The sequence below is a fragment of the Neovison vison genome, chromosome X (genome assembly GCF_020171115.1).
Source record: "Neovison vison isolate M4711 chromosome X, ASM_NN_V1, whole genome shotgun sequence".
NCBI lineage: Eukaryota > Metazoa > Chordata > Mammalia > Carnivora > Mustelidae > Neogale > Neogale vison.
In genome coordinates this window covers 119723585-119839225 of record NC_058105.1, presented here as the reverse complement: position 1 = coordinate 119839225, position 115641 = coordinate 119723585, and the positions used below count along the sequence as shown (strand labels likewise).

Sequence of the window (115641 nt, the reverse complement as noted above, 5' to 3'; positions counted from 1 at the left end):
TTACATTGATCCAATCCTTAGATAAACTCAGTTTGATTATTTTTAACATGCTACTGGAATGATTTTGCTACATTTTTTTCCTCAGATGTTTATACCTATTTTCATAGGAAAAATAGCATGTGGGCTCCTTTTCAGGTGCTAAATCTTAAAGATTCCCTTTTTTTGTCATTATATCACCTTGAAAATCATACACAAAAATATTTCCAACATTTTTTGTGTATAGAAATATTCAAAAAGCATAAAAATAAAAAGTTATAGGTAAATAATCAGGACCATGCGTATTTGGGGCAAGTTCTCTGAAAACTCTGTTTCTTCCATGGTTGAGTTATTTCATATTTAATACTTCTTTTTTTTTTTTTAAGATTTTATTTATTTATTTGACAGAGAGAGATCACAAGTAGATGGAGAGGCAGGCAGAGAGAGAGAGAGAGGGAAGCAGGCTCCCTGCTGAGTAGAGAGCTCGATGCGGGACTCAATCCCAGGACCCTGAGATCATGACCTGAGCCGAAGGCAGCAGCTTAACCCACTGAGCCACCCAGGCGCCCCCATATTTAATACTTCTTTCTGAATCCTTTTAAATTCCCTACAGTTTCTAAGAAAACCACTTCTTTCATTCAGTTTCCAGTACTCTCATGAGCTTTATTTTTTTTAATTTACATTTATGTATTTATATTTAAATTCAGTTAACATATAATGTATGTATGATTGCTTTCAGAGGTAGAGGTCAGTGATTCCTCAGTCTTATATAATACCCAGTGCTCATTCTATCGCATGCCCTCCTTAATGTCCATCACCCAGTTACCCCATCCCCCAACTCATCTCCCCTTCAGCAACCCTCAGTTTGTTTTCCATGCTTAAGAGTACCTTATGGTTTGTTTCCCTCTCTGATTTCATCTTGTTTTATCTGTTCCTCTCTTCCCCTGTGATCCTCTGTTTTGTTTCTTAAATTTCACATATCAACAAGATCATATGATAATTTTCTTTCTCTGATTGACTTATTTCTGTGTCTACTTGTGATCTCTTTCCCTCTGTCAAGTAAATAAATAAAATCTTTTTAAAAAGAATGTATTCATTAAAAAAAAAGAAATTGGTTGTAAAAGGAAATTTAAAAATTTAAATTGAAGGACTAAGGAATTGTGGGGAAAAAACCATAAATTCTATAGGCTGCATTCCCCTAGCACTGGAGTTTTGCAGTTCTCACTGATTAGTAAACTTGATCTTGGCTGGATGTTCTTGCTGATCTTCTAGGGTGGGGCCTTTTGCTTCGATTCTCAAGTTTATTTGCTCCCGGTGGAATTATACTGCCCTTGCGTGGAGGCCAGGCTAAGTCACCTGCTCTGGTTTGCCCTGTGTGGCTTTTGTTCCCTGAGGGCTTTCTTCACATCTTTAGAGGAGGAGAATGAAAACGGCGGCCTCCCAGTCTCCAGCCCCAGAGCCGAGTGCTGGGGGCCCCCACTCCTCAGCGTGGCCTCAGAGAAAGGCAGCCCATCACTCCTGTCTCCCAAGTCTCCGTCTGTACTCCGTGCTCATCAGCCTGTGACTCACTCACGCTGTTCCTCCTGGGGGATGGAGGGGGGCGTCCCCGGTTCTGCCGCTTGCTGGGCCCCAGCCCTGAGTGCAGTCAACCCGACCCAGCCACGGTTCGTGGTTCATGACCACCCCGAGCTGAGAGCCCACTCCTGCAGCCGCCTTCCCCGTTCAGCTGCCTGGGAGTTCTGCCTCACTCGGGCATCCCCAGTCTTCCTGCGACCCCAGAGATCCTGGGACCACACTGTCCCCCCTAGGACTCTTCCCCACCTCGCCACCTGAGCGCCTTTCAGGCAGGGATGTCCCTCACTGGAGCCGACTTCTAAAGTTCCGATGTTGTGTTCTGCTGCTAAATCGCTTTCCAGCAGCCGGCTGATGGGGACTCCCCGCCCCCCGCAGTTTATCTTCCCGTATGTCACCTCAGATTCACTTCTCCGCACCTGCCGCCTTGCAGAAAGTGGTCGCTTTTCTATTTGTAGGGTTGCCGCTCTTCTTTTCTTAGATCTCTCATTGAGTTCACAGGCGTTCAGAAGGATTTGGTAGCTGTCTAGCTGAATTCCTGGCTCCGGACGAAACTCGGGTCTCCTACTCCTCTGCCATCTTGGACCGCTGTGCTCTATCATGAGCTTTATAGACTATTTCCCATCAAATACCTACATCTGTTGCCGTGTTTTATGTATTTGCTAGCAAATACACTTCTCATTTTCCACCAGACTGGCCAGAAGTTTTGCTAATTTTTGTTACTGCTTTTTCAAACATGTTCTTAGATTAATTTTTATTTCTATTCTTTCTGTTTTCTGATTTGACCATTGTGTTTACATTTATTAAGTCCCTCCTCTGTTGTTACACTTGTTTTGTTGTTCTGTTTATAACTCTTGAGTTGACTAATAAGCTCATTTATTTTTAGTCATAGTTAATAATGAAAACATCTGTGGCTGTGAGTTTTCCTCTGACCACTTCTTTGGCCATGTGACCTAAGTGTAGAGGTACAGTGATCTCATTATTATTCATTTCCAAAATGAAAATTAATTTTTTCTATACCCCAGTAATTACTGTGGCTCAGTGGGTTGACCTGCTGCCTTCGGCTCGGGTCGTGATCTCAGGGACCTGGGATCGAGTCCCTCATCGGGCTCTCTGCTCAGCGGGGAGCCTGCTTCCTCCTCTCTCTCTCTGCCTGCCTCTCTGCCTACTTGTGATGTCTCTCTGTCAAATAAATAAATAAATAAATCTTTAAAAAAAAAAAAAGAAAAAGAGAAAAATGTTTTCTAAATTTCTACGCCCTTTTCAAATTTAACTGAACATATATATATATATATATGTATATCCCATTTTCAGTAGCATTCTTATTAATCTGAAGTACATTGATGCATTTTTAATTTTAGAATTTATAAGGGAAAGTGTGTACAACTTACCCACTGACATCCAAAGATATTTCATTCATAACATCAAATAAGCATCCAACAATATTCTTTTAAAAGGAACCATAAATGAATACCATGGTGTTAGTGTAAATTTCTTTTTTTATGATAAAGGCATTATAGGTGACTTTCATATCGTTTTAGAGCAGATTTATCATAATATTAAAGAGCTATGAAATATGCAATTTCTTAAGATAATAAGATTTTTAGGGGCGCCTGGGTGGCTCAGTGGATTAAGCAGCTGCCTTTGGCTCAGGTCATGATCTCAGGGTCCTGGGGTCGAGCCCCGCATCGGGCTCTCTGCTCAGTGGGGAGCTTGCTTCCTCCTCTCTCTGTCTGCCTCTCTGCCTATCTCTCTCTGTCAAATAAATAAATAAAATCTTTTTAAAAAAAAGATAATAAGATTTTTATATCAGGATAAAACAAATTTCCAGCTATGGGCTAATGTGCTCATATGTTTGGATTTGTTTGACAATAACAGCAAAAATTGTCAGATGTGCAGCTCAAAATGTCATGATTCGAAATGTCTTGATTAAAAATGTCAACTTTTATAGGTCCTGTCAGGTGAATATAAAGACAAAAGCTCAAGTGACAAATATGAGACACCATTAAGTTAATAACTTGACTTCAAATCCAAAGACACTGCAAGTTGCATATTACATAGAAAGTTCTCAAAATAGGGGTGCCTGGGTGGCTCAGTCATTAAGTGTCTGTCTTCGGCTCAGGTCATAATCCCAGGGTCCTGGGATCAAGCCCCACATTGGGCTCCCTGCTCAGTGGGAAGTCTGCTTCTCCCTCTCCCTCTCTCTGCCTGCCACTCCCCCTGCTTGTGTGCTCTCTCTCTGTCAAATAAATAAAATCTTTAAAAAAAAGAAAGTACTAAAAATAAATGAATTGTTAAATAGCTTTATGGAGATCTCAATAAAATCATGGGAAACTGAACTGGATACTAGGATTCTTGCCTTTCGACATACTGTCTTTACTTTCTTGTAATTTTTAATATCTTGCACAAATTTAGTATGTACAAGTTTTAAAAAGGGAACTTCCAGAGGGCTCATCTTATGTAATTTGCTTCATCCAATGCTCATTTCATCAGTTCCACATATAGGAAGCCAATAACCTATTAGTAACAATGGTAATGATGACAAAGCAGTTTCAATCATTCTGAATATGTTACTATTTACTTCCAACGTTCAGAGTTTAGAGAACAAAGATAAAAAGTTGAGATTATTGTTGCAATGAGCAATACAGAAGGCACCAAATCTCCAGAGACAGGAAAAAGAAATGGATTTCTCCGTGTTTTTTCATGCTCTACAACACTATTGAAAAGCAGTTTCTCATACATAACTATTGATTTACTGTCCTGGAGGGCAAATTAAATATGAGATCATATGGAAAGAAGACACGTGTCATTCTTTTAATTCATGCAGAAGTTCACAGTGCTGTAAAAGCATGTGGGCATGTGTATATTCCATTTACTTGCAATCAAACAAAAAGTAATAGGGGTCAATGTCCCTTCTGAATTTTGACCCTGATTATTTCACTTCATTATCACAAATAGAAATTTACTAAATCTATAGCCCCTAAATCTACTACAGTATACTGTGAAACCATTTAAATATGATGTTACTCTGGGGTGCCTGAGTGGCTTTGTTGGTTAGGCATCCAACTCTTGATCTCAGCTCAGGTCTTGATCTCAAGGTCATGAGTTCAAGCCCTGCACTGTGCTCCATGCTGAGCATGGCACCTACTTAAAAAGGAAATACATAAAAATAAAATAAAATATGATGTAGTCTGAACATTTTTTAAAGATTTATTTATTTGAGAGAGGGAGAGTATGTAAGCACAGGGGGAGGGGCAGAGCGAGAGAATCTTCAAGCCGACTCCCCACTGAGCATGGAGCCCATCAGGGGCCCCAATCCTATGACCCATGAGATCATAGCCCAAGCCTAAACCAAAAGTTGGAAGCTCAACTGACTGAGACATTGAGTGCCCCTTGTACATTGTACTGGTTTTGGGGAAATGTATCTGGCTGTGACACATTAAAAGAAATCAAATAAAACCTTCAACCACTGAATATGGAAAATTTTATAAGATAAAAACCCTACACTTTTTTTTAAAGATTTTATTTGTGTATTTGTCAGAGAGAGAGAGAGAGAGCACAAGCAGGGGGAGCAGCAGGCAGAGGAGGCAGAGGGAGAAGCAGGCTCCCCCCAGACCACAGAGCAAGAAGCCCGATGCAGGACTTGATCCCAGGACCCGAAGGCAGCCGCTTAACTGACTGAGCCATCCAGGCGTCCCAAAACTTTTAAAACTAGCATCTCAACTATATTTAGGACCACTCACTAATTTTCTACAACAGATATTGTAGACTTTTTAAAAAGATTTTATTTTTAAGTAATCTCTACATGCAACATGAGGCTCGAACTTACAAACCTGAGATCAAGAGTGGCATGCTCTCGGGGCACCTGGGTGGCTCAGTGGGTTAAAGCCTCTGCTCAGGTCATGATCCCGGGGTCCTGGGATCGAGCTCCGCATCGGGCTCTCTGCTCAGCGGGGAGCAGGGAACCTGCTTCCTCTTCTCTCTCTGCCTGCCTCTCTGCCGACTTGTGATCTCTCTCTGCCAAATAAATAAATGAAATCTTAAAAAAAGAAAAAGAGTTGCATGCTCTTTTGACTGAGCCAGCCGGGTGCCCTGACGTTGTAGATTTTTAATCAAATATGATCCTTTGTAGTTTAAGTGGAATGAAATTTATTTATCTATAAAATACACAATTTCAAGAGGTTTGTAAAAATTACTCCAATATTTTCAGAATACTTTGAGAGGTAATAAAGTGATTCTAGGGGCGCCTGGGTGGCTCAGTGGGTTAAACCGCTGCCTTCGTCTCAGGTTATGATCTCAGAGTCCTGGGATCGAGCCCCACATCTCTGCTCAGCGGGGAGCCCTTCCCCTTCTCTCTGCCTGCCTACTTGTGATCTCAATCTCTCTCTCTCTCTCTCTCTCTCTCTCCCTCTCTCTCCCTGTGTGCCAGATAAATAAATAAAGTTTTTTTAAAAAGTGATTCTACCCTCTTTAAGCTACCATCAGGTTAAGATATGTAGGGGGATAAAAGATTTTTGCTTGTATTCTATAAACCTATTCTATTTTAATGCAGTGGTTGTTAATCAGGACAATTTTGCCCCCCCAGAACATCTGGAAACTTCTGGAGACGTTTCTGGTTGTTAAAACTGTGGGGGACAGGGATGGGGACTTCAGTGGCCCTCCGATGGGTCGGTGGAGACGGGATGTCGCTGCTCCTCCTGCAATGCCCAGGACAGCCCCCCACAACAAAGGGTTATCTGGCCCTAGATGTCAAGAGTGCCAAGGCTGGGGAGCTCTGTTTTAACCTAATGGTGCCACTTTCACTGTGCAAATGCTTCTGGGTAATGAGCCACATACCCCTTCCTAGTTTCCCAATATCAGAAACAGCAATTTAGGGTCTATTGGAGAATACTTGGCACTGACACCTTGATAAATTGGGATCATTACTTTTATTGTTCACAAGTACAAATAAATAAGCCGTATGTCGTATCCTGAGGAAAACCTCCTAGTCGTATGTGTAGTGAATGTCACCCTTGGAGACACGGAAATGTGAAGCGTCCTGTAGGACAGCGAGGCACGAGGCAGCGGAAATGGCTCCCATCTCCCTTGTGGCCCTGGAAGCCACAGTCCAAGCCAAACCTTGTTCCAGGGTCCCTGGATAAGCGCCGCGGTGCTGGATAAGCACCCCGCGGCCTTCCCGGCAAAGTTTTCCTTCTTGGGATGTCTTCAGAGACCACACTTGTGAGGTTTCATTTATTTATTTTTTTCTCCCAGCTGTGTCCATTCTCCGAGGGCCTTCTCACGTCAGCCAGCAGCCGCCTCCACCCCTTGCTTCTTGTCTCCCATCTGCTCCCCATTTGCAACGCCATGGAACAGTGTCGAGTTAGTAAACCTGAACAGAATCTCCTGTATCCTTTAGCCCAGGTGTCACTTTCCAAGTGCACACAGTAACTGAGGTCCAGAGAAAAGTGGCATGAAGTCCATGTCGCTGTGAGATCATTTCCAGAGGCCCCTTCTCCCTTCTCCTGCTTTATTCACGCATTCTAGAATTCTTGTCCCCTCTCCTTCCTGCCTCAAGAGCCTCCTGGGTGCTGCCCTGGTTTTTCAGGGCCCTGTGGCTGCCAGTCCGACGGGGACGTGGATGGCTCTCGGTCCCAGAACGCTGTGCCTGCCTTCTGTCGTCCTCTTTCTTGGCATTTACAGTGGAGTCATCGCCACACTGAAATCTTCATCGGCACCCTGGGGCCCATGTCAGGGAATCCGAACACCTTGGCCTCTAAGATCTAAACCCCACTTGGTTTTTCAGATGCATCCTCCCCCATCCTCCCGAACCCTCCTACCTGTAGGCCCCTGCATGGGGCCGTCTCACCCCCCCCACCTCTGTTGTCTGTGTTTGTCTTCTTAGTTTCCTTAACTTCAACGCTGTGAGTTTTTTACCTTTAAACATCTTAGCCATTGTTCCAGGTCTCTCTTAATTACTCCTTTGAGAAAACTTTCTCTTTTTTTGCTTTTTTTGTAGAGTGTTATGACTGACTTGTCTAATCTACCAATTTTGTATTCTCTCCTTTTCCTGTATTCTCATAGTATTTATTTCACATTTGCATATGCAGATGTTGCCAACATGATTTACTTTTTTTTTTTAAGATTTTATTTATTCATTTGACAGTCAGAGATCACAAGTAGGCAGAGAGGCAGGCAGAGAGAAAAGGGGAAACAGGCTCCCTGCTGAGCAGAGAGCCCGATGTGGGGCTCAATCCCAGGACCCTGAGACCATGACCTGAGCTGAAGGCAGAGGCTTTAACCCACTGAGCCACCCAGGCGCCCCAACATGATTTACTTTTGTGTCCAACAAAATTGAAACTTCCTGGAGGGCAGGGACTGACTTTGTTTCATTTTTTGGTGTTTCTAATGGCTCATGAATATTTGTTGAATATAATTGAACTAATCCTAATCATAAACTTGATTTCTTTGAAGCCCAAAACATTTTTTTTCTCATTCCTAGATAGAAAAAAGGGGGAATAAAAACCAAACAGTTTCCAGGATCTGTCACAAAAAAGGCTTTGGAATATTGTTGTCTCCATCCTGATATTTTATGCCCTATTTTAGGACAAGAAAATCTTATGAAACTATGACATTCAAAAGGCTCATCAGGTTTTGTAGGTTAATTTTATAGCCATAGCCTGATGAACTTGGACTTATTTTTCACAGGCTAACATCGTCTTACTTCAGTGAAAGTGAATCACTACTGCTTAGAAACAAAAATTAGACAAAAAATTAGACAAATATTATATTCCTAAAGTGAGAATTTAAAGAACAGTTGCTTCGATGATATGCTTGTGTGCCTTCATCCCATGAATAAAGACCAGTAAATCATGAGACTTAGTAGTAAAAGCAAGACTGTACTGAGTCTCCTGATATTTTCTTCTAGAGGTTTAATTATTTACACTGCTTCTTAGATATTACACGGAAAGTTTTTCATGGTCTTGGCACATAATGCCTGCTTTTCTAGGCTAAATTCTTGCAGCCATTCACGGAGAAGGATTTTCGGTCTTTGCCTGTTCGGCTGCCTGTTGGAGTTTACCCAGAGGTCTGTAGCCCAGCCCATACGTACTTCCTTTGCCAGCCTTTATAAAGAGGCAGAGGGGGCATCAGGCCATGTACCACCTTGGCTAGAAGCTCTCGTTTTCATAACAGAAGCTTTAACTGCCCTCCTCCTAGTTGATATACAAAGCATATGGATTAATATATCAAAGCTTTGGCGCTTAAGTCTTGGCTAGCGTCAATAACCTTGTACTCTCCTGTTAGCAGCGGCTCTTTAATAAGAAGTGTTGTTTCTGGAAGGCTGCAAAGACTCTGTTCCTACAGATCAGAGGTACTGGATCTGTTCCTACAGATCAGAGGTTGTTGCTTGCAGCCACTCACTTATCCCGTAGTGTTAATCAGTCACAAAATTTTGTCCTTCCTTTCTCCTTCCTTCAGCCTCAAAACTTTCCAGTACGGTTACTCAGGCAGCTACGATGAATGCATCAGAGCTGAAATGCAAGCTGAAACCTTGCCATCCTGGGGAGCAATAATCTAAATGCTATCCTGAATTAGGCCAGAACTGAGTACTTTACTTAGTTAAACAGGAAAGTCTGGACGTGGTTTAATGTGTTGTGCTTTGTGATTGTAGCGGTGATTTACACAAAGGGGAACCCTGTTAATTCCTTATGACACTTAGGTCCCACTTAGCTCACAGCATCATCTTTATGAGAAATCAGGATTTCTCCTGGTACTAAAAATTGAGAAAGTTTTACTTCCCTAAATTAATCAAAGAAAAACCCTAGCTTTTATGTTATAAAAACTGGAAACCCTTAAAATGGTTACCATTCTCTCTTTTGATGGACATTCAGAACTTTACAATCAAACCTCTGGCCTGCCTTTAGATTTATTTTTATTTATTTATTTATCTATCTATCTATCTGACACAGAGAGAGAGAGATCACAAGTAGGCAGAGAGGCAAGCAGAGAGAGAGGGGGAAGCAGGCTCCCTGCTGAGCAGAGAGCCTGATGCAAGGCTCCATCCCAGGGCCCTGAGATCATGACCTGAGCTGAAGTCAGAGGCAACACCCACTGACCTACCCAGGCGCCCCTCTGGCCTGCCTTTAACAAGGACATTTTCTTCTGTGCTCACAAGGGGAAGGTTCAGGAATCTAGCAGCTTGTCTACTTGGCTGCATTACTTCTTTGTTTTAAGCTCCCCTTTTCTTGATTCCTTCAACTATTTCGTTTATCCAGCATCGTCTTTGTTTTCATAAGTTGCCTCAAATCATTTGTAGAAGTCAGCTCTTGCTAATTACATGAAAAGTAACTCAGTAACTCAGTCTGTATTTGGCCTCATTTTTTTTAAGGATTTTACTTATTTATTTGAGACAGAGAGTGAGAGAGAGAGAGCATGAGAGGGGAGAAGGTCAGAGGAAGAAGCAGACTGGAGAGCTGGGAGCCCCATGTGGGACTCGATTCCGGAACTCCGGGATCATGACCTAAGCTGAAGGCAGTGGCCTAACCAAATGAGCCGCCCAGGCGCCCCGGCCTCATTTCTTCTTACTTTTCAAGGCAAGAAATGAATGACATTTGAAACATTTTATGTAAATAAGGCAGAGTTCTTGGGGTCAGAGTGAGCTCAATTTAAGTGTTCTGTTGAAAATTGTTCTTTTCTCTGTGTTCCTTCTAGCTCAACATCGTCAGTGTTGCCACCATCTTTAAGGCAGAAAGTGAATGGAGGAATGTGGGAAGGAAAGAGAACTGATGTGTGATCCTAAAATCATTATTGCTGGCATATGAAGAATTATATATAGCAAACCTTGCTACTATGGAGGAAAAAGTGTAGCTCTCTACCTGAGTTAAAAGGATATACATTCAATGAAGATTTATTGAGAGTTTATTGTACAAGGGCCCTCCGTTGGCTTCCTATGTTTTTCTGCCCCAAATATTCCTACTAATCAGATCAAGAAGGCCTGTGGTTGTTGTCAAGTGACAGAAATAATACAGTTTAGTAACAAATTTGATGTTTTTAATTGGAGGGAAAACAATGCATGGATTGGGGAGTACGGTGCCTCACATGCGTCATTCCCCATGAATTTCAGGCAAAAGCGAGTTTCATAGAGCGTTTTAAGGGGCAGCCCAGGAAGAGAGCACAACTGGCAGGAAGCCAAGGACTTCCTTATGAGGCCAGCAGGTCCTATTTTCTAGGGTAAGGTAGGCCCGCTAAAGCAGAGTGGGAGGGCAGTGACTGGTGGTGTATGTTAAGTATTTCTCAGAATCGCAGGCTGACTTAGGGTTTCTAGATGGAAAAAAAAAAATTGGTTATATATAACCTCTTCACTTTTTTTAATCTTCTGGACTCAGAGTTATAAATGGAGGGAGCAAGGCTAGCAGAGTGATTGCAGAGCACAAGGTTAAGGCCAGAGTTTTAATCTAAGCTTGGGGTGAGGTCAGGTCCGGCCCTAGACAGCCAGAGCACCCCGAGTGCCTAGGAAAGGTCCTTGGGAGGAGAATCAGGAAATACAGGATTGCTGCTTACTCCATGCATCTGTCAGCTGAGGAGTTGGAAGGAACAGGTTTTCCAGGTCACATTATAGAAAGTGAAATGTGGCTAGAAGGAACACAGGCTTAGTGGACATGAAGACTGGCTGGATGGAACATGGTTCTATGGCCCATCTACCGGCTGGGTTTAACCATTGAACGACTATGTATGCTGCAATGACACGAGAGTGCATTTATCTTTTTGAAAATTAGTATTTTCATTTTCTTTGGATAAACATGCAGAAGTGGAATTGCTGGATCACATGGTAGTCCTATTTCTTTCTTTTTTTAATTTTCAGATTGAATATATTTATTTGTCAGAGAGACAGAGAGAGAGAGAGAGCCGGCACACAAGTATGGGGAATGTCAGCCAGAGGGAGAAACGGGCTCCCCACTGAGCAAGGAATCCAATGCATGACTTAACTCCAGGACCCTGCGATCATGACCTGAGCTGAAGGTAGATGCTTAACTGACTGAGCCACCCAGGCGTCTCATCTATTTCTAATTTTTTTGAGGAATTCTATACTGTTTTCCATAGTGGTTACACCAGCTTACTTTCCCACCAACAGTGCACAAGGGTTCTCTTTTCTCCACATCCTCACCAATACTTGTTATTTCTTGTCTTTTTGATAATAGCCGTTTTGACAGGCAGAGGTGATATCTCATTTTGGTTTTGATTTGCAGTTCCCTGATGATAAATGATGTTGAGCATCTTTTCATGTACATATTGGCCATTTGTATCTCTTTTTTGGAAAAATGTCTATTCAGAACATCTGCCCTTTTTTTTTTTAAGATTTATTTATTTATTTATTTGACAGAGAGAGATCACAAGTAGGCAGAGAGGCAGGCAGAGAAAGAGAGGAGGAAGCAGGCTCCCCGCCGAGCAGAGAGCCCAATGTGGGACTCGATCCCAGGACCCTGAGATCATGACCCGAGCTGAAGGCAGCGGCTTAACCCACTGAGCCATCCAGGCGCCCCATCTGCCCATTTTTAAATCAGATTGTTTGTTTGTTTGAAATTGAGTTGTATGAGTTCTTCATATATTCTGGATATTATCTGCTTATCAGATTATGATTTGCACATATTTTCTTCCTTTCAGTAGGTTGACTTTTCATTTTGTTGATGATTTCCTTTGCTGTGCAGAAGTTTTTTAGTTTGATATAATCCCACTTGTTTATTTTTGCTTTTGTTGCCTTTGCTTCTGGAGTTAGGTTTGGATTTGAAATGTGTGGTGGGAAATTTTAAAGTACATTTTCCGTATATTGTAGAATCTGTACGTACACACATGAACAGGCATTTTATGCATTACATATGATTAAAATGTAATAAAATGGATTCCTGATGTGTCCCTTTATGTTAAACATAAAAAAAAAGTCATTGCCAAGACCAATGTCAAGGAGCTTACCTCCTGTGTTTTCTTCTAGAAACTTTATAGTTTCAGATCTTAAATTCAAGTCTTTAAACCTTTTTGAATTTTTGGCTATGGGGTGAGGCAGTAATCCAGTTTCATTCTTTTGCATGTGTCTGTCCAGTTTCCCCAACACCACTTATTGAAGAGACTGTCCTTTCCCCATTGTATATTCTTGCCTCCTTTGTCAAAAATTAATTGGCCATATATGTGTATGTTTATTTCTGGGCTATCTTGTTCCATTGATTAATGTGTCTATTTTTATGTCAACATTGTACTGTTTTCATTATTATAGCTTTGTAATATAATTTAAAATCAGTAAATGTGATGCCTTCAGCTTTGTTTTTCTTTCTCAAGGTTGCATTGGCTGTTTGGGGTTTTTGTGTGATTTTATAAATTTTAGGGTTATTCTATTTCTGTAAAAAATGCCATTAGACTTTTGGTAGGGATTGCATTAAATCTGTGGATTGCTTCGGGTAGTATGGCCAATTTAACAATATTATTTCTTCCAATTCATAAGCATGGAATATCATTCTATTTATTTGTTGTTTTGTGAAATATTTATTTATTTATTTAAAAGAGTGACAGAGAGAGTATATGGGGGAAGGGGTAGAGGGAGAGAGAGAGAGAATCCCAAGCAGACTCCACACTGAGCGTGGAGTCTGGCATGGGGCTGGATCTAATGACCCTGAGATTACAACCTGAGCTGAAACAAAGAGTCAGATGCTTAACTGACTGTGGCACTCTCTTTCTATTTGTTTGTGTCTTCTTCATTTCCTTTCATCAGTCATAGTTTTCAGTGTATAGGTCTTTCACTTCCTTGGTTAAAGTTATTCCTAGGTATTTTATTCTTTTTAATACAATTATAACTTGTATCAAATTGCTTTTTAAATTTCTCTTTCAGATAGTTCATTATTAGTGTTTAAAAATGCAACAGATTTTTGTATACTGATATTGTATCCTGCAACTTTACTAAATTTATTGACTAGTTTTATCAGTTTGTTGGTAGAGTCTTTAGGATTTTCTATATATAATGTGCTGTCCACAGTGATGGTTCTACTTCTTCCTCTCTAATTTTGATGCCTCTTATTTCTTTTGCTTGCCTACTAGTTCTGCTAGGATCTCCAATACCATGTTGAATTAAAGTGCTGAGAGTGGGCATCCTTGTCTTATTGCTGATCTTAGAGGAAAAGTTTTCAGTTTTTCACTATTAAGTATGATGTTAGCTGTGGGCTTGTCAAATATGGTTTTTATTATGTTGAGGTATGTTCCTTTTATACCCACTTTATTGCAAGTTGGTTTTTTTAAGGTTCTATTTATTTATTTATTTATTGGAGAGAGAGAATGAGGGAGAGAGAGCATGAGAGGGAGAAGGTCAGAGGGAGAAGCAGACTCCCTGCAGAGCAGGGAGCCCAACGTGGGACTCGATCCCTGGTCTCCAGGATCATGACCTGAGCCAAAGGCAGTTGCTTAACTAGCTGAGCCACCCAGGCACCCTGTTGCAAGTTTTTATCATAAATAAATGCTGAATTTTGTCAAATGCTTTTTCAACTTCAATTGAGATTATCATGCGATTTTTATTCTTCATTTTGTTAATGTGGTGTATCATGTTGTTGATTTGTGGACGTTGAATCATCCTTGCATCCCTGGAATAAATACCACTTGTTCATGATGTATAATTTCTTAATGTACTTTTAAACTTGGTTTGCTAAATTTTATTAAGAATTTTTGCATCTATGTTCATCAAAAATAATAGCCTGTAATTTTCTTTTCTTGTGGTTTCCTTGTCTGGTTTTGGTGCCAAGGTAATGCTACCTTTGGAAAATTAGGTTGGAAGTGTTCCCTCCTCTTCAACATTTTGGAAGAGTTTAAGAAGGATAGATTTAAATTCTTCTTTGAATATTTGATAGAATTCATCAGTGAAGCCTGTACTTGTCTTTTAGGTAGCATTTGTTTACAAGTCACTCTCTTTACTAGTAGTCCATCTGTTCAGTTTTTCTACTTCTTCATCAGTCTTGGAAGATTGGATGTTTCTAGGAATTTATCCATTTATTATTTATCCATTATTATCCATTTATTCTGTTATCCAATTTGTTGATATATAATTGTTCATAGTAGTCTCTTATGATCCTTTGTATTTCTGTTGTATCAGTTGTAATGTCTCCTCTCATTTCCGATCTTATTTACTTGAGCCCTCTCTCTTCTTTTCTTGGTGAGTCTACCTTGATTGCCAATTTGTTTATCATTTCAATGAACCAGCTCTTAGTAAAAATTTTTTTTAGTGATTCATCAGTCTTATATAATACCCAGTGCTCATTACATCATATGCCCTCCTTAATGTCTATCATTAGGAGTAACCCTCCAGCAAACCTCTAGCAACATTTAGTATGTTTCCTATGATTTAGAGTCACTTTCAGGGAGCGCCTGGGTGTCTCAGTTGGTTAAGCAAATGCCTTCAGCTCAGATCATGATCCTGGAGTTCCGGGATCAGGTCCCTCATTGGGCTCCCTGCTTAACAGGAAGTCTGCTTCTCCCTCTGACCATTTCCCCTCTCATGCTCTCTCTTTCTCACTCTCTCTCTCAAATAAATAAATAAAATCTTTTTTTTTCTTTAAAGATTTTATTTATTGATTTGATAGAGAGATTGAGATCACAACTAGGCAGAGAGACAGGCAGAGAGAGAAGAGGAAGCAGGCTTTCCGCTGAGCAGGGAGCCCAATGCAGGCCTTGATCCCAGGGTCCTGAGATCATGAGATTATGACCTGAGCTGAAGGCAGAGGCTTAACCCACTGAGCCACCCAGGCACCCCAAATAAATAAAATCTTTAATTAAAAAAAAAGTCACTTAAGGTTTTTTTCTCTCTCTGATTTTGTCTAATTTTTTCCTCTCTTCCTCTATGATCCTATATTTTGTTTCTTAAATTCCACATATCAGCAAGATCATATGATAATTCTTTCTCTGATTGACTTATTTCACTTTGAACAACACCCTCTAGTTGCATCCATGTCATTGCAAATAACAAGATTTCATTTTTTTTTGATGACTGAGTAGTATTCTGTTGTACATATATACCACATCTTCTTTATCCATTCATTTGTCAATGGACATATGGACTTTTTCCATAGTTTGGCTATTGTGCACATTGCTGCTATAAACATTGGGGTTCAGGTGCCCCTTCAGATCACTACATCTGTATCTTTGGGGTAAATACCCAGTAGTACAATTGCTGGGTTGTAGGGTAGCTCTATTTTCAAGGTTTTGAGGAACCTCCATACTGCTTTCCAGAGAGGCTGCACCAGCTTGCATTCCCACCAACAGTGTAGGAGGGTTCCCCTTTCTCCGCATCCTTGCCAACATCTGTCATTTCCTGACTTGTTCATTTTAGCCATTCTGATTGGTGTGAGGTGGTATATTATTGAGCTTTTGATTTGTATTTCCCTGATGCCAAGTAATATTGAGCCTTTTCTCATGTGTCTGTTAGCTATTTGGATGTCTTCATTGCAGAAATGTCTGTTCATGTCTTCTACCTATTTCTTTTTTTAAAAAATATTTTATTTTTTTATTTGACAGAGAGAGAGAGGTCACAAGAGGCAGAGCAGCAGGCAGAGAAAGGGGGAAGCAGGCTCCCTGCTGAACAGAGAGCCGGATGTGGGGCTCAATCCCAGGACCCTGAGATCATGACCTGAGCTGAAGGCAGAGGTTTTAACCCACTGAGCCACCCAGGCACCCCTGCCTATTTCTTGACTGGATTATTTGTTCTTTGGGTGTTGAGTTTGATAAATTCTTTATAGATTTTGGATACTAGTCCTTTATCTGATGTGTCATTTGCAAAGATCTTCTCCCATTCTGTTGGTTGTCTTCATTTGCTGTGCAAAAGCTTTTTATATTGATGAAGTCCCAGTAATTCATTTTTACCTTTGTTTCCCTTGCCTTTGGAGACGTGTCTCGCAGGAAGTTGCCATGGTCAAGGTCACAGAGTTTGCTGCCTGTGTAATTTGCTCCAATATACCTTCTTTCTGCCCATCTCTCTCTTCCCTCTTCTTCTGAGAGCCCAATTATTCTAATACTGTTTCACTTTATGGTATCACTTATCTCTCAAATTCTCCCTTTGTGGTCCAGTAGTTGTTTATTTCTCTTTGTCTCAGCTTCTTTATTCTCCATCATTTTACCTTCTCTATCACTAATTCTTTCTTCTGCCTCATGTATCCTAGGTCAGAGCCTTCATTTTTTATTGCATTTCATTAATAACCTTTTTGATTTTGACTTGATTAGATTTTAGTTCTTTCAGTTTTCCTGAAAGGGATTCTATAGTGTCTTCTATGCTTTTCTCAAGTCCCACTATATTATAAAGATACTATACTCATTATTCTGAACTCTTGTTCCAACATTTTACTTGTCCATGCTGATTAGTTCCCTTGGAATCAGTAACTCCTCTTGTTCTCTTTTTCGAGGTGAGTTTTTCCATCTTCTCATTCTGTCCAGAGAAGCATAGATGATCAAGAGAACCATATAATAAAATGGCAGCAATGACCCCAGAGAAATAGACACTAAACAAATCAGAAGAGTTCCCACATAGGAAAAAAAAATTAAAATTAAAAAAAGAGAACATAATCAGACAGGTGAGCAGAATAGAGCAATACACTGGATCCTGTGTGTATTTTGGTCCAGTTGTTAGAAAACTTAGATCCCAACATTGTAAAGAAAGAAAAACTTATATATGTACCAAAATAAAATTAAATGCAATGAAAAGATAGAATGTAATTTTAAAAACAAAAATTAAAAAAGATTTAAACAAAAGATTTGATAAAATAAGAAATTGGTTGAGAAAAGGAAGAGAAAAAATTATAATTGAAAGAATAAAGAATTGTGGTTTCAATAAAGAAACCCCATGATTTCTATATGCCATATTCCCCTAGCACTGGAGTTCTGCAATTCTCCCTGATCAGTAAACTTGGTCTTGGCTGGATTTTCTTGCTGATCTTCTGGGGGAGGGGACTGTTGCTTTGATTCTCAAGTGTATTTGCTCCAGGCAGAATTATGCCCTGCCCCAGGGCTAGGCTAAGTTATCTGCTCTGGTTTGTTCTATGTGGCTTTTGTTTCCTGAACGCCTTCCTCACACCTTTAGAGGATGAGAATGAAAATGGTGGCCTCCCAGTCTCCAGCCCCAGAGCTGAGTGCTGAAGCGGGTGTGTGTGTGTGTGTGTGTGTGTGTGTGTGTCTCCTCAGTGTGGCCTCAGAGAAAGGCAGCCCATCACTCCTGTCTCCCAGATCTCCATCTGCACTCCATGCTCATCCGGCCTGTGACCAGCATGTCTGTCTCAGGCACATGACCCTGTTTCGAGTCTCCAAACCCTGCAGACTCCCGCAGTGTGCTACTGGGAGGAAGTGGGGGGGGTGTCTCGCTGATTCTGCTGCTTGCTGGGTCCCTGCTCGGAGAGCAGTCCCCCAGCTGTGCCACAGTTCGTTTATGACAGCCCTGAGCTGAGAGCCCACTCTGGGCTCCCTGATTGCAGCCAGCTTTCCAGCTTCAGTGCCTGGGAGCTCTGCCACACTCAGGCTCCCCCAGTCTTCCTGTGACCCCCGGGGATCCTTAGAGCACACTGTCCCTGCTTAGCCACAGGAGCGCCTCTCAGGCCAGGATGTCCCTACTTACTGGACTTCTGAAAGTTCCAATCTTGTGCTCCACTGCTATATCACTCTCTGGTGCTGGCTTATGGAGCCCCCCCCCCACCTTTCCCCGCAGTTTATCTTCCCGTGTATCACTTTGAATTTACTTCTCCACACCTCCTACCCTGCAGAAAGTGGCTGCTTTTCTGTTTGTAGAGTCGCAGTGATTCTTAGATCTCCGGTTGAGTTCATAGGTATTCAGAATGATTTGATAGCTATCTAGCTGAATTTCTGGAACCAGTTGAAACTAAGGTCTTCTATGCCTTTGCCATCTTGGACTAATCTCCCAAAGCAGCTCTTAGTTTTATTGATCCTTTCTGTTGTCTTAATAGTCTCTATTTCATTTATTTATTCTCTTCTCTTTGTATTTCTTTCGTCCTTTTAAATTTGGACTTCATTTGTTCTTTTTCTAGTTCTTTGAAGTATAAAGTTGGATTGTTTGAGATTTTTCTTATTTTTTGATGGAGGTATTTATCACTATGAATGCCTGTGTTAGAACTACTCTTACTGCATCCCATAAAATTTTGGTGTGTTGTGTTTCTATTCCCATTTGTCTCAAAGTGGTTTTTTTTTTTTAATTTCTTTTTGAATTTCTTCATTGACCTGTTCATTGGTTGTTCTCTCCTGAAATTCTTTTTAAAAAAAATATTTTATTTATTTATTAGGCAGAGACAGAGAGAGCACAAGCAAGGGAAAGTGGCAGGCAGAAGGAAAGGGAGAAGCAGGCTTCCCACTGAGCAGGGAGCCTGATGTGGGACTCAATCCCAGGACTTGAGATCTTGACCGAGCCAAAGGAAGACACTTAACCAACTGAGCCACTCAGGCATCCCTCTCTCCTGAAATTCTTAGCAGCAGGCAGGCAAGAGGCATAACTATGATAGCACAGGGATCTGGTCATGGACAACAACTGCCTGTGGCCCCAGCAAGAAAGGTATTGTTGTGCTGGAAGTAGTGTGGTCTAGGAGGGAGGGACATGACTCAACACAGGGCATGGTCAGAAGATGAGAGGGATGGGCCCTGCAGGACAGGTAGGTAGAACAAGGAGTGAGTTCTCTTTCCTCCACGATTCCATTTTCTCTCTCAAATTTCCTGTGTCTTCCACAGTTCTTTATATTAACGCACAAATCTGTTTTCTCCCAGAGTCCTTTTTGTTCTCCCACAAATCTGTTTCATCCCATTAGCTTTTGTGCTCTCCCACAATCCATCAGTGCTCTCCCAGAATCCATCAGGCTCTCCCACAACCCTTTCTGCTTTCCCGCAATCCTCCTGCTTGCCCCCCAGTTCTCGGTGCTTTCCCACAGTCCTCCATGTTCTCCTACAATTCCTCATGCTTTTCACGATGCCACCTTTCTCCCACAATCCTCTTCTCTCCCATAGTCCTCCTGTGCTCCTACAATTCCTCCTGCTTTCTCACAATGCTACCTCTCTCCTATAATCCCCTGTAGTTTCCCACAATCCTCTGTTTCTCCTACAGTCCTATGGTGATTCCCCACAATGATACCTCTCTCCCATAATCCTTTGTTGTCTCTTATAATCCTCCTCCTCCATGTTCTCCTACAATTCTCCTCCTCTCCCACAATTCCCCATGCATTCCCACAATGCTGCCTCTCCTCCACAATCAACCAGTGATTTTCCACAATCCTCTCTGCTTTTCCACGATCTTTTAGTGATTCCCCACAATGCTGCCTCTCCCATAATCCTCTGTGTTTCCCCCAATACTCCATGTTCTCCCACAATCCTCTGTGCTTCTCCATAATCCTCTATACTCTCCCACCATTCTCCAATGATTCCCCACAATCCTACCTCTCTCCCATAATCCTCTGTGTTTTTCCATAACCCTCTGTGTTTTCCCGCAATTCTCCTCCTCACCCACAATCCTCCACGTTTTCCCACAATGCTACCTCTCCTCCACAGTCCTCTGTGGTATCCCATAATTTTCCAATGATTTCCCCCAGTTTTCTGTGCTTTCCTACAATCTTATGTTCTCTCCCACAATCTTTTAGTGATTCCCCACAGTGCTACCTCTTTCCTATAATCCTCTGTGGTCTCCCACGGTCCTCTGTGCTTTCCCACAATCCTCTGTACTCTTCCACAATTCTCCAGCAATTTCTCATAATGTTACCACTCTCCCATAATTCTTTGTGCTTCCCACAATCCTCCAGGCTCTCCGACAATTCTGTTTTCTCCTGTTATTCTCTCCGTGTTCTACCACAATGGTGTCTCTCATCAAAGTCCATTTCCTCTCCTACCATTTCTGATGCTTTTCTACAATAGTCCTTCTCCTTTACAATTCTCCTGTGGTTTCTCATAATCCTCTGTGCTTTCCCACAATCTCCCTGCTCCTCCACAGTTCTCTATACTGTTCTACAATGCTCTCTTTCTTCTTCAGTCCTTTGCAGTTTCTCACACTTTTCTGTACCTTCCCAGTTTTCCTGCTCTCTCACAATTTTTCATGCTTTCTCAGAATGCTTCCCGCCAACAATCCTCCATGTTGTCCCATAATCCTTTTGCTCTTCCACAATCCTCCTGCTCTCTCACAATTTCTAATGCTTTCCTGTAATGCCACCTCTCCACCACAATCCTGTTTTCTCCCATAATCTTCCAAGTTCTCCCACAGTCCTGTGTTTTCACAAAATGCTTCCTCTTTCCTGTAATCCTCTCTGCTCTCCCATAATCCTCCATGTTTTCCCACAGTCTGGTGCCCTCCCTCATCCTCTGTGGTCTCCTCAAATGCTCTATGCTCTCCCATAATCCTTTGTACTTGCCTTCTGTTTTCTCCTGCAGTTTTTCTACTTTCCCAGAATAGTCTGTATTCTCCCACAGTCCTTCATTATTTCCCACAAGTCTCTATCATTCCACAATTGCAGGTCTCTCCTACGATGTCCACTGATGGGTAGGTAAGGGTCTTGGCTTTAAGTAGTATCCTGGTGTGGCCATGGATAACTGGTATGTGGCCCGTACAGAAGAGGCATGCCCAGTAGAGGTGTGTGCTCATGAAGAAGTAAACTTGGCATAACCTAGGAAAGAGGGCATGACTCATAGTGTGAGGGCATGGCCAGAAGGTAAGGAGTGGTCTTGCAGGAGGGGCATGGGTAGGAGGATGGGCACTTTAGAAGCAGGTGAATTCTCTGTCTCTTCCACAAAATACCTTGCTTTCCCCACAGTTTCTGTCTCTCCCACAATTCTTGTTTTCTCCCTCACATTGTGGTAGCCCACAACCATTCTCCATGCTCTTCCAGTCCTTCATTTCTCTCATGACTCTGTTTTCTCCCAGTCTTCCACGTTCTCCCACAATCATTCCATCTAGAGTTCTCCCCCACGATTCTGTTTTCTCCTAGAATTCTCTGTTCTCTCCCAAAATGCTTCATTCTCTCCTACAACTGTCTGTCTCTCCCATGATTTTTTGTTCCCTATAATTTTCTGTGGGTCCTAGGTAGGAGGCATGGCTATGACACAGCAAAGAGTGGCTGTGAATGGATAGCAAGGTGCCACGGAACCACCTGTGGGAGTGGCCATAGTGGGGCAGGTGGGTTGGCAGCTGGGTGGCAGGCATGGTGGTCATGAAGAAAAAAAGATGGCAAAGCAGAAGAGGCAGAGCAAGCACAAAGGGTGAATTTTCAGTCTCTCCCACAGGACATTGTTTTTCCCACAATTCTCTCCCCCCAAATTTCTTGTCTCTCACATATTTCTGTTCTCACTGACAATTCTCTGTTATATGTATTTTCTGTTTTAATTGTATGGTTTCCAGGTTCTTTGTGGTACCTTGGTAGTGGGCATGTTGTTTAGATGTGCAGGGGGGCATGGCTCTGGCAGTAGCAGTGTGGCCACCACGTTCATCAGAGGGCTTAGTTTGTGGCAATAAGAAGGAAAAGGACATGGCTTAGATGGAATGTTAGCCACTTCCCAGACTGTGGTGGTCAAGGGGGAGCACAAGTGTTGACCAGGAAGAATGTAGCAGAGGGAAGGGAAGGGATGGGTAGTGGCTCAGATAAGAAAAGTTCGGTCAGCCAGAGTAGAGGGTATGACTCAAGAGGGATGGGAATGGCCATGAAGGAACAAAGGAGTAGCCAAGGGAATATCCCAAGGACTAAGACTGAGCTCGGGTGCCAAGGCCGGGGTGAAGGGGCCCGTTCTCAGTCTTTTCTGTAATACCTTGTTGTATTCCTGAGGGTTCTGTAGAGAAACTGAATAAACACACACACACACACACACACACACACAGAGAGAGAGAGAGAGAGAGAGAAAGAGAAGGGAGATTGATTTTAAGAAATTGGCTCAAATGATTATGGAGTTAAGTCCAAAATCCGCAGTAAGCTTGCAGGCAGGGACTCAGGGTAGAGTTGAGTCCAAACATTTGGCTGGCAGAGTTCCTCCAGACGAGGTCAGTCTTTGTTCTATTAAGGCTTTCAATTGATTGAATGGGGCTCCCCCACAATGTGGAGAGTAATCTGCTTTACTCAAAGTCCACCAATTCAAATGTTAATCTCATCCGAAACCAAAACAAAACAAAATATCTTATAGTAACATCTAGAACAATGTTGACAGAATATCTAAACATTATGGCCCAGCCAAGCTGACACATAAAATTAACCATCACATCTTGTCTCTCCAAATTCTTTGCCTTTCCCACAATTCTCGGTTTTTGCTCAAAATCTTTGTTCTCCCCAGAATTTCTTTCCCTGGAAGGAAAAAACAACTCATTGCTGCTGTCATCAAGAAGCCTTGCTAGGGGGAAAAAAAGTCATCTAACAACACTGTGTTTAATGACATATCAGATTTACATTCTGGCTCAAGTATCTTATCTCAGCCTGGACCAGTTCCTGGTTCCAGTTCCAGCAATTCCTGGACTGGTACTTCAGGAGCACTGCCATTTTCCATTTCTTGTCTACTTCTTGGTATATAAGTGAGCAGTGACTGAAGTATTCAATAAGCAGGAGCTGAAGAGATGAAGGCATCAATGAACCTCGAATATCACTTATTCACCAGTATTTACAGAGCCCCTACCAGGGTGCCAGTACTGGGTTATGTGCTGGGCATACAACGTTGAACAAACTGGTCAAAGTCTCTGTCTTGGGGAATTTACATTATAGCAAACAGCCGACCAACAGACAATCCAATATACAAACCAGAAAACACATAATTATGAGCGGTGAGACACCATAAGGAAAATGAAACAGACAATGTAACAGAGATAGAGAGGCGGGGCCGCTACTTCAAGTGTGTGTGTGTGTGTTTAAAGATTTTATTTATTTATTTGACAGCGATCACAAGTAGGCAGAGAGGCCGGCAGAGAGGCCGGCAGAGAGAGAGGACCCAGGACCTTGAGATCATGACCCTCATGACCCGAGCCAAAGGCAGAGGCTCTAACCCACTGAGCCACCCAGGCGCCCCTTAAAGTGTGTTTTGTGGAACACCAGCTTTGCATCTCCTGAGAGATTGCTTGAAATTCAGACTCTCAGGTCACACTTCAGAATCCCTGAGGCAGAGTATGTCCTGTACCATGATACCCAGGTGATCCCTATGTTCAGTGGAGAGGCTCTGGGTACAACTTGACCTATGGTTATCAGGAAAGACAGCTCTAAAGACACAACATTTTTTTAAAAGAATTTATTTATTTATTTGGCAGACAGATCACAAGTAGGCAGAGAGGCAGGCAGAGACAGAGAGGGGAAGCAGGCTCCCTGATGAGCAGAGAGCCCAATGCGGGGCTCGATCCCAGGACCCGGAGAGCATGACCTGAGCCGAAGGCAGAGGCTTTAACCCACTGAGCCACCCAGGTGCCCTAAAGACCCAACATTTTAGCTGAGAACTTAATGATGAGCAACACCCAGTCATGTAAATGTAGGCAACGAGTGAGTGGTCCAAACAATGGGAACAGCAAAGGCAATGTCCTGAGGTAGGAATGAACAGGGGAGGCTCGTGTGAGTAGGACGGGTTGAGAGAGGATGACTTGAACTTTACTGTTGGATATTTATCAAAAGCCCTACGGGGCGCCTGGGTGGCTCAGTGGGTTAAGCCGCTGCCTTCGGCTCGGGTCATGATCTCAGGATCCTGGGATCGAGTCCCGCATCGGGCTCTCTGCTCAGCAGGGAGCCTGCTTCCCTCTATCTCTCTCTCTGCCTTCCTCTCCATCTACTTGTGATCTGTCAAATAAATAAATAAAATCTTAAAAAAAAAAAAAAGCCCTACAACGAGGATTGTCCATTTGCAGTGACTAGATAAAAGTTCTTCATGCACAGACCCCTCTATTTCTGCAAATTGGAGCTATCGGATCAGTTTTGCACGCAGCCACTCATCCGTCTTGCACCCATGATGGACATTGTTAATCAGTCACAGAACGTTTTCCTTCTGCGCCCAGACGAAGGTACGGAGTTCAGCATAGTTATTCAGGCGGGGACCACAAATGGTTCAAAGCCAACATGTGAGCTGACACCCATTTCCCATCCTAGGGAAAGATTATGAAAATGCTAACCCTGGAGGGCCTGTGTGCTTGGATGAACAGAAAAGTTTCGATGGTTCACAGAATTGATTTAACGCACTGTGCTTTGTGATTGTGCCAACAGCTCACAGTGAGGGGACCTGTGTTTAACTCCTCACGACGCGTACTTCCCACTTAGCTTACCACATCAGCTATATGAGGGAACAGGATTTTTCTCAAGACTGAAATTCAAGAAAAACTGTGTTTCTAAAAAAAACAAAACTAAGGTTGATTTTCATCTTAAGAACACCAGAAAACCTTAAAACAGTTGCTATTTCCTCTTTTCTAAAGCTGTTGGAAAGCTTGGGGCCAAGTCTTCATCCCAACTTCACTCTTGTAGAGCTGGTGGCCTACGTACTTAAATGCTAATCTTATCATTGGCTGCTTTAATCTCCTTACATTAAGTTCCCCTTTCCCTGGCTCCTTCAGCTAGGTGTTTCATTCAGTAATGTCAATATTTTCGTAAGCTGCCTCAAATTGGAAAGAAGTGGAAGGAGGTGAGGTAGAACTCACTGTAAAAATCAGCTCAGTAATTTATACAGGCTGTATTTGGACCAATTTCTGTGTGTCCATGTTTCAGGCAAAAATGACTAACAGTTGAAACATTTTATAAATGAAGCAGAGTTCTCAGGGTCAGGATAAGCTTAATACAACTGTTCTGTTGAACTTGTTCTTTTCTTTGTATTCTTTGTAGCACAGCATTTTGAATATTCCCACTATCTTCCAGCCAGAAATGGAATGAAGGGTAGGAAGAAATGAAAAAGTAGCTAAATATGCTATCATAAAATGTGTGTTGATGTCATATGAAGAAATCAATGTAGCAAGCCTAATTGCTGGGAACAAAGAAATGTTATCTTTCTGCACATGTGAAAAGGCCAAGTATTCAGTGAAGATTTATTGAGAATTTATAGTGTAAAGAAGTATAGTAAGTCCTATAAAAGTGACTTCCTGTGTTTGCTACCCCAAAATATTCCCAGTAATCAAACAAGAAGACCTGTGCTTACCAAATCCTTTTCCACCTATCAGCCCCTTGCCACACCTTCCCTAACCTTCTCATCATTTCTTGTCACATCCAAGCCCAAGTTTGGACAAGACACCTTCAGACTGAAAGCTCCTTGAGGCTTATCTACTTTTTGGATGGAGTGGGTGCTAAAAAAAAATTGGATTGAATGAATGAATCAGAGATTTCTGCACAGGGGTAGCAAAGCTGGTTGTAACCTTCACATTTCTCTTGTGGACCCAGAGTTTTAAGTGGAAAGAGGAAAGCTAGCAGAATAATCTTAGGGCACATACAGGGCTTGCAAACAGAGTTTCCATCTTGGTGTGGTCGTGTCTCCACAGGCCCTAGACAGCCAGAGCTCACTGGGTGCCTAAGCAATGTCCTCTGTAGGAGATACCAGGAAATACGGGAGTTCTGTTTACTCCGCTCATCTGTCTAGCACTTAAGGTTGGCTGAAGGACTAGAAGGAACATCGGTCCATAATTCTGGTTTAGAGGATGTGAAAACTGGCTGGAAGCAGTTTCAAATTTGAGTTCAGCTGTGAAAACTGGCTCCAAGAAACTCGGGTAAAGTGGACATGAAAATAACAGGAAGGAACACGGTTGTGTGACTCGTCCAATATTTGCATTTCCCTACTGAGTGACCGGTTCTCAGTACATTCAATCTTGATGTCTGGAAATGGGAATACCTGAAGAAAGTCATTCTCTAGACCAGGCTCTTAAGCCTGCAGTCTGATTTCACCCGACAAAATGTCGCCAGTGCCAGTTCCCAGACCCGGGAGGATTTCTCTAGAGACAAGAGGGGCCGCCCACGCGGCCTCGAAACCCGGCGGCCAAGTCCCGCCTGGTGGGAGGGCGCACTAGGGACTTGGCCCTGCTGGAGGAGCGGGACCTTAGCGGAGCGCGTGGGCGTAACCAAGGTGGAAGGCGGGGCCAAGACGGAGCTCGGAGGCGAGGCCTGGGGGAGGGGGCGTGGCTGTGACGGGGCCGGGGGCGAGGTCTGGACACCCGCCACAGACAGCTTGGCCTGGAGGCGCGTAAGCCGGGGCGGTCCGTAAGGACGTGAGGGGGCGTGGTCCCGGCCTTGTGGGGAGAGGCTTGGAGGGGGCGTGGCCTGGGCTGTGGGGCGCGAAGACGGGGCGTGGCCACGATGGCCAGGCACACTCGCGGCGGGTGTCCCGGCTAAAGCTAAACGCTGAACTTCGTGCTTTGGAGAAACGTTAAGGTAAGGGCCGGTGGCGGACTGGAGTGAGGGCCACAGCGGGGGCAGGCCGACTCAGGGACGACCGGGACCGTCCTCACACAGCCCTGTCACGCCAGGTCCCAGAGCCCGGACAGCTGTTGGTCCTGCGAGTATTACCGGGGTCCCGGCACGGCATATTGCCCTTTCCCCCCCGCAGCCCTCTTCTGCTATGGAAGTCACCAACCAGATGGCAGCACCTTCTTGCACTTGCCGGGAAACAGCTGTCTGAGGGAATTTGGGGGTGGGGCGTGAGGGCAGTTCCCTGGGAAGGAGTGTTGCCAGGGGTGGTTGGATGCGAATTAACTCAGGAAAGTCCAGTTTGCTGTAGACAGGGGTAGGGACTACAAAATCTGAAATTGCAGCTCCGGAAACCAAGGCGCAGCAAACTGGAACTAACTGGGGTCTGGATTTTATTCCCCCCGTCCCCCACCCCGACTATACCAGGGTCTGTGGATGGAGTCACAACCACCTCCAAGGCAGGGGATCAGCATCGCAGCTGTGTCACGTGGACAAATCTGAGCTTTCTCCATTCTGCAATTACTTCTGGTCTTTTTGTTTTGTGCCCCGCCCCAGAACTGGAGAACAGCTGAAGTACAAATATTTTTGATAGTTTCGAATCTTTGCGGCTTTCAATATTAAATGCTACTACCTTAAGGCTGGTGGCAACTCCTTAATATTAATGTAAGTGCCTTCTCCTCCCCTGTATTGTCCCTGGGAAAGTTTGAGAAATACAAGTAAATGTGTACATCTTAATTCGGTTAGAACTTGTTCTCTCCCAGCCTCTGAAAATTAGGTTACTTTCTGCTGCTGCTTCTTCTTCTTCCTTTACTGCTAATCTGGCCATCTCCTTTTTGTTATTAAAAACCTTGCTGGAGGGGCACCTGGGTGGCTCAGTGGGTTAAAGCCACTGCCTTTGGCTCAGGTCATGATCTCTGGATCCTGGGATGGAGCCCCGAAGTCGGGCTCTCTGCTCCTCGGGGAGCCTGCTTAACAGCCCCCGCCCGCACCGCACACGGCCACCTGCCTCTCTACCTACTTGTGATCTCTGTCAAATAAATAAATAAAAATGGAAAAAAAAAAAAAAAACAACCAACCTTGCTGGAATAAGGAGAGGAATACGCAGATTTCTCATGAGGGAAGCTGCTCCAGCCCCTACCCCTTATCTGCCCCTGCACATCCCTCAAAATGGTCACTGTTCACAGATACGTTGGACATGGAAAACCTCTCAGCTCTCCGGGGCCTTTCTCAGGTAGTTTTTATGTCAGAACCAGGGCTGAAATTCGTGGAAAGGCCAAGATCAGCAAGGGCACCGTTCTCTGGGCCTGTACACACGTTTCCTGTTCTCCCTGGAGCCAATTAAAAGGTTGTGACGGCTCACAGTTGGGACTGAGTGAATTGTGAGTGAATGGGTGAGCTTGAATATTTTGGAAATCTGATAGGAAGAGGACATTAATTTCATCTCATTGGCAGCAGTGGGGCACTTAATTGCAGCATACAAAACAGCTACCAGAAATACATTTTGAAATCTCTGGGAACCCCGGATTGGGATCATGATCTTGGGGAAGAAGTAGGTGAGAGGAAGCAGCTCAGTTTTCCAGTTGGACAAGACAGCATAACCTCTGATTTACATTTCAGGGGTTTGCAAAAGACTGGCTTCCTTTGAACTCAGGAGGGGGCGGAAAACGAAAGATCAGTCTGATGAGAATCAAGGAATTTTTTTCAGTGTAACTGTAACCTTTAGTTAGAGTACTTTTTTTTTTTTCTTTCTGTCTGTTTTGCATATGTATAAATGGCTTAATCAGGCAGAGTTCAAACTACTTTTGAGCCCTGAACAGCACAGGGATTAGGGGCACTAACATCCTTCTCAGTTGAAATTCCACCTGTAACTTGATTCCCCAAAGACATAACTTTTTTTTTTTTTTTAAGATTTTATTTATTTATTTGACAGACAGAGATCACAAGTGGGCAGAGAAGCAGGCAGAGAGAGAGGAGGAAGCAGGCTCCCTGCTGAGCAGAGAGCCCAATGCGGGGGCTCGATCCCAGGTCCCTGAGATCATCACCTGAGCCGAAGGCAGAGACTTTAACCCACTGAGCCACCCAGGCGCCCCCCAAAGACATAACCTTTAACAGCCTACTGTTGATCAAAGCCTTACCAATAACATAGTCAATTAACACCTATTTTATATGCTATATGTATCACATACTGTATTCTTACAATAAAGTAAGCGAGAGAAAAGAAAATACGATTAGGAAAATCATATGGAAGAGAAAATACATTTATAATACTGTACTGTACCAACTGGGGAAAAAAACCCACCTATAAATGGAGCTGTATTGTTCAAGTTTTAGCTCTACCTGTCATTCAATGAATACATAATTTATGAATGATTCTTTAAAGGCGTTTAGAATTTTTTTCTTTTTTCCACATGTTTCTTGATCTGCAAAACAGTGGATAAAGAATATTAGTAAAAGCCAAGGACATACATAAATAAGTAGTGATAGCAAAGGCATATAGTACAAAAAAACTTAGCACTCCTGGGCCCATCCAGGCTATGGTCCCATCTTCAGGACAAACGTAAGAACAGATTTTCTGTGAAATCTGGTAATGTATGCTAGCAGTTCTTTGTTATGTATGATGTTTGATAAACATTATTTATGGTTTTATAAGCTTAGATGTTATGAGATCTATAGGTAGATTTAAATAACCACCTATCAATAAATTATAATTTTAATGTAACAGAGTGGTTTGGCTTTAGGCTGTAGCATAGATAACCTCATGTATTGCTATAGGTATTATAGCCTGCATTAGCTATAATATTATATAGCTAATATATAATAGCTATTGTTTATTTGGATTTTCCTGGAACCTTCCTCACTGCTGACCTTCCATGTTCTGTTCCTTCCTTGATTGTCTTTGATGGCTCCTTCTGTCTCTTGGCCTCCTTGTTCCATTTTGTCAGGCTCCCTCTAGACACCTGTTACTCCTGGGTGGGGGGGAAGGGTGGGGCTTTTCCTTCTCTCTCTAGCCTCATGACCTCTCCTGATCACCAGATCAGAACTCTCTTCTTCTGCGGGTGCCTGGGTGACTCAGTCATTAGGTGTCTGCCTTTGGCTTGGGTTATGATCCTGCAATCCAGGATCAGGCTCCCTGCTTCTCCCTCTCCCACTCCTCCTGCTTGTCTTTTCTTTCTCGCTGTGTCTCTGTCAAATGAATAAATAAAATCTTAAAAAAAAAAACCAAACCCTCTTTTCAAGACTTTTCCTCTCACTGTCCGCTTGGACCTCAATCCGTAGGATTGGCAGGAAGACTCTGTCCTCTTTTCCTTCCCACCTGCTCCTTTTGCCAGCTTGTTTCTCTCTTCGGGCATTCATCCTCATTCTACCACAAGCATCATCCAGCCATAAAACCACGGGGTCTTCTTCAACAACTACTTCCCTTCTCCCTCCTCCAGTTGAGTGCCAAATCCTATGTTTTTTTACCAAAATAATACGAAGAACGTTGGTGGATCACTGCTGTCACACTTTGGTTCAGATCTTCATATCGTCTCATTTGGGTTACTGGAATTTCATTTCAGACTCTCGTGCCCAAATCTGACCTGTGGATGTCCCACCCAGAACCTGGCTGCACAGTGCGGTCCTCATCTCAGTTCATGGCAACTCCATTCTTTACTAGGCCAAGAATCTTCTAGCCATCCTTTACTCCTTTCTTTCACGTCTTACAGGCATTCTCCAAGATAGAGCCAATGCCGAACCACTTCTCACCACTTCTGCCATGACGTGTTTTGTTCCAAGCCCCTGGATTATCCTGATTATCCTGAGGGAGCTCCCTGCTGCTTTCTTGCTTCCTTTCCCAGTTGGTTTCCAGTAGGGCAGCCTGAGGGATCTTTCAAAAATATAAATCAGGTGGTGTCCCTCCTGTGCTGCCAAAACTCCATTGTGTCCTGATTTCGCTTAGAGCAGTGGTTTCCAGTCAGAGGTGATTCCCCTTTCCCGGGAACATCTGTGGCATCTGGAGACATTTTTGGTTGTCTCAGTTGGAGGGAGGGTGCCATTGGCATCTAATGGGTAGAGGCCAGGGATGCTGCTAAACATCCTACAACGTATAGACAGCCCCAAACAGTTACCTGGTCGAATGGTAGTATGTCATGGTTGAGAAACCCTGAGTTGGAGAAAAAAACCTTTATAGTGGCCTAGAAATCTACATGATCTGGCATCCATGACCTCTCCACCTTCTCTCCTAATACCCTCCTCCTAGTGCACTCTATTCCTACCATCCTGCCTCCTTACTTTCCCCTCATGTGTGCCAGACACGCTTCCACCTCAGGGTCTTTGCACAGGCAATTCCCTCTTCCTAGAGTACCCTTCCTCCTGACAGCCCTATTACTAATTCATTCATTTCCTTCAGTCTTTTGCTCAAATCTCACCTTCTCCGTAAGGCCTCCTTTGAGCAACTGATTTTAAACGCAACGCCTCTTTCCTGGTAGCACTCCAAATTTACCTTATTCTGCTCTATTTTTCACTGAGTATATTATAATGTGATTGTCAGTACAACTGACTTACATATTACACTGCTGTTTATTGTCTGTCTTCCCCAGTAGAATGTAAGTTCCACGAGGGTAGGGACTTGGTTTTATCCTCCCCAATGATCCTAGAACAATGTCTGGCATTTAATAGATGTTTGGTTGCTGTCCTGATGAAGGAAAGGATAAAAGAATGATGGACTGAATGAAGGATGGTTGAAGGAACGTCCTTGTCACTGACCTTCCCAGCTCTACTCTGCGCACTGCGTTCCCACCTGTGCTGTGCTCATGGGGTCATCAGAAACCGTCCTGTGTTTATGGAATAATACCTGAAGGTCTTCCGGTCTCTTGGAAATCGGTATTCAAGTTAATCTCAAATCCCTATCCGGTCCAACCTTCCATTGCATCCCCCGGGCATCTGGCGGCTGGTGCCTTGACAAATATTCATAACAGACTTGGGATGATGAGAAGCTCAGATATACTTGGCTTTGTTACAAAGCAGGATTTTTTTTGTCTCAACCCATAAGAAGTTATCTTCAGAGTCTTTGTCCGCTGCAGTAAGGTCAGCAGCATTCTTAGGTGACAGACAGAGGTCCAGATTTCCACACCATGACATGTAGTCCCACCATTGGGTGAGTTTTGTGAAGGAAGAGGAAGGAGAGGGGAGGTGATGTCAGGCCACCTGGCCCTAGAGTGTCAGTCTGGCAGTGGGCAGGAGACAGTTTCTCTGGGCCAGGTGTCATCAGCCGCTGACCTCAGCATTGTGCACAGCCAGCGTGACTGGAATGCAGCACGGTCCCCCAAGGCAGGACCACAGCCCTGGCTCTCCATGGAGCTTGGCCAAGGATCAGTCCCCCAGACTTCTCTGGCAGCATGCTAACGCGCCTCAAATCCCCGCAGAGCCCCTTATGCAGGGCCAAGTGCATGCCCGCTCGACTGTACAACTCCTTTGGCAATTAGGCACGCCTTCGGCTGTGGCTTACTACAGCTTTCCCTTTGAAGGACAAACCAGCATGTCCCATCTTTTGGGTGTATGTTGTACTTGTCATTGTCCTACTGGGAATTATTAAGTCTCTTTTTCCATCTAGATTGTAAGCAAGAAAGAAGTCCTTTCCTACATCTCTGTCAACCTCCCTCTCACACTGGGATTATTGAATAAACCCAAGGTTCTGCCTTTCAACCCTAGCCTTGTCCTCTCTAGCCTTGACTCCTACTAAACACCCCCACCTCCCCAAATGTCCTCATAATCCCTGACATTACCCCCCATCTGTCTACCTTTCTTTCTTTCTTTTTTTTTTTTTAAGATTTTATTTATTTGGCAGACAGAGATCACAAGTAGGCAGAGAGGCAGGCAGAGAGAGAGGGAGGGAGAAGCAGGCTCCCCATAGAGCAGAGAACTGGATGCGGGGCTTGATCCCAAGACCCTGGGATCATGACCTGAGCAGAAAGCAGAGGCTTTAACCCACTGAGCCACCCAGGCGCCCCATGTCTCTCTGCCTTTCTTCCTCCTATTAAAATTGTCTCTCTCTTAGTGACACATGGTTCAGATGCTGCCCCCCCTCCTGAAACTTAGAGCCTCAGCCCTCTGTGTTCTCGTTGAATTAAGTCAGAGCTGTCATCATATCTGGCTTTGATTAAGAAGTATTTGTTTAATTATGCTAAGTGCAATAAGCCAGACTCAGAGGGAAAATATTGTATGAGTCCACTTACATGAAGTATCCAGAATAGGCAAATACAGAGGCAGAAATTAGAACCGTGGTTGCTGGGGGCTGGTGGGAGGGGGGATGGGGAGGTTTTCGTTGAATGTGTATAGAGTTTATGTTGGGGATGATGAAAAAGTTTGGGGTATAGATACTGGTGATGGTTACACAACACCGTGAATGCATTTCATGCCAACAAATTGTACGTTTGAAAAGGTTAAAATGATAAATATTATGTGCATTTTGCCATATTAGAAAGAGGTAACTAAAAAAACCAGAAAGGTTACTTGTTTCATAGTTTTTTAATAGATGGCAAGCTTGTGGGGATAGGGAGAAAACGTGATTTTTTCATCTTCCTCCAGCCCAGTGCTTTGCATGAGATAATCATTCATTATTGCTTCAATTCAGGGATGGAAGTCAATGGAAAGAAGCACAGAATTGAAGCAAGGTTTCCCCATACCTCTTAGCAGTTTTTTAAAATTTCATTTTATTATCAAATTGATTTTATCAAAGAGGACCCTCTGCAGTTGAAATTGTTTGATTGTATTATCTCAGAAAGAAAACGAAAAACATGAAATTAAAAATTGTCCCAAACAGCTTTCTGTTTTCTCAGTGTTTGCATTTAAAGCATGGGAAAGTTTTAGCAAACTCAATTTGAATAATAATAACTTTCGTTTATACAACACTTACCAGCTCTTTCTGGGAGCTTTCTCAGCCCTTAGACCATCTGCAGTCACAGAAAGTGTCAACGTCTTGTACAGTGTTACTGCACAGGTGTTTCTCATGCTCCTCTGCTTCTGGATTCTTTCTTGTGTAAGATGAAGGGTGTACATTAAGCTTCACTCTTAAATATTTCAGTTCGTATAATCCTTTAACTCTGCTGATCTGCAATTATAATTATTATACAGTTTCATGCTGCACATAGTCTTACAAGTTAGAAAGAAGCATAAAGTTCTTGCTGTGAGCTCTCATCCAGGATTAGGGTGGAGAGATCAAGAGAGAAGTGAAATGTTTACATGAAGGAGTAGGGGAGCTCTGAGAATGTATCAGGTTACTGGGCCTTTTGCTATGTTTTTAATTTTGGAAAATTAATAGTTTTCATATTCTGTCCATAAACTATCACCAGAGGCTGTTTCCTACAGATAATTTTTATGGAGAAGAAACTCTAAGTTAATTTGGAGATATATTCTTCTGGGAAGTAATCATGGATAAGTTTCTTTCTTTCTTTCTTTCTTTCTTTTTCTATTTATTTGACAGAGAGAGATCACAAGTAGGCAGAGAGGCAGGCAGAGAGAGGGGGAAGCAGGCTCCCTGCTGAGCAGAGAGCCCAGATGCGGGGCTCGATCCCAGGACCCTGAGACCATGACCTGAGCTGAAGGCAGAGGCTTAACCCACTGAGCCACTCAGGTGCCCCCATGGATAAGTTTCTTAGATGTCTGCCCTTTGCTTCAAAGTCTCACAGAGAGGGGAAGTAGGAGGGAGGGTATAAATAAAACATGCTTGGTCACCAAAAAGTAATTATTGAAATAAAGTGTAAGTGGTTTTATTATATTTATTTCCACTGTTTGTTCAAATTTGAAGTTTGCCAAAATAAAAAATTAAGGGAAGAAAGGAAATAGATTCTGAAATGAGGTAGCCAATGGTCTATTATTCCTTAAGCCTGCTCAGTTAATTCAGTTAATGAAGGTATTTGAAAATGAGGGAATTTTATTTGGCTCAAGGTCTGTCGAGATAATATCTTCAGGGGCACCTGGGTGGCTCAGATGGTTGGGCATCTGCCTTCAGCCTGGGTGGTGATCTCCAGGTCCTGGGATCGAGCTCCATGTCAGGCTCCCAACTCAGCCAGGAGTCTGCTTCTCCCTCTCCACCGTTTGTGTGCTCTCTCTCTCTCTCTCAAATGAATAAATAAAATCTTAAAAAAAAAAAAAGATAATATCTTGAAAGTTTATTAGCAATCTATATTTGAAATCCTGAGTCAGACTTTTGGATATCTTAAATAATGTGCATATTGACATATGCCCCAAATTGTATATATTCATAGGGACACCTGGGTGACTCAGTTGGTTAAGCGTCTACCTTCCACTCAGGTCATGATCTTGGAGTCCTGGGATTGAGTCCCGCATCTGGCTCCTTGCTCAGTGGGGAGCCTGCTTCTCCCTCTGCCTACCGCTCCCCCTGCTTGTGCTCTCACTCTCTCTCTCTCTGACAAATAAGTAAAATCTTCAAAACAAAACAAAATGTATATACATAAGAACACACATAAAACTAAAGTGATTTTTAACTTGGTTCGAGAATTTGTGGTGTCTCTTGGCAATGCAGGCATAATTTAGGCACCCTTGGTCTAGGGACCCCAGGTCAGGAGCTAGGCCGGACGGTCTGGAGCCTCCATGGGATCTGGAACTTTCGACAGTCGCTTTAATGTGGTGACTGTGCATTTTTGCTCCCTGGGTTGTGTGTTCACTGGCAAAGTGATGCATACAACAGAGTGCGTGGCACCAGGCCTCAAGGCTGGCTTCTTGCCACAGTTCGCTTGGCAGTCCTTGTCCCGTGTTGCTGGTTATAAAGGGTTCTGCCTGGAGCCCTCATTTGTTCCTTCCAGGGCAGTAGTAGGAAGAAGCTACTTCCTGCTTTCAGTGGACAAAGCTCAGGTGTGATTTTTTGTTCTCTCCTTTCCCTTAGATGTAGCCTTCTCATCCGTAGCTCAGATCTAGCCGGGTCAAGGGCACCAATACAGAGAAGAAGAGCTCGTTCACAGCCCATGACAAACAGTGAAGTACATGGAGAGAGGGAAGGGTGACCTGAGAACATTTGCCTCTGCTTAGCATTGCTAAGGATCATAATTTCTCTTTTTGTGACTTTGGGCCCCTCTCCTCCCCCGGCCACCACTGTCAGACAGTTGAGTGGCCTCTGATAGGCCGAAGGCAGACTCTGAGGAGTCCTGGATGGTTTCCCTTGCCATATGATGTGCATTTCCAGAGACTTCAAGGGGGAGAAACTAATGGCCTACCTGCAAGGTAGAGTTCATGTCTTGTTCCGTTTTGCATGGCAGCACCCAACATGGTTCTTGGAACAAAGGAAATGACAATAAACGTTGAAATGCAAACATTTGGGGCACCTGGGTGGCTCAGTGGGTTAAAGCCTCCCTTGGTCATGTTCTGTGGTCATGATCCCAGGGTCTCTGCAGGGAGCCTGCTTCCTCCTTTCTGTCTGCCTCTCTGTTTACTTGTGATCTCTCTCTGTCAAATAAATAAAGAAAATCTTAAAAAAAAAAAAAAAAAAAGGAAATGCAAACGTTTACTGGCAGAATTCCCATCCCTGTGATGCTAGCTTAGATTTGTCTTTGGGTTTGGTCCTCCTTCAGATAGGGTGGAGGTTTAGGGGCCTCCAGATCTTACAGGGAGGGGTATGAGGCCCTCGTCTGCAATGGCAGGCACTGAAAAGTGTTTCAGAAGTGTGAAGGACCCCACAGCTAGGTGGGGGAGGCATCTAGGAAGAGCCTTTCATATGGAGCAGGAACGGGCTGGCAATCGCTTCCCAGTCTGGAGTTCTGGAAATCGGGATCCTCATCTCCGTCACCAGGGAAGTGTGCCCAGGTCACCGAGCCGCCGTCACGGGCCAGGCAGCATGTCCCTGAGAGATGCAGCTGTGACAGAGACAGACAGGGTCCAAGCGCCGCGGGGCTGGGTGGCTGGGGAGGGGGCGTCATCAAGTACCTTCTGGATCAGGTGTGGGGCTGCAGGAGGCGCCCTGAGCTGGGTGAAGAGGGCGCTGGGCTCTCCCGGTTAGTGGTGAGCGCAGGGGCAGGGGAGGCTTCTAGGAAGGGATGCTGGAGAGGAAGACCCAAGGGGAGGGGAGGCATTCACCAGGCACAGGGGGAGGAGGAGGAGGGGTCCAGGGAAGGAGGAGCATCTGCACAAGCCCTGAGACCAGGGGGCGCTTGGGGAGTGGGAAGAACCAAAGGCCGTGGGGCTGGTGTGCAGGCAGGAGCAAGGGGTGGACTGAGGCCGCGAGGTCAGCGCCAGGGTACTCGGCCAGGAGGCCGGACCTCCCTCACAGGTGCCCAGATGGTGTCCCTGTCGGCTGCCAGGAGGCATCTCAAGTGATGACTCCAAACACTTTGAAATCGACACTGGAGTGAAGGTATAGTCAGGAAAAGAAAGTTGTTTTGTTTCTGACCTTGTTCGCTCACTTGGTACCGGGATAGGAATTTTCAGGAAAAGTGGATGTAGCATTACTGGGCGGGGGTGGCAGGAAAGAGTCAGTGAAAGTTAATATTGTAATTTCTGAACACTCTGGAAAGCATTGTTTCCTGAGACCTTCACCTGGAACACGAGAGGGGTAGAGAGGTCATCAGGGCAGTCATAAATGAATATTCATGTTGGACCTACTTGCAGATTAGTTCAGGATTAACCTCCATTTCCCCCATGACCAAGGGGTACAGTGTTAGACCTGAAACTGCAGAGAGTCGCAGAGCATTGAAGCTTAGATTTCAAAACCAGTCAGGACTATTTTGACAGGATGGATCCTTGTGTTTTTTTAAAGCCATCCAGATACAGATTGATTTTTTTTTTTTTTTTTTTAACCCAGGAGCGTTAATCTTCAGTTTCTTCTTACGTGTAAATAACCTGCTGGATATCGAATTTGGATTTCAGGAAGTACATGTTCTTTTAATTTTAAGAAACTACTATAAACAGTCTTCTCATTCTTGTGGATAAAGAGAAGATGGTTTCTCTGGGCCTCTAATATTTGCCAGCCTTAAAGAAAGGCAGGGCTCCTGAGTCAGTCTTCCAAATCCTGCCAATGAGGTGACGAATGAATTTGAGGAAGAGGAGTGGATCAAGTATTGAGTCATTCCCCCTCCGCCCCCCCCAGCCCCAGCCCCAGCCCTGCCCTGTGGACGGATCGTCTGCGTGCGGTTGTCCCGCTTGGAGCTTTCCACCCGACGGTCAGTCTCCGTGGCTCACAGCTTCGCCTCCTCTGTCCTCCTGCTTCTAGGTTATCCGGTTCCTGCAAGTCATCCGGGGCCCGGTCCGGATTCCAGGCTAAACATGGTGGTGATGAGTAGCCTGAGGGTCGTTCTTCAAGCCTCTCCATGCAAGTCACTGTGGAGAAGATTCCAGACCCCCAGGTTCGTGCCAGCGAGGCCCTGCAGCCTCTACACCTGCACATACAAAAGCCGGAACCGAGCCCGTGAGTACACTGCCGCCTTATGGAGAGCAAGAGGTGGGGGCATCTGGGGGGGCGCAGTCGCTGAAGTGGCCGACTCTCGGTGTCGGCTCAGGTCGTGGTCTCGGGGTCGTGAGATCGAGCCCCGCGTCAGCTCCACACTCAGCTTGGAGTCTGCTTGAGAGTCTCTCTCCCTCTGCCCTTCCTCCCTCCCCGCCTCTGCCGGCCCTGCTGGCCCGTGGTCTCTCTCTCAGATAAATACGTGTTTAAAAATAGTGTGCGCGAGAGACTTGGTGCGATATGACAGTCACGTGTGTCCTGTGTTTACCTGTGTGGTGCCAGTGGCATTGCAGAGTGGGGCTGTGTGCCTTCAGAACCGTGAGAATAACTACCGGTTTCTGTTTCTCTTCTAAAATAAACGTGGAAAATTCTTTTTCCCCGGGTTTGTTGACATAGACTTGCCACCTGACGTCATGTAGGTCGAAGGTGTGCAATGTGCTGATTTGATATGCATATATGTTGCGAAATGATTTCCATAATAAGGTTTGGAAAGACCTTTTCTTGACTAATTTTAACATGTTAAAATGATGTCATGCAGGGCCACCTAGGTCTCTCTGTCAGTTAAGTGTCTGCCTTCTGCTCAGGTCATGATCCCAGGGTCCTGGGTTCGAGCCCTGTATTGGGGCTTCTTTTTTCTTTTTCTTTTCTTTTTTTAAGATTTTATTTATCCATTTTGAGAGAGTGCATTAGAGGGGAGAAGGTCAGAGGGAGAAGCAGACTCCCCATGGAGCTGGGAGCCTGATGCGGGACTCGATCCCAGGACTCCAGGATCATGACCTGAGCCAAAGGCAGTCACTTAACCAACTGAACCACCCAGGTGCCCCTGTATTGGGCTTCTTGCTCAGCAGGGAGCCTGGTTCTACCTCTCCCTCTGCCTGCCACTCTGCCTACTTGTGCTCTCTCTATCTCTCTGTCAAGTGAAAAAAAACAAAAACAAAAACAAACCAAACTTCACAAAAGTAAAAATGATGCCATGCAGAGATAGGATAAGAGAGGTGTCCCAGTTTCAAATACTCTGAAACCCATTCTGTACTGTTCTTGTTGACGTTGATCCACAGACGGCCAGTTATTTCTGCGAGTCTTAACATTCTGGAAGTTGCATGTTAATGTTTGTAAGCAGGTCAGTAGCTTCACACTCTGGAGTGTTCTTTCTCAAGTCACAAATTGTAGGGTTCATTCTCTTCGACCAGCTTAGCAGTGTGGGCGCTGCTGTAGACGCAGCATATGGAACGAGGCAGCCGATGGCCTTTCCTGAACGCTTTTGCATCTCGTTCCCCTCCTGAAGTACCAGTTCCCTGCCCCGTCCCTACAGTGCAGCAATTGTCCAGCGAGCCACTGCTGACATGGAGTGGGGGTGGGGGTGTCATTCTTTGTTGTTGCTGGTGTAGTGCGCACTGTAGGGTGATTAACAGCATCCCTGTCAGGTACCCACTAGATGACCATTGTATCCCCACCCAGTTGTAACAACCACAAATCTCAGTAGACATTACCAAATGGGCTCTGGGGGCACAAAACTGCCCCTGCTTAAGAATCAGTGGGAAAAGGACAACTGAGTGGCTCAGTTGGTTAAGTGTCTGCCTTTGGCTCAGGTCATGATCCCAGGGTGCTGAGATCGAATCCTACATGGGGTTCCTTGCTCAGCAGGGAGCCTGCTTCTCCCCCTGCTTGTGCTCTTTCTGACAAATAAATAAATAAATATCTTTTTAAAAAAAGAAATCAGTGAGATGATAGAAGAGAATAATGTGGTTTTTTTGTTGTTGTTTTTTTTTTTGTGGAGAGATGAATCTGAATTTGTGAAGAGATAAAATGGCTAAGTACATTGTTAAAGAGGAATTTTTCATATTTTCCATTATTGTAAAGAATTGACAAGAGTTTTCATGTTGCCTTCCTTCCGGGTCTAAGTTTCTCCACTTTTTCTCTTTGGATTTGCTCTCTTCTGATTTTATATGCACATAATAAAAAAGGAAGAAGGTAAGAAAGGAATGCTTTCACATTAGTAGTGCTAATTGAGCTAAATCCAAGGAGTTGAAACTGCTCCACAAATACATTTTTATTATAGATTTACTTTTTTTCCTCCAACAATGACAATGTTCTCATTCAAATGAACTTGTCGGAGCATAGTAAATTTCTGGTTGCTGGGTGTGGCTTCCTACCAACAGACCCACATCCTACCAGGACTGGCTTGTTTTCAACACTGGCATTTTGTGGTCTGAGGCTTAAAATGGAAGAAATTAGTCATGTTCATGTAGTTACTGAAGTTTTACTTTTTTTTTCTTTAACAGAGAGTTGAAAGTTAAAGGGCTAAAATCCAACATACGAATGTCTTTAGGGTAGTTTGCTTGTTCTAGTGCTGACTAAAACAAAAAGTGGTGGCTTGGGGAGATGGCTCTTTTTGTGATTAATTTTTCACATCAGATGTTCTTGTTTTTAAGTTACTAAGGAAAACAGGTGACAGTCGTGATTTGATTTCGCTTTTGGCATGTCGCACCTCCCTCCCTCTTTTCGCTGGGGAGAATTTATGGTCTCTGCTGTCCTGAGCTACTGAGCATTTCCTGTTGCTAAATCCCAGACCTCCTGCTGATCGGTTGTCAAGACAGTACACAGTAAAGACAGTACGCATCGCATGGCGTCTGGCAACTTACTACCCCAGCAGAAGGCCCATTGTGTAGTCGTGACCCAGAACAACCAGGACCTTTGAGGGTTAGAAAAGATAACCTAGAAAGTCCTTCGCTCGTGCCTGCCACTCGGCGAGGACGGTGCTGGCAGGTCCTTCTGGCGCTAGGCTTATCGCCGTCACGGTCTTTATCATCGTCACAGGCTCAGTGCCTCCCTCAGATGCTTGGACATTGTTCAGATGGGGTTAAGGAGGATGAGGAGTAGAGGAAGTGGGAAGATATGGCCGATTCCGAAAGCGGCATCTCCCTAGAGCCTGTCTGTGCTCTGTGCCTCCCCTCAGTCTCCGCTCCCCGCCTCCCGGGGAAGCATTGTCTGTCCACTCAGGTGGCTGTTTGCTGTTATCTGCGGTAGGAGACGGTGTTGACAGTCTTAACTTGATTTGTAAAATGACAAAATAAAGATAAAAGCCTGCACCTGTTACCCAAGATGAAAATAAAATCAAATTCGCTTAACACATCTTCTACGGAAATTTATTTTAATTGTCACATAAACAATTTAGGGTTAGAGTAGATCAGGAAACAAAGGCAAAGAGTCAACAATAAGAAAATCTAATTTAAAAAAAGAAATGGATCAGGGTCCATACTTAGCAGACACCTGAGCAAAGAAGATCTATAGATGGCAAGTAAGAGTATAAAATGATGCGCTACTATGTGTTCTGTGATCAGGGAAATGCAAATTAAAACAACATTAAGATATCACCACATACCTGTTACAGTGACCAAATTCCAGAACACGGGCAACACCAAGTGGTTATGAGGATGTGGAGCACCAGGAACTCTTGCTTATTACTGGTAAAAATGCAAAATGGTACTGCCACTTTGGAAGATAACTTGGCAGTTTTCCTCCAGAACAAAATGTATCCTTGCCATACAACCCAGCAGTCATATTCCTTGGTATTTACCCAGCATTGTCGAAAACTTAAGTCTTCACGAGAATCTGCACGTGGCTACTTATAGCAGCTTTATTCATAATTGCCAAAACATGGAAGCAGCCAAGATGTCCTTCAGTAGATGAATGGATACCTTAACTATGGCATAGAGAAACAATGGAATTTTGTACCTCACTGAAAAGAAATGAGCTAGAAAGCCATGAAAAGAAATGTAGGAATCTTAAATGCGTATTAGTACGTGAAAGAAACCAATCTGAAAAGCCTGTGTACCCAACTATATGACATTCTGGAAAAGGCAGATGGAGACAGGGAAAAGATCAGTGGTGGCCATGTGTTCGAGTACAGGGAGGGATGAATAGGTGGAGCCCCCGATTTTTAGAGTAATGAAAATACACTGTGTATTATGATGGGTACAGATGGGTACAGATCAGTATACATTTGTCCAAACCTATAGAATATATAACATCAAGAGTGAACCACGATGTAAACTCTGGACTTTGGGTGTTATGTGTCAGTGTAGGTTCATGAACTATAACAACTGTCTTCCTCTGGTTGGGGCTGTTGATAATGGGGAATGCTGCATGTGTGGGGACATGGTTTCCCATTTGGGAAACCAATGTACCTTAAATAAATTAATGGATAAATAAAGTCTTAAAAAATTAAACAGGAAGGGTGTCTGGGTGGCTCAGTCGGTAGGGTGTCTAACTTCAGCCCGGGTCACGATCTCAGGGACCTGAGATTGGGCTTCATGTTGGGCTCCCTGCTTAGTGGGGAGTCTGCTTCTTTCTCTCCCTTTGCCCCTTCTCCTTGCTCATGCATGCCCTCTCTCTAATAAATAAATAAAATCTTTAAAAAAAAATTAAACGTGAGATCTTAGACCATGACAAAATTTAAGAATGTTAATTCTTAATTGAATTAAGAATATCATCTAGAATTGAAAAGGTACATATTTGCTATTTGTTATTATTTCATTGATTCTTATTGTTCATGATCTCCGCTTTTAGATGGAAGAGAATTTTTTTTTTAAGCACAATGTGGAATAGAATGGCACTGTATAAAATCTAGCCACTAGTCCTATGTGTTTATTTTCATGTAAATATAAATTTATTAAAATGGTATGGCTACATGTTGCTAGCACTCACCATATTGAAAATTTCCATCATCAGAGAAAGTTGTATTTGACAGGACTGGTGTGTATTATAACTGAAATGTGTTAGAAAGTTGTTCTGTTTTTTCTCCAATTAATTTTGAAGGACCAAAATCCTCGAGAACATTAGTATTAAATAGTCTGTTTTGCAGTATCTTCCCAAGAACTCTGGTAATCCCAAAGTAATATAGATTCAGGATGTATCAGACCACGTCTCTCATTAGCATTCAAATAACCTTGAGAAACTGTAGGCTGATAAAGAGGCCCCTAGAATTGTATTAATAGCTTCAGCAGCAACAAGGAGCTAACAAAAAACCCGGGAACTGTGGGCTCTAGTCTCCTATGCTGATAACTGTGTGTGTGTGTGTGTGTGTGTGTGTGCGCGCGCACGTGCGCGCTGCGGTTACCTGGGCTCAGCATCAAAGTACCTCTTACAGCCCTCGTGCTCTGAGAAGACATTTGGTCGCTCTGTGATCATCCTTAACAATGTCATATGGGAGGGGCCTGTCACTGCTGGGCCTTATGCCTACTAGGGTGGTCTTTAGTTCGATGCTGAAATCACACAGCTCGAGAGAAAGGACAGGAACAGGGCAAGGCACGGGAGAAAAAGCCAGTGAGGGTATAGAACAACTATGTCCAGTGGATAAATAACGTGAGCCACCAATATGAGCCATATAGGCAAGTCTGTGTTTTCCAATAACCACAGTTAAAAAAGAACAAACAATATGTGAATTGCATCTCAAAATGAGGAAATTAATTCTAATATAGCAAATACGTAGGTAAAATATAGTAAATAGGCAAAATTATTTTTACCAATCTGTTTGTTGGGGAGGAAGAATATTTAACCTAGCATCACCACAATATTCTTACTTTAACATGAGATGAATATAAGAATTATAAGTAAAATATTTTACATTCTTTGTTTTGTGCTTAGTCTTCAGGTCTCTAGGTGTTTTACATTTATACCAGAGCTCAATTTAAATAGTCACAGAGGGTGAGTGTTTACCTTATTAGGTAGTAGAGGTAGAGAGAATAGAGGGATGAATGAAGGGGTGCTTACTGTAGTGTAGGGTTGTCTGGGAAGGGGATAGAAGTGATCTTGAGGGCCTGTAGGATTTTGAGAAATGAGAACGAAATGGATAGATGTGATCACGTGAACTACTGGGAAGGAAGAATTTCCTCTATCCTGCAAGGTCTTTCTGGCTGGAGTAAGAATCAAAATGGCCCGAGACAGATTAACAGGAGAAAATAAAACTTAATAGCATATGTAAGGGGAATCCACATGGAAATGGATATTCTGAGGACAGTGAGGCAACATGAGGCTTATATTGAGCTGTAGAGAACGGTGGGGGTCTGCGGATACAAAGGGAAGGAAGACTGTTATCAGGAAGGTGAGAGGAGATGTTTGGAAAACGGAGGTTACCCTCTTGAGCCACTCAGGGGCTCCTCTATTTTTGATCTTTTGAGGAACCTGCATACTGTCTTCCACAGTGGCTGCACCAGTGTGTACTCCCACCAACACTGCATAGGGTTCCTCTTTCTCCATATCCTCGCCAACACCTGTTGTTTCTTATGTTGTTGATTTTAGCCATTTGACAGGTGTGAGGTGAAATCTCATCGTAGTTTTGATTTGCATTTCCCTGCTGATGAGTGATGTGAAGCATCTTTTCATGTGTCTGTTGGCCATCTGGATGTCTTCTTTGGAGAAATGTCTGTTCATGTCTTCTGCCTAATTTTTAGTTGGATTTGGGGAGGTTTAGGTATTCAGTTGTATAAGTTCTTTATATATTTTGGATACTAAGCCTTTATCATACGTGTCATTTGCAAAATATCTTATCTCATTCCATAAGTAGGTTGCCTTTTAGTTTTGTGATCATTTCCTTTGCTGTTCAGAAGATTTTTATTTGTGTAGTCCCAATAGCTTATTTTTGCTTTTATTTCCCTTGCCTTAGGAGACACATCTAGAAAAATACTACTTAAGTGGATGTCAGAGGAATTAGTCTGCGCTCTCTTCTAGGATTTTTTATGATTTCAGATCTCGCACTTAGGTCTTTTAGTCCATTTTGAGTTTATTTTGGGGTGTGGTGTGAGAAAGTGGTCCAGTTTCATTCTTCTGCATGTAGCTGACCAGTTTCCCAACACCATTTGTTGAAGAGGCTATCTTTTCCCCATTGCATATTCTTTCCAGCTTTGTTGAAGATTAATTGACCAGATAAGCATGGGTTTATTTCTGAGCTCTCCTTTCTGTTCCATTATCTATGTGTGTCATGTTGTGCCGGTGCCATACTGTTTGGATTACACAGCTTTGTAGTATATCTTGCAATCTGGAATTGTGATACCTCCAGCTTCGTTCTTCCTTTTCAAAATTGCTTTGGCTCTTTGGGGTCTTTTGTGATCCCATGCTCATTTTAGGATTATTTGTTTTAGTTCTCTGAAGAATGTTGGTATGTTGATAGGGATGACATTAAATGTGAAGATTGCTTTGGGTGGTATAGACATTTTAAGAATATTTCTTCTTGGGTGCCTGGGTGGCTCAGTGGGTTAGGCCACTGCCTTCGGCTCAGGTCATGATCTCAGGGTCCTGGGATCGAGTCCCGCATCGGGCTCTCTGCTCAGCAGGGAGCCTGCTTCCCTCTCTCTCTCTCTGCCTATCTCTCTGTCTACTTGTGATCTCTCTCTGTAAAATAAATACATAAAATCTTAAAAAAAAAAAAGAATATTTCTTCTTCCTGAATTTCTAGATTGAACTTTTAACAGCCACAAGGCCAGAAACCAAGCCAAAACTTGCACCAGATACCTGCCAGACTTTGTCAGCAATACCTATAGATGTGGGTGAATTCTTTCCTTCTCGAGTTTCTCCAGATATCCTGAGGTTAATCAAGGTAATAGGCTGATACTTCCAGGGGTTTTTTATTAATTCCGTAAAGCCATTCTTAGTTCCTTAATGCTGTCTGGTCATATCTGTATCTATCCAGGTCTCAAATATGACATTCTTTTTTTTTTTTAAGATTTTATTTATTTATTTGACAGAGATCACAAATAGGCAGAGAGGCAGGCAGAGAGAGAGAAGGGGAAGCAGGCTCCCTGCTGAGCAGAGAGCCCGATCCGGGGCTCGATCCCAGGACCCTGAGATCATGACCTGAGCTGAAGGCAGAAGCTTAACCCACTGAGCCACCCAGGAGCCCCTCAAATATGACATTCTGTATCGCTTCTCAGCCTTTTGGCTAAGATCAAGTGTAGTATCTGTTCTTATCAGTTCAAATATGACATTCTGTTCAAGGCCTTGGTTACAAAACCAGTTCTTTCCATTGTGTCCTATTATAAGGAGAACAGATTCTTACTGAATTTATGAAAATAAATATACTGCCATTAAAATATAAGAATTGTTACTGAGTTTCTGAATTCTGGTGGGTTCAGATAGGGAGAAAAGATAAATGTTTCAAAACTGCTTATAATGGTATAATTTGTCAAACTATTATAGGTCACTTAGCTTAAGAGAAAAGATTTCCTTAATTTTGAAAAAGAAACCATTTTTAAAAGTCGGAAATGTTTTAAACAAAAGTCACAAAAATTATAATCATCATCCTCAGTTCATTCAGTCCCATGTTTTTGTTTTGCTTGAATCCAGTTTTTCCACTAGTTTAGAAACCTAGACAGTTTTATGATATTAAGGTTATCGGAAACTTGTCCTTAAGAGTTTTACTCTTTCTGTGAGTTTTACTGAAGATGAAATACATTGCAATTGGGGTCAGTGTAAAACAGTGACTATAAATGACAATAGTTAAGAATGGCCACGGTCACGGGGCCCCTAGGTGGCTCAGTTGGTTAAGCGTCTGCTTTGAGCTCCTGTCCCGATCCCAGGATCCTGGGATTGAGTCCTGCAGGGCTCTCTGCTCAGCAGGGAGCCTGCCTCTCCCTTTCCCTTTGTGTGTTGCTCCATTCTCTTTCTGTCAGTAAATAAATAAAATCTTTTTTAAAAAATGGCCATGGTTAAAGATTTGATTAGAGTTCATTATGATGCAGGTTGCAGGGAAATGTGATTATTTCTCTGACCCGCAACACTTCAAGATAATAACATACCAGAACATCAGATTTCTAGGGGTTTTATGCAGTTTTTAGAACACTTTAATTACATATCTACACAAATACAGTCTAACAGGGTTTAATATCACTTATTTGCCAATGCTTCTCATTTAATTTAATATACCAAATAAGCCTAATTAGTTTAATTTCTCACAAAATCTTTGAAATGTTCCAGGAGGGGCACCTGGGTGGCTCAGTGGATTAAAGCCTCTGCCTTTGGCTCTGGTCATGATCTCAGGGTCCTGCGATGGAGCCCCACATCGCATCACATCACATCACATCACATCACATCACATCGGGCTCTCTGCTCAGCAGGGAGCCTGCTTCCTCCTCTCTCTCTGCCTCTCTGCCTACTTGTGATCTCTGTCTGTCAAATAAATAAATAAAATCTTTAAAAAAAAAAAAGTATATTCTAGGAGCTACCTGGAAAACATCTCAGTTATATTGTAGTCAAAAGATTTGATTTTAGAATTTGATTTTGGGAAGTATGTCAAAAAATATCAAAAGGCTTGAACATTTTATTAAATAGGATCTCTGATCATTATGAAATAGTATTTAATTATCCATATAGCCAACTCGACAATAAGATGTCAAAGGCAAATACAGAAGATTCCATAGCTCTGATCAAATTTAGCTTTTTTTAAATATTAAGGTTCAGAGGGGTTTTTTTTGTTTTGTTTTTTATTTTTTATTTTTTAGTAAATCAAAGACCTGAAAAGCATAGGAAGTTATTTTGGCAAACCACAGAATCCTTGTTTTCTAGGCAGATAACTTTTTTTTTTTTTTTAATTTTATTCATTTGACAGAGAAAGACACAGTGAGAGAGGGAACACAAGCAGGGGGAGCGGGAGAGGGAGAAACAGCCTTCCCACCAAGCAAGGAGCCCAATGCAGGGCTCCATCCCAGGACCCTGGGATCATGACCTGAGCCCAAGGCAGATGCTTAACCACTGAGCCACCCAGACACCCCTAGGCAGATAACTTTAAAGATAAAAACATTTATAGTGTCTTACTAAGAGTAGATCATGGGTTTTTAACAAAGGGAGAACAAGAATTTTAAGTTTGCGTTAATGTATTTTTACATTAAAACCCATTTACTTACTTAAATTTATTCTAATCTTAGCTAGTATTGACCACATACAAAATTCCTTCTAAAGATTTTTTTTTTCATCATAAACCTCCTGTAACTTTCTTGTTTACATTCAGAGTTTGCCCTAAGTTTTGTTTCTTTAAATAATCCGTTTCACTTTAGGAAAAAATACTTTCTTTTCCCTCAACAAAAATGTGTTCCCATTCCTCATATTTTTCCCCCCAAACACAGATCTTACTTTCTTGCATACAGAGTTATTATTATTATTATTTCTAGTGGCCTTAACTACAGTGGCCTTAACTACATTTATTAGAATTCTTAACTCTTAGGAACCTTAGCTTTTGGTGAAAACTAAGTACTAAGCAACTATAAACCTCTGTTATACCAGTATTCTTCAGATTAGTAAATTTATGAATACATTTCATAATTTCTAGGAACATGCATTTTTTCATTGTACAGTTTCTTTTTTTTTTCTAATAGTACAATTTTTTAAAGAAATCACATGGCAGGTTTACTAATAGAGCCATATTTGCTTTTAGTTTCTCTGCAAGAAGACAAGAGTAAACAGACTTTTGTTTATTACTTAATATTTCATTATTTTATCTTACTTGGAAATTATGCAAATATTCAACAAATTCAACTCATCATTGGACTCAGGAAAATTCCAAAATTTCAGGTTACCAAACATTTTGGAAGCCACCTAAAAGTTTACTTATAACCCTTTTAGTCTTATTTATATCGATTTAATCTCCCTGTTCTTAACAATTATGTTTAGATTACCTACAAAACTTCATAAGGCATTAGACAAAGTTAGCCATTATTCTAATATTTTTGACAAATTTGTAACAGAGGCAAGAATCCATTTGACCTCCATTAAACACAGATAAAAGTCTGACATTTAGTGCATAACTCTAAAGACAGTTTTATTTCAATTAAACCAACAACCGTTAGTTAGTTTTAGTACTGAATAATATTTTTCCAGATCACATCAACTTGAAAAAAGATTTGGGTTTCTATCTTTCAGACTTTTGGAATGCTCAATTCTTAAAGGCACTTGTCTTCAAACCCACTAAATAGAGCTCTTTTACAAGTTAATTTTAGCAATACCATCCAAAGGTAGAGAAAATATCCAACATTTATAACATATATAGATGCTCATACACAGACAAGATGCAGTCTTCTAGCTTTTGTCTTGGGAGTATCTGTGGAAGAGACATTAAAGGCCCAATTTCCAAATACCTTTCCCCACCTTTTTTGTTTTGGGGAAAAACTGGTCTCTATCCTTCCACCTAATTTTTGTATTTCAAAGAATGGCTCTTAGGTCCTAAAGAAGGTGGGAGTAGGAAATTTACATCACAAAGGCAGAGTATCCACATCTTCAAATTCGAGATTTGGTACATATCTGTCTATTAGGAGAGACGCCGGAGTTGGGCACAAAAGCCATCCTAGAAGTCTGTATCTTCTAAAAACCTCTTTTTCCCTTTTGTTTCTTTAGTCTCAGGCAATTGTGGGCTGTATTTACATCTTAAAAACACAAGATTTATAATTTCAAGGAACAGGAAGAATGCAAAACATTTTTTGTTTTTTCCTCAGAGTTTCAGGGCAATTGTGATTTAAAATTTACCTTTCTGGGGTCCCTGGGTGGCTCTGGGTGGCTCAGCTGTTTGAGCATGTGCCTTGGCTCAGGTCCTGATGGGACCCTGTGAGCAAGCCCCACATAGGGCTCCCTTCTCAGCGGAGAGCCTGCTTCTCCCTCTTCCTCTGCCTGCCCCCTGACTGCTTGCGCTCTCCCGGTCTCCTTTCTCTGTTAAATAAATAAATAAAGCCTTTTAAAAATATAAAATAAAGTTTACCTTTCTTTTAAGGTATATGACAGTTGTTTTACTATTGTGATCTTCCATAATATCCACAAACATTTCGAGAGGAGTAGGTGAGGTTTGGGAATCCGGAACGATGGTGGGCTTTTAATGGCTTTTGCATATCTGGGTTTGTAGAGATTTATGTAAGACAAAGAGTTGTTTTTAATTCCTCAAAGAACTAGATTTTAGTGTGAATATCAAAGGACTGACCTGTCTTTTTAACCAAATTTGCTTCTTTATATTAGGGAGGTTTTTTTAACTAAAATCGGAATCAAAAGATTTTTATCTTTGTAAAGTCTGTATAAAGCATTTTAACATTTTAACCTTCAACATTTTAACATTTAACAAAGAATTTTAAGCCATCTTTCTGGGTTCCTAATTCAGCATGGGCTTCTATTAATTCCTGAATAATGGCCTTTTGCGGATCATTTGCAAGAGGGCCCAGGAGAAATTTTTAGTCCTGTTTCTTGTGAAAAGGGTTTGTGAATAGTCACTCTTTTTAATCTCTAAATTTAGTAGGATCTTTTCAAAGAGGAGGTAAAAGGGCTTTATAATTTAAAACATCTTGCTGCTTCCTAGGAGACATGAATTCTTTTGTAGTAGGGGGTCTAAGATACACCTGCAAAGCTGGCAGAGCCTGGTTATCCATCCTTGGAAGGCAGGAACAATGCAAGCCTCATGGCCAGTCTCAGGTGCTTTTGTTAAATTAATTTCCTGGCTTCCAGCATTTACATGAAGACCTGTGTACTTTGAACCTAGAGATTAGACTGGAGTGTTCCCTATAAATGTTGCATGGAGGGGCAGGTGGGCGGCTCAGTGGGTTAAGCCTCTGCCTTCGGCTCAGGGCATGATCCCAGGGTCCTGGGATCAAGCCCTACATTGGGCTCTCTGCTCAGCGGGGAGCCTGCTTCCCCCTCTCTCTGTGTCCGCTGCTCTGCCTACTTGTGATCTCTCTCTTTTGAGTAAATAAATAAAATCTTTGAAAAAAAAATCTTACATGGAAAGGAAATTCTTAAGTCTAATTTCTGTGATTTTATCTTGCCGAGGGAGGCCCCAAGACTGGCCATTATATTCATAAGACAAGTGAGAGCTCTTTATAAAGAAACTTTTTCTTTTTTTCTTTTTCTTTCGTTTTTTTTTTTTTTTTAAGATTTTATTCATCTGACAGAGATCACAAGTAGGCAGAGAGGCAGGCAGAGAGAGAGGAGGAAGCAGACCCCTTGCCAAGCAGAGAGCTCCACGCGGGGCTTGATCCCAGGACCCTGAGATCATGACCTGAGCAAAAGGCAGAGGCTTTAACCCCCTGAGCCACCCAGGCGCCCCGAAACTTTTTCTTTTAAATATAGCCAATTTAAAGGTTCCATCGTCTGGCCATTGATGAGTAGGATCTATTAATAGCAACTCAAACCAATAAGCCTTAATGGCTTAACCGAAGATGTATGCAGGATGCATCCAAAGAGGGCACAGGTGACGTGTCCCTGTGATCAAGAAGTTTAGCCCAAAATTAGTCTGAGAAAACAAAGACCTGGGGTACCTGGGTGGCTCAGTCAGTTATGTGTTGGACTCCTGATTTTGGCTCAGGTCGTGAGCTCAGGGTTGTGAGAATGAGCCCTGCGTTGGGCTCTGCACTCAGTATAGAATCTGCTTGTTCCTCTCCCTCTGCTCCTTCCTTCACTCTCTCTTTCTAAAATAAATAAATAAATACTTTAAAGAAAGAAAAAAAAAAAAGCAAAGAGTGTCGTTGCATAGGCAGTGAAAATGGTGTCTGGTGTCTCCAGTCTCCTGCAAAGTTGTGAGATGCCTCCAGTCATATACCCACTAATCTGTGACACCGGGTAGATAATACTAGAATGGGACTTTCCAGCACTAACAGGCAACAAGGATTGGGGTGACAAAGGTTCCTGTGGGCTGGAACCCCTCATGTCAGACACCCCAGAGAGTTGACACGCCTGGATAGAGAGAGTGAGTGTGTGTGTGTGTGTGTGTGTGTCCGAGTTTGATCTGTTTATTTATTTATTTTTTTTTTAAACTTAGAAGTTTATGTACTGCATAATTCTGTTTATGTAACATTCTTGAAATAATACAATTATAAAAATGGAGAACAGATTAGTAGTCGCCAGGTTGCAGGGATGGTTGGGGTGGAGAGGGGACAGATGTGGCTATAAAAGAACAGCAAGTACTAGGGGGACTTGTGATATAAAGTTTTTGTGTCTTGATTGTGGTGGTGATCACATAAAGCTACGAGCATGATAAAATTGCAAGAAACACACACACACACACACACAAATGGGAAATCTTCAAGAGTTTGGTGTGTGAAGAGTACATGGAGCTTCTCTATGGTTTTTGTTGTGTTTAATTGACCACCAAGGTGTACCTTGGTGAGTGCACCCTTTGGATTGTGGAGACCAAAGAGAATGTTCTCCTTGATCACCAAGCCAAGCTCTTAGGACATAGAACAAGATGAAAGGAAAAATATTCACACATTAACAGTCTCGGCTAAGCCTCGGGTCTCTTAGAGACACACTAATACCTAAGAAGGATGTACCATGGGGTTGGGCACTGGGTTGTTTTACAGTGTACTTTGGTGCATGGTTTTCTTGAGGTTGGCAGGTGACCTAGTGTCCATCTTATCCATTCTGTGATCAACTTACCTTATCATGGGAGTCTTCTTAAGGTAGTGAAGGCTTTAATAGCTTTTAAGTGCTCAGCCTGCGCCCACCAGTTTTGCGGCTTTGACTTCCAAAGTGTCCCTTAGTAATAGGCTTTACCTCATGTGTGCATCAAATGATACAGATAAAAGAAAACAAAGACCATCTCTGGGAGGAAATGGGTCGGTAACCAGAGTATTCTATCAAGTTGAACCAGAGTCACTAGGCCCAAAGACAAATACCGTCCACAAATATTTTCTCCAGCTAAATTTTGAAAGAGAGAAAAAGGACTCTCACCATTCTTACCCCATAGGACTCTGCGGATATTCTGGGGGGCTGACATGGTAAGAAATCTCACCTTCCACTGGCTGAATGTCAGATGTCCCAAGGTTCTCTCAGCTCTGGTGGTGTTGGGACAAGAGATGTCCGGTGAGTTAAAGTATCCTGCAGACTATGCCAACTGTTAGGGAGTAAGAATTTCTTCTACTGTTCAAGGTCCTTCCCGTCAAACTAAGAATCAAATTGGCATGAGACCGATTAACAAGAGAACATCATATTTAATAGCATGTGTAAGGGGAATCCCCACAGACATGGAAATTCCAAAGACAATGAGGCAACATGAGGCTTATTTGAACTAAAGAGAGGGGTAGAGGCCTGAAGACACAAAGGGGAGAAACACCATTTTAGCAGGAAGGTGAAAGGGTTACAGAGGTTGTCCTTCTATGCAGATGAATTCCCTAGGTACAGAGGAATCTCTGTTAATAACTCCCTTCCTGATAAAGCAGGCTGTTGAGGGGGAGGTAAGGAACTTTTCTTGAAACTACTGGGTTTGGATTGCTTTTAACTCAAAATAATGTTCATACCAAAGTGAGCTGTATTGCTGTGGCCTGCCCTTGGCTGCTACGGAACAAAGAAGTTTTCTGACCTAAACCTGCTTGCCTGGTTGGAGAGACTGTAGGTGTGATTTAAGGGTAAAGAGCCTTGGTATCAACTTGTTTGGTTTTCTCTATCAATAAAATAAGCATTAAGTGCCTTCTTTGTGCCTGGTACCAGGTTCAGCCTAGAGGTTGTAGAAGAAGTTCAGGACACCGGCCCTAACACTTGACACAGGCCCCGTGAGCAGATAAAGCAAATGCACACCAAAGGAGCAATGGTTGCGTGTGAAAAGGGCAGGAGTGAAAATGTTGTGAACTCAAAGGAAGGCAAGGTCAGAGCAGTGGGAGACAATGTCAAAACCAAAGTTTGGGAAGATGGACTAGAGAGGAATGAGAGAACAGGAAGAGAAACCAAGGAGTATGGTTAAGAAGTCCAAGGCTTCTGGTCATGGGCAAGGCGAGGAAGAGATAAACCTGAAAGATCCTTAAAGGAGGAGTAATGTGGTGATCAGCAGGGTAAGAGGAATCAAGATACAATGGGACTGGAAACTCCCTAGGGATGCTCTTTATCTTATACATTCCATGCACAAGCAGTGATTGAAAGCCAGCTCAGTTGTACATCGCAGAGCAATGCAGGAGGAGTGGGACAGAAAATTACATGTATAAGTGCAGGGAGAACACATAATTTTCCTTCCACCCTTCTGAGTTCTTGGCTGAGACCGCCCATAATAAAGGACAAATTAATAAGAGAAAAGCAAATACAAGTTTAGTAACCCGTACACCTCCTGTGTACATGGGAGAAACCTAGGAAAACCGAGAAGCTCCGCAAGATGGCCCAAGCCATCACCTTAAATACCATCTCCAGCTAAAGACAAAAGATGTTGCAGGGTAGGGTTGGTGGCACTTGTGGGAGGTTACCAAGCAAAGCACAGTAAACAAGAGCATGGTTCTTATGTAGACGTTAAGTCCAGCCTTCGCCACTGAGAGCTTCTGGTGATTTAGAGTCATCCTCTTCCTAGTACAGAGAGGGAGACACCCGCACACAAGGAGATTTCCCTTATAAATGTAAATTTCCCAGACAAAAGAGACACATGGGATGGTATATTATACTACCCTTCGCCACCCCCAAGACATGCCTCTTTGGTCTAAGGATTATTTTAAGAGGATTATTTTGAGAAACTGCAGACACAGGAGAAGCTGTGAAAGCAGAGTAGACGTTATCCTTCTGTCAGGGAAATTTACATTAAAAAGGGGGGCTGTCCCAGGAAGAGAACTATTACCAGAGACAGCTTTTTCATTACGGAGCCTGACCTGCTTGGGAAGGCAAACTTGGCTCTCCATACATTTCCTCTTCTCACCTTCCTGTGAATTGCCTTCCCCCCACTTGAAGCCTCAGAGCCCTGTCGGATTCCTTAGCTCCAGTGGTATTTTTAAGTCTCAATCACCTGGCTGCCTTTGGAGTCTCATATCTTTGTGGGTCTCTGGTCAGGAAGTAGGTGATTAAAAAATTTTTTTCTCCTATTAATCTGGCTTTTTATTACTGTCAGGGTGTGTGTGTGTGTGTGTGTGTGTGTGTGTCCCAGCTAAGGATCTAAAAGCGTAGGGAGAAAAGTATTTGTCCTTCCCTAAAGGGGCCTATTCTACTACCCTTCAAATAAATATCATAATAACTATACCAGTGTAATAGATCTTTTGAAAGAAAAAGATCAGAGTGCTATAATTAAAAATACTAAGAAGAGGAGATCATATTATAAGAGAGTAGCCAGAGAACATTTTACTGAATTTCCTGAGAAGGTCATAATTAAGCCCAAGACCTAGAGATATGAGGAAAGCTGATTGAGGGGAAATTGGTTTTCAATGAGAAGGAGCAGGAACTGAGGGGCTAAGGCAGGAAGGTGCTTTCTCTGTTTCAGGAGTTGAAAGAGGGACCCTCCCAAGGCTGGATAGGGTGGTACAAAGACAAAATAAATCAAAGCCAGGGCTAGTCCTATAAATAAGAACTAAAACCAAGCACATTATCATTATGGAATCTAAAGAGATTTTGATGCTTGTCACCAATATATTAGTGACTCCTTTATAATGACAGTGTACCTCTGCTCGCTGAAACCATGGTTGATAAAATTACTTTGTTTATTTCATTTTCTCCTGAAAAGGAAGGCACTGTTAGTCAGAACACTTAATCCTCTTCCTATTTTGAGGGAAAGTGTGAGCAACTACCGAGACATTTCGATCTGTATTTTCTTGACATGGAGGACGAGGATGGGAGGAGAGAGCAAAAATATGAATGATCCTTAAAACAACAAACCCTTGACAAAAGTTGTCTTCAATAAGGGGACAGTAACCAAGGGCCCCTGGTGGGGGGGTGGTTGGACTAAAGGAGGAAATGGTGGGGAAAGAAAACCTTCCAGAAGCTGAACTTGTGAACCAAAGGGCATACATTGACAGGAGCATTAAGGTCACAAAAGAGCTACCAAGGAATAGGCCTGGTTGTCTTAGGCTAGTGTGTGTTGTGGGTGAGGGTACGTTCTGGGCATTTCCTGAATGGAGTGTGGGTGACGAGTCAAGGCAAAAGGAGGGATCGTCTTGGCGATCTGCTTGTTAGTTTCCTTTTTGCCTAGTCTTTACGGGAGACCTTCGTAAATTGGTTTTGAAGGGTGTGAATCCTCAAACCCTCAGCCACAGTCTGAGTGTCTTAGAGGGGAAGGTGTTGCAAGGTCTCCTTGTGCCAGGCATCTTGAAAACTGAGTCAGTTTGAACAGAGCATTACCAGCAAGGAGATTGAATCAGTAATCAAAAGAATCCTAACAAATGAAAGTCCAGGAGCAGACAGTTTCACAGGCAAAGTCTATCAAACATTTATTTATTTTTAAAGATTTTGTTTATTTATTTGAGAGAGAGAGAGCTTGCATGAGCTGGGGAAGGGGCAGAGGGAGAGGAAGAGAGACAAGCAGACTCCTCACTGAGCACAGAGCCAGACGTGGGCCTCTATCCCAGGACCCCGAGATCATGACCTGAGTTGAAGGCTGACCCTTAACCGACTGAGCCATCCAGGCACCCCTCGACCAAGCATTTAAAGAGTTACTACCTATTCTTCTCAAACTATTCCAAAAAAGAGAAGAACTTGCAAATTCATTCTGTGAAGCCAGTAACACCCTGATATGAAAACCAGATAAAGACACCACAAAAAAACGGAACTAGAGGCCAATATCTCTGATGAACATAGATGCAGAAATCCTCAACAAAATAAAAACAAACAGAATCCAACAATACATTAAAAAGATTGTTCCTCTCGATGAAGTGGGATTTATTCCTAGGATGCAAGGGTGGTTCAGTATTCAGATACCAATCGAGGTGATACATCATATTGGTAAGAGAAAGGATAAAAAGCAGATGATCATTTCAATAGGTATAGAAAAAGCATTTGACAAAGTACAATATCCATTCATGATAAGAGCCCTCAACAAAGTATGGCTGCAGGGAACATACCTCAAACATAATTAAGGCCACATATGAAAAACCCACAGCAAACATTGTACTCAATGGAAAAAAACTGAGAGCTTATCCCCTAAGGTCAGGAGCAAGGCATGGATATCCACTCTCACTTTTATTCCACATAGAACTGGAAGTCCAGGTCACAACAATCAGACAACAAAGCGAAATAAAAGGCATCCAGACCAGTAAGAAAGAAGTAAAACTTTCACAGGGCACCTGGGTGGCTTAGTCAACTAGTTAAGTGTCTACCTTCAGTTCAGGTCATGATCCCAGGGTCCTGGATCAAACCATATCTTGGGCTCTCTGCTCAGGGGAGAATCTGCTTCTCCCTCCTCCTCTGCCTGCTGCTCTGACTGTGTGTGCTTGCTCTCTCTCTCTCTCTCTCTCTCTCTCGCTGTCAAATAAATAAATAAATAAAATCTTAAGAAAAAAAAAAGAAATAAAACTTTCACTATTTGGAAATGACATGATACTACATATAGAAAACTGGAAAGATTCCACCAAAAAACTACTGGAACTGATAAATGAATTCAGTTAAAGTTGCAGGATACAAAATCAGTGTGTAGAAATCTGTTTTGCTTCTATACAATAATAATGAAGCAGAAATAGAAATTAAGAAAACAGTCCCATTTACAATTGTACCAAAAGTAAGGTACCTAGGAATAAATGTAACCAAAGAGGTGAAAGACCTGTACCCTGAAGGCTACAAAACACTGATGAAAAAAATGGAAGAGGACACAAACAAATGGGAAAACATCCCATGCTCATGGATTGGGAGAACAAATATTGTTAAAATGTCTATACTACTCAAAGTTCTATATGGATTTAATATAATTCCTATCAAAATACCAACAGCATTGGGGCACCTGGGTGGTTAAGTGGGTTAGGCCTCTGCCTTCAGCTCAGGTCATGATCTCAGGGTCCTGGGATGGAGCCCCACATCGGGCTCTCTACACAGCAGGGAGTCTGCTTCCCCCCTCTCTGCCCGCCTCTCTGCCCACTTGTGATCTCTGTCAAATAAATAAATAAAATCTTAAAAAAAGAAAAAAAGAGGGGCACCTGGGTGGCCCAGTGGGTTAAGCCTCTGCCTTCTGCTTAGGTCATGGTCTCAGGGTCTTGGGCTTGAGCCCCACTTCAGGCTCTCTGCTCAGCAGGGAGCCCACTTCCCCTTCTCTCTCTACTTGCCTCTCTGCCTGCTTGTGATCTCTGCCTGTCAAAATAAATAAATAAAAATCCTTAAAAAATAAAAAAAAATAGTATAAGTGAATCAGGGCTGTTCTAGGGCTTTCTAGAAGTTTAAAAAATATCACACAAATAAGTAAATACAACTTTTTAATCCCAACAATAGCGGATGGATAATCAGTACTAAAATTAAAGGACATATATTGAATAAGGCACTACAAGGTAAGAAAAAGGGGAGGAAGATATGGCTCCTGTCTGCAAGGAATGTGAATTGTAATCTGACTGTGACTGTATTGTACCCATTCATATGGATTTTTCACTCAGGATTTATGAAACGGAAAGTTGCCGTTCTTTTCTATAGCAAGTTCTTGATCTTCACCAGTTCTTTTACACTAAGGGAAAATACCAAAAACATCGGGTTCAGACCTCTCTAGAGATGGGAGTAGTGCATTATATGAGAGAAGAAAAAGAGAATACTCTTTTGTGTTTGCCTATAGCTTTTAATTCTAGACCAAGATTTTGCAAGTTTGGTATTATTGGTATTTGCGGTCAGACAGTTCTTTCTTTTTTCTTTTTTTTTTTTTTAAGAGATTTTATTTATTTATTTGACAGAGATCATAAGCAGGCAGAGAGAGAGAGGAAGGGAAGCAGAGAGAGCCCGATGCGGGGCTCGATCCCAGGACCCTGGGATCGTGACCTGAGCCGAAGGCAGAGGCTTCAACCCACTGAGCCACCCAGGCGCCCCCAGACAGTTCTTTCTTGTGGGTGCCTGTCCTGTGAATTGTGGGATGTTTAGCTGCATCCCTGGCTTCTACCCTCTAGGTGTCAGTAACACCCAATTCCAGTTGTGACAATCAAAAAAATGTCTCTAGATGTTCCTCAAGGTCCCCGGGGAGCAGAATTGTTCCCTCCATTGAGAATCACAATTGTGGCAACTTTCTGAAGAGCTTTGTCTATTCTGTCTGGGCACTATTTCTGGAAATGACAAGGCTAAGATCTTGAATTTCCAGTTTCTTGGATTTGGGGTAGCTACCTCAAGGAGATGCCTTCTCTGTAGGAGTAAACCAGTGGTAAATTTCTGTTTTTTAATTTTTTTTTTTTATGAAAAGTGGAGGCTCAGGGCTCCTTGGTGGCTCAGTCAGTTAAGCGTCTACCTTTGGCCCAGGTGATGATCTCGGGGTCCTGGGATCGAGTCCCACATCCATCGGGCTCCCTGCTCTGCCAGGAGCCTGCTTGTCCTTCTCCCTCTGCCCCTCACACCCACTTGTGTTCTCTCTCTCTCAATTAAATAAATAAATCTTTAAAAAAAAGAAGAAGGACAGTGGAGTGTCAGGGACCCCACCAGACACATGGGCGATCGCCTGAGTCGCAGCTGCCTCATCACTTACAAATCCTTAGACTCTTCGTGGTGGGGTGGGGCCCGGAAGGTCATTGGTAACAATTTATCTCAATTCATAAATCTTTCACTTTCCCCATTGCTCTGGTTCTACCCATCTGGGGTGCTTCTAAGGGGCAGAGGACTGGAGCACCCCGAGTCACGCATGCCGTTCCGTCCATCTTGCGTGATGTCTCAGCAGCTGTCAGTGTTACAGGAAGTCCACCGCGATTTCTCAGAGACTTACCAGAACACCCGGTGCTTGATTCTTCGTGGGAAATCCGTGTCGGTGGTGGGCGGCGTCTGTGTGGGGCAGGTTGTGCACGCACACCTAATTCTGGAATGGAGTGGGAGCGCTCCTCGTCAGTTGCAAACTCAACAGGAAGAAATGGATTTTGCACGTGGATACTCCTTCCGCTGCACCTTTACTATTTCAGCACGAGGAGGGAGCACTTCCCTTCTGCCCCAGCCAGAGCCACAACCTGGGCAGTGAGAAGCCACTATAGTTCCAGCTCCCAGGTTACTCTGTGGACTTTGTGTTTCTAAAAGCCTTCTGGGCTTCCTCCTTTCCTCTGTAAAAGAGCATTCCTCTCCTTCGTTCTCTGCACTTGTCTATGGTTTTGCTATAGCTTGCTTGTCCCAGATTCTAATTCTCTGCTTTTCCCCTTCCCCGCCAAAGCCCCATTTTTTGTTACTGGTGAAATGACTGGGAGTGTTATTCGTAAGGTTAGCCTATCTCCAACTAAGAAATAGTGACTCCTTTTCCTCCCCAAATTCATCGGTACCTTCCTTCATTTTTCCAAAACCCTAAAGTGTTCCCCTCACCTCAGTTGGAAGCCTGTAATGTTGCATTGTATAAATAATCCAGAAATCTTCAAAACTGTGAGCTAAATTACAGACTTTATTTCTACTAGACAAGCAATTAAAAACTTATGTTTTTATAAAAACTTTTTTTTTTTTAAGATTTTATTTATTTATTTGACAGATAGAGATCACAGTAGGCAGAGAGGCAAGCAGAGAGAGGGGAAGGGAAGCAGGCCCCTGCTGAGCAGAGAGCCCGATGCGGGACTTGATCCCAGGACCCTGAGATCATGACCTGAGCCGAAGGCAGCGGCTTAACCCACTGAGCCACCCAGGCGCCCATGTTTTTATAAAAACTTTTATGAAGAGTTTTTTCATAAAAGGTTATGTCCGGAGCCGACAACCAAGAAAGAGTTCTTGAACGTCTTTGGTGCAGAAGGGTGGTTTTATTAAAAGTACTGAGACAGGACCCGTGGACAGGAGGAGCTGCTGCCCCAGGGTTGTGAGCGGTGGTTGGTTATATACTTGGGAGTTGAGGGAGGTAAGGGAAAGGGAGGTTTTCCAAAGAACTTTCATATGCTAAAGGCTCACAGGATACTGGAGGCCTTGCCATTGTCAAGTTCAGGTTGTTTTTCCCTGTAGCAAGGCATTAACATCAAGACAGTTGGGAGCTTCCTGGAAGAATGGCCCACGTGTCCCACGGGGGGGGGGGGCGGGGGGAGTGTTGCAGGGTGTCCCCTGTGCTTTGTCCTTAGCTGGCCTTCTGTTCCCTCATCACTCTGGTGAACATTTGCTTTCCAAAACTTCTCCCTCCTCTCTCCCTCTGGCCTTTGTTGGAAAGAAAGTTTCATTAATTTGTATTTGTATGTGAACCTGGTCGGTGGTTGGGGCTCAGAAAATGATCAATAAGGAAAAGAAACGCATTGGAGAACAGCCTCCTTCCGCATGGTGCTGGTCTGCCCGCGTCTTCCTGTCCTCAGGAGCCCGGGCAGCGCTTGGTTCAGGTGAGAGCAGAGGGAGGACTGAGCGCTCCTGGCTGCCAGAGCAGCAGGCTGGCGGCTCCCGCGCCAGGCGCTCTCTGAGCGGCCTCTGTCCCCTGCTTCCGTGTGGCCCCTGAGCCCTGAGTGCCTCCTCCCTGAGACGGATTGCGTCCCCTCGCACATCGCAGCCCTGAACTAGCCCGGTGTGTGATCCCAGAGAGCGCACGTCCTCACGATGGCCCCGCTGTGCTTTCTCCTAGTGCACCCGCTGTGGGAGACCGTGGACCTGGTCCCGGGGGGCGAGCGCCAGTCGCCCATCAACATCCGCTGGAGGGACAGCGTCTATGATCCTGGCTTAAAACCGCTCACCATCTCTTACGACCCGACCACCTGCCTCCACGTCTGGAATAACGGGTACTCTTTCCTGGTGGAATTTGAAGATTCTACAGATAAGTCAGGTGAGAGCCCGACCTGGGGTCTTGTCCAGTGTTAAAGGGACAGCCTGGTGTAGCACAGGCCACAGCACGCTGCCTCCTCTTTGAGCAGTGGTGTGGGACTCACTGCACTGAGCTTTTTGAACATATGAAAAAAAATCCCATCTAGTTTTTTCTGAACATTTTCTTCTCTAGTATAGATAGTATTTATTAATAAGTGTGTATATTTCTCTGTATAGAAAGGAGATAAGTTTTGAAATAAAAGCTTTGCCTGAAGTTTATTTTGTGTGCTTTGAACATGTATTAATTTTCTCTGCTTGGTGAGTCACAAGACTCTTTTACATTAAGTAGTATTACAATTTAGATTTAACTGAGCAGACTGCAATCCCTTTGAAATGGGACAAAAAGAATATTCATGTGTGTATGAGGCTATAGTCTTAACAACCATTTCTACATAGAAAAATGGAAAGTTATGTTAATTTTGTTGATTAAACAATGTTACCTAGTTTAACAGAAACACAATTTAAAAGAGATTTTCAGATCCAGATGTTATATTGCTTTTGAATCCTCTCTGGTTTTCAGTCTACCCAGATATAAACTAATCTGAATGATTTCAAAGTTGACCTGAAACCTTTAGTGTCTGTTGAACACAGAATGTGATTAATTCTATATAGGTATCTTTTCTCCATTTCTTCTTTTTTCCAACCAAATTTGATGGTATCAAGTAATCTTAATGTGAAATAATTAATAGTTGAAATTGTGTATCTTTAAAAAGTGGCTACCAACCAGGGGCAGTTTTGCCCCCTCTCACTCCCTAGGGGCTTGGGACACTTGGCAACAAGTGTAGGCATTTTCAGTTGTCATACTCGTGGAGTGGGGGAAGGGCGATGTGACTGACATCTTGTGGGTCAAGAGGAGAAAAACTGGTGAGGAAGAACTACAGTACATGGAACAGCAATCGGAAGGACTTATCCAGCCTCAAGTATCAATAGAGCCAAGACTGAGAAACCCTTTTGGCAATTAGTTTTCTTCGATGAATGTGAGGAGATGGGCCCATGAAAGTGTGAATGAATGAAGTAAAAAGTGTAACCTAAAGCATAAATAGAAGTGTTCCCTTCTGTATCTACCCTGGCTCTAGGTTTCTCTACCGTATCTTGGTTCTCTTTGCATTCTCCTAGTGATGCTCTGATACTTAGACAGGGCCCTCTGGCCCAGCTGCAAACTGACTGCTCCTCCCCTGGGAATTCTCTCTCTAGTTCTCTTACCTTTGACCTGCTTCTCTGCCGTGATCCAGGAAGTGCTCAGGTCTGTCTTTAAGAACTTAGGTGTCTCTATGTTCCCCATTTTGTTCTTTCTCCCTGGGTTATGACCTGGCCCCCAACCTTGACCATCTTACTTCTATTTCACAAACCAAGAAGAAAGTAATTACTCCTTTTCAGCCCAGATTCTTTAGTATCTTTCCTTATTTTTTCCAAAACCCTGTAGTGTACCCTCATCTCAATTGGAAGCCTGTAATATTACGTTGTATACAATGATTCCAGAAATCTTCAAAATAGCAACCTACATTCCTGTGTTCCAGATGACTGTCTTGTACGATGATGAGCTTTACTTGTCTCTGTCAAGTTCTACCATTACTCCTGCTAGCTAGCCTAGTGGGGAGACCCAGTCTGTAAATAACACCTCTTTTTTGTGCGTTCTGGATGTGTAGCGATCCTCTCAAGTCTCAATCCTGTCTCAGTCCCTGGCAACCTTCTTTCTTTACTTCTGAAGATCCTGAATGTTGGTTAGCCTTCTAATGACCTTGCGGGTCCAGAGACTGTGTATTTCCAATCTATGATTTCTTCACTGAGTTGGAAATTGTGGGAAGTTGTTCAGTCGGTTTCTTAACCAAGTGAGTTAATCTCCAGATGGTTCCAGGCAGATAGCCTTCTGTTTTATTTTTTTTAATACATTCAAGAATTCTTATCCACCTGTTTGCTTGGATGTCTCAGATGGAAAACAAATGACCTGCATTTTCCTCATAATAGCTCATTAGAGATCTCCCAAGACAACTAAATCATTCCTTGACGCTACCCTCCCTAGGTGTGTCAGAGTGTCACACTGTTTTTATAAAACATACTAGAAAAACTGTAGAGAGGTTACTAATTTTCCATTTGTTTTGTTAGGAGGGACCAGAATAGGTAACCTCTTTTTGTTTTGCTTTAATAATCTTTTTCTTTAAGATACCATTAATCTTCGATAAGTACCTAACTTTCTGTCTTTCTTTTTCCACATTTCAGTGGCTGCCTCCTATTTCCTGCTCATTCTCCATTGCTATTTCTCCATGCTGTTGTAAAATAATTCATAGCATTCAAAGAGGAAGAAAGAGTGAAGGAACACAAAACACAAAAAGTAAAAGAGAGCAAAGACTTCATAGAAATGAAGACAGGAAAGAACCAATTCTAATTCTAGAAAGGAAAGGAGCTAATTAATATCAGTGTCTGTAAATTAAAAAAAAAAACAAAAACAAAAAACTAGGCACTGCTGCTGCAGTGTGCTTTACGAAGAATTCAGGATAAGGTGTGCAAGGAAAGGGTTTGGGGAAGGTACGTGAGAAAAAGAAAACACATCAGACTTTATGGGATCCAGCAAAAGCAGTGCTTAGAAGGAAAATAGACGTGAAAATGCCCATCCTGGAGAAGAAGAAATTGCTCAAATCAATAACCTAGCTTTCCACCTTAAGGAGCTAGAAGGAGAAGAGCAAAGTAAACAAAGCAAACACAAAGAAGGGCATAATAAAGGACAGAGCAGAATTCAATGAAGTCAAAAGCTGGGTCTCCAGAAAGAGCAGCAAAGCTGATATACTCTTAGATAGGTGCACCAAGAAAACAAATAAGAGAAGATTCAAATTAGTAGAATCAGGAATGAAAGAGGGACATCACCACCGACCCTACAGAAATTTGAAGGATTATAAAAGAAGGTATGTGAGCATCTCATACCACCGCCCTTTGCTGGGTATTGTTTTATTGTTTGTCTCCCCTGAATAGAACACAGTCAATGATTTTAATGAGGGTGTGTGAAGGATATAAAATATTGTGGGGAAGGTCACTAAATTATGCTTGGGCCCATGAATCATCTCTAATTTCACCTCCTCTGAAAGTATTCTCATCGGCTATGTCACCAGGCCTCAATGAGAGGAAGAGAGGAGTCCTATTGTTCTCCTAAGGGTGCTTCCTGCCCCATCTTACATCCCTTTACACTATTTTGGGGCATTACCAGTAAACCCAGGAAGAATTTCTTGCTTCCACAGACATTTGAACTTCTCCTTACGGATTTTGATGCTGCATTTCCTTTTTCAGAGAAAACAATGTAATGATGTTTAGCACATTCACAGGGTGGTGGACTATTAGGACAGTCCAATTTTAGAACATTTCCATCACCCCCAGTTTTGTGGCCATTTCCTTGCATTTTGTTTGATTTGTTTGGGTCCTGTGTATCGCCTTTCCCTTCATCATCCCTTCCTCTGCCAGCTCCTTCACCTCCATGTTAAAAGCAAAGGAAGGGAGTGAACATTGCATAGCTTGCTCACCATAGACCCAACACTAGGCTGGGTGTTTTATATTTGTTACCTAATTTTTTATAAGTTCACTTGTTTCTCACCTTAGAAAACTGAAATAAGAAAATGTCAGCAACCTCAAAAAAATAAGTACATCTTTGCTGGCTGTGTCTTATGACTACTCTGCTTGCTAATTTCCTATCTTCCCTCTTCCTCCTCTGCCTGTTTCTTGCTGACTGTACTTACCTCTCTCATCCACACTTCTGCCGCCCCCACCCCACCCTTTTCCTCCCTCTTGCTGAGGAGACCGTGTGGTGTTTCAATCAACAAACCCAACCGACACTTTGTAGTCTATTTCTTTAGTTCCTGGTTTCATTGAGGATCTTCTAAGCGCCAGGCACTGTGCCACGTGCTCAGAAGAGCAAGGAAGAAGGGATGGTCGCTGCCTTTAAGAAGTTTACAGCATGTGGGGGCACAGAGCCTTGAAGAGATGCTAACACAGAGCGCTAAGTGCCGTGAGGGAAGTGTTCACATGGGCTTCGGTGGGAGAAGGCTTCTGGGCAGGGGTGACACCTGGGCGGTTCACCAGGAGGTGGAGGTTTGAGGCGGAGCAATGCTTGCTTGTATTAGCATGTATAGTGCAAGAAGGAAGAAAACAAGCACATCCTGAGGTGGGCAGGAGCCAAGACATGGAAAGTTCTGTGGACTGTTCCCAGAGATGGAGAAGCAGGGTGCAACGTACCTGGGAACTCTTGCTCTGGGTCTCGCGCTCGACCGTGATTGAGGTGTCAGCTGTGTTGGCGCTTCATCTCAAGACTCGTCTGGCAGAGGATCCTCTTCCAAATTCACTCAAGTGGCCATTGGCAGGATTCAGTTTCTCTCAGGGCCTCAGTTCTTTGCTGGCTGTTGGCCAACGGCTACTCCCTTTTCCTTGCCAAGTGGGTGTCTCAGCATGGCAGCCGGCTTGGTCAGAGCGAACAAGTAAGAAGAGTCGGAGAGGGCAAGCGAGATGGCAACCCGCACCTTTTTGTAACCTAATCTCAAAAGTGACATCCTTATCACTTTGGCCCTTAGAAGCAAGTCACAAGGTCTAGCTCATACTAAGCAGAGGAGATCACACAAGGGTGTGAATAGCAGGAGATAGCAGTCATTGGGAGTCATCTTAGAAACTCCCAGGCCACATGGCTAATGACACAAAGCCCATAAATGCAAACTAAGGTCCTTTTCCTGTAAAGTACATGCTCTTAGCCACATCATACAGGAGAGTATCTCCCTCTCACTTCTCCCTGTGTACAGGTTATAAAGGTACAGTACTCAGCACATGTAGAGACTTTTTTAAAAAAGATTTTACTTATTTATTACAGAGAGAGAGAGCGGGCAGGTGCACACATGTTCACAAGTTGGGGGAGAGGCAGAGGGAGAGGGAAAAGCAGGCTTCCTGCTGAATAGGGAGCTGATGTTGAGCAGCCCCCGACATGGGGCTCAATCCCAGCACCCCGGGATCATGACCTGAGCCAAAGGCAGACGTTTAACCGACTGAGCCACCCAGGCACCCCCATGTGTAGAGACTTAATGATTTTTCTAGCTAGAAGTGCCCGAGTCAGATGCCTGGGAATCTGACTTCCCTCCCAGAGATCACAAACGTAGAGGTACCTGCAGTGCCACAGAGGTGATGAGCGTGAGCCAGGCTGGGAGAGTCTGGAAGGATCCGCAGCAGTGGCAACTGTGAAGAACTGGCAGGACCTTCTAAAGTCAGTGGCTCTTCCTCCCACCCAACTATTGTTGCCTGGCAGGAGCGTGTGCCCAGCATGGGCGGGGCATCTCTTTGTCTAATGGCAAATGTGGATTTTTTTTTTTTTAAAGATTTTATTTATTTATTTGACAGAGACAGATCACAAGTAGGCAGAGAGGCAGGCAGAGAGAGAGAGGAGGAAGCAGGCTCCCTGCTGAGCAGAGAGCCCAATGCGGGACTCGATCCCAGGACCCTGAGATCATGACCTGAGCCGAAGGCAGCGGCTTAACCCACTGAGCCACCCAGGCGCCCGTGGATTTTTTTTTTTTTAATTTTATTTATTTATTTGACAGAGAGAGATCACAAGTAGGCAGAGAGGCAGGCAGAGAGAGAGGAGGAAGCAGGCTCCCTGCTGAGCAGAGAGCCTGATGTGGAACTCGATCCCAGGACCCTGAGATCATGACCTGAGCCGAAGGCAGCGGCTTAACCCACTGAGCCACCCAGGTACCCCGCAAATGTGGATTTTTTTTTTTAAAGATTTTATTTCTTTATTCGACAGAGAGAGAGGTCACAAGTAGGCAGAGAGAGAGGAGGAAGCAGGCTCCCTGCTGAGCAGAGAGCCCGATGTGGGACTCGATCCCAGGACCCTGAGATCATGACCTGAGCCGAAGGCAGCGGCTTAACCCACTGAGCCACCCAGGCGCCCCGCAAATGTGAATTTTTATATGAAACTGTATAGCTTTCAACGTTGGCAATGAACTTTAAAATGTATTTTGTATTGTGTGGGGGAATCAAAACACACCTGAAGACCAGCTCTGCCCCCTTCCCCCTACAGCCACCCATTGCTAACATCTCCTCTCTGCCTTGCTCATTATCTTGGGAGGAGACACACAGTCAGTGTCCAGAGTATGTGGCCAGTGTTTTTCTGCGGATAGGAGAGAAGGCCTTCCCCTCTCACCTTGCTCACTTCACTTGGGACGAGAACTTCAGTTTCATTGAACAGATTAGATTGAATATCTGCCAAAATCAAGCTCACGGTATGGAGCTGGCATAGAAAAACAAGTTTTTGGAAGATGATTTTACTTTTATTTCAGTATGCTCTAGTACCATCTTCCTAGTCATTTAGTGAATCAAGTGGTTTGATTCTCTGCACCTCCCCTGTCCCTCAAAGAAAAGTTCTCATTGGTGTCTTTGCTCACCTCTTTCAAAAACTTTTTAAAGAAGAAATTATGTGAAATATTTTTAAAAGGCAGTAAGATACATAGCCAACCACTGCATGACATATCCAATGTGTTTGGTCCTTGGGGTTGCTGTAGTCATACATAAAATTCAACTAGTGATGCAAGAAATACTAAAGATCGCTAAGTTAGTTGAGATGGGTGGGTTTTGTGCTGTGTATTGGTTTAACCATGGACAGACATTACCAGAGTTGGATTAAATGGAGGAAAAGAGGAACTAATTAATATATGTTAGCAAGTTCAAGGGAAAAAAATACCAGCACAACCCAAAGTCTGAGGAAGGGTGATTTTATTTTTTTATTTTTTTATTTTTTTAAAAGGAAGGGTGATTTTAAAATCTCATTTTATCTGAATATTTTCCTTCCGAAATGGAAAAACAAGGGGCACCTGGCTGGCTCAGTCAGCAGAACAAGTGACTCTTGATCTCAGGGTTGTGAGTTCAAGCCCCACGATGAGTGTAGTTTACTTAAGAAAAAAAAAGTATCAGTGCATAAAAAAAGAGAGCATCTTTTGTCCCCACATTTCCATTTTATGAAACTGGATTGGATAAATATGCTAAGAGAAATTTGCATTTTATTGCACAGTTAAAAAGCAGTCATGGGTAACTCAAGGTCAAGATCATATTCTAAGAAGAGGAGGGCTCCCATATCTTCTAGGCAGAGGCAATCAAGAAGCAGTTCGAGAAGAAGATCACATTCTAGGTCAAGGAGTAGGCAGTGATCCAAAAGTCCAAGACAGAGAAGATTTCATTCCAGAGAGAGAGAGGTAGAAGGCCAAGGAGCCCATCAAAAACCTGGGCTAAAAAGAAAGAAGATAAAGAAAAGGAACGTTCCAAAATACCACCAAAAAGTTATATAGCACAGACAGACATTCCAGAAGCACAAGCAGAGAGGGACAAGGATGAAGTAGGAGTGGCACAAGATCTCCTAAAAAGAGAAAATTGTCTCGCTCACCATCCCCTAGGAGACGTAAAAAGGAGAAGAAAGATAAAAGAAAAGAAAAAAGAGATGAAAGAGAATAATCAACAAGCAAGAAGAAAAGGAAAGATAGGGAAATGGATCATCGGGAAAGACAATCAGAGAGTGACATAGATGGGAAAGTTACACAGGATTACAATGAAGAGGAGCAAGGGGAAGTCAGTGAGAAAGAGAAACAAGAGGAGAAACCAAGAGAACCAACTCTCTAAAACAAAAGACTGTTGTGTGGGAAAGGGAACTGGTGACTCACTAAGAGAATCAAAGTCAATGGAGATGAGCATCGTGAAGAAGACATGGAGGTGAGTGGCTGCACGTGACCTCCATGGGGAGCCTCCCGCCTACACACAGCAGTGCGGTGCCTTCGTGTGACTGCTTAATGCTCTATTGGTTCTTCTCAAACCCACATGGGTACAGCTCCGGGTTACAGATGGTTCCATAGCTCCTGATATTGACATTAGTTATTTACGGCCCAAAACTTGTGGAAAACCATACAGGAGTGACCTGTTCTTCGCATGGTGAGATCTGATTGTGTAACCAAGCAGCCGGAGTCTTCTGCTGCTGCTTCATAACAAACGTGAAAAATGGCATGCATGTGAAAAGTGGCATGGACTGTTTCTATTGTGTGCTCTCCTTTATCAAGTACGTGCACTTATAGTATTTCTAGAATTTGATTCATTGCAATAAAAGAGCCATACAGGGAATGCTCTGATTGCATGTTAATTGTGGCAGGAATATCCTAATTGTCATTAAAATCCTCCAACGTGATGAATCTACTTGTGGTCTTGTTTGCTGACATGACAAATTAGCCTTCTTACAGTTACATCTGAAAATGAACATTTGAAATTGATAGTCCTTTAAGCCTTGTGCCTAAATTTTTGTGGCTTTTGTTTAACTTTGAAAGATTATCTGTGCACGCACTCTTTCTGATGGCTGACGAGGCTTTAATTACAGAAACAAGATCTCAAATGAAACTCTCGTTGGTGGTGAGTAAGTAGCACATTTTGAAGTAGAGTCGTATACTTTTTCATTAAGGCGTTTGGGAATTTTTTCCCTGAAGTCATTTTTCCTACCTCTACGTCAGAGAAAGCTATCTGCCTCTCCTGAGTCCATCTGTGAAAGAAAGTGATCTCTTGTCCTGATTTTCAGTTTTCCACTCTTTTATTAATTTGTTTTCATCTCAGTGTTGGACAAAGGGGGTAGTACATTCTAAATGGACCGTCACATCTTTTAAAATATGACAGATCTACTTCAGAATGTACTTTTTATTTGACCTCAAGTATAAAACCAAAACATTTGTGTTACTTTTACCGCAATAGTAGTCTAATGCACATAGTAATCCCTTGTGAAATGCAACATAGTTAGGCAACTGAAAACTTCTCACAGGAGTTTCAAGCTTCACGTTTGGCCAGTGAAAACTAAGGTAGTGTACAGTTTCTAAAATTGTTTTACAAGACTTTGACAATAAAACCCTGAAACTTATTTCATGTTCCTATAAAAAAAAAAGTGGGCACAGTAAATATAGAATATAAAAATAAGTCGAAAATTGGCCTTTAATAATTGTAGGTGCCTTGGAGTGTTGTTAAATCTCAGTGTCTTTCAGAGCACAGGTCACACCCTTATACCTGAATTGACTGCGTGGGAGTCAAGTTTCTATGCACTTGTGTCTAATTTTTGAGTGGGCTCCACTTAACGACAGTTCATGTAAAAGGTCCATCCACAGCTCTGGCCTTTTCCCCGCATTCTTCCGTGGTATGAAAAACTGTCCCTTGAATTGTCTGATGTGCCATTTCAGTGATCGAGGGAGGACCCCTGGAGCACAACTACCGGTTAAAGCAATTCCATTTTCACTGGGGGGCCATCGATGCCTGGGGCTCCGAGCACACCGTGGACAGCAAATGTTACCCAGCAGAGGTATGTTGAGCAGCTTGGCGGCAGTGACAACTGTGGGGGGGGGGGGGCGGGACAGTGCTCTATTTCTAAGACAGCCTCAGGAAGAATCGGGGGGCGGGGGGAGGTCCTATAAATGCTAACACGCTCTCTCAAGCATATGTGATTACTCCCAGTTTATACGTGTAAACATGATCTCATCCCAAATAATAGAGCAGAAATGAACCTTCAGATCCTAAAAGAGAATCCTTCCGGAATTCGAAGATAGGCTCCAATTATAGCCTGAAGTTATAGCCCAGGCCACAGTACAGGGCCTCCAGGTTCAATTGGCCCAAGTGAGAATTGGTGGGAGCCCCGATGAAGGCTGTGGTGATAGGAATAGAGGAAAAGAGTGAGATTTAACAGGCATTTCTGAAATAAAGGCAACAGGACTTGGAGGCAGGGTCTACTTCAGGAGAGGAGAGGAACAAGCGAAACGTGACCTTGAGGATCTACTTGGGAGGCTGGGTGAAGATGCTTTTGTGAACGGTGGACAAGAAATAATTTGTAGCGGGGCGCCTGGGTGGCTCAGTGGGTTAAAGCCGCTGCCTTCGGCTCAGGTCATGATCCCAGGGTCCTGGAATCGAGCCCCGCATCGGGCTCTCTGCTCAGCAGGGAGCCTGCTTCCCCTTCTCTCTCTGCCTGCCTCTCCCCCTACTTGTGATCTCTGCCTGTCAAATAAATAAAATCTTAAAAAAAAAAAAAAAGAATTTGTAGGGAAGTCTAGGGAAGGCATAAGGAAGTAGAATTTCTTAGAGATTTTCCCCTAATTTAGCTTTAGATGTTACCTTAAAAAGAAACACATTTTTAAGTCATTATCCCTCAAAGAAATTTGACTTCAACTCCTGTCTAATTCCCATGGAGAGAATCTATTCCTCTCAATATAAAAATCTCACCTTAGGATGCAAATGGATTTTGGATATGATGGTTTCATGCAAATCAGTATGGGAATGGACATTCATTGCTCCCTCACTGAAATGTACTCACCTTGTTGTATTTCTTTTCTTTTTCTCCAAATAAATCCCTCTATTCACAGGTAATATTAGGGCACTTGGGTGGCTCAGTCAGTGGAGTGGCTGACTCTTGATTTTAGCCCAGGTCATGGTCTCAGGGTCCTGGGATCGAGCCTTGCATCAGGCTCTACTCTAGGCGTGGAGTCTGTTTGAAAGCCTCTCTCCCCCTCAGCCCCTCCCCCAAAATAAATAAATCTTTTTTAAAAAGTAGTATTTTTAAAGAACTGTTTATTTATTTTGAGAGAGAACAAGAGCACAAGCAGGCAGGAGGCAGAGGCAGAAGGAAAAGCAGGCTCCCCACTGAGCAGGGAGCCCAACACGGGGCTCTATCCCAGGACCCTGGGATCATGACCTGAGCCGAAGGCAGATGCTTAACCAGCTGAGCCACCCAGGCGTCCCTAAAACAAGTAATAGTAGTTGCTCCTGCATGCGGTTTTTCCTATTCATTTCTATCTCATTTTGCACCAGACTGCTGTATGCTTTTCTCAGCGGCTTTACTTTGGGTGAGGAGACATGTTAAAATATTGTGTTGAGTAAGGCTGTTTGTTTTGGAGCAATCCTATGCTGGTTATGTGGCAAACCAGCTTTTAACGGTGTTTCAGCTGCACTTGGTGCATTGGAATGCAGTCAGATTTGAAAACTTTGAGGATGCAGCACTGGAAGAACATGGCTTGGCTGTGATCGGAGTATTTTTAAAGGTAAGAAAGTCCGACCAACTTTAAATGACGTGTTTTATCCTAAGATGAAAAGATACAACATTGTAATATTAACATCTAAGTGTATTGGGATTAAAAAGAAACAGTGTTGTGGGGCGCCTGGGTGGCTCAGTGGGTTAAGCCGCTGCCTTCGGCTCAGGTCATGATCTCAGGGTCCTGGGATCGAGTCCCGCATCCGGCTCTCTGCTCAGCAGGGAGCCCGCTTCCCTCTCTCTCTCTCTCTGCCTGCCTCTCCATCTACTTGTGATTTCTCTCTGTCAAATAAATAAATAATTAATACAAAAAAAAAAAAAAAAAAAAAGAAACAGTGTTGGCTTGTGGAATCACTATGTGGTACACCTGAAACTAATGTATCATCGTGTCAGCGAGACTTCGACTTAAGAAAACAAGAAAGAAAAAAATGAACGGCAAATAGAAGATTGCTCTGAATATATTTCAAATGGTATAAAAATGCAGCCCAGTAGAGTGGTCCCAAGCCACATGTGGCAAATGAGCTCTTGAAATGTGGCTACTTGGTGGAACAATTTTTCATTGTCATTAATTCAAATTGCAACACGAGGACTGATATTTAAAGGGAGCAGGAGCCCGTTTACCCCGCGGGCACTAGGACCCTGTCAGTAAACAGCCTGCTCACGTGTTCTGTGTCTAATTGAATTCAGTGACTTTTATAGTGATCTAAACTACCAGTTTAAGTGTAGTTTAAGTCGTGTGATTGGTTTGTTTTTATGTAATCAGCAGGTGGCTCATTTTCATTCATATCGTGTCACCATGGCAAAAGTCAGATATCCATTGTTTTTAATATTTTCTCATTGCTGCTTCTTTAGCTAGGCAAACATCACAAAGAGCTGCAGAAATTGGTGGATACTTTGCCATCGATCAAGCATAAGGTAATACTATCTTTCCCAAGTCACTTGAAATGCCTGTTCCGTGTAATCTCGAGTGGAGACACTCACAGGGCACTTTGCGACTTGCCCCGGAAGAGCACTCGCCCCTTAACACGCGTGTGTTGAGAACGCGCCCGGCCCTGGGGCACCTTGCAGGGGCCGGAAGGGATTCTGGGGGTGCCTGCTCACCGCTTTGGTTTTGCTGCCCTGCCCTAGCCCTCAGGGAGTCGGGAACCCAGTGCTGTCCCCTCCTGTGCTCCTTCTGAGTCCCCGTGGACACAGCCAGAGCAGTCCTGCTGATTCAACCTCCCGTCCCGCAGGCGGGGAGCAGAGAGAAGAGTTGGACAGAAACGTGGCGTGGCCGGCTGTACAGAACAATTAGCCACATCCTTCAGAATGGACACCTTTGTCCAGGCCCCAGACTAACTGGCCGTTCCTCCAGGCCGTTACCTGGAGGTCCACTTCTCTCTCTCTCTCTCTCTTTCTCCCCCCCCCCCGTCCCTCCCCACCGCTCATCCCCACCTCAGTCTCTCTCTCCACTGCCTCCTTCCCTCTCCCTCCCTGTCCATCTCCCTCTTCCTTCCCTCTCTCTGTCTCCCCTTTTAGTCCAGGAACTTGACTCCCCCAAATTTGCATTGCGTTTTAGAAAGGAGAATTCTGTCGGGTTCTCTTGAAAAGGGGAAGTCTCCTTGTTCATGCACCTGCCACTCACTGCCCGATGCCTCCCAAAGAGTTGAGAGACAGCACTGCAGTCAAGTCACCAGAACGGAGGGAGGCAGTGCGCCGCGCCCGGTCCTGTTCCCGGGGAGGAGGAGCAGAACTACCTAGTTAATGACGGGAACAAGGCAGGGGCGTGATTCTGTCCTAAAGTGCCCAGAATTCCTCCAGACCGCTGCTGGTCCCTAGACTCCCCTAGACTCATCACCCCGTCCTCTGATTCCTGAGTGATTTTCACCATGAAATGATGACTTGGTGACCTCTTCTCTTGGCCAGGACACCCTTGTGGAATTTGGGTCATTTGATCCTTCCTGCCTGATGCCTGCCTGCCCAGATTACTGGACCTACTCGGGGTCCCTGACTACCCCCCCACTCTCCGAGTCCGTCACCTGGATCATTAAGAAGCAGCCCGTAGAGGTTGATCACGATCAGGTATGTTCTTTCCACATTTCTTTCTGAGGACACGCTAGCCTGCCCCTTTAAAGCAAGGCTGGGCTCCAACTTTGGCATCAGTTGTTAAGATCTTCTAAGGCTTTACATTTTTATTAAAATGTGCTAACATCTTGTCTTAAAATTTGGATATAAACTAGGGAATGCTTCAACTAGAGAGAAGAGTTAAAATTTAGGAAGCGTAAGCTTTTTACTTTCATATTTGACAATGATGTCTTGTGCATTGTGTATTTTATATACAACAATAAATCTCTATATACACGAGACCCTTTTAAAAGGAAGAATGAAGCCTGGAAATGGATGTACTCAAAACCCTTTAAAATCCTTAAGGAAATTTTGCTTTGGAACCTCAGGATTAAGACAGAATCCAACAATGTTTGTCCAGAAATTCTATGTCAGTTATTTTGAGCTTATTTTCTCTTTAAAAAGTAAGTTTAAGGGCGCCTGGGTGGCTCAGTGGTTAAGCCGCTGCCTTCGGCTCAGGTCATGATCTCAGGGTCCTGGGATCGAGTCCCGGATCGGGCTCTCTGCTCAGCAGGGAGCCTGCTTCCCTCTCTCTCTCTGCCTGCCTCTCCATCTACTTGTGATTTCTCTCTGTCAAATAAGTAAATAAAATCTTAAAAAAAAAAAAAAGTAAGTTTAAGTGATGACTACTATGTCAATGTACAAAATCCTGTTTAATTCACAATTTAACTAAACTACAATAATACTTGTAAATGCTTGCTTTATGGGCTTTTTATTAATTACAAAGCATTTTTACAAGAGGAAAAGCTTCTAAAGTCTTTTTTTTTTTTAAGATTTTTAATTATTTATTTGATAGACAGAGAGAGATCACAAGTAGGCAGAGAGGCAGGCAGAGAGAGAGGGGGAAGCAGGCTCCCCGCTAAGCAGAGAGCCCGATGTGGGGCTTGATCCCAGGACCCTGAGATCATGACCTGAGCCGAAGGCAGAGGCTTAACCCACTGAGCCACCCAGGCGCCCCTGTAAAGTCTTTTTTATATGAAGCCTGGATAACAGATACCAGCGTCTATCAAATATTGGACCAAAAAATAAAGATATTCTAAAGATTGAAGAATATATTTTATGTTTTTTAAGATTTATCTATTTATTTTAGAGAGGGAGAGAGAGGAAATAAATCACGAGCAGGAGGGGCAGAGGGAGAGGGAGAGAGAATCCTTTTTTTTTTTTTTAAGATTTTAGTTATTTATTTGACAGACAGAGATCACAAGCAGGCAGAGAGGCAGGAAGGGAAGCAGTCTCCACTCTGAGCAGAGAGCCCAATGTGGGACTCGATCCCAGGACCCTGGGATCATGATCTAAGCCAAAGGCAGAGGCTTTAACCCACTGAGCCACCCAGGTGCCCTAGGGGAGATAGAATCTTAAGTAAGCTCCATTCCCAGTGTGGAGCCTGACGTGGGGCTAGATCTCATGACCCTGAGCTGAAACCAAGAGTCTGTGCTTAACCGACTGAGCCACACAGGTGCCCCTCAGAAGAATATATTTTAAAGAAAGGAAAAATAATGTATGAGAAACAAGCTAGCAGTACATTAGAAGAAATAATACACTTTGACTTAGTAATACATATTCCAGCAAAGTAAGGATGGCTCATTATTAAGAATGATATTAATATAATCCATCATATCAGTGATTCTATACAGAATAATCATATAACCATTTCTATATATTGTTAAAAGGCATTAGCAAAATTCAGTATTCAGTTTTAAAAATTTTTTAAGGTTTATTTAATTTTATTTTTTAAAAATTTTATTTATTTATTTGATAGAGAGAGAGCGTGTGCACAAGCATGAGTAGGCAGAGCCATAGGCAGAGGGAGAGGGAGAAACAGGCTCCCCACTCAGCAGAGAGCCCGATGTGGGGCTTGATCCCAGAACTCTGGGATCACAACCCCAGCTGAAGGCAGAGGCTTAACTGACCGAGTCACCCAGGTGCCCCAGGTTCATTTATTTTAGAGAGAGAGGGAGATAGAGAGAGAGAGCACACAGGGAGGGGCAGAGGGAGAGTGAGAAGAATTTCAGCAGACTCCTCACCGAGGTTTGCACTTGAACCCATGACCCTAAGATCATGACCTGAGCCAAAACCAAGAATCGGACACTCAATCCTCTGTGCCACCCAGGGGTCCCTTAGTTTCTTAAAAATTTTAATAATATAGAAACGAATGGAGATTTCCCTAACTTGATAAAAGGGATTGCTCTCAGTTCAAAAATAAATAGTATGCCTAATAGAGAAAGATTATTACAATATACAATTTTATATTACGTTCCTGAAGTAGCCAATAGAATCAGACCAAAAAAGGAAAAAGCAAATAGAGAAATAATAAAAAACTACTTCAAAAATGAGGTAACTCAGTAATTAGTGGAGTATAATATTAGTTTATAAAACTCAATACATTTAACATATACAAATCATAATCAGTTAAAGGGTGTAATGATATAAAGTTATAATAGAATGAAAACTATTTATAATGGAAACAAAAATATAAAATGCTTTGGAGTAAGCACAAGAAGAAAATTTAACATATAAGCTTAAAACGTCCCTGAAGGGCACAAAAGGATTCATAAAATTCATACTACGCTATTGAATCAGAAGACAGCATAAAAACACCTTTCATGTCAACTCTCTTTCAGTTGTTACACTCCATTAATTGTTTATTCTCCCTAAATTTGATGTGGTCCATTTACTGTGCCAATGGGATTTTTAGATAGATGTGCTATTTCGAAAATCACACAGCAAAACAAACAGCATAAATAGCCAGGGAAAATTCTGAAAGAAAAAATGAGAGATGATTAGATCCACAAAATTATAAAGCCTCAATAATGAAATAGTGTGGTACTGGCACAAAAGTAAAGAGACCACTGGAGGAGAGAAAGTGTTAATGTTCAGAATACGGCCAAGTACATATGAGAATTTAGTTTGTGATCAAGATAGCATCTCATCTCAATGGGGGGGAAAGATGGGATTCTTCAGTAAATGCTGTTGGGCGACAACTGGGCAGACATTGGGGGGAGAAAAGTTAGATCCATCATTCAGACCTCACACAGGAATATATTCCGGATATATTAAATGTTAAAAACACCACCATAAAAGTGCGAGAATAAACACAGAGAAATCTTTTTATACTTCCAAATGGAGGAAGCTTTTCTAACTATATACCGAAACCAAGAAGTCCTAAAGAAAGCAACTAGTAAGTTAGACCATGTAATTTTTTTTTCTTAATGTGTGTGATGAAAACCACCAAAAACAAATGACAAAACAGAGAGAGCTTAACTGTCCATAAGCCTGGTCTTGCTGACCTATACATTTAGTCTGTGTCTATCCTTCATATTTAAAATTGACATAACACTGAAAAATAAATCAGTAAAATCAATAAATCAGAAGGTTAGTGGCCCATGTGGGTAGTTTTCCAATGAAATCTCAACACAGAAAATTCAGTCAGGAAAAAAATGTTAGTTGTCATCTACAATTCAGTCACCTATAATCAGTGTCAGTCATTGGGTAAATCCTTCTGGTTTTTAATCTTTACAGATACATATAAATTCTTTGGTCTTTTATCCGTATAAATATACATAAGTTTCTCAAACCAAATGGAATCATTGTGTACCTACCATTTTGTTCCTCTTTTTTTTTTTTTTAAAAGATTTTATTTATTTATTTGACAGAGAGAGACACAGCGAGAGAGGGAACACAAGCAGGGGGAATGGGAGAGAGAGAAGCAGGCTCCCTGCCAAGCAGGGAGCCCGGTGTGGGGCTTGATCCCAGGATCCTGGGTTAATGACCTGAGCTGAAGGCAGACGCTTAACAACTGAGCCACCCAGTGGCCCCATTTTGTTCCTCTTCATTCAGTGATATGTGGGACATTTTATAGGTAATAAGCTTTATCTTTGATATCGTTTTTAATGGCTATATACTAGTCCATTTTATAGATCAAATGTAACTTATTATTGACACTTGAGCTATTTCTAATCTTTGGCAGTTAGCTGAATAAAAATAAATCTTAACTTCTGGACATGTTATTGATTTACGAGGGTAGATACGTAGTTTGCAAGTATCGTCCCTTTGGCACTTGCTTCTGGTCACAGTCCTGCCTCAGCAGCTCTCCTTGACCTGAAGTCTTTGTTCCAAACAGATCTTCCCACGCTTGTGTACTGTGCCCCAGGCTGTCCTCTCCATAGCTGCAGTGTGTGGGATTGAGTGAGGACAAGTGTTGTCACAATAACTTATGGCTGGCTTGAAGTCAAGTGTTCCCGAATATGGTTGCTCTGAAAGCCAGGGGGCGAGTGATGCTATTGCCATGTTAGAGAACAAGCCTTGACTTGGGGCAGCTCCTTTTGTACTGAGCTGCACTGTCCCGTCCATTAGCCACTAGCCCCATGTGGCCATTTAAATTTAAATATAAATACATTAAAATAAAAATTAAAAATTCAGTTACAGGGGCGCCTGCGTGGTTCAGTGGGTTAAGCCTCTGCCTTCAGCTCAGGTCATGGTCTCAGGGTCCTGGGACCGAGCCCCGCATCGGGCTCTCTGATCCGTGGGGAGCCTGTTTACTCTCCTCTCTCTGCCTGCCTTTCTGCCTGCTTGTGATCTCTCTGTGTCAAATAAAATAAATAAAATATTTTAAAAAATTCAGTTATAGGGTGCCTTGCTGGCTCAGTCAGTAGAACATGCAACTCTTGATCTTGGGTTGTGTGTTTGAACCCCATGATGGGTGTAGAGGTTACTAAAGAAAAAATAAACTTTAAAATATTAAAAATAAATAAATACAGAAAAATTCAGTTCCTTAGTAGTACTGGCCGCATTTCAAGCACTCAGAATCCATATGTAGTTAGTGGCTACTATAATGAGTCACGCAGAGGACATTGCTACCATCATAGAAAATTCTTTTGGACAATGATGGCAGGCGGCATCCCACTGCCTGTTAAAAAGGTAATCCCATGCACTGCCTTCCCCACAATACCCAGGTACGGTGAGCAATGAAGAATACATTGTTTATGTTAATTATTTAGTTATATTCTGAGAAAACATTTTCGGTATTGTTAATATATGCATCAGGCCTTCCCTATGTTATCCTATAGGCTAGTTATTTTGCCCATTTCAAGATGAGGTTCCTAGGGGCACCTGGGTGGCTCAGTCGGTTAAACGTCTGCCTTTGGCTCAGGTCATGATCCCAGGATCCTGGGGTCGAGTCCCCTATGAGGCTCCCTGCTTCGTGGGGAGCCTGCTTCTCCCTCACCCTCTGCTGCTCCCCCTTATTTGTGTTTGTGCTCTCTCTCTCTCTCTGTCAAATATATAAATAGAATCTTAAAAAAAATGAAGATGAGGTTCCTAGAATCAAAGATGAAATAACTTGTTCTTGGCAAATAGCCAGTATGTGGGGGACCGAGCCTTTGGTGCCCCCCCCCCCCAGTTTTCAGATTCCAAGTACCGCATTGTCTTTATCACCTCCTGTCACTCCTCCCCACACCTTTTATTCCCCGTTCAGCAGTGAAAGGCATTCCTACACAGAGAGAGGTTGTACTGTGTCTAGTTGTGGAGCAATGTTTCAGAATTGTGGAAATGAAAGAGCATCTGTTACTCTATTGAAATTATTTATGCTTCGTACTTCTATTTCTAGCTTGAGCAGTTTCGGACCCTGCTTTTCACTTCAGAGGGGGAGAAAGAGAAAAGAATGGTGGACAATTTCCGCCCCCTTCAGCCCCTAATGAATCGCACTGTCCGCTCTTCCTTCCGTCATGATTATGTACTGAATATACAAGCGAAACCCCAGCCGTCAACTAGCCAAGTGATCCCCTGAGGAGTTCATCTCTAGGCAGCGCTTTGCTTGAATAAATACTAGCTTTTTAAATATTGCTAACTGGACTATTCTAAACACCTGCGTTTAATAATAATTATAGATGTGCATTTCTTGGTGTGGCAGTGCTCCATCAGTCTTGGAGGAAAGCTCTTTGGTAAATGAGTTCTTCATTTGATTGAAAATGACATTTAACACTGAACTAGCAGCAAGAGACAGGAGTTTCTCCTACAGTAACCTGTTGGGTAATTGTAATGTCTTTTTACATCTGATATTTCTGTGCTGCCTCTTTATGTTTATTAGTTAGTAGTTCTGTAGAGTTATAAGCAGGGATGGTAACCAAAATATGTAACAACTAGAAAGGCAGACACTGACCATCCAGAAAGCAGGCCTTTGAGAAACAGCCCGAGGGCCCAAACTGGTACTTCCTGGCTTGCTGAACGCTGGCCATTGTTTTCGGTATTTTTATGTCAAAACATGAATGTATACTCTTTTCTGAGGCCTTCGCAATGAGTATATTTGCTCTGATCTTTAGTTGCCGTTCCTAGTACATGATATGCTTACTTAGTATCAATTTATGATATACAAAAAGTATTTTGTAGTTCAAAGAAGATAAGAATTTACTTCTAACTGGGAATCCTTTTGTACTTCTGAAGATTAGATATATTAGTTCAAAACTTGATCACATAGAAAGCATATGCAGAACATTTTAAAAGAAAATGCTTGAAGTGCCTAGAATTTAAAATTCTTTCATGAATATTTACAGAAATCTTTTTCAAAAGACTAGTAATATAGTAATATAGTCTATAGTGTTATTTTGCATTGTCTGTACGTGGTTTCATAAAATATAATCTTTTCCACAATGATAGAACTATCTTGATTTCCCTTGAAAACTGTCTGAACTTTATTAGTTGAGGTTCTATGCCTCATGTTTCCAATTTACACAGTGGTTTAGAAGATTTTGCTATAGTAAAAGAAGAGAAACTTAACAGGCTAAAGTCTAGAGAATTCTGCATATTCTGAAGAAGCCATGCCATTGTTGCCTTTGCTTATAAATATCTTGGAATGTTTCTAATTGCCTATAAGCCTGTGTTCAAACTCATATTGCATTTACTAGTGGTATTTCTTTCATTACTATGCTAATCATCTGATCTGCAAGGTAAGGTTGGATAAGTAGACTTAACACTACTGAACTGTACACTGGAAAAGGTTAAGCTGGTTAATTTTATGTATGTTCTACCACGATTAAAAATAAATAATACCTTCAGTAGGAAAAAAAAAAAAAAAAAAGGTTGGAGCTACCTGTGTAAGTTTGGGGGGATAGCTGTTCTTTAAAAAGGGAGGTTGGTAAAGGCATTTGCTTCTAGAGTACACATCTTCTCTGGGAAGAAAATGAATAAAATTCTTAAGATAAATGGGGAGGAGGTTTATGTTAAGTGTATGTAATTGATCTGCTCAAACCATAGTTATTTTAAGAGGGTAAACACAAAAGAAACACATTTTCCAGTGCACATGGGCTTCCCTCCTAGGCCTCTCACAAGTTCCTTGTGCAAAATTCTCTTGCAGTGAGTCTTCCAGATCGGAGTAAGAGCCCATGTACCAAGGCCTGATTTGTCCTTAAATCTTAGAGCTACAAAGGTGTATTTATTGGGTGTGTCCCGGTTTGCCACTTGTGATTCACTTGCACCTTGGGTTCTGGTGTGATTATTAGCAGCAGTCTCTCACTCAGCCGTGTCCTGGTTTGCATGATAAATTCTTGGTCACCTTCTCCAGAGAGGTTATGGAAATTGCCTTGGGGAGGTGTGCTTTCCACCCCCTGCCTTAGTCATATGACCTTAGTCATAGCACAGAGGGGTGCTATAGATTCTGGGGCTACTGAGACACCCTAACAAGAAACTTTTTGTCTTCTACGCCTCCAAAAGTGCTTCACTTGTACCTTCCTAAACTTGAAAGGGGAAAATGGGCTTGAGGTCTGTCAGCGGGCTTGAGAAAGAATTTTGTATTACCATTGCTGCTCATCCTCATTAAATATTATAATAAAACCCTTTCTTTACAATATTAATATTTGTTGAATGACTGTTTCTTCCTATTTTTAAAAAAACATGTATAATTTCTGTTATATTAGTGAGACATCCTTTTACCGTGTAGATCAGAAAGTGACTGGAAAACTCCCAAGAGATTTTTAGAAAAGCAGGAAAATAAAAACCACCCCCTTCTCCGCTCACCTTTTTCTGTCAGATTGGTGCACAATCTGAAGACATCACCAACACGGCAAGCCACCGGTCCTTTTCTCCTTTCCAGAGCTGCATGGATTAGGGTAAGGTTGGCTATTCTAAAAGCAGGCATCCACGTCAAAAAAACTGGGGAAGATGACTTTCCTTTGCTCCCTGGGGGACGCATTTCTTTTGGTGCATTATTAGCAAAATTGCACTATTATAATCACTTTAGGTATTTTTCTGTGTCACTAGAAGAACCAACATTATTTACTTGATACCTGTTCTACTTAATGTTTTATTGTCTTTTTAACTCAACTTTATTGGGTAAATTCTTTCCCATAAAATGTTACTGATCAAAAATGGAGATAGTTTATTTAATCGAATAGGCTCTAATTTTAACCATGTAATGAGTACATCTAAGTAATACTGGCTACTTTACATGTAAATAGTAATGCGTCTTATTCGAAACTGAATGTTTATCCCCCCCCCCATTTGTATGTTGAAATCTAATCCCCAGTGTGATGTTATTAGGAGGTGGGGCCTTTGGGAGATGATTAGGTCATAGGGGTGATGCCTCATGATTGGGTTATTAGGGCTGATGCCCTAATAAAAGAGACCCCAGAGAGCTCTCTCACTTCTTCTGCCATGTGAGAACACAGCAAGAAGATGGCCAGTAAGGAAGCCAGTAAGGAAGTTCTCACCAGATACCGAATCTGCTGACGCCTTGATCTTGGACTTCCAGACTCCAGATCTGTGAGAAATAAATTGTTGTTGTTTTTAAGCTTCCCAGTCTATGGTTCATTGTTATGGCAGCCCAAACAGACTAAGACACTTGTCATCCCTATGTACATTCTGGTTCCTGCTTTTTTAGTTCAACCACTCTTCCGAAATGGTACTTTGGTTTGGGTTCTAGGTGGGGATAGCAACTCTGCTAGCATTCCTTCTCAAGCCACCGCGCGTTGTGTTGCTAAGTGCTTATCACTGGACGGAAGAATCAAGTAATAAACACGATCACTGCATAGTTCTTTCCTCTTTTTTTTTTTTTTTAAAGATTTTATTTATTTGAGAGAGAGCAAGAATTGGGGGGGACAGAAGGAGAAGGAGAAGCAGACTACCCGCTGAACAGGGAACCTGATATGGGGCTCCATCCCAGGAACTCAGGATCATGAACTGAGCTGAAGGCAGACACCCAATGGACCGAGCCACCCAGGCACCCCAGTTCTTTCTTCTTTTAATCAGTTGTGTAAATATAGATTTGAATGTACTTTTCATATGAATATACATTAAGTATTTTATCTTGCTATCTTAGCTAATTGTAATCTGGAAAATATATCAAGCCCTTGGTATAGCAATGACGGTGGGAGAGGATTTGAGGCCCCACTGTATGTCCCGGAATAAATCTGCTGACTAATTCTGAAATTAATGGTAGGTAAGAAATGAAAGGTTCTTTCCTGAGAATTTCTGCACTGACCACTCAATGAATCTATTACCATAGTCCTACTAGAGCAAGAAAAAATCCAAATTAACTCAAAGAGTCCTAGTTTGGCTTTTAGAGAATAGACTTTTTTTTTTTCTTCCTTTCCCGTTATGCTTGCAATAAATGTAGGATACATTCATGGATCATTCTTTGGTCATTTTATTTTCTTGTTTCTGCTGATGACATAAAATTAAAATTTAGGCATTTTCTCATAGAGGAAGGATAAACTAAAATGTACTTAACCTGAGAGTAAGTAGATGATGTATATATGTCAGGAACCAAGAAAAATGTTATGTTGCAGAATAAAGATTACTTTGTTCTATTTATTAGGATATCATCGTACAATGTATCTTTGCATTAGATTTTTTACATACTTTATTTTCATCTAATGATTTATTGAATTCAAATGAGGGTAGCTGTAATTTGAGATGAAATTGGCTTTTAGAATAACTTACGAAGTTAATTTGAGCAATTCAAGCTTGTTCAGGAAAATGAATTCAGTGGTTAATTGTAGAGGATAAATGTCTAATGCCTATAAAAGGAGATTTACTTCCATTTGTACATCATAATAAAATAAAATCTAAATCTTTACCCTTTTTAAATTAGGAACATCTTCCTAGAAGGCTTTTTTTTTTTTTTTTTTTTTTTTAAGATTTACTTACTTATTTTGGAGAGACAAAGTTCATGTGTAAGCAGTGGGGAGGGACAGAGGGAGAAAATCCCAAGCAGGCTCCTCAGTGAGTGCAGAGCAAAATCAAGAATCGGACACTCAGCCGAGTGACCCAGGCGTCCCTCCTAGAAGACATTCTTATTTATTGTTCTGACAGGAAAGTCTGGTCTAACTCATGAGAAATGTTACAGCAACCCAAACAGTGACACTTTCACAATAGTAGCCATTCTCAATGCTTCTCAGCGATTTTCCTGGTCACAGGTACCAGCAAAATTGGTGATTTGTACAGCTACACTTTTGGCCACTCAGGGCATTCTCTCTAGTCAGGGGCTGTAATTAAGTCTCCACCTTCAAGTAATTTGAAGTTTATTGTAAGCAGCAGCTTTGTGAAGACAATGAAGTATAATATAGCGTAATAGGTGTTACAAAGGTAAAATACTTGTGCTAAGAGCATACGTGCAGGTCAAGTACCAACCCACTCTTGAGGAGGTAGGGGAGTTTTCACATCAACGATGATACAACAGCTAACATTCAGAAACACTATTGTCAGGCACTTTGCCAACATATAGCGTGCACTTGGGAACTATTATCTCTACCTTGATTTCTACAGATGAGAAAACAGGACTAGACACTAAGGACTTTACTCAAGATCAGAGAGCCACAGCTTGAGTTTCCCCATCTGTCCAACTCCAAAGCTTATGACACTAATTACTGATGCACTGAGCTGGACAAGGTCAACTGGGAGATGTGTTATTCCAAGTGTCTCTGCAAGCGGGAATAGGGCAAGGCTTTATGCAGTTTGGGGTGTTTGCTGAATGATTCCCAGGATGGACTAGGAGAAGCAGGGCCAGTTTAGTAGTTGGGTAGCTCAGTGATTTTGATTTGGAGGAAAGAGGAACAAAGCTAGGCCAGGGAAGTCATCCAGTCTTCCCCAAAAGATGGCGATTGTTCATCATTTTGCAGCTGCAGCATGTCCTTTAGAGAAGCTTAGCTTTTCTTTTTTCCTTTTTTTTTTCCTGGTCTTGTCTCTGCCCTTGTATGTGTACTCACAGTCTGATTAGTAGCAGGGCTGATTTTACTTTCTCAGTCCTACTCTCACTGCTCCAGTTGAAGTGCTCATCTAGACAATGATACTCAAGTTTCGTCCTTTATATTGCAAACTGGAGTAATTTACCTTAAACACGAATATGATAACAAACCTCAGCTTAAAAGCTTTTTGATGGTTTCCTGTTGCCTCAGAACATAATTAGAGCCTCTTGGCATGGTTTACCAGGCTCGTATTACACAACCCAGGCCTCGCCCGTCTCTATTGCTGTGATCCTTGATACTCTGGAACTTCCCCTTAAATTCGATTGCCAAAATTCTGGCCGATTCCACTTCTCAGTGCCTTTGCTTATGACGATTTACCATTCCCACCTGGGAATCCCACCCTTCTCCACCTGAGTAACGGCTACCTTCCTGCAAAACTCAGGCATCAGAAAGTTCTTCCTGAATCCCTAGTGGACTGTTAAGTAAAGTACGTTGTCTGTACTATATTATTTTGTCTATGTATTGGTCCTTTTTTGCCTCTAGGTTGCACATTCCTTGGGAACAGAGGTTACTCGTTCGCAGCGCAGGTGTTAGTTTCCCTATAGAGGCGGTAGGTGTGAATGGAAACTGGCGGACTCTGGAGTTTCAGGGGCTGATAGGTGGAATCGCAGAAGGCGGAGCCTGGACCAGTCGGGCTGGGAAGCTAGGCGAGTGACCGCGTGAGGCCAGGGCTCGTGAGTGGATGAGAGGACAAGAGAGAGAGACAGAGAATTGTAACTTTTAACTTCCTGACCACAGGACAGACCACTGTGATGTTGGGGCAGGTAGTGATAAGGCAATAGCGAAGCTCTAGAAGGGAAGAATTATTTTCAGGGAGGGGTAGGAATTTTCGGGAAGGAGACATTTGTTTGTGCAGAGTTTTGGGAGACCAGCCGCCTACAGGAACCTCGCGTCTTCTGTCTCTGTTTCTCCCGGGAAGACGCGCGCTCCCCCACGCCTCAGAGTCCCCGCGGCACCCGCGCCTGCGCGCGGCCGCGCCCTTCCTCTTAAGCCCGCCTCTTCCGCTCAACTCTAGGGGGGCGTGGCGGTCCTGGCAAAATGGCGGCGCCCGACAAGATGTTGTTTCCTGAGATACTAAGGTAAGCGGGGCTGTGGGAGATGAGGCGACGAGAAGAGGGGACGGAGCTGCCCGAGGCTGGACGTGGAGGGTGTGTAAGCAGGAAGGAAAGGGGAGCTGGACCAAGCACGCGAGCTACTGCTGCCGCTGGAGTCCTTCCCGAGGGTGCGACCCGGACTGTCACGGGCGTCTGTGGGTTCAGGGAGGTGAGGAGGGGAACAGGCGGTGGGCTGGAAAAGACCTGCCATCTGGTCGTGGAATGGCGAGGCGATAGTAAATGTGTGTTCCGTAATGAAAACCCGGGAAGCAAGGTTTCACCCCCCGGCACCCGAGCGATTTCCTGTCACTGGGCGCGGCGCGGCGTGTGTGGGGGGCATTCAGGCAGCGCCGCCGGTGCGGTCAGTTGACGCGGGTGTGCGCCTGTTTCAATCTTCCAGCCACAAAAAGTACAGGGCCGCCCTGAAGAAGGCGAAACGAAAGAAACGACGGCAAGAACTGGCTCGATTGAGGGACTCAGGTAACCGACTCCTTAGCCCGTTTTCTGTGTCTGAAATTGCTCTCTCCGCTCCCGTCTTAACTCGAAGCCCCAGTGCCAGAAGGAAGCCAAGTACTTACCTGCTGAGAGTTACGGCGTCTGCTGCCTCCCGAGTAAAGCTATGTTAGACCTACTTCAGAAACGATATTAACGTACCAAAGAGGGGGAAAAAGGTCATGGTGAATCAAGCACTGATTATGTGTAAGTATTGATGAAGTATCTGATATTACAGGTGCAGGCCTCATGAATTACAGCAGCTAGCACAGCCCTTGCACATAGTGAGTATTGAGCGAATGTTTTCCTTTGTAAAAGCAGCAGGACTTGAGGGCTTTAGACATTTTGCAAATTTTTCTCAAACGTGAGTAACAACAGACCCTTTGTTGACTCGGATTATTACTAATGCCATTGAAGTATATACATAAGCATAAAACCAGATATAAAACTCTTATTTGACTAGAAAACGACCTATGTACAAGATTATAAAACCAAGTGAAATTACACACCCAGTAAAATTCAAATCTACATTAATGTGATGTTGGGGATGGTGTGGGACAAGCTTTGAGCGTGCATATGGTACTGATTGGAGTTGGGAGTGCCACTACTGTTGCCCTGTGGTTATTACCAGTTGTTGTTTTTTCCTATTAAAATACTGGCTATGATGTCATTTTTACTGGCTTTGGTGTCATTTGTCCTTCATATGGCAGAATCTAACAAATATCTATTAAACCCGCTTGTTTAATAGAATGAAGTTAGTAATAACTTACAAAATTATATATTAGTTATGAATGCAGATGGAAGCACTGAAATCACACAGCAGTACTGCATTATAATCTTTGCCATCCAGGTTATCCAGGCAGATCTTCACATACTTCTTTTTTTTTTTTCCTTTGACATATAATTGACACATTAGTTATAGGTATACATTGTAATGATTTGATACTTAAATACTTTGCAAAAATGTATCTAGACGATTCCTGTAGTCCACAGGCAAAGGCCTCAAGTAACCAATGTTCTCTAGCCTTGTGAAACATAACTGTAGACATTGTATTTGCCCTTGGAATTGTCCAGTACTTATTTTTAGTAGCGATACTTGGAATATTCAGAATGGGAGAAGCAGGGTGTTTACCTGCGGCCTGTGTTAGCGTCTTTTATTCATAACTAGACCACTAAAGGCAGGACATAGTATCAGGGATAAAAGCAAAAAACAGGGTAGGTTGGAGTTATTGATGCCCTTGGTTTCTGTGTTCATCCCCTCCCGCAATGATCTCAGCTACCTTTGTTTACTTAACCAGTATTCTTTAATAAAACTTTTTTTTAAACTACTTAATCTTTTTTCCCTTTCTTAAATCCTAGAGCTGTTTTTATTGCATTGGATTCCCCCTCTCCCCCACCCTTTGACTTCACACAGTGCTTTCAGAGTGAGCCTTTGTGAAGAGGCAGGCAGATCATGTTCTTTGGCAGTTTAGTCAGTTGAAGGGTGCAGTCACTGGTTTGGTCAGGATTATATAGCTAATGGCAGATCCAAGTCGAAGCACTTGTGTCTGGACTACTGCTCCTACTTTGGTCCACTCCAACTCCTAATTCTTAGTTGTGCTTCATGAATAGTGTGGCCTACCAAACACTGCTGTTCATTGTAGCACAGATTGAATGGGCAGACAGTACCCCGAAGGCTAGAATAGGGAGATAGTCTATACGAATTGCTGTTAAGAGTGAATTGGAAAATGGGTGGTAGAAATTTCTGGAATATTGACCTCTCATTTATAGGTAGCCTCTTCAGCATCCAGCTCTATTTGAAATAGCCTGAAATGAGCTGCCTTGTCAGAAGTTAAGGTGGCATTCAGAATCAAAAGCAAGTTGTTTGATTCCAGTTTATACAGTTACATGTATGATACAATTAGGTATAGTATACTTACATGTGTCCTTGCATATGTTTGACTGTATGTGTATCGAGCAAATGCTACACCTGGTACTGTTAGTGATCACTTCTGAGGAGTGTGAGCTTGTTTTGGGGAGGATAGAGGGGTTGAGTGAGTCAGGCAACAGATATTTTTGAGTATCAGCTGTGCTAGACAGTGCCTAGTCTATAGGCATACCTCTCTAAGTCAGTCAGGCATAGCTTCTGGGCCAGGGTGTCTGAAGCCCCTTTCGGAACATTAGCTCATTTAATAATCTGAATAATTAGATTTTATTCTGTGTGAGCTAGAATTTACCCCAATTTTTTTTCTTTCTTTCTTTTTTTTAACCTATTTTAATTTCAGGTACTAAAATAATAGAATGTACTTAAGAAAACTAAATTGTAATTATCTAGGACTGGGTGTGCCTTTGATTAGACCTATACTCAACATATGTGACAGAAAATCTTTTTCCTTTAAGCCTGAGATCTTCTGTTATATTTCCTTAGGATCACTTCAGTTTTCGTCCTTCCCCCCCTCCCAAATTTAAATTCTGATTAAGAATTTATATATATATAATTATTATATAATAAGTTGTTATATTAAAAATATTTTCCCATATTCTTTTTTTTTTAATTTTATTTATTTATTGGACAGAGAGAGATCACAAGTAGGCAGAGAGAGAGAGGGAAGCAGGCTCCCAGCTGAGCCAAGAGCCTGATGCAGGACTTAATCCCAGAACCCTGAGATCATGACCTGAGCCAAAGGCAAAGGCTTAACCCACTGAGCCCCCCAGGTGCCCCTCCCATATTCTTAGTTTGAAAATGTTCCAGTGTACAGAAGGTTGAAAAAATGGTACGATAAATATCCATGAACATGTCATCTAGATTTGCCAGTGTTAACATTTTGCCTCACTCCCTATATATATAGATACATATGTACATATTTTTTCTGAATTTATTGCGTGTCAGTTGCAGGTACCATGATCTCTCACCACTAAATACTTCAGCCTGCATCTCCTTAGAATGAAGTGCATAATATCAGACTTGCAGCCAAGTAAAGGAATAGTAATTCAATGGTGTGTGATATGCAGGCCATACTTGAACTTTCCCAAACCAAGACTGATGACTGAAAAGTTCAAGCCAGTTGTCTGGTGGAATGCCCTGCATTCTCGATTAGCCTGTCTCCTGATTAGCTTCAGGTTACGCCTATTATGGCAGATCCTACAAAGCTGATGCTGTATACCTCTCACTGCCCACATCAGGGGGCTGTAATGTCAGGTTGTTCCCCTCTTAGTATTGCCGCGAGTGGTCAAAGTGTTGCCAGTCTGATGGCTCCATTGTAAAGGAAGTTTCCCTTTTGTAATTAGTACTCTGTGAGCTGATGTTTTGAGATGGTGTAAGTATCTTCTTCCCAACAAGCTTTCAACCAGTGTTTTTAGCATTTAAAAAAAAAATCCGTTCTTAAAGTGGGGTTGCAAAAATGACTTTTCTACTTAAGTCTTTCTGCATTTTTTAGTTGCCATTCTTCTGTAAAGATGAATGTTCCTTTTCATACCCCACCACTTTTTTGAGTATCACTGTGGAACCATAAATTAATACTTTAAATTGAATGTGTTACCTACCATTATTATTCATTTTGGGTTTCAAAATTTTTTCAAATTTGGTCGGTTGGATCCCTTATTAGAAGGTTTTAAAAACAGATTGGTACCATATTTGTAATAGTTAGATTTTATCTTTTTTTCCCCCTGAATCATTGACCAAGGTTTTACAATATTTGGATCATTTAATAAAACATTTAAATTTCCTTAGGACTCTCACAGAAGGAGGAGGAGGATGCTTTTATTGAAGAACAACGCCTAGAAGAAGAGAAGCTGTTGGAGATAGAAAGGTCAGCAGTGATCGGAGAACTTCCTCATAAATCCAGTTGTTTTATTTGAGTATTATAAGTCTTGGGGCACCTGGGTGGCTCAGCTGGTTGGGCTTCTGACTCCTCTGATTTCAGCTCAGGTCTTGATCTCAGGATCTCCACACCCAGTGTGGCACCTACTTAAGAAAAAAAGGTAGGGGGGGCCTGGGTGGCTCAGTTGTTAAGCGTCTGCTTTGGGCTCAGGTCATGATCCCACCATCCTGGGATCGAGTCCCAGAAGCAGGGAGTCTGCTTCTTCCTCTCCAGCTCCCCCATGCTGTGTTCCCTCTCTCCCTATCTCTCCTTGTCATAAATTAAAAAAAAAAAATCTTTTGAAGAAAAAAGAAAGAAAGAAATTTTTAAAAATATTATAAGTCTCTACAAACTAGTACAGGTCTCCTTTATAACACCTTGTACAAAACAGGTCTTATAAAATAACCCTGGATAAAATATTTAAATCTCCACCTAACAGACTAAAATTAGATGTTCTAATTTTTCTTAAATGGGAGTATTTTTCACTATTTTTGCTAATTTGAAAATGTTTTTCCAAAAAAAAATTGAAATAAGTATAAAGAGTGAAAGGGCTTCAGTGAATTCAGCAAACCCAAAGATAGCTGTTAAAAATGTAAGAGTGTAGATGTACTGTATGTGTTTATGTCTATAATGGGATGTTATTTATGCATTTTTAATGGATTTTTTTTTTGCTTAATATATAGGACCTATATTTCAGTGATGGTTCAGATACCTAATTCAACCATTTCAGTGGCAGCACAGTGTCCATGGTATGGTTGTAGCATAATTTATTCTTTTTTTTTTTTTTAAAGATTTTATTTATTTATTTGACAGAGAGAAATCACAAGTAGATGGAGAGGCAGGCAGAGAGAGAGGGAAGCAGGCTCCCTGCTGAGCAGAGAGCCGGATGCGGGACTCGATCCCAGGACCCTGAGATCATGACCTGAGCCGAAGGCAGCGGCTTAACCCACTGAGCCACCCAGGCGCCCCGCATAATTTATTCTTGATCCATAATCTGTAGTTCTCTACTGATGGACATTTGGGTTATTTACTATTAAATAACATTCACTTTCTATTTCCTATTATTTACTACTTGTACTCAGATTTTAAAAAAAAAAAAAAAGATTTATTTATTTATTTATTTGACATATAGAGATTACAAGTAGACAGAGAGGCAGGCGGGGGGAGGGGAAGCAGGCCCCGCGCTGAGCAGAGAGTCCAGTGCTCGACTCAATCCCAGGACTCCGAGATCATGACCTGAGCCAAAGGCAGAGGCTTTAACCCACAGAGGCACCCAGGCACCCCTATACTCAGATATTTTTGCAGTTCTCTAAAAAGTTGCCATGGGTATCCATGCTTATATATCCTTGGTAATTGTCCTATTATTTCCTCAGGATAATGCCTAGAAATGAAATTGTTGGGAAAAGGATAAGTAATGTAAAATGTTGATGGTTGGGTAAAGAGGGCACCTCCAGTTTGCAGCCCATCTAGCAGTGAATCAAGGTGCCTGTATCCCCATACCTTCTTCACTCACACCAGGCATCAAGTTTGAAAGTTCCTGTAGTGAAAAGTTGCAGTTCATTGTTTCAAATGTATATTTCCTAGTTAGTAAGTTTGTATATATATATTTTTTCTTTTTTAAAGATTTTATTTATTTATTTGACAGAGATCACAAGTAGGCAGAGAGGCAGGCAGAGAGAGGAGACAGAGAGAGAGGAGGATGCAGGCTCCATCCTGAGCAGAGAGCCCAATGTGGGGCTCGATCCCAGGATGCTGGGATCATGACCTGAGCCGAAGGCAGAGGCTTTAACCCACTGAGCCACCCAGGCGCTCCAAGTTTGTATATATTTTTTTAATATATTTTATTACCTATTTTAGATTGCTTAAGTCTTCTACATTCCTCTTTTGGGAAACATTTTTTTAAGTTTGTTGGGTAAGCAAGGTTATTACTGATTCAGGATATTTGTCCTTTATCTGTCATATGTGTGATGTATGTTTTTTTCATTTGTCATCAGTCCTACCTAACTTGGCTTATGACATTACTTCCATAATTTGATTTTCACGTCATCGACTTTCATCATTATATCTGACCATGGTCTCTGGACTATAAAAGGCCTCTTCCATCCCAAGATGATGAAAATCTTCTATTTCTCTTGCTTAGTATTTTTCAGGGGGTAGTTGTTTTTTGTTTTTTGTTTTTTTGGTTTTTTGTTTTTCCAAATGGTGCACAGTAATGTGAATGTGCTTCAATGTGAGTGTACTCAACCGTACACTTAAAAATGATTAAAATCCTAAATTCTTATGTATATTTTGCCACGATAAAAAAATATTTTTAGGGTGCCTGGGTGGCTCAGTGGGTTAAGCCGCTGCCTTCGGCTCAGGTCATGATCTCAGGGTCCTGGGATCGAGTCCCGCATCGGGCTTTCTGCTCCACAGGGAGCCTGCTTCCTCCTCTCTCTCTCTTTGCCTGCTTGTGATCTCTCTCTGTCAAATAAATAAAATAAAATCTTTAAAAAAAAAAAAATTTTAAAAGGAGTAAGAAAATTTTATAGGCGATCTCTAGCTATTTAGTGGCATGTTTAGTAGGGAATGTTGCTGCTTTGGATGTAACTCACACTCCTGTTCTCCACTTAAGCATGTAAATAGGTGCAATCAGCAAAATGCCAAAAGAAAATGTAGTAGTGATTGAGAACATGGAGTCGATTGAGCCAGAACAACCTTGAGTCCCGGCCCTGCCGCCTTCTAGCTGTGCTCAAGTTGCTTCTCTCTCTAAGCTTCAGTTTCCTTGCCTTAAGTATGGAGATAAAATGGAAATAGAATCAGTCCTAGTACCTACCTCATGGAATTGGGGAGATGAAATGAGGTGGCAAGTGTATGCACTTAACATAGTGTTAGTAGATAGGAGACGTCGAGACGCAGTAATATCTCTCTGGTTGTTAGAGATTTCTGTTATGATGAAGATGCCATACATGGTATGAAATCGGGGTCATTTGTTCTCTTTTCCCATTTAATTTGAGGTGCTTCTTTTAAATCAGGTAACCAGATCTTTGTGTTCCTTTGATCTTTGCTCCTGTACCAGTTGCAAGGTAGTGTGTTGCCGAAAAGTGGGAGAATTAATTCTGCGGAAACACTGTATGGCTTGATGTACTGCCTGAAAGCACATGCAGAGTGTCAGAGACGAGCACAGGCAGACGTTGAAGTGGTGAGAACAGATTGGAGTGCCGGCCTGGGCCTGTCGGGGAAAGAGCTGAGCTCCGTTCTGATTCATGCTGGGGCGATTGGCACCTTTACAAGGGAGAGGGCAGGAGGAGTGTAGGGGCACAGAGGAATGAGAGGGGGAGGATGTGTGAAGGGCTGGTCAGGGTAAATGTGGCCAGCAGGCAGTTAGGCAAGTTAGGATTCCAGCCTTTCGCAGACACTGGGACACAGGGGCCCTCTCCTTCTTAAAGATGACATTTCCAAGAAATGGCTCTCAGGTCCTTGAGAGAGACCGAATCACAATTTTAAGCCATTTTTAGTAAATCCTGTAAGAAAGCAAAGGCAGGGGCCTGTGGTCCTGTGTTGGCTAGAGCAGAGTCCATTTCCCCAGCAGCTTTGAGCTTTGTCTGGCAGGCATTTTAGGGGGGGTGGGAGAGGAGGGGCTGGGGTCAGCCGGAAGGCACAGCCCGACACTGCTGGAAGCCGTGCTAGACACTCCTCGGGGCCTCCCAGTGCCCGGGTCTGACCGAGCTGTGTGTGTGGAGGTCTCCAGTTTTGCTTCTCAACAGTTACCACAAGTTGCAGCTCTGTCAGCATTGACTCTTCGATTGATATGTGCTTTGGTTTGGTTTATGTATAATTAATGTTCTTCAAAAGACTCCAAAGTCAGAGTTCTACACACTGAAACATCTGTACGTAACCCACAACCTGCACGGGACCATTGAGCGATGCAATGTGCCCGCCTTCACCATGGTGAAAAGATGGGCTCCTGAAATCCGTAGCTGGAAATGAAATCTCTTTTCCCATAGGGTGTTGGAAGTTGTGAATCGGTTCCCCAGACTACAACTAAAACCTTATGTAACGCCTAATGTTGCTGAAGTAATGCAGAACTGTTTCTCATATTTCACTTCCCTTTTAAAAATTCAGTGGGAAAATGCAATCAAAGTTCTAAACACCTAATTGGCTTTTGAACTTTTGAAATGTAACTCATCAGGGGCACCGGGGTGGCTCAGTTGGTTAAGCGTCTGCATTTGGCTCCCAGGGTCCTGGGATCAAGCCCCACGCTGGGCTCTTAAAAAAAAGAAAGAAAAGAAAAAAGAAATGGAGCCCATCTTTCAGCTAGAAATTTCAGTATTGGATGTCTGAGACACTTGCCATTTTAAGGTAGCATCACCCTGTAATTGGTCATTTTTAAAAATAAACTAGACAGCTGCTAATTTATTTGTATAACTCCTTGTCACAAAACCTGTAGCTTCCTTTATTTTAAAACCTGCTCAGATAGAGTTCTGTTCCCTTTTTTGAGCAGTTTATGTGCTTGGGACAAGCCATGGCAGACTCTTAACTGCCTACGGGAGCAGTGCAAAGACAGAGTGCCGCGGTCTCACAGGTGCCGCTGTAAAATGCATAGAAGGGGAAGGGTAGGACCTTCTGAACTTGAAAAGCTAGAGGGGGCCTTGAGACTTGTTGGGATCTTTATTGACACCTAAACATCCTGATGGTCATCCTGATGGTCAGCCTAAAGGGCAAGTTGTAGTGTCCTTGTTCCTGTGTGAAAGATGTCACGGACAGGAAGTGTAGAAGTAGGGATTTTCAACTGTTACCCTCTAGGAAGAGATCCTCTTACCCTCCACTGAACTGCTTTCTAGAAAATACCTTTCGTGATAGCTTGATCATTCTCAAATATGTCATTTTGCTATCATTGTGTGTATGTAATTGTAGATTAGTGTTCGTTTCTCTTATTTGATTACATCATTACATTATAGGCAAAAATTACATGAGGCGTGGTTGCTTCGGGAGCAGAAAGCACAAGAAGAATTCAGAAGAAGGAAGGAAAAGGAAGAGGCAGCTAGAAAACGGCAAGAAGAACAAGAGGTACCATATTAGTCCGATGGCTGGCTAATTAGTTAACCCAAAATAACTCCCAGTAAGAGTTCTAGGTCTCGAACTTAAAGTGGGTAGTACGCATTTTACCAGTGGCAAAGTTTTTCATTTATCTGCCCCATATGTTAAATGTTTTCAAGAAGTAAGTGACAAGAATTACCGTTCCTTCTCTTTCTTTTTTCTGGTAAAGAGAAAGTTAAAGGAAGAATGGGAAGAGCAGCAAAGAAGAGAGAGAGAAGAGGAGGAACAGAAGCTACAGGAGAAGAGAGAAAGAGAGGTGATTCCTGTCACAGGAGGATAAACGCACTGCGTATCCTCTTGGTGCACAGATACGGTGTGGGATGGGGCTAAGGAATGAGCTGGAGGCATATCAGCCTTTGGGCTTCGTTTTCCTGTCTAGGAAGAGTCCTGTTTTTAGTACAGATACATGCTCGAGTTCCCTTATCTCTCCTTTGGGTCTGTGCAGTGGCAGATACCTTAAATTAAGTTTTGCCTTTAACTACCCTTCTGTCCCTTTATACCAGGCATTGGCCGACTTGCCCTGTAAAGGCCAGAGTAAAAATTCGGGGCTTTATGGTGTGTATGGTCTCTGTCGCAAGCATCCAACTCTGTTGGTGTGGCGTGAAAACAGCTTTAGGTAATACGTAAATGATGGTTGTGGCTGTGTTCCAGTAAAACTTTGTTGTTTTGTTTTGAAAAACAGGCAGCTGGCCCCTGCTTTCCACTTTGTCCCACCCTAGGGCAAATGTTGTTTTTGCTCTAGCTCTTTACATTCACATCAAACCATTTTTCTGAGGTTCTTTTCTATATGGGTTGGCCCATTTAGAGAATACTTTGTGTGGTATCCTCACTGAGTTAGTAAGACATTTAACTGCTTATAACATGTCAGCAAGAATGAATTGACTGAAAAAAATCAGGAACTCCAATATTGAGGAGTTAGGAAATATTGTTTTATTGCTAAATCATGATTGCCTTTCCTACTTGGCTATAAAGGCCATTGTAGCTAACATGTAGTTCCTCGTTAAAAAAAGAGTGAGTCTATAAGGTATGTGTATGTATCTTTCAGTGTCTTTTAAAGATTGCTTTGGTTTATTTTGCTGCTGTTCCTTAACACAGTGTATTTATTTCCAAGATCCCACAGCTCATCATTCCTTGACTGAGTCCTCAGGATGTATCTTTTCTATCATATTCCCAAGTTTGAATAGCATCAAAGTGGGTAGTTAAAAATGCATTTGTTTATATCCTAGTCATGATAGGGTAGGAGCAGCCTCCACAAATTTTTGTATTTTGTGTCTCAGGTCATCAGTGAATTCCAATGCAATTATTTTTTAAAGATTTATTTATTCATTTTAGAGAGAGAGCACGCGTGAGAGAGAGTACGTGAGCAGGGGAAGGGGTAGAGGGAGAGGATCCTCAAGTCGCCTGCCTGCTGAGCACGGAGCCTGACGCGGGGCTCGATCCCACGACCGGTGAGATCGTGACGTGAGCCGGAACGGAGAGCCGGGCGCTCCCCTGGCTGAGCCACCCAGGCACCTCTCCAGTGCACATTTTTAACCCCCTCATTTGAATGTTGCCTTAGGATGAGGCGAGACCACGCTAGCTTTTTAGGGGACAGGGAAGTTGTTGGGAACTTGTCATCGTTTATAGAGCAGTCGAGTCCCATTTCGACAGTAGAATGTTCTCAACTGAGGTCTTTCTGACATTAGGAAAAAGCCAAGGCTGCTTTTAAAAAAATTAAGGCTTTTGTTTCAAAGGAAGTCAGGTGAGATATTACAGAGGCAGGTAAAATGAGGTAGGTTGTAAGCATGTATAAAGGGGCATGCAGTCTGTGTTTCTTCTGTCTCTAGATACTTTTCTAGTAGAGGGAGATAGAGCAGTGAAAAACACAGTCCCTGCTCTCCTTGAGTTTTTTACATGGGGGAGCCAGATGATAAGTAACCCAAAAAATAATTTTACGTGCTGTGAGATGATGTTAAGTGCTATAAAGAAATAAAGAGCCATGCGGTAGTGATTGGGGTAGGGATGTACTTCTTTAGATTGCCTGGTCAAGGAAGACTTGTCCAAGGAGCCAGTGTTTGAGCTGATACCTGAGTGCAAAGATCCTGGGGAGAAGGAGTCCAGGCAGAGGAAAGAGGCCTGAACCATGGAGCTGAAAAGATGTCAGGGTGCCTGAATCTTGGAGACCAAAGGAGAGAACGGTGGGGGCAAGGAAGGGGGTCAGGAAGGTAGACAGGGTCAGATCATGTAAGATCTCCTGGACTGGAAGGAGGAGTTTGGGTTTTATGTTACGTGCCATGGGAAGCCATTGAAGGGTTTCGAAGCAGGGTGTGACTTCATTTAATTTGTATCTCTACCTTTACCAGATCCTTCTAACTTATATAAAGAAGGGGGAGGGTAGAGAGCAGGGAGCCTGCACTAAGGATACAGGAGTGAAAATAGAATGACCAGTTAGAAGGCCACTGTCGCAGATAGGACATGATGGTAGTTTGGACAAGGGCGGAGCTTCGTAAGGATAAGTACGCAGAGGCAGGGTGTGTGGAGGGAGAGGCAGTGGGGCTCTCTGGCTTGTAGACTGAATGGACGGTGAGGGGAGGAAAAGGGGAGGAGTTCCAGTTCTACCTTCTAGGTTGTTAGTCCAAACAGCTGGGCAAGTGGATGGCAGCATCAGTTACTGAGATGTGGGGCGTTCAGGTGGATGGGGGTGAAGAACCAGAGTTGCCCTGCGAGCACGTGGAGTTAGCCTGGTCCCCCGTGTGACCGGGTAGCATCCTCAAGCAGCTAGACAGAGGAGTCTTTTATGTAATGCTTTAAGGGGCAAGGAAATAATTTAAGACTTGTTTAAATGACAAGTCAAGAAAAATCGTTTAAATGATTGTCAAGAATAATTTAAAACTTGTTTAAATGACAGTGAGCTCAGAATGTACTGGTATATTGCAAGACTTCTTTGTCTTAGCGAAAAGTTTGAGATTTTCTCATCAACCCGAATTCTATGTTCATGTCATAATTTAAGATCTGTTAAGTGTTGATGATGTTTGATCTGAGCATTGCATTATGTAATAATTCACTGATGCTATATCACTCATCTGGAAAGCTAGAATGTGGTATATATGATCAAATACGCTAAATATTACTGTTACTCAAACTATTATAAGACTGTGTTTTGCAGTGGGAGCTAATAAATGTCCTGCTTGAATAAACATTCTCAGCTATATGTCCTTTGAAAGCTTTTCAGAAGATCTGTGCTGTAGAAAGCAAATTAGAACCTAAAGCATTTGGCGGGTGTGATTTCTGTTTTTGTTTTCTCTTATGAATTGTTACGCATGAGCTTCTTAACCAGAGAAACCAGACGTGACTTTCCTGACTTGCAGGTTTTCATTAGTCCTATGTTTGCACCATTTGTAGGAAGCTGTGCAGAAGATGCTGGAGCAGGCTGAAAATGAGGTATTTTCAAACCTTTCATTCAGAATTTGAGACCAGTGAACATTTCTTTAAAAACTGTTCCTCTAGTAGAATGTTAATTTTGTGGTAAGCTATTTAGGTCACATCTGAATATCAGAATCACTTCGCAGCTCTGTGATTTTTACAGCAGCAACAGCAGCAAGTGGTTTTTGATGAACAAAAGCAAATGGTGTCAAGTCCCCTGCTGCGGACTCTACTTATTTCTAGTCCTTAAAGTGTGTGCGAGCGACACCACGCACTGTTGGCCCGAAGTAAATGGTAGAACTTGCTACAGAGCGCCTTGGGTCTTAGGCGTGGTTCCCTGACAAGTCCTTTGACCCCATTCAGAATGGATGGGCAGCAGGGAGACCTTGGTGACTGCTCCCAGAAGCCACGGTGATGCCCGGTCCTGGGCAATGACTGGGAGCCAAGAAAGACACCATACATGTCTCTGGATGATTGTGAAGTCTCGATTGCCTGTTATGACCTAAATGTGTATATTCTTAAGTCCCCATATATTTTTTGACCAAAATATTTGAATGCATTTTAAACATCAAGTTTATCATGGATTTTTATACCACCAGTAAAAGTCATGGTTATTTTCAACAGTTGGAAAATGGTGCCACATGGCAAAACCCAGAGCCACCCATCGACTTAAGGATAATGGAGAAAGATCGAGCTAATTGTCCATTCTACAGTAAAACAGGAGCGTGCAGATTTGGAGATAGGTAACTCATTTTGTTTTATCATGTCAGAATACAGTGAATCAGAATGTCAAGGTTGTTTAGTTCTCTCTTTGGAAGCACCGTGGGCTTGAGCTTGAAAGGTTCCCAGTCAGGTGTCGCCTGCATCCTTGCTGCTTCTCCAGTTGCATTGCCCTTCTGGTACCTATTCCCTGGGTCAGCTCAGCCTGGTTCTCTCCTAGAGCTTCCTTTGCATTCCTTCCACAGCTTCATGAAGACCTTGTGCTTTTCGTTTTCTTCCTGTGCTTGCATTAGTCCACGTGGGACGACTTGGATGGGGAAAGAACGTATTTCAAGAGACTGGAGCAGCTTGGCTTATTTTCTCTCTCTCTCTCTCTCTCTCTCTTTATTTATTTATGTGCTTACTGACTGACTTCTTTTTGAGTGGCCAACACTATGCGCAAAAGAGGCTTTGAGAAGTTGGCGCACCCAATACCCAAGGGTTATCTGTGAAAGCCAGGACCCGAGTGAGTGAGGAAAAGTATTCTAATTCCCCATTCTCAGTCTGTTCTGACTCAGGAGCAGAGCCAGGGTGCAGAAGCAGACTTGAGCACCTTTCCCTTTGGGCAAGATCCTTAAGCTTTCTGAGCCTTGGTTTCCTCATCTGTAAAATGGGGATGACCAGCAGTCTCTCCCTTCGATGGAGGTGGTGAGGCCGCACAGAGTGGATGCAAGGAAAGCACAGACCCCGTGGCAGGCACATGGCAGACCCTGGCCTGAGTGGTCACTGGTATATTTTCATTTTGTTATGGTTGCCCTTATTCTTTGAGACACTTCTGTTGTCCACCTCTTTTGACTCAGTGGTTTAAGACTTTATTTCTTTGCCAGAGAGAGAGAGAGAGAGAACACAAGCAGGGGGAGAAGCAGGCAGAGGGAGAAGCAGACTCCCCGCTGACCGGGGAGCCTGATGTGGGACTCGATCCCAGGATTCTGGGATCATGACCTGAGCCGAAGGCAGACGCTTAACCAACTGAGCCACCCAGGCGTCCCAAGCCTCAGCATTTTTGAAACCAAGACGTTCATGTAGAGAACTAAGTGCCGATGTCTTCATTCATTAAGCAAATATTTAAATACTTGATAATATGCCAAGCATTGGTGATGTTTATCATTTGGCTTATTTATGAATGAACAACTCAAAGGAGAAAAATAATTCATAATGGTGAATGAATCTATGTAAGATGAAATATAATGATTAAGCATTCTGCAGAAGAGATCTCATCATTTCTTAAGGTCCTGTTAATCCCAAAAGGGATACGAATAGGCAAATTCATATGTATTTAATGAGAAAACTATATGTTGTCACTCATGTTATTTTATTCATAAAATTATCCAAGCCATGAGTTTCATGTCCTTCTTTGAAAATACAAACTTTCTCTCTCTTCCTCTTTTCTTGTTTAAGTTAAGCCCTTGTGCCTTTTAATTTTTTTTTTTTTTTTTTAAGAGCAGTGGTTCTCAACCCAGGTACACGTTAGAATCCTCTAGAAAGCGTTTAAAAATTTATGTCCTACCAGAGGTTGAGTAAATCTCTGAGGCCTGGGCAGCCTTACTTTTGAAGTGTCCTCAGGTGTTCACACACACCCTAGGACGGAGAGCCACTAATGTGGGATGTGCCGCTCCTCTTACGGCTGATAGCTGGTGTTGGCTAAAGCCTGTGAGAGGATCTGCAGGATGTGGTCAGTAGTGACAGCCTCCTGAGGAACTAGGAACTAAGGAAAGGAGAAGAGATTTTATTCCCTTTTGCCTTTAGAAATATCTTCTGAACATATGCTTAGTTTCACCAAGAAATAGTAATAATGGATGTTAAACACCCCCCACCAAAGAAAACTTGGGAGGTACCTGTGAAAGACAGTTGAGACTCGATATAAATTCACATTTTTGTGAGTAGCTGAACCCGATGGCCTTTAAGGTTTTCTGGCTACAGGATTCCTTGCTTATGCTGTATCTCTAACGTTTCCTTGTATTTTAAGACTGTGGTCCTCTGATTCTAAGTTCTCCTTTTGATGGCCACAGGTGAGAGGAGGAGAGAAGTCCTGCACGGGCAGTGCTTGTGCGCAGGAAGGAGCATGGGCTGCCAGGCTCTCCCACACACCCCTGAGAGTCATTCCAAGGAAATAGTGACAGTGAGCAGATTGGTTTGTGAACATTTTTTCGTATTTTCATAGGCATATGAAATTTCACGATCACAGCTATCAAAGTATGAGAGCAATTTGGGTATTTTCATCACTCAAGTGATGAATTATGAAGTAAAATGCTATGAAATGAGCAGTTATAAAATCCAGCACCATCGGTGGAGACAATGAAGCCGTTCCCCTTTTCCAGAGCCACAGTGGCTTGCTTCAGAATCACACAGCTGTTCTTGCCTGTTCAGGCTTGTCACTTCAGACACTTCCATCCCCCCAGCATTACTTTGGTGGTTCTGGTTTTGTAATTAGTCCCAGGTTCAATTCTAGAACCTTTCTGGAGTTGATACTGCATGGAGTCACAGCTTGGAAGGGAGTTCCGTGGTGGTGGTGTTTTTTCCCCTCCTGAAAACATAATCGCTGATGAAAGGTAAAGCTTACTTTTCAGAGTAGTTATTCATAACTCCCTCGTTTCCAGAAGTGATTGAAAGAGGGCTTATAATGTACTGCCCCAAGTGTAATGAAAGAAATGGAAAGCAAGGAAAGGAAGAGAGAGGGCGTTACTGTGAGTGTGCAGTGCACTTGGCTCTGGATTTTAACACAGCCCAGGCAGAGATTTAGTTCTTGCCCAAAAGAATGCATGGTATCTCTGGAAAGACAGATTTCGCAGGCATCAGATTCTAAATGTTTGTCCCGTGGAACAGGAGGTGGATGATAACTTTGATAGATGTTTTATGAACAGCTGCTTACATAATTTTCCTGAAAATGTTTCTTAACAGAGACCTTCAGTAAACGATAAGCAGCCCAATTTCAGCATGTACCTTGAAATCTGTGAAGGACAAAGGTAGTGAGTGCTCCCTCCAGAAGAGAAAAAGAGGTGTAGTCAGTTAGCTCCACCGGAGGGGCCATCTGGAGACCACATGTTTCGTTGGCTGACCTTGGGCTAGGGTAACTTCTTACTGTGTGGTTTCATGGCCGTCTTACATGATTCTAGTATCTGCCTCGTAAGTAAATAGCATAGTCTAAACCAGGGGTTCCCAAACATGGCTGACCTTCAGGATCAAGTGGGGAGTTTCTCTGAAAATAGGGTTTCCCCACCCTGAGGTCTTAACAGATGGTCTGGAACAGAACCTGAGAAATCTCAGTTCTTTCCAGGTGATTCTGGGACTCACACAGGTTTGGCATCACACCTTTCGATTGCCTCCCCAAATGTCTCTTGTCTTAGGTGACTTCTCAGTAGGAGCTATAGGGCTAGCCCTGATGAGACGCAGATTGTATGGACTGTCTCCAGGCCAAGTGGGGCTTTTCCCTAAACAGGGATTCGGGCTCAGTTCCAAAACTCAGAGGCTCGCTTGACACCCTAGGAAGTAGAGCCAGGTTCATTCAGATGTAGTAATCCCATGAGCAGAATTTTAGCCCCCATAAACTGGTTCCTTGTTTAAAGTCTGTGTGTGTTTCTCCGTGTAAGATGCTGACTCACTGCTGACACTCGAAGTCAGCTTGAACTTAACCTCTTTGTGCTGTGGGCAGCCATGCTTGGGAAGGTGGAGCTCATCACGAGGTCTCTGCTGAATCATCTAGGAGGGTCCTTTGGAGAACAGAACATTTCCCATGACTGGACATTGCATCTTTGAGCCGGGCACGGTGTGTGGGGCGGGGGGGGGGCCCTCCCTGCTGTCACATGGCGCACAGATGTGTATCCTGGAAGACATGGAAAGTGAGGAGGAGGGAAACATTTAGGCATTTTGAGGCAATTGATTTTTCTAACACTCATCTTGTTCTTTAACTTTTTTTCTTCCTTCGTTCTGGGGATTGTTTTTTTCCTAAAAATTTTGTCTTAACCAGTTTTTTTTTTAACTGGAAACCTAATTAGGAAAATCTGATGATTTGGAACCTTGAAGTATGTTTTTCCCCCCTCATTTTTGGAGAGGGAACTGAATAAAGTAGACTCACGTAAGACTTGAATGACTCAGGTACAGCCTGGCTCAGTTCAAACTACGAAAAGAAAATTGTTCATAATGGTTCGCCACCTAATGACACGAGAATTCTCTGCGTCCTGTCGCAGATGGTGAACGGGCACTAGACTGGAGGTTAACCCCCGTCTCTGGGCCCTCTCTTACCAGCCGTGTGCCTTTTAAGAGTGCTTCTCTAGGCCTCAGCTTCCCTTTGCAAAGTGGAGAAAATACTAGCCCCAACCGTCCTAACGGGTTGCTAGGATCAGAGGAAGAAATAGAAAAATGTCACGAACACCATGAAATGACACGTATACATATGTGCAATTGAACTAGTCCGTTAGCTCAAAACTCTTACATTACCCTCATCTCTCAGCACTGAGTTAGAAGAAGGTGGTATAGAGCCAGGATTGTATTGTTCTCACCTTCCTCCTGAGTCCCACGTACAGTGTCGGCCTGTCACCACAGTATGCCGTGTCAGCGGACCTTTCTCCTGTGCTTTTTTACATGTGTGAGGCTTTGTGAACTTCATGCAAAGGCAGCTGAGTGGCATACGGATGTGGAAATAATTCCCAACTTCACATCTTAAGGAGAGCAAATATATATATATATATATATATCGGTCAGTCTTAGAGCAGTTCAAGTGTTGGATTGACGCCTGGATGGCGTTTATTATCTTGCAGTTAAGCAAGTTCTTGGAGTCTCCATCTCCAATTTAAAGGAAGCTTTTGATGTGTGATTTCTCACTCTTGGAGTGCTGCGTTTAAGTTCTCCTTTCCTGTGCAGGTGTTCACGTAAACACAATTTCCCAGCCTCGAGCCCCACACTCCTTATTAAAAGCATGTTCACCACATTTGGAATGGAGCAGTGCAGAAGGGATGACTATGACCCGGATGCCAGCCTCGAGTACAGTGAAGAGGAAACCTACCAGCAGTTCCTGGAGTTCTATGATGACGTGCTTCCCGAGTTCAAGAACGTGGGGAAGGTGATCCAGTTCAAGGTGGGTGTGCACGATGCACATGAAGAAGGGGACTGCTTCACTTCCCACCAAAGTGCCCTAGAGGATGCGAGCGCTAGGGCGCAGGCTGTCTGCCTGGGCGGGGCGTGTGCGATGGCGTGGGGCCTGGTCCCAAGTTGGGCACCCAGGTGCTCGGTAGATGTGACTCCCTTCCCACCGGCCCTCACTGCCGGTGCGGCAGCAGGACTGCATGAGATCCGAGCTGCATAAGGTCTGCAGATAGCCATGCCAGCGTTCAGTTAGAGGCTGCCCGTGAGGCCGAAGGCGGCCCCGCCCTTCCTTTGTGGTGGGTCTCCCTAGAGCCATGGTGTGCTCGCCCTCCCCAGCTCTCCACTCACTGAGTTTGCTGTGTGATGTGGATGGCGCCCGCTTGCACCTTCCATTGAGGCACTTACTCTTCTGGAGCTGCCCGAGAACGGAAACCTTGATTCCTTTTTCTGACAGTGTGTTTACGCCTTCAGTACTCTCAGCACTGAACATAGTGTTCCCCAAATCGTGGCTTCTGATGCAGCATACCCGGTGAAAAAGAGCCCCCGAGAGTACACGGTTACTGGAAAAGGTTCCTCAAGGCAAGAATAAAGGCAGATGTACTTACCAGTGGCTGCTCATGGGACCCCGGGGGTTGAATCCTAGCATACTGAGGCCTCCCACTTAACTGACTTGATAAGATCCAGACAGCAGTGATTTTGGTTTGTTAGAGTAGTGGGAATGTCCCATAATTTGAAAGGGAAAAAAGAATAAAATCACGAGGTTTTTTCCTCTGCAAGTTGGCAGTGACAGGGCAAAGCTGGAACAGGGAGGAACAGTGGCTGCTAAGCCCCCAACAGCAGTCATGAAACGCAGAACTATCCTTCTGTCCACTAAGCTCACAATTTTTATTTTATTGTTCTAAAGATTTTATTTACTTATTTGAAAGAGAGAGAGAGAACAGGAGCAGGAGGAGTTGGGGTAGGGCCATAGGGAGAGGGAGAAGCAGACTCCCCGCCGAGCAGGGAGCAGGACACGGGGCTCGATCCCAGGACTCCAGGATCAGAACCTGGGCTCAAGGCTGATGCTTAACCAGCTGAGCCATGCAGGAGCCCCTGAGTTCAAAATCTAAAAAAAGGAAAAAATCTTTTAAAATTTCTCTTTCCCTTTTACCTCTTGCTTCTGTTGCACGCACCTTCCGGTCTTCATGCCGCTTCTCCGCGTAAGCAACAAATACTAGTATGGCGGGGCCAGCCGGGCGGTCCTCATGGTTTGACTAGCTCTGTGCTCCCGAGTGGGTCACTTTACCTCTTCTTGTCTTTGCCTCTTCCCGAAAGGGAGGGAATTGGACCCCATCAGTGGTTTCCCTCGTGGGGTCCCTACGTTTTACTGGTTCTGTGACGTCAGCGATGGAGCTGCTTTAGAACTTCCACGGGGTTAGTGGAAATCATTGCTTAGAACAGGCTGCACCTGCTAGCCACGGTGTGGTTTGGTCCCCCTCCCCACTTCCGTTTAGAATTTTATCAGCAAAGCTCATGCTAATCACATTAGCATTTACAAATGGAAAGCTGTTCGGTAGATTTTTAGTAGGAAAAGTTCCAAAACATTGAATTCATGATGGAAAATTAATAGGTCCTTGGGAACCACTGGATTGAATGATGTCTAAGGTCACTGGTGTAACTGATGTGGCCTCCCAAGGCCTTTTAAGACTTCAAGGGTGGTGTTATAAACTGTCATTAGTCTTCCTTCTAAGGATGGTGTTATAAACGATCATTACAGATTGTGCCTCTTTTTGGGTACTCGAACAAAAATACTATAGAACAAATTTGTAACATTGTAGATTCATTTTGAAAATAAAAGCTAAGCATTTCTATCAATATTTGAGGACCTCCTTTTATTCAATACCATTGAATAAAAACAAATCGGATTTGTCCTTTTTAAAAAAAATTCCAGTATGGTTAACATCTAGTGTTAGTTTCAAGTGTACAACATAGTGATTCCCGAATTCTTGATATAACTCAGGGCTCATCAAGGTAAGTGTACGCTTAATCCCCTTCATCTATTTCACCTGTTCCCCCCACCTTCCCATTTGTTCTCTAGTTAAGAGTCTATTTTCAGTTTCTCTTTTTTCCCCTGTTTTCTCAAATTCCACAGATGAGTGAAATCACTGTACTTGTCTTTCTCTGACTTATTTCGCTTAGCATTATACAGTCTAGTTCCATCCAGGTTGCATATGGCAGGATTTCATTCTTTTTCATGGTGAGAGTAATAGTCCATTGGATATATATGCCACACCTTTTTTACCTATTCATCTATTGATGGGCACTGGGGCTATTTCCATAATTTGGCTATTCTTAATGAGGCTGCTATACACATCAGGGTGCATGTTTCTTTTTGAATTGGTGTTATCGTATTCCTTGAGTAAATACCCAGTAGTGCGATTACTGAATCATATGGTAATTCTGTTTTTTTAACTTTTTGCGGAAACTCCCTGGTGTTTTCCACAGCGGCTGCATCAGTTTGCATTCCCACTAACAGTGCACGAGGGTTCCTTTTTCTCCACATCCTTGCCAACACTGCTGGTCTCTTACCTTCTCGATTTTAGCCTTCCTGATGGGTGTGAGGTGGCATCTCGTTGTCACTTTGATTTGCATTTCCCTGATGATAAGGGATGTTGAGCTGCTTTTCCTGTGTTGGGCATCTTGATATCTTCTTTGGAAAAATGTTCATGTCTTCTGCCTTTTTTTTTTTTTTTTAAAGATTTTATTTATTTATTTGACAGAGAGAAATCACAAGTAGATGGAGAGGCAGGCAGAGAGAGAGGGAAGCAGGCTCCCTGCTGAGCAGAGAGCCCGATGCGGGACTCGATCCCAGGACCCTGAGATCATGACCTGAGCCAAAGGCAGCGGCTTAACCCACTGAGCCACCCAGGCGCCCCTCTTCTGCCCATTTTTAATGGGATTATTTGTTTTTTGGGTGTTGAGTTGTAGAAGTTCTTTCTGTGTTTCGGATATTAACCCTTTATCAAATATGTCATTTGCAAATATCTTCTCCCCTGCCGTAGGTTGCCTTTATTAGTTTGGTTGGTTGTCACCTTTGCTGTGCAGAAGCTTTTTAGTTTGATGTAGTCCCAATAGTTTAGTTGTGCTTTTGTTTCCCTTGCTTCAGGAGGCCTATCTAGAAAAAAATGTTGCTAGGGCCAGCCTCAGAGAAATCACTGTGCTCTCTTCTAGGATTTTTATGGTTTCAGGTCTCACATGTAGGTCCTTAATCCACTTCGAGTTTATTTTTGTGTATGGTGTAGCGAAGTGGTCCAGTTTCATTTTTCTGCATGTAGCTGACCATTTTTCTCAGCACCATTTATAAAAGCCAAAATACCAAGACTTTTACCCATTGCGTATTTTTTCTCCTTTGTCATAGATTAATTGACCGTATAATCATGGGTTTCCTTCTAAGCTTTCTGTTCTGTTCCATTGATCTGTTTGTCCAGATTTATCATTTTTGAAGGCAGATGTTCAATCTAACTAGTAGTAAGAACAGTGCATATGAAATGAGATTATTCACACCTACCAGGTAAAAAAAAATTATAAATTCTATTAATACCAGGAGTGGATGAGGAAATACCAATTAGTAAAACCACTTCAGAGAGCAGTTTGTGAATACCTAGTGAAGTTGAAAGCACGTATAACTTATAAATCGCCCTGGTACTCCTGGTTATGCATACTAGAGAAATCCTTCTCCCCACAGAGTCATGTCCAGGAATGTGGCCTGCAGTGCTGTTTGTTGATGAAAAATTGGAAGCATCCTGGATAGTCATCATTAGAGGAGTAGATAAATAAATTTGATAATTTGATATATCCAATGTACAGTTAAAATGAGTCCTTATGTTTCTGTGAAGATACTGTGCAAAAAGAATGTAAAATATACATTATTTGTGTAAAAATTGTAAATGTATGAAGCAGTACTGTATATTGTTTATCAGTACATATATACAAGTTGCTTTGCATATGTGTACATAAATATACCCGTGTATTCATAAGAGACACGTCTATGCATAGTATGCATAGGATTTGATGGTGTGTGTGTGACATATGTGTGTCTGCCTGTGTACACACGGATACGAGTGTTGGTGTCTGCACACAGGTGCATGTGTGTCCGTCTGTGTGTTTGCCTTTGGAACGTGAAGGATACGCCAGCCTCAGGATGGTTTGTGGTCATCCCTGTGATGGGGAAGGGAACATAGGCAGAAGGCTTTCAATGGGGTCTTGAATGTTTTGCGTACTTAACCGTTCTTCGTCAAAAATGGAAAGCGTTGGTCTTGAACCTGGGGGCTGGACATGTGTGTTGATTTTTGCTCTGTGTATTTTTACGTATGTGTGAAGCATTTCATGTCTGTGAAAAATGAATCTGGATCAGCAGGGATCAGATAGTTGGGGCCTCTATCGCTGCTGCGTGCGGAAGCCCTGCATAGACCGGGGAGGGGTATTTGGAATCTTCAAATGAGAACTGCTTTTGGTAGTGCCACCCTGGACAAAGTGTATTATGATGATTGGAGGGTTTCTTTTCCTTTTTTTTTTTTTTTTTTTTTTTTCTTTTTTTCTTTTTTTTTCATGATCAAATTCTTCATTGCTCTTTAGGTCAGCTGCAACTTGGAACCTCATCTGAGGGGCAATGTGTATGTTCAGTATCAATCGTAAGTATCCTGAACATAAACATCTTACTGTTTTGTCTCGGGTAGTATAATTATGTTGCTGTCCAGGTTTCCCCCACTAAATAGATAGCTATCATGTGCGTGGTGTTTTTAAAAATATAAATATTAAGGGCTAATATAGACATACATAGAGAAGGGACTTGAAAATGCATTTGTATTTCATTTGTTGTGTACTTACATAGTTTTGAATCTTTTACGATGGTTATTTTTTTACTTACATAGTTTTAATAATTAAAATACACACTGAAAAGGGGTAACAGAACAGGATACATTGAACGAGCCAGAAATGGAAGCCCCGTGCCATCTCGGCGTGCCTTCGGCCCTCTAAGACAGCAGTTGGTGTATCGTTTCTGCTTGTCCTGCTGTTTATCTGGGCCATGCTGTGGCTAATGGGTTAAATTAACCATTGTAATAAGGAAAAATAGCAGTCCTAGCTAAGAAAGGAGCGGCTCTGACAGTGGAAGACACTTGTGCATTTTTAATGGTCCAGTCTTGGTTTAAGCAGCTTTGACTCAAGCTGATTTCCATGGATCAGGACCTCAGGGAGGGTTAGTAAAAAGCGTTCCTGAATAAATTGTGAGCTCTCAGGAGCTTGAATGCTCCCATGAGGACTCCCTAGTACTAAAGCAGTGAACTTGGTGGTCCTACGGTAAACTAATAAAAAGGTTAGTTAACAATAGGGGTCATCTCCATAATAGACAGTTACTGTAAAAGGCATCCTTTAATTTGTGGGTTGGTTTGTTTTTTTAAAGGGAAGAAGAATGCCAAGCAGCCCTTTCCCTGTTTAACGGACGATGGTATGCAGGACGGCAGCTTCAGTGCGAATTCTGCCCAGTGACCCGATGGAAAATGGCAATTTGTGGTAAAATACAACATGATGATTTTACCCCAGGGCTTCCACTGTTGTGTAAAGGGACATTCTTAAGAGAAAAACTTGTTTTGTTTTGTTTTTTTAAAGTTCAGTGAGGGGCTTGAACTCACGACCCTGAGATCAAGACCTGAGCTGAGCTTAAGAGTCAGATGCTCAACCTACTGAGCCACCCAGGCACCCCAAAAAACAATCTTTTAAAGGGGCGAAACATGGCTTTTGTCTCAGGAACTAGACGAGCAGAGATCGTTCTATAAAGTAGCTCACATTTCTGTGGCCCTTGTGCGTCACTTTCTGGAGGAGGTGACAGAAGTTACAGTGTATCAGTGACAGAGTTGGGGCTGGAATTCCCATCTCCTCATCCTCCGTCCTGGGTGTCTTTGGGGAGCCTTTTTCCTTGTTGCAACGTCGGAAGTGATCTCTCCTCATTGGACCCCCTCACTGAAGCTGAGTTTTCCCCCCCATCTTTATCCCTAATGAATTTTCTGTCATCCTTGCCGCCTAAAGTGCTTTAACAGTTCCTGCCTTGCTTGAAAGACATGCTTGCGTGCAGTGGAGATTGATTATGGCTGTAGGATCCGGTCAGGGCGCATTCAGTGAGACTGACTCATCGGACTGCGGCCGGCAAGTCAAGAAATGAGTCAGTCCTTTGCGTAGCCAGCCCTCTGGAAGGCCTCATTATTTTTCTATTTCTGTCTCATGGGCTTAGTCAAACTGTTTATTGTCGATCGACTCTGGAAGCAAAGAGGTAGAACTGTCTGTGCCTTAGGGGGCGCACTTTTCTTCCCCTTTGCTTTTTTTGGCTTTACACTTGCTGGCTTAAAGCCTCTAATTTAAAAAAAATCTCTAATTTACCAAGTGTTTATCTTTGGCAGCTTGGTCTTAATGGACGCTGTCACTCAAAAACTATTTATTGAAGGGGGAACAAAGGATTTAGAATTCCTTGCTTTGGAAAGCAGAAGAACCGTTATGCCTGAAACGTGTAAGTTTGTGGGCTGGAAGAGATGGAACTGTTTTTTTTTTCCCCTGAAGGCAATTATTTTTGTCAGTTCCTGGGAATCCAATGTGTTTTCAGTGAGGTACTTCTGAGTGTGACATTGGCTCCCCCGAAGCAGGAGACTAGTTTAATTTTTTCTTTTTTTTTTTTAAATAACAGCTTTGTTATTTTCCCTAGTAACTAATGATGTTGAACAATTTTCATGTGTCCTCATTACTGGCTATTTGTGTATCTTCTTTGGAGAGAGGTCTGTTTAGATACCTTTGCCCATTGTTAATTAGGTTGTCTTTTTATTATCGGGTTGTAAGAGTGTTTGACCTGTCCTACGGACAAGCCTCTTGCAAATATGACTGGCAAATATTTTCCCCCATTCTGTGGGTTGTCTGTTCACTTTGATGATGTCCTGTGAAGTATGGAAGTTTATAATTTTGGTGAAATCCATTTTATCTGTTTATATCCCTATGTTTTTTTTGTTCGTACTTTTGGTGTCATGCAGATTTTACTTGTGTATCTTCCTCAAACAGTTGTATGGTTTCATGTCTTACATTTAAGACTCTGATCGATTTTGACCTTTCGTATATAATGTGTGGTATGCGGATATTTCACTTTTAACTGTTTGCCATATTTGGGGAATTTACGGACTTTCAAAAAGTTAGAGAGCGTCAAGAGGATCTTGAAGTGGTTCAAATAGATTTCACCGTGGCAAGGATCTTCCATATTAAAAGCACTTGGTAAAGTTAAAAGCGTTAGGCCAATGTTGACCGTCTTCTTAAAGTCTAAAGAGAATCCCAAGGCCTGCCCCTCTCCCAGGCTCCCTGTTGGCCAGCAGTCCGGGCCTGCCACCACTGTGCTCTCGGAGCGCCGTGTCCCGGGGCTCCCGAGGGCCGGTTCTTCGGGATTAATTAGGGCTCGACACTGTCCATCAGTGGGATGGGGAAACGCCAACCGCCCCCCCCAATGTGGTCACCGTGTGTTCTGTCGCCCTCCACCCCCTCATCCGGTCGGGGGACAGGATACCCGGCTTACTGAAAACCTCCAGTTTGTTACCATTCACAGTGCCGTTTGGTAGAGCTTTTACTTTTGAAATTCTGGGAGCCAGAGCTGTGACGTCCATCCATATAGGCCGCAGGAGGAGATAGGTCAGGCGCGTCTGCCCATCGGCAGCGAACCCTCTGGAAAGGATGGAGTCCCGGCGGTAAATGCTGTTTCCTCACTGTGCCGTTGCAGGTTTGTTTGAGATACAACAGTGCCCTCGAGGAAAGCACTGCAACTTCCTGCACGTGTTCAGAAATCCCAACAATGAGTTTTGGGAAGCTAACCGAGACATCTACCTGTCTCCCGAGCGGACGGGCTCCTCCTTTGGTAAGGGCTCGGAGAGGAGAGAGAGGACGGGCCACCACGATGAGTACTATGGCAGGCCCAGGCGGAGACGAAGCCCTAGTCCATCCCACTCCTACAAGAGAAATGGGGAAGCGGAGAGGAAAAGGAGAAGCAGTCACCGGGGGAAGAAGTCTCACAAGCACATGTCCAGGAGCCGCGAGAGGCACAGTTCCCGAAGTAGAGGAAGAAAAAGGGACCGCAGCCGGGGCCGGGGCAGCCGGAGCCAGAGCTCCTCTAGGTCCAGGAGTCGCGGCAGGAGGAGGTCAGGCAGCAGAGACCGAACTCTCCAGAGCCCCAAATGCAAATAAACGTACTTTGTTCTTCACGGACTGCAGATCTTATTTATGATGATGGCTGCTTCCTACCTGCGTAGGCGTAGAGGGCTCTGAGCTCCATGGGTTAGCAAGCCGGCCAGAAGCCTATTTAAAAAAGCTTTTTATTCTCTAAAAATCAGTGTGTTTAGTGTAGAAACCTAGAAAACCTAAAATGTACAGATAACCTGGAAATCACCTGTAATCCTAGCCCCTAGTGAGAATGTTAACACGGGAGCAGTGCTTATGTCTTTTTTCCCTCCTCTTCTGCGTCTGTACATGTGTTTTTCTTTTTAACGCGGAGCTCATACATGGCTGCAGTTGAAAATGCTTTTTTCCCCTCCGCTAAACCTATTTCATCAAGCTGCTTTTTCTCACTGCGCAGCGTGGACCTGTCCATTTATTCAACCATGTCCCTATTGTTGGATTTTAAATTATCTTTAATTTTGCACTATTAAAGAATCCAGTGCTACAAACAGTCCTGTTGTGGATTTCCTTAAATACTTTTACACATTTCTGACCGTTTCCTTAGGATAAATTCTGTTACATCAAGAGATAGGACTCCTGAAGTGTTTCTAAATTGCCCCTCCGGAAAGGCTACAAAGGATTTACTCTCTCGACAATCAGTTTTGCTGTTCCCACACCGCCAAGTGCATCTTTGCTGGTTTGGTAAATTTTATGTTGAACTGTTTGTTTCTGTATGTACTGACTGAGCCCACCACTTTTCCTGTATATAATGCCTGTGAAATTTGGTTGTTTGCTCTTTATTAATAATCTCTTGGGGTTTTCTATGTACAATAGCTGAGCAGCTTTTTGACTTTAAAATTCCTTTTGTTTTTAAGTACTTAGAGGGTAAAGTCGGTTTCTTTCCTCTCCATTCTGTCCCATATTCACAGCCCCTCCTCAGCTGGAGGTTTTCCATTAGGGGCTTCATCTTTTTCATAGTGTGTTGGGGAGCTGTTCATACAGAGGTAAGTCTTATTTTTGTCATTTTCAGGAAAATTATGGTCATTGCTACTGCATCTCCTTAGTGTTAAAGCAATTCTCATTTAAAAAGAAAAAGTGGTCAGAGAAACTTAAAAAAAAAAAAAGGCTTAAGGCAAAAAATATTCTTAGATTTCAGATCATAAAAAGGAAAAGATGCTTATACTTATTATACTTCCTTTTTTTTTTTTTTAAAGATTTTATTTATTTGACAGAGATCACAAGTAGGCAGAGAGGCAGGCAGAGAGAGAAGGGGAAGCAGGCTCCCTGCTGAGCAGAGAGCCCAATGTGGGGCTCAATCCCAGGATCCTGGGGTCATGACCCGAGCAGAAGGCAGAGGCCTTAACCCACTGAGCCACCCA

At 42.9% G+C, this 115641-nt stretch overlaps 2 protein-coding genes and 2 pseudogenes across 2 annotated transcripts; all 4 read left to right on the top strand.

Annotated features, from left to right (window-relative positions):
• Positions 1-26777: 26777 nt before the first annotated feature.
• LOC122896836 (carbonic anhydrase 5B, mitochondrial) lies at positions 26778-82917 on the top strand. Its single transcript, XM_044234922.1, has 8 exons — positions 26778-26867; positions 38101-38295; positions 61688-61885; positions 71136-71254; positions 72885-72980; positions 73823-73885; positions 74876-75031; positions 80679-82917. The coding sequence occupies exons 2-8, from the start codon at positions 38154-38156 to the stop codon at positions 80856-80858; spliced, it is 954 nt and encodes a 317-aa protein (XP_044090857.1). The 5' UTR covers positions 26778-26867; positions 38101-38153; the 3' UTR covers positions 80859-82917.
• Positions 46248-46407, top strand: LOC122897707 (annotated as a pseudogene).
• LOC122896837 lies at positions 68812-70280 on the top strand (annotated as a pseudogene).
• A 4394-nt stretch (positions 82918-87311) lies between the features above and the next one.
• ZRSR2 (zinc finger CCCH-type, RNA binding motif and serine/arginine rich 2) lies at positions 87312-114773 on the top strand. Its single transcript, XM_044234608.1, has 11 exons — positions 87312-87386; positions 87802-87881; positions 91603-91681; positions 96673-96781; positions 96981-97067; positions 100193-100231; positions 100838-100956; positions 105830-106043; positions 110666-110721; positions 111492-111601; positions 113832-114773. Exons 1-11 carry the CDS (start codon positions 87346-87348, stop codon positions 114290-114292), a joined length of 1395 nt encoding a protein of 464 aa, XP_044090543.1. The 5' UTR covers positions 87312-87345; the 3' UTR covers positions 114293-114773.
• Positions 114774-115641: the final 868 nt, after the last annotated feature.

Bases quoted from the DNA above. Each gene is read 5' to 3' on its own strand.
- LOC122896836 (XM_044234922.1), top strand. From the start codon at position 38,154: ATGGTGGTGATGAGTAGCCTGAGGGTCGTTCTTCAAGCCTCTCCATGC. The intron at 61,886-71,135 runs GTGAGAGCCCGA...GTGCCATTTCAG, and splicing joins AGATTCTACAGATAAGTCAG to TGATCGAGGGAGGACCCCTG. The intron at 73,886-74,875 runs GTAATACTATCT...TCTCTTGGCCAG, and splicing joins TGCCATCGATCAAGCATAAG to GACACCCTTGTGGAATTTGG.
- ZRSR2 (XM_044234608.1), top strand. From the start codon at position 87,346: ATGGCGGCGCCCGACAAGATGTTGTTTCCTGAGATACTAAG. The intron at 87,387-87,801 runs GTAAGCGGGGCT...TCAATCTTCCAG, and splicing joins TTGTTTCCTGAGATACTAAG to CCACAAAAAGTACAGGGCCG. The intron at 87,882-91,602 runs GTAACCGACTCC...AAATTTCCTTAG, and splicing joins GGCTCGATTGAGGGACTCAG to GACTCTCACAGAAGGAGGAG.